At 39.4% G+C, this 144,179-nt stretch overlaps 4 protein-coding genes across 8 annotated transcripts in view; 2 read left to right on the top strand and 2 right to left on the bottom strand.

Annotated features, from left to right (window-relative positions):
* LOC128695450 (ras-related protein Rab-32B) overlaps positions 1-8,831 on the bottom strand; it is a 15,877-nt gene extending 7,046 nt beyond the window's left edge. The window contains exons 1-6 of the mRNA XM_053786072.2: positions 8,658-8,831; positions 6,849-6,978; positions 3,955-4,011; positions 3,388-3,448; positions 1,640-1,823; positions 1,086-1,212 (exon numbers count right to left, since the gene is read on the bottom strand). Coding sequence (XP_053642047.1) covers positions 1,086-1,212; positions 1,640-1,823; positions 3,388-3,448; positions 3,955-4,011; positions 6,849-6,978; positions 8,658-8,742 — 644 coding nt within the window. The 5' untranslated portion in view covers positions 8,743-8,831. The remainder of the gene's footprint in view (positions 1-1,085; positions 1,213-1,639; positions 1,824-3,387; positions 3,449-3,954; positions 4,012-6,848; positions 6,979-8,657) is intronic.
* A 3,105-nt stretch (positions 8,832-11,936) lies between these two features.
* Positions 11,937-15,743, top strand: LOC128695447 (uncharacterized). Its single transcript, XM_053786067.2, has one exon. The coding sequence runs from the start codon at positions 12,335-12,337 to the stop codon at positions 13,865-13,867; it is 1,533 nt and encodes a 510-aa protein (XP_053642042.1). The 5' UTR covers positions 11,937-12,334; the 3' UTR covers positions 13,868-15,743.
* Positions 15,744-29,145: 13,402 nt separating this feature from the next.
* Fancm (FA complementation group M) lies at positions 29,146-106,757 on the bottom strand. Of its 3 annotated transcripts, none has more exons than XM_053786064.2 (27): positions 106,396-106,757; positions 96,876-97,126; positions 96,534-96,701; positions 94,879-95,051; positions 94,063-94,152; positions 92,536-92,682; positions 91,483-91,563; positions 90,080-90,242; positions 86,179-86,336; positions 80,423-80,569; positions 79,229-79,360; positions 78,015-78,078; positions 73,852-73,994; positions 72,539-72,647; positions 64,911-65,056; positions 63,752-63,878; positions 58,754-58,972; positions 55,196-57,609; positions 54,290-54,435; positions 52,837-52,960; positions 52,376-52,474; positions 51,338-52,147; positions 49,827-49,989; positions 42,881-43,093; positions 36,264-36,361; positions 34,704-34,798; positions 29,146-34,387 (listed from the first exon to the last, which is right to left on the bottom strand). In XM_053786064.2, the coding sequence occupies exons 1-27, from the start codon at positions 106,512-106,514 to the stop codon at positions 34,279-34,281; spliced, it is 6,708 nt and encodes a 2,235-aa protein (XP_053642039.1). In that variant the 5' UTR covers positions 106,515-106,757; the 3' UTR covers positions 29,146-34,278. The 3 variants fall into 3 exon arrangements, with proteins under 3 accessions (XP_053642039.1, XP_053642040.1, XP_053642041.1); XM_053786065.2 differs by having other exon boundaries at positions 42,881-43,006; XM_053786066.2 differs by having other exon boundaries at positions 51,752-52,147.
* A 14,846-nt stretch (positions 106,758-121,603) lies between these two features.
* Snx27 (sorting nexin 27) overlaps positions 121,604-144,179 on the top strand; it is a 34,389-nt gene continuing 11,813 nt past the window's right edge. Inside the window, exons 1-10 of one of the 3 annotated variants that reach the window (XR_008407994.1) lie at positions 122,310-122,599; positions 125,079-125,181; positions 125,651-125,913; positions 126,475-126,604; positions 128,072-128,249; positions 128,481-128,593; positions 131,280-131,429; positions 133,520-133,660; positions 133,798-133,943; positions 136,088-136,216. Coding sequence is in view for 2 of the 3 variants with exons in the window: in XM_053786058.2 (XP_053642033.1) it covers positions 122,388-122,599; positions 125,079-125,181; positions 125,651-125,913; positions 126,475-126,604; positions 128,072-128,249; positions 128,481-128,593; positions 131,280-131,429; positions 133,520-133,660; positions 136,088-136,216 (1,419 nt within the window). In the remaining variant the exon portion in view is untranslated. Of the gene's footprint in view, positions 121,850-122,309; positions 122,600-125,078; positions 125,182-125,650; positions 125,914-126,474; positions 126,605-128,071; positions 128,250-128,480; positions 128,594-131,279; positions 131,430-133,519; positions 133,661-133,797; positions 133,944-136,087; positions 136,217-144,179 lie in introns of those variants that run through there. The other 2 variants (XM_053786059.2, XM_053786058.2) reach the window with 2 other exon arrangements.

Genomic DNA, 144,179 nt, shown 5'->3' with positions numbered 1-144,179 from the left:
GGTTTTTTTCTTAGTAAAACCAATCAAAATCACCTCTATTTCTATAATATGTTTGCCATTCTATCAAATGAGACCAAGAAAACGAGAATACAACCACAAAATTGGCGTTTTAATCCAAAAAAAAGTCGGATTTTTTTTTCTCATTATGCACTGCATGCTGCAGGATTTTTTTATATAGTGCACACTGACCACAGAGACCCATTCTCTCACATGTGGGCCTACTAGCTTTCTCCTGCTTGATTTGAAGCTGCTAGAATTTTTGAGTATATATACGTCAAACACGGTGGCCCATAAGACTTATATATACGACCGAAACAGTCAAAAGGTTAATATTACAAAAGAGGTATTAATGATACACAACTGTCATTACAACTATTATAAGCCCCAAAAAAAGGCATGTGGATATTTTTTTTATTTTCATAAACAGTAAAGAGCAGTGTATACTACTGCATGATCTTTTTACAAAACCTTAGAGAGGACTATTAGTTGATTAATAAAAGCCTGGATTGATGCCATAAATTTTTAAATGCACAGTGTATACTATACTGCATATTTACAATTATAATCATACACCAAATTTATAGCTTTCCATGTTCACATGCTTCAATTATAGTTCTTTTTTTTTTATTCATGGGCCTCCCACAAACAGCTATAATTATTCTTGCTTATTTTTTTTTTTTAGTATAGTAGTTCCCTTTTTTTTTCACATAATCCAGAAACCAAAAGAAATCACTGAAATCATTTAAAATTTAAAATCATTTACTGGATTTATTACACTTAAATTTCTTTTCTGTTGAGATTTTTCCATATAAATGGATGTTAAAGCAATATTTTGGAGAAAATATTGCCCACATGTCAAACAAAACTTCTAGACAAAATTTTGTGGTATTTCGAGATTCTGGATATTTAGAGATTCTGGATCTCTAGGTCCTGACTGTCACAAAATGTACGGTTCGGCTGTGTATGTGTTTAATTTATTAGTAATGATTAAACTGCAAAAAATCATGAAGCATCTTCCTCCTATAAGAGATACCTGCATATAAGAAAAACTGTGAATTAAATGGATAGTGTACAAATATTATTACCTGCAACAGTATGTTGTTGGCTTCTCTGGTGGATCTTCAGGAGCCAGAGTTCGGATCACAGGTATTGTGGTTTGGGAGTTTGATCTTACTTCCAAAATGCGACCAACAAGCCACTTCATAGCATCACCTAAATTTAAAGAAAAAAGTCATGATAAATAAACCATCAGTAAAGAAAATAAGACATTAAATAATCCATGTATAGAGATATATGTAACTGCATTTTTCAAAAAGCTGGATTTCTTCAGATATATCATTTTTAGTTATAAGGACTCATGATGGTTACATAACCATATTGCTGAAATCATATATTTAAGAATGTAGCCTCATGCTAGTAATCAAAACTGAACATTTATCTTAGAGGATCATATTTATGGAAAAATAAGCTTTCATATGAACCATGAATTATGTAATTGTGGTTAGTACTGCACTGTATAAGAATACAATAGTACAAAGTTACTAATCTTGTTTTGCAATATCAATACAATCAAAAAGTTACTCTTTCTGCTTTTTTATCACAAGCTTCTCCCAAAACATTATCAGTAATGCAGACTCGCCTATATTAATATCTTCTTTGGCTGATGTGAGGAACCATGCATCAATATGATATTGCTTGCAGAAGTTGGAGATGACCTCAGGTTGTATGCTGATTGTATCTATGTCACACTTGTTGGCCAACAGAAGCACTGGAAGAGGTCGGCCATCTCCCAGAGTCACCTTTTCACGAATATCACTGACCCACTGCAATTAAATATTGCTTTCAGAATGAACTTACAAGTACTGTACTACAAGATTAAATTACATATTCTTTAAGGAGCATGTAAATGAGGGTAAGTTAATTAAACAAGATGTTATTCTGAAATTGAAATCTAAGCAAATTTTAAAAGTAATGTGCCTCAAAGCTGCAGCCTTCATGACCCAGTTTCTCTTACAAGTACAGTAACACAATAAAAAACAATGATGATTCTATTTTGCAACACTTACCCCCATCCATGTACACTGCTCTTTCCATTCTTTTTCATCATCATTTTCCTCTTAATCGAGCATTTCCTTCTACCTGTTTCCTTTCATTCACACTTGCAAATGCTTTTTAAGGCAATAATCCCCTTAACAAATAAATTTATAAGGCAATCCTTGCTCTTATCTCAGTGAATACAAATAATTTAACCAGCATGAGAATTTCTTCAGCAAATATTTCAAGTGCTTTGAGAACTTATTGTCTGGATTGTAAAAAAAAAAAAAGTAAAATTATCAGAGGTTAATTCTATTACAAACTTTTATTGTTTTTATTTCTGATGCTTAATTTCTTAAGGGACTGCCCTTTCTTGAGGTGACGGATTTTGGTAAATCTCCTTATAATTCAACTGTTTTCAGTTCCCTTATCAAAGACATAACACATGAAGACATATGTACTTTTAACGGAAAAATTCAACACAAGGTCACACTCTCAACAGTGTCCATAAAGAGAATAAGCCTTCAAAATTGATATACTGGTAAATACTAATACAAATTAATGATTTTTTTAATTTAAATATTTGCCAGTACTGTTTTATACTGACACTTCCTAGAATTCATCTAAGAATACATGAAGAAAATCCAGCATAACCTTTGCAAGTCATTAATTTAATGTGAATTTAATGTCAATAAGGGTTAATATCAGCTGGTGTAACAAACATCTCAAGTAGCAGACTACTCATTCAAAATGACTCACGAAATCGTAATGACACGATTGCAAACAAACCATACCACGGGTGGGGTTTGAACCCGCGGTCAGAGTGTCTCAGAACTCCAGACCGTCGCGTTAGCCACTGGGCCAGCTAGCTTCAACAAGATTCATCCAACTAGGTATATTTCTACACCATAGGAAGGTTAGCATAGGCACCACTGCGTCCACAAATGCAAGTTTTTTACAGACGAATCTCCCGCTAGCATGGCCATGACAAACTCTAGCTCAAGTCCCCTCAAAGCCGTCAACATGACTCACTTCACGGCCATGCTAGCGGAAGATTCGTCTATAAAAAACTTGCATTTGTGGACACAGTGGTGCCTATGCTAACCTTCCTATGGTGTAGAAATATACCTAGATTCTGGATGAATCTTATTGAAGCTAGCTGGCCCAGTGGCTAACGCAATGGTCTGGAGTTTTGAGACTCTCTGACCGCGGGTTCAAACCCCGCTTGTGGTATGGTTTACTCATTCAATATGAATGAGCAGTAAACTTCCATCTCTATAATAAAAGTTGTTCATCATTCATAAGCTCACTAATCATAACCCTCAAGTTTGATTGAATAAATATTATAATAACCTTGAGAACTGCATCAAATGTTGGGGGTCTTGAGAGATCAAACACAACAATAGCTGCTACTCTGTAAACAAAAAAAAAAAAAAAAAAAAGAATGTAACAATACTATAAAATCTCTAAAGTAGAATACTACTCCTCATTTTCAGTCATAAATATGTTATTAAGAGTGAAAAACAACTTAAAGATATGCACTACAGTACTCTGTACTGTATTTCCAGCACTGGAGCAAGTGAAAATGTTATTTTTTTCTAAAACTGCATTCTGACTTGACTAATAAGAAACTATGAGAAATGGATAAATATTTACTAATGGCTAGTAATTTTGCAACTGCTTTACAAAACACAGATGTGTTTAAAGTGTATAAATTCTGTACAGTACTTATTTTTCTTCACGGGTCTCATGCAGCACACAGAAAACCACAAACATGTTTTGGTGTAAATGGAAAACTAAGAACTAATTGAACTATCCAATTACAGCTAAAAATTAACATTTAGATAAATAATACAGCACAGGAACTGTGATAAGTAAAGCTTCTAAAAATGTAAAATTATTAAATTTAAAAATACTTACGCATATTTGTAGTATACGCGAGTCATGTGGCCAAATCTCTCATGTCCAGCAATGTCCCTAAAAAAAAAGCATATATAGTAGGTTAAATAAAAGAAACATATGCTAATGGTAAGTCTGAACTGGCTGGGATATGGGAGGTATAGTAACTGAAACTGATCCAAAAAAGGAAACAGTTCCAATTCCTTGAGCTTGAAAATTTAATTAATACGTATTTAGAAATATCATTTATAAGACTTCAAACAATTTCGATATGTATATATCTATATGCTGTACGTATTACATAATACACATATTTTTTATTATTTATTATTTATTATCACACTGGCCGATTCCCACCAAGGCAGGGTGGCCCGAAAAAGAAAAACTTTCACCATCATTCACTCCATCACTGTCTTGCCAGAAGGGTGCTTTACACTACAGTTTTTAAACTGCAACATTAGCACCCCTCCTTCAGTGCAGGCACTGTACTTCCCATCTCCAGGACTCAAGTCCGGCCTGCCGGTTTCCCTGAACCCCTTCATAAATGTTACTTTGCTCACACTCCAACAGCACGTCAAGTATTAACCCTTTGAGGGTTTTGGTCGTACTAGTACGTTTTACGCGTAGGGGTTTTTGACGTACTAGTACTCATAAATTCTAGCGGCCTCAAATCTAGTGGGAGAAAGCTGGTAGGCCTTCATATTGAAAGAATGGGTCTATGTGGTCAGTGTGCACAGTCTAAAAAAAATCCTGCAGCACAGTGCATAATGAGAAAAAAAAAACTTCGACCATTTTTTTTTAATAAATCAGCGACTTTGCAGTGTATTTTCGTATGGTATTTATTGTTGTATTCTAGTTTTCTTGGTCTCATTTTATAGAATGGAAGACATATTACAGAAATTGAGATGATTTTGACTGGTTTTACAATGAAAGGTGCCTTGAAATTGAGCTCAAAGTAGCAGAAATGTTCGATTTTTACCAAACTTCAAAAGTAAACAAATCGTGCCAAGCGTGCAATACACATCAACTGGTGAGTCTAATATTCTTTTACAAGTGCACCAATAATATTTATACCATTTTTTACACTAATGCAGTAGTCTGCATAACAGTAAATCTTATATTTTTTGTGAGAATAAAAATTCAAAGTGGAAAGCAAAAGAATATAAGAGGGGCCTTGAGACGTGACTAATGACTAGAGGAAATGTCATTTTAGTGCCAGGAATGTCTTTCTTGTTTATTCTGGACCCTATTCGGAAATTGGCATCTTTTGAAATTTGTGTGAAATTGGCAAAATTGCTAAATTCTGACCACTGTACTGGATAGTTGAATTTCTAAATGGGTGGTTTCTTGCACCCATTCGATAGAAAAAATGGAGTTCTAGCGAAATATGCATGTTTTTTGTCGACTAGTACAGTGAAATTGGCCGAAAATGGGGCTCAAAGTGGGCAAAATCGCCGATGCGTAAACATCGCCGAGACCGCTAACTTTGCGAGAGCATAATTCCGTAAGTTTTCTATCAAATTTCAAACTTTTGGTGTCTTTATGATCGGGAAAAGATTCTCTATCTTTTCATAAGAGAAAATAATTTTTTTTTTTTTTTAAATTTGGCCGACCCTGAGAACGAGTTTCGGAGAGGGCCTGTCGACCCTCAAAGGGTTAAAAACCATTTGTCTCCATTCACTCATATCAAACACGCTCACGCATGCCTGCTGGAAGTCCAAGCCCCTCGCACACAAAACCTCCTTTACCCCCTCCCTCCAACCTTTCCTAGGCCGACCCCTACCCCGCCTTCCTTCCACCACAGACTGATACACTCCTGAAGTCACTCTGTTTCACTCCATTCTCTCTACATGTCTGAACCACCTCAACAACCCTTCCTCAGCCCTCTGGACAACAGTTTTGGTAATCCCACACCTCCTCCTAACTTCCAAACTACGAATTCTCTGCATTATATTCACACCACACATTGCCCTCAGACATGACATCTCCACTGCCTCCAACCTTCTCCTCGCTGCAACATTCATCACCCATGCTTCACACCCATATAAGAGCGTTGGTAAAACTATACTCTCATACATTCCCCTCTTTGCCTCCAAGGACAAAGTTCTTTGTCTCCACAGACTCCTAAGTGCACCACTCACCCTTTTCCCCTCATCAGTTCTATGATTCACCTCATCTTTCATAGACCTATCCGCTGACACGTCCACTCCCAAATATCTGAATACATTCACCTCCTCCATACTCTCTCCCTCCAATCTGATATCCAATCTTTCATCACCTAATCTTTTTGTTATCCTCATAACCTTACTCTTTCCTGTATTCACTTTTAATTTTCTTCTTTTGCACACCCTACCAAATTCATCCACCAATCTCTGCAACTTCTCTTCAGAATCTCCCAAGAGCAAAGTGTCATCAGCAAAGAGCAACTGTGACAACTCCCACTTTATGTGTGATTCTTTATCTTTTAACTCCACGCCTCTTGCCAAGACCCTCGCATTTACTTCTCTTACAACCCCATCTATAAATATATTAAACAACCACGGTGACATCACACATCCTTGTCTAAGGCCTACTTTTACTTGGAAATAATTTCCCTCTTTCCTACATACTCTAACTTGAGCCTCACTATCCTCGTAAAAACTCTTCACTGCTTTCAGTAACCTACCTCCTACACCATACACTTGCAACATCTGCCACATTGCCCCCCTATCCACCCTGTCATATGCCTTTTCCAAATCCATAAATGCCACAAAGACCTCTTTAGCCTTATCTAAATACTGTTCACTTATATGTTTCACTGTAAACACATATACATGGATGAAATCAATACTGTATTAGTATAACAATTATAATTTCTCCACTAAAATTAGTCTACCAACAGAGCTCAACTCAAGCTGAAAAAAATGGGCACAAACCAAAGCTGGACGGTGACTTTAGTTTTAGCATCCCAGTCCAAGGTTTTAACTGCAAAATCCACTCCAATAGTCAGCTTGTAGTATGGACTGAAGTGACCTTCTGTGTAGCGTCGAATCACAGCTGTCTTACCTGTCAAGTACACGAGGATATTAGAAGTCAAAGTCATGTTAATATTTATGAAAAACATGTTACATATATGCAAAAGGGAGAAATGGGAGAGGGGGAGAAAATGAGGGGGAAGGGGTGACAATGAGACAAAATGGATAGCAAAAAGGCATAAAATAAAGAGAGAGAGAAAACACAGTAAGAGGAAAGAGATGGAGAAAGTGAGAGAGAGACTGGGACAGTGAGGAGAGAGAGAGGGTGGGGGAGAGATAAAGAGTGGGAGTAAGAGAAAAAGGGTTAGATAGAGAAAGAAAGAAAAAAGGGAAGAGGGAGAAAGAGATATAGAAGCAGAGAAGCAGATAGAAATGAAGATAAAAAAAGAATTGAAGAAAGATAAAGAGAAAGTGGATATGGGGAACAAAGGGAAGATAGTAATGGAGAAACTGAGAAAGGCAGGAAAAGGAAAAGTTACATTAATTAACTGGGCACTAAAGGAGTGGCAGTGTTCCTATCAAAACATTTGTGGAAACAGATTATGGAGAGGAAAAACAGCTGTGTGAAAGGAAACTCCTATATTACCTATAAGCAATAAAATCATTAGATAACTCTCTCAAAAGAATAATAATAAAAACAGGAAAAAATTAAAAGGTCTCCATGGCAAGCATCTTATTGACACTTTTTTATTAGAAGATTATTTGTGGAGTGGTTTGCATTTTCTAAAATCTATTTTGTCTATTAATTTTTGGTATGGAATGGAGAAGATACATTTACACCAAACTTTGAGTATGAAAGTATAGGTAGCCAGAATGTTTGTAAACAGTATGTGTTTTTCATTTACCTGTCTTATTAACCATATGGTGAATGCCTTTTCTCAAAAATCTATTGGATTTATACTCAAATGTACATTATGAAGTATTTGGTTGTTTTAAAGAGCATTTTGAAAGCAATGAACATAATATATAAGACTATATTCTTCTTTAAACTAACCATAATGTGCAGTATATAATGAAAAATTTAAAGAAATAAACCAGTTACATTTATAGTCAAATTTAAGACATATTGTTTTATCTCTTTATTATACTGCCTACATAATTATTGTAGAACATTAAATATGTACAGCAGCCATATACTATTATTCTTTCAGTTTCAATAATATCAGTTTTTATATGTGAATTTATCAATTTAACTAAATTAAAATTAATCACCATTAATCAATCCAACAGACATTGTGTCATTAATAAAGGATAATAAAAAATCGCTATTTTTTTTAAAGTAAAGCTCTTGGTCTTACATTTTTAACTAACAGAACACTTTATTTTTTTAAATTAAAGCTTTTATGTTGCAATTATTTTGTGAATATTTGGGATATTATATTGAAAGTACCAATCACAGTAGTTTATAATCTTTTTCAGTGGATAATGCATGATAAAATAAAATCTGGGCATATTTCAGTCTAACAAAAAACAATTAATCGAGCCTTTATTACAAGGAATTACTTCGGCACACCAGTTAACATCACCTAACAGAACTATATTTCTCAACTTTGTATATTATGTGCTTACTGAGGTAATACAAACACACTCTCAATACTCATTCTCAAGATAGATGAAAAAGTATTTTCTCAATCCTGACTGTCGCCACATTTTTTTTTGTATTTTCCAGGTATACACCTTAATTGTTACGATAATATGCCGCTGACTCACCGACGCCAAACTCTCCAATAACGAGGACCTTAAATTGTAGCTCCCTAGGTACTGTGCTGTGCTCAACGGGGGCCACGGCGGTCATCTTGGCACCTTGTTACTACGTCTGGAGCCTCCAACACCCGCGCATCACTAATCACCTTCCTGGAAATCCAGTCATGTGACGAATATTTACCTGCGTTCGCATTCTCGACGTCAACTTCCCGATACAAAGACTTTTCATTCCCCAGGGCGACCAAACCCACCCATTTATCCCCAGACAACTTTTTTTAACAGATCTAATAATGTTATTTTATTGTTTCTAATTAAGATCTGCTGTGTAGTTATTTTATAAAGACAATGTGCCAAAGTTGGAGGTGAGGGCACAAGATGGGACAATCTTTGTTTACGGTGGTCTCACCTGCGCGCATGCGCACTGCCTCCAGTCAGGTATCTGGCGAAATTTCGAAAGGAAATGAAAGGCATCAGAGTCGCTTTTCAATTATCCATTTTGTTTTGGCAATATTTTAATTCGCATGCTCGCACACGCTTATAGCTATCCATAATGATTCTAATTCGTAAAGATTATTTTCCATAATGAATAAATATATGTGAATATGTTTGTGGATGATGCAAAAATTCTACGCAAAATACGCAATATAAATGACTACATTCCTACACGACTGTTAAGTGAGCAAATAGTGACAAGCGGATCCACAAAAACCTCATGGAATTTAGTGTCGATAAATGTTAAGCCAGAAATGCAGTAACATGTGTTTTACCATCAACATTATATGCACCAGGGATATATAACAACAACTTAATAATAATAATAATAATAATAATAATAATAATAATAATAATAATAATAATAATAATAAATCTTTATTTCTACAAGTACATGTACAAATGACATCAATGACATACTACTATAATGCCCCTTGTAATGCAGAGCATTTCGGGCAAATTAGGTCAGTATTTTGCCCAGGATGCGACCCACACCAGTCGGGTAATACCCAGGTACCTATCTACTACTAGGTGAACATGAGCAGCAGGTGTTTTAAGGAAACACGTCCTAATGTTTCCATCCGTACCGGGAATCGAACCACAGACCTCAAAAACCTTCAAAACTAGGGACGCCAAGCCAATGATGATCCTCTTAAAATCGCTTGTTCTTTCTAGGCTGGAATACTGCTGTACACTAACTGCCCCCTTTAAAGCTGGAGACATTGCAGACCTGGAGAGTGTACAAAGAACTTTCACGGCACACTTAAGTACTTTAAAGCACCTAAATTACTGAAAACGGTTAAAGGTCCTTCATCTGTATTCCCTGAAACGCAGGCGAGAGATACATGATAATATACACTTGGAAGGTCATGGAGGGATTGGTACCAAACCTGCACACGAAAATCACTCCCTAGGAAAACAAAGACTCAGCAGATGTAACATTCCCCCGATGAAAAGCAGGGGTGCCTCAAGTACATTGAGAGAGAACACAGTAAGTGTCAGAGGCCCAAGACTGTGTAACTGCCTCCCAGCATACATAAGGGGGAATACCAATAGACCCCAGACCCCTGGCTGACTTCAAGAAGGCATTAAACAGGCACCTAAAGTCAGTACCTGACCAACCGGGCTGTGGTTAGTGCGTCAGTTCGCGTGCGACCAGCAGCAGCAGCCTGGTTGATCAGACCCTGATCCACCATGAGGCCTGGTCTCAGACCGAGCCGCGGAGGCGTTGACCCCCAAAACCCTCTCCAGGTACTCTACCATCTGATCATAAATCACCTAGGGCATTGTACCAGTAGAAATGAAAATACCAGTAGTAGTAGTGGTGGGGGGGGGGGTAGTTATATCAAGTATCTTTATCACTTCTACTTCTACCTTAAGGAGAATTACATTGACTTCTGTCATCAAGAGGAAACTTGATATGTTCCTGAAACCTTAAATGAACTGCATACTGTTAGTACTAACAGCCTGAATGATCAGGCTATCAATCAAGAAGTCTAGTCTGGTACAAGGTTGTGGGGGCGGTGACCCCTAGAATTAATGTTAGATATTTTCCTGGAATATCAATGCATGACCATTTTTTACTTAGGGAACGAATACATAGCATACGTTTAAGACTTAAACTGGCCATGAGGACACAGAGATTATATACTAATACTAATATATAAATATTACATTGGCCTGGTGGCTAAAGCTCCCGCTTCACACACGGAGGGCCTGGCTTCGATTCCCGGCTGGTGGAAACATTTCGACACGTTTCCTTACACCTGTTGTCCTGTTCACCTAGCAGCAAATAGGTACCTGGGTGTTAGTCGACTGGTGTGGGTCGCATCCTGGGGGACAAGATTAAGGACCCCAATGGAAATAAGTTAGACAGTCCTCGATGACGCACTGACTTTCTTGGGTTATCCTGGGTGGCTAACCCTCCGGGGTTAAAAATCCGAACGAAATCTTATCTTATCTTATCTCTCTTAACTTAGGATGACCTAATCAAGTCAAACAATGACTTATTTCTGTTTTTTTCCTGTCATGGAAACTGTTTATGCACCTCATCCCAGACAGAATTAAAGGCAGCTAGACAGTGTCGTCAGCAGGGAGACTTGATGAGGTCTTTTTGGTCTGATATCTGCCTTTATCATGTACTAATCATGCTACTGAAGTGTCCCATATCAGGCTGATATATTTCAGTGCGTCATATAAAACACATCTCGTGTAACAGAACTTTATAAGGGCAAACAATTAACCTGTGATCCCATCATATAAATTTCAGAAAAAAACAATAGATGTATCTAATTTATCCAGAATCCGTACTTAGGGTTTTTGAGGCATTGTTACAGCCGCGGTACTGTTATTTTTTTTTATTATTCCTGATGTATTTAATTGTGGTAAATAGACAAATTAGCCGCTAAATTCCTCAAGCTGTCCGCCACTCCTATTATTTATTCATCACCATCATGTACTGACACCACAATAATAAAACCATATTTACGAGAGTCGTAATTATGGATTTTCATTCTGCAGCTGTTTCTAATAATCTTTTTGGTGCCCATTTAGGGGACTGTTTATTAGATAACTTTTTTTTAACTAAAGTAATAGAGTCACTACAATCTTTCATAAATCTATATTATCATATTTCCGATCTCCTGGATTTTTTTTTTTTTTTTGAGATTATTCTGCTGTTGCAATTAAGAATATTGATTTATTTTCCACATAATATTAGTAAAGGCAGGCGTAACCTTCTGCGTGTCATAGAAAGAAGGAAAATGGCATAATAATAACACATAGTTGTAAGGGTATGGCAGCTGGCCAGGGTAGAGCAGAGTGCCCTGCCAACTTCAGTTGTGCCACACAGCCTCACCGTCTTCTCTTACACTTCATCTCCACAATTGTCGGTTCTCAGCCTACGAGTATTTCACGTCTGCATCCATGATGTTAAAAAACTAATTTTATTTTAACATTGGCATATGCATATGAACTGTGTATAGAAGAGCGACGGACTGTTGAACATACGGCTGAAAATATATAGTAAGGATGATTGATCGAGGCAACTCCTAGAAACGTCTAAAATATTGATAAAAGGCATCACAAGATCAACCTTATCTTCACAAAAGTGTCGTGCTACTATACAACATCTCGTTCAGTAATCAGAAGAAACCTCTGAAAAAACTGCGTATCTGTAAGAACAACTGATCATGCCGCCACATAAAGAAGTAAATACTCTCCAAGCATTCGCTAAGGATAAAGTACTCTACAATGTGTGTGCCGTCATTCTCGATGAGATTTACTTCGGTCAGGATGAAGACTGGGAAATCTACGGCCCTCCTGCCTTGTCTGTACGACTAGGGTTAGTGAGAGACGTCCTTAGCAGTTCTCTCAGTCCGGGGATTCTTGAGGACTTGCTCAACACTATCCTCTCGCGAGACGAAGCTGTAGAAGCCACTGTCAGATACCTCGCTATCCAACTTCTTCTTGTGGAAGGTGTGCGCAATTTAACGATTGGAAATTTCCCAGAATCTTATTTTGCACTAGTGTTGGAGGCAACAGCTAAGAGCGGTGCAGGCATCCAACAGCTTGATCTCCGTGGATTGTGGGTAAGGGATGAGCACAAATATGCTCTCATCAGGACACTGCGTAAGCTTTGTTGCATCAGACGACTGACATTGCGCTATTGTTGTGACGATGAGATGCTGGCTACATTGGGCAAGTACTGTGAAAACCTGCAGAAGCTGGACGTGTGTGGGTCACGGGCGATCACTGAGGCTGGTCTGAAGAACCTCTGTGATAATCCATCCCGTGTTGCCTGGGGTTATCTCACGGAAACTCTGCAGATTGTTGACCTGGGAGGACCCGGGGCCCAGGAACTGCCTCCTCAGCTCCCCAGCTACCTGTTGCTTAACCTCCCACATCTGGTTAGTCTCGGCTCATATGAACGAACAGGTGCTGCAGTTGAGCTTGCACTCCAGACGAAACCAAATAAGCAATTTGCCTTACGATATATGCATGACGTTTTCACCTCTGCCAGTCGATACCATGCCATCATTAAAGCTTGTCCCAAAATACAAGCTATTTATCTGGATAGCCCAAAGGACTCGGCCGTCCATTATTTAGATATGTTTCAGGACCTAAAAGAGGTAAAATTACACAAAGTGAGGTGGAGTGATCTGGAAATCGCTCTTAATAAAATGGGATCGCGTTTACGTAGCTTGTTTCTGTTAACAATGTTTGGTCAAGTTGATCTGTTAGACCTAGGGAGACTCTGCCCTAACTTACTTCGTCTTGAGATCCATCAAGCATCACTTGTATGTTCTGAAGTAGAACACCCCACTGCCTTCAGTAAAGTCCGTGAGCTGCTTATATACACAAGTCAGTTAAGTACGTTCTGCGTCAAGGTGTTGTTGAATCAATGTATCGCTCTTGAGCACCTGTGTCTGGGTGAGTGTGGTCAGCTGTCTGATGAAGCTATCATCGCCAGCCTCATGGACCATTCTCTGCAATACGTTCGAGAAATCTGGTTTGGTATAGCGGAGAACCTGACCATGCATACGATAGAAGCACTACTGGAACACTGCCCCCGTCTAATCAGTCTGGGTAACCTGGCCGCCTGGAGGGTTCATCCTGATGATATTGACCTGCTGAGAGTGCAGTTCCTCCTCACCAACACTGACCTCACTCTTCATGAGTTCGGCCCACAAGAGGATGAGTGGATACCAATGGTAGACGTTTGATGCATTAGTATTTTAGAGTGTATAACTTTGATGAGGTGACCTCAGTATCCCGTACGGCCAGCTTCCCTTACCTCAGTGCGCCCGAAAAGAATAATACAGGGTTTGACTTAAGTTTCTAATGTAGTTAAGAATCAGCACTGAAGATTTAAAGGAAGTAGAGACATTTCTAAAATATATCGACACTAAGTTTGAAGCTGCTCAGAAGTTGCAATCTCAAGTTACTGGCACTGAAGGTTTGAAACTCATGGGATGAAAAGCAGCGCTGTATAGCCCTTGTGGCTTAGCGCTTCTTTTTTATTATAATAATAATAATGGGATGAAAAAATCAGGCACCAGCTTAGAGGTACCATTATGGGGATATCTAATGGGTATAGAACTGTGGTGTGACCTATTCTGTTTTATTAAAGGAATACGGAAGTGTAAACTGAGTGCAGAACTGGTGTGACCTATTCTGTTTTATTTAAAGAACTGTAGAACTGTGATATGACCTAGTCTAGTATGTAAATGAGTGTGACACTGTAATGTGACCTAGTCTGTACTTGTCCTAGATCAGAATGCTTCTAAAGTGATGAATGATACACCATTAACTGGCACACCAGTTATCGCCACAGAAGAAAAGAGAGGCCACCAACTAAGAAGGGTATTTATATGTTAATACTAATTAACTTCAAGGAACCAAATGTGCTGCAACAATAAGTGTGATCCCTGTGGTTACTTCAATGCACTGGTGGAGTCAGTAAGTGTAATCTCGAAACCCATCCATTATTTTTATATTGTGAACCTTTTAAGTGAAATATATGGTTGCTGTTAGTTTAAGTTGGTTGAATAGGTTTATCCTGTACCCCATACTCATCCTGCGGACAGTGGTCATGGCTGCTGTATCACCAAAACTCATATAATTCTGAAAATTATAAAATATATTCTATTAGTATTCACAGTGTATCGTTGTAATTTTTTTTTTTACCTGAGAACTTCAAAAAGGCATTTAAACATTCCTTACACAAATTAGTTGGTATGATCACAAGAAAAATATTTTCCCAAGTTGAATTGTATGATTTCTCATTAAGAAACTATGTATAATCATATATGGTTGTAATATTAATAATAATATTATTATTATTACAGTATATTCTCAAAAATTAGTGCTTAAATTATGATTGCAATGAATTTTGATCTTGAATGATATGCTACACATACTGAGCTACAAGTTTAGTAATAAAACCAGCAATAAGATAGTTTGTTAAGTTTAGGGTTGACACCTACAGTGACTACATATTGGCCATTATGGCCACAATCCACCTATATACTCTGCTTTACTCTCTAAAATGGGAACTAAAATAAATATTCAGTATGTATATATATATACTGAATGATATAAATGTATGGTTGGTTGGTTGCATTTAAAGCCTATCACATGAGGATCATTACTGCTGCTAGAAGTGGCAGCAAGGGTGGGTGGCAAAGGGCACTTAAGCCTCCCCAAAAATTACATCAACTTTGCAAATCCATCCCCAAAATAATAATAATGCCACTTCAAGACAGTTCCCTAGCCTCCTCTTTTTTCCAACCAGATTCTCACCTTAAACCCCTCCTATATAATACTTCTAGAGGCTACATGTTCCCTTTATGTCAGTTAAGGATACCTTAATGTATAAAGTAGGCATTAAGGTAAACTTTTAAATGTATATTAACCCCTTGACTGTCGCAACCCCCAATCCTGAGGTGTCTCCTGGTGTCGCAAAATTTAAAAAAAAAAAAAAAATTTCTTATGAAATGATAGAGAATCTTTTCCCGATTGTAATGACACCAAAAAACGAAATTTGATGGAAAACTGACGGAATTATGCTCTTGCGAAGTTAGCGACCTCGGCGCTGTTTACAAATCGGCGATTTTGCCCACTTTGAGCCCTATTTTCGGCTAATTCTGTTGTTCCAGTCGCCCAAACTCATAGCTATTTCTTTAGAACTCCATTTTTTCTATTGATTGAGTACAAGAAACTGCCCATTTACCGATTTCAACTACCTAATAATGTGGTCAGAAATTTGCATTATTATTATTATAATCAAAAAGAAGCGCTAAGCCACAAGGACTATACAGCGCTGCAGGGCAGGAAGGAAGTGAGGGCATCAGGTGGCAAAAGGGAGATGGATGAGCAACAGGTTACGGATAACAGCGGGGCAGTGGATGGTGAAAGGGTAAAGGGCAGCAAGAGACTGAACCAGAAAGGGCTGAGGGGAGTGCGAAAAGTATCATCAGAGTTTGTGGAGTAAATCGGTCGTTGTCAAGAAGTCAATGAGAGAGTCAGGATTAAAGGAGGGTCCATCAGCAAGAAGGGAAGGTAAAGAGAGAGTAGTAGAACGAAGACGACGTTGGAGGTAAATTCTGCGTGCTCGTTGATAGAGAGGGCAGTCTAACAGAATGTGGCTAATCGATACTGGAACTTGACACTGCTCACAGAGAGGAACAGGGTGCCTCTCCATGAGATACCCATGAGTAAGACGAGTGTGGCCAATGCGAAGGCGGGAGAGAGTGGTCTCCCAACTTCGGCACTGATGACAAGAAGACGGCCAGTAACCTATGCTCGGTTTAATAGAATGAAGTTTGTTACCGAGCAGAGTTGACCAACGTTGTTGCCAACGGGTGCGAAGGTGGGTAGCTATTGCAGCAAAATAGTCCAGAAATGGAACACCTCGATAGGAAATTGGTAGGTCATATACTGCTGACCGCGCAGCAGTGTCTGCCTGTTCATTGCCCTGTATGTCGACATGACCAGGGACCCAACAAAAAACAATATCTTTATGTTTGGTAGAGATACGGCGTAGCCAAAGTTGGATACGGAGAACTAGGGGATGAGATGTATCAAATTTTCGTATAGCCTGTAGAGCACTAAGGGAGTCTGAGACTACTACAAATGATGACACAGGCATAGATGCAATACGAATAAGTGCTGCAAGAATGGCATACAGTTCAGCAGTAAAAATGCTAGCTGAAGATAGTAAATGCCCTCGTACGACGCTGTCCGGAAACACTGCTGCGAATCCGACGCCGTCTGAAGACTTAGAGCCATCTGTGTACACAGCGGTGGCATGAGAATGGGAGTGGAAGTGATCAAGAAAAAGAGAGCGGGAAGCCACCGTAGGCAGTTGAGCTTTCGAGCAAGGGAGTGAGAAAGAACAGACCCGAACAGCTGGAACTTCCCAGGGGGGCAGGGAAAAGTGAGATGCTACATGAACATATAAAGGTGGTAACTGAAGGGAAGACAAGAGTGAATGTAGGCGAAGAGAAAAGGGACGGAGCAAACAGGGGCGGCGAACGAATAAAGAATGTCTACTAATATCGGTGACCATTCTATAAATGGAAGGATTGTGTAGATCGTGAGAGCGTACATAGTAACGAAGGCAATGGGCATCACGGCGATCAGACAAGGATGGAACATTTGCTTCTGTATAGAGGCTCTCAACAGGGGAAGAGCGAAAAGCACCAAGGCACAAACGTAAGCCTTGGTGATGGATAGAGTTAAGGCTAGAGAGAGTAGCAGGAGAGGCCGCGGAATAAATCTGGTCACCATAATCGAGTTTCGATAAAACGAGGGCTGAATGTAGGCGAAGCAGAGTTCGACGATCAGCTCCCCAGGAAAGATGAGCAAGGGTTTTAAGAAGGTTTAGCTGGCTGTGACAAGTTGCCTTCAGAGAGGTAATGTGAGGTTTCCAGGTTAACCGACGGTCAAAGAGAAGGCCTAGAAACCTGACTGTATCACGTTCGGGGATACGGGAGCCATAGAGATACAAAGGATGATCGGAGATAACAGAGCGTCTAGTGAAAGTAATTTGGTGAGTTTTGGTACTTGAAAATTTAAACCCATGTGTGGTGGCCCAAGTGGAAACACGGTCGACCGCATGCTGGAGAGAAACTGCAATAAGGTGACAGTCAGCGCCTGCACAAGCAATAGCGAAGTCATCAACATAGAGTGATGACCAAATATTGGGTGGAAGAACAGAGGCCAAATCATTTATAGCAAGGAGAAAAAGTGTTGTGCTTAGAACACATCCCTGAGGGACACCTTCAGCTTGGACGAAGTCCGGGGAAAGAACATTATTGACTCGAACACGGAAATGTCTGTCAGTTAAAAAGTTCTTAAGGAAGGATGGTAGATTGCCTCGGAGGCCTAAGGAATGGGCCTGGGCCAAAATATTATACCTCCAAGTTGTGTCATATGCCTTCTCAAGGTCAAAAAATATGGCAATAACTGAGTGATTATTCGCAAAGGCATTACGAACATACGTATCCAAGCGTAGTAAGGGGTCTATGGTAGAACGACCCTTACGAAAGCCATATTGACTAGCGGAGAGACTGTTGTGAGTCTCTAAATACCACATTAAACGTCGATTTACGAGGCGTTCCATCACTTTGCAAACTGCACTTGTAAGAGCGATGGGGCGATAGTGGGAGGCATCATGTCCTGTAGTACCCGGTTTGCGGAAAGGGAGAACAATGGCAGATTTCCACAGCTGGGGAAGAACTCCTTGTGCCCAAATAAGATTGAAGAGGTGTAAGAGGACTACAAGGGCTGACCGATGTAAATGTTGTAACATACGAATATGAATGTCATCAGGCCCAGCTGCCGATGATCGGCAAGCTGAGAGCGTTGCCTCCAGTTCTTGAAGTGTAAAAGGCACATTATACTGTTCTTCTCCGAGAGAAGAAAAGTCCAAGGGTACTAACTCTCTGGCAGACTTTGAGGAAAGAAACGAGGGGCATAGATGGAGCCCTCGGGAAATACGGACCAGATGTGTGCCAAGTTCAATGGCAACGTCGAGAGGGTTTGCTATATCAACACCAGTGACCCGTAGAACAGGAGCCGGGTCAGGAGAGTATTTACCACTCAATTTCCTCACTTTTTTCCAGACTGCACTCATAGAAGAAGCAGAGGTGATGGTGGAAACATATTCTCGCCAACAAGTGCGTTTAGCTTCACGGATGACACGGCGAGCGATCGTACGCTTCTGCTTAAAATCAACAAGTCTCTCAGCGGTTCTATTGTACCGGTACCTGCCCCATGCAGCACGTTTCAAACGTACTGCACGAGCACAAGCAGGAGACCACCAAGGCACGCACTTCTGAGAATGCCTGCCTGAGGTTTGGGGTATAGAATGAGAAGCTGCGGTATAAACTGATGTCGAGAAGATGTGTAGGAGCTCATCAATGGAGGATGAAGAAGGAACCTCACTAAAAGCAGTGAGGTGTGAGTAAAGATCCCAATTTGCCCGATCAAATTGCCAGCGAGGGCTACGGGAAGGTGGTGAATAGGAAGGAGAAGTAAGAATGATCGGAAAATGATCGCTGTCATGTAAGTCTGGTAGAACAGACCAGGTGAAGTCTAGTGCAGTGGAGGAAGAGCAGACTGATAGATCGATGCAAGAGAGAGTATGAGTACGAGGATCAAAATGGGTGGGAGTACCCGTATTTAAAACATGGAGGGGGTGAGAGGCAAGAAAAGCCTCCAACTGAATGCCACGTGAGTCACAATGAGACCCCCCCCAGAGGAAATGGTGGGCATTAAAATCACCAAGTAACAGAAGTGGTGGTGGTAAGGATGAAACAAGAAAGGCAAAGTCTGGGATAGAAAATGCTCGAGAAGGAGAGAGATATAAAGAACATATTGTAAACCACTTATTCAAGTGGATACGGGCTGCAGTGTAATGCAGCGAGGTATGGACAAATAGTTGACAGTACGGAATATCATTGCGTAGAAGAAGGGCACTTTCATTAAAGGTCCCATCTGAGAAAGGATCCGAAGAATACAATAAATTATAGCCTGAGATAGGTTGGAAAACAGCCGAGTGTAATTTTGGTTCTTGTAAGCAAGCACCAACAGGGGAAAACCTGGAAAGCAACATCTGAAGCTCACCCCGATTACCCCTGAGGCCGCGGATATTCCACTGTAAATAGGCCATGATTGGCGATGAAGAAAATATCAGGAATCTGTAGGTAAAGGCACCTACGGACTAGAGGGGTTAGAAAAGTCAACGTGTGGTGGCATTGGAAGATGTTCAAGTAGCGAAGGAACGGAGCGTTGCGAAGAATGGGGTTGTGAAGATGGAGGAGAGGGAAGAGAAGGAACAGGAAGTGAATCAGTGTCCATTGAAGGTTTAGTCTCTGCAATATATTCTGAAATGGCTTCAAGTGTTTCTGAATTCAAAGATGTATGGGAAACCATATTGGAGATAGGAGGAGGAGGGTGAGTAAAGATTGGGACAGTAATGGACTGTACCAAAGTAGAGGGGGAGGGAAAAGTGTAAGGGACTGGAGATGAAGTGTGGGGGGGGACAGAAGAGGTAGAAACCTGGGAGGTGACAGAAGAGGGAGAAACTTGGGAGGGGACGGGGGTGGAAGGCATAGTACGAGGAGGAGGGTGAATCTCCACACTTGTAATAGAGCCAGAGAGAGGGGAAGAACTAGGTACAGAGACTGGAAAGGTAACGTGTGGAGGTGGAAGAAGGGAAGGAAGGGGCAAAGAAGATTTGAGCAATGTGGATTTTTTGGGCTTCTGAGTAGAGGGGCGATTGGTATTAGGTGTCGTACGAGGTCTTGTCGATACTGGGGCTTGTGAGGAAGGACGCGAAGATGTGAGAACAGACTGAGTTGTAGTCGGGACGTCAGAGCCAAGGACAGCAAAAGGATTAGATGCTGTAGTGGCTATGGGAGGGGTAACAACAGAGGAGGCTGCAGAAGATGGGACCCCAGAAGTGGGGGGACGTTTGGAAACACGAGAATAAGAAACACGGGGTAGTCTCCCTTGGAGGCGGAGATGAGTAACTGCCATAGCATAAGGGAGACCTTCTGCCTCTTTGAGGCAACGGATTTCACGTTCATTTAAGTAGACCTGGCAACGGCGGGAGTACGAAGGGTGAGCTTCATTACAATTAAGGCAAGATGGAGGTTGACTGCAAGATGTATTAGAATGGTTGTCGGCACCACAGACTGGGCATTCGGCCATAGATCTGCAATATTTCGCTGGGTGACCAAAACGCCAGCAATTTCTACATTGTTGCGGTGTAGGTATCACCTTTCGAACTTGTAACCGATGTCCCGCGACATATACAGAGGACGGGAGTTCTCGGCTGTCAAAAGTTAAACGAGCCACATTGCAAGGGTAACGTCTCCGCCCCCGGGCAGGAAGGACATAAGTGTCTACTTTGAGGATTGGGAGATCCTGGAGTTCCAGCTGTTCAAAAATGTCATTGCCACATGACTGGAAATTCTGTTGGACTATGGTATGGGGCAGAATGACAGTACCACTACAAGAATTGAGAGAAAGATGTTTTTCAATAGTGATAGGAGTAGTATCGATATTCGAAAGGAGAGAAAGATCATGAGCTTGGGTAGCATTCTGGACAGTGACGATGCGTGTACCGCTCTTGAGAGCGTGAAATGAAATATCTCTGCCAACATGACGCAGGAGCGCTTTGGCAATACTATGGTCAGAAAGGTAGGCAGAAGAAGAAGTTGGTCTTAAAGTAAAGAATTTAGTCCATTGTGTGGTCCGAAACTGAGCGTGGAGAGGGAGTGCTTGACGTGTCGGTCGTTTCCGAGTAGAATGGGAAGGTAACGACGGAGCATCATCAGGAGATTGACGTTGGCGTTTAGGAGTAGGACCGGAGTTGGTCCGGCAGGAAATGGGTGGGCGATTCGAAAATTGCCGTACCGTAGAGGGAGAAGCCGGAAGCATAGTCAAAGGAGAGCGGAGTTCAGACAAATCGAAGGAGTCAGTCGAAGCCCCGGTACCTGAAGCGGGTGAGGAAACAGCACCAGCAAGAGGTACAGGGGCATCAGGAGTGTCCGAAGAGTGGTCTAAACACAAGGCAGGGTCAGAATGGGGTGCGGTATCAAGAAGGGGCCCGGGGGTAGTGGTTTCATGGACTAGGGCTGCCATGGTTAGGTTACTCCTTTGCTTTTTGTTTTTAAGAAAAAAAAAGAAAGAAGAAAAGAAAATAAAAATAAAAAAAAGAATAAAAAAAGGGGGGAGCGGGGAGGAATAGTTCCCAGGAGGAATGAAAGGGCCGGAAATCCCCCTCCGCGCCCAAGAGGACTCGACACCGCTAGTAGCGCAGATGCAGCATGGAACCCGTGCCATACCCTACCCTTCATGCCAGTAAACCAGCAATCTGGGATAGCAACCTCACATCTGCCGAGCTACCTCGGTGGACAAAAGAGAGGGCGGCCGGATATCCGCCACAAAGCATACCTCCTTCAGCCACCACCCCCGGAATCCGAAAGGTGGCTTCCAGAGATACACCCGTCGCCCAAAAGACACCCAAAGCCACTCCGGGATACCAGAGAGGGATCGGGACATCTCTAGGCAATCCAGATTCCACGGCAAACTACGCCACCGCCAAGAAACCTCAACGGAATGGGATGGACCCCGGTGTCCTTTCCCCTACCTAGGAACTAGCGCGCCTGTGGGAGAAATCACGAAGGCTAAAAAGAGGAAGGGCAAAAGGGAGGGGTGAGGAGGAGGAGGAGGAATGGAAAAAGGGGAGGATGGGGAGGATGGGATAGGGGAGGGGAGAATGGGGGGTAATTAGGTTCGGTCTGAGGAAGAAGACCGACAGGGCTAATTCCTCAGACCAAGAGCCTCTTCACCACGCCAAGGAGCCCCCCTTGAAGAGGCAGAAATTTGCAATTTGGCCAATTTCACGAAAACTAAAAAATATGACAATTTCAAAATAAGGTCCAAAATGAACAATGCAGACATTCCTGGCTCTAAAATAATATTTTCTTTGTTCATCAGTCATGTCTCCAGGCCCCTCTGATATTACTCTTGCTTTCTATTTTGAAATTTTATTCAAACAAAAAATAGAAGACTTACTATTATGCAGACTACTGCAATACTGTAATAATTGTATAAATAACATCAACCCATTCATGACTGCATATTAGAATGGCTAGTTTGACATTTATTGGACAATGGCATCATTTGTTTACTTTTGAACATTGGCAAAAATCAAACATTTCCCCTACTTTGAGCTCCATTTCTAGGTTCTTTTTATAGTAAAATCAATCAAAATCACCTCTATTTCTATAATATGTTTTCCATTCTATCAAATGAGACCAAGAAAACGAGAATACAACCATAAATACTATACGAAAATAGACCACAAAGTCGGCATTTTAATTAAAAAAAAACGGTCGGAGTTTTTTTTTCTCATTATGCACTGCGTGCTCCAGGATTTTTTTTATATGGTGCACACTGACCACACAGACCCATTCTCTCACATGTGGGCCTACCAGCTTTCTCCTGCTTGATTTGAAGCCGCTAGAATTTATGAGTATATATACGTCAAACACGGTACCTCGTAAGACGTATATACACGGCCGCGACAGTCAAAGGGTTAAGATATATACCCCTCCAAACATATCAGGCAACATACAGTACTCCTTACTATGCTAATGTATACTTCTAGGTGTACACTCAAATGTGAACTAATTCTTTTTTGCATTGAAACTGTGTATATAACTATAGATAAATAATATATATAACGATACATTATAAAACAATACACGTAAAATTTTAATGTTATCAGTGAAATAAATTGTTTTTGAGGCTTGGTGTATTTCTTTCCATTTTAATTATCAACAATTTTTCCTGTAATATGACTTCCTTGGATCAAACCTGATTACCTCACATTCCCTAGGCACTACATGATCCCTGTGGATCATTTCTCATGAATATAATAATAATCCTCTAATATGACATGGAATACGGAAAGAAAACAAGTGGTCAGATATTTTGATTGTTATTTGTAGCAAGTTTAACCTGCACAGGAAAAACATTGCTGTATTAATTAATAAGGAGAAAACTAAATCTGTAGGAAGTCATACAATGCCTAGGGAAGAATGGGAGGCAATCATGTTTGATCCAAGGAAATGGAACTGTAAAGCTGATAGGGGTCATATGGCATCTAGCTCAATGGGAAGAAATCAGGTTCACTCCAAGAAGGGAGAATAAGTCCAGTTCTTTGAGTCAAAAGCCCCTCACTGGTACTGTATCAAGAAATCTCCCTAGATAGGTTAGAAATATGTATTAAAAAATTCATCTGTTATTTTTATTTATGGATTTAACATATGTACTTTATTCTTCTTTCAACAAACTGGCTGTATCCCACTGAAGCAGGGTGGCCAAAAAAGAAAAACGAAAGTTCCTCTTTTTAACTTTAGTAATGTATACAGGAGAAGGGGTTACTAGCTCCTTTCTCCGGGTATGTTAGTTGCCTCTTCAGGCACGCATGGCTTACAAAGGAAGAATTCTGTTCCACTTCCCCATGGAGATAAGAGGAAATAAACAAGAACAAGAACTAGTAAGAAAATAGACAAGGATGTCAGCCACAGCACCGTGTCTTCCTTTGCAGATGACACCCGAATCTGCATGACAGTGTCTTCCATTGCAGACACTGCAAGGCTCCAGGCGGACATCAACCGAATCTTTCAGTGGGCTGCAGAAAACAATATGAAGTTCAACGATGAGAAATTTCAATTACTCAGATATGGTAAACACGAGGAAATTAAATCTTCATCAGAGTACAAAACAAATTCTGGCCACAAAATAGAGCGAAACACCAACGTCAAAGACCTGGGAGTGATCATGTCGGAGGATCTCACCTTCAAGGACCATAACATTGTATCAATCGCATCTGCTAGAAAAATGACAGGATGGATAATCAGAACCTTCAAAACTAGGGAGGCCAAGCCCATGATGACACTCTTCAGGTCACTTGCTCTATCTAGGCTGGAATATTGCTGCACACTAACAGCACCTTTCAAGGCAGGTGAAATTGCTGACCTAGAAAATGTACAGAGAACCTTCACGGCACGCATAACGGAGATAAAACACCTCAATTACTGGGAGCGCTTGAGGTTCCTAAAACTGTATTCCCTGGAATGCAGGTGGGAGAGATACATGATTATATACACCTGGAAAATCCTAGAGGGACTAGTACCGAACTTGCACACGAAAATCACTCGCTACGAAAGCAAAAGACTTGGCAGACGATGCAACATCCCCCCAATGAAAAGCAGGGGTGTCACTAGCACGTTAAGAGACCATACAATAAGTGTCAGGGGCCCGAGACTGTTCAACTGCCTCCCAGCATACATAAGGGGGATTACCAACAGACCCCTGGCAGTCTTCAAGCTGGCACTGGACAAGCACCTAAAGTCGGTTCCTGACCAGCCGGGCTGTGGCTCGTACGTTGGTTTGCGTGCAGCCAGCAGCAACAGCCTGGTTGATCAGGCTCTGATCCACCAGGAGGCCTGGTCACAGACCGGGCCGCGGGGGCGTTGACTCCCGGAACTCTCTCCAGGTAAACTCCAGGTATACATGTATATGCTGCATTTGACACACATTTAGCAGAAAACTTTAGAATGGTTTAAAATTTAGTCTTATTCGTTTGCACATGTGGACCAATCTGTGCCTTGTGTGCTTAATTTAATGTCAACACATTTCTGTATGCTATGAGCAACACTTTACTGATAACTGGCAGCCCTTTGATACATCCCATGACAAATATACACTTGGGCACTGGCTAAAATTTTTGGTTTGGAAACACCACCGTCATTGTCCTGTATAAAACCTTTTTTTTTTTTCAAAGTAATTTTCAGAGTATATATAATGTATTTATGAGTTTTACACAAGTATACTAAACTCTCACATTGCACTGTTTCATAGTGTTTTTGTTTTATTGCTACTGAAGCTATATTCCAAAGATTACCTTTATGTGAGAGTGACTTAGCATTTGCACTGTAAGTTATGGGAAGAACCTTGAATTCAGGCTGGATTCTGCACCTGATTTTTTCCTCATCTATGCCTAGGGTGCAGCCATTGTTTTAAGAGAAGTTCTAGATTAGCTCCTTGGTGTAAACACTCACCCACATGATCAGTTTCTGGATGCATCTTATATCACTCTATCTTGTCTTTGACCCACTACATTTTTTATCATTTCATCATCCCATCTCATGTTTGGATATTAACTATGGCACAAAAAGAGAAGATGAGTGATATAAAGGTGCCAAGAAAAAATTAAAGTGTGAAACTATGAAAGTTTGAAAAAACTGGTGATATGCTTAAATGCGGTGCACTTGTGGTAGAGACGGCATTTACCTATAGTGTTAGAGACTCAACAATTTGTTCAATTTGAGACATTTTGAAGTTATGATAAGAACAAAAGCAATGAGTAACCAGGATTCTAGTGCTGAAATTAATAATGAAGAGGTCAATACAGTTGAATATGCATTTGTTCGTGTGTTGACCTTACTGTGTTTGTTGAGACTGCTGCTGAACCTCACCATTTATGTTAAAAAGCAAACACTAAGCCCATATGGGTCATACAGTGCTGTTGTGTAAGGGGTTAGTGAAGTTGGGAGGCAGTGCTGGTGCAAAAATAATATCAAACCTGGTGCAATAAGGTTTTGTCAAATGGCGAGTCTACTTTGAAAACAGGACTTTTGGCGAGGTCAGTGAGAGTGAGCTTGCTAGGGTACTGTAGATGTTGAAAGTGAATTGTGTTTGTGTTTTCTTATACAATCACTGTATGTTGGAAAAAAGTACTAAACCCATATGGTCATATAGAGCTGTGATGTGAGGATGTGTACAAGTTAAGGTTAGTGGAAAACCTACCTTTTAACCATCAATAAGTGGTGTATGACTCCCAACCCTCCAGGTCTTGCCATAACTATACATTATTTGAATTGGATTATGGAATAGCCTTCTCTACCTCTATTCCTAATTTAAATAAGGTCTTCCTGTCTCCTACTGGCTCATTTGAACTTCATTTTCCTTTATATTTGCTATTCTGTTTTCTTCCTGCCAAAAAAGTCAAGTTTTTGCCTGTCTGTTTTTTTAACACGTTGGGCATTTCCCACTGAGGTAGGGTGACCCAAAATAGAAACACTTTCACCATCATTCACACATAACCACTGTCTTTGTAGAGATGCCCAGATATGACAGTTTAGATGTCTGTCTTGTAAGGTTAAATTCTCACAATCCTGTTGTATATCTCATATGGTTTCTCTTGTTGGTTGCTTCAAATGCAATCTGTTCAAGCCCTGTATTATTTTTAGTATTACATTAATGGGGAAATTTCAAGCCCATAAGATCCACACAGTACATGAAGAACAGCAGGTAATAAAATTTAATCTAATTCCTTGGATCAAGAGCCCTTCACCAGCATCAAGACACTTAAAGGTATCAAAGTCCTGTAGGTTCTTGCAGTCATATTGTGTCCTCAAAAATTTTGCACAATTTGCAAACAGTGACAGAGAAATCTATATCTTCACTTACCTTTATTTAAATATTTATTTTGTTCATGCTAAATCCATTTTGGACATACAGATGAGCAAAGATCTATAAATGTTGTTTGTCGATCTTCCTGTTTCTGGCCCTCTTATTAATTAAATCATTGTAGTTCTTCACTCCTTCCATTCAACTGTGGCAGAATATGATAGAAAGATATCCTACACGATGGGTGTCTAAGCTAACACAGTTCTTGATCTAATCTTGTAAATTATCTTAGAGATCAGATTAGTTACACAATGCAGGTGAGCACAAAGGAAAGATTTAAAATTAGTGCTGGAAATTAGCTTATGCTGAAAAGTCAGAGATAATCGGCTTTAAAAGTGAGACCTTCACGAGAGGAAAGCAGACAGAATATGTCAGTGTGTTGAAGTAGAGATTGATGATAAGGTAGATTATTCTAATAAATGGAACAATCTATCAAAATACATACATTCTCTACAAGGAAGTCCTGTGGGGTCATACAGCTCGAGTAATGGGAGGTTTCATCCGAGAAAGGGGATTATGAATAATATTGTATGCATGGTAAAGTGATAAATCCATGAGGATCAAACAGTGCCTGAGGAATGGGAGACAAAGGGTAGCTTCAATTTCTTGGAACAGGAATCTTTCACAACATCAAGACATTTCCTTGTAGAGAACATATGTACAGTGGAACCTCGCTACTCGAACAGCTCTGTACTAGATCAATTCAGTATTCGAATGCTTTGTTTGGTAAATAAATCGCTTAGTAGTTGACCGTTTGCTCAGCACTCGACCAAACAAACACGATCTGCCAGAACTTAGCTGCAAACTATTTCATGTTTCTTCACATTTTTTTTATATTATTTGTATAAGCCACCATGGGGCCTAAGAGGGTTAGTGATAACAGCCAACCAAAAAGAAAATTGGTTGGGAAAAATTTGTTCTGTATTTGAACAGATTGGCACTCAAACAGCCTTTTGGAACCAATTAAGTTAGAGTGCCGAGGTTTCACTGTACGTACAGTGGACCCCCGGTTAACGAACTTTTTTCATTCCAGTAGTATGTTCAGGTGCCAGTACTGACCGAATTTTTTCCCATAAGGAATATTGTGAAGTAGATTAGTCCATTTCAGACCCCCAAACATACACGTACAAACGCACTTACATAAATACACTTACATAATTGGTCGCATTTGGAGGTGATCGTTAAGCGGGGGTCCACTGTATTTTGAAAGATTGCTCCCTTTATCAGAGCATGCTGACCTTATCATCAATCTCTGCTTCAACAATCATCAATCTCTGCTTCAACAATAGTCAATCTCTGCTTCAACAATCATCAATCTCTACTTCAACACCCTGACGTATTCTGTCTACCTTCCTCTCGTAAAAGTTTAACTTTTTTAAAGCAGATTATCTCCGACCTTTCAGCAACAGCCGATTTCCAGCACTTACTTCAAATTCCTCCTTTGTGCTCACCCTCAGTGCTTCTGCCTCTTTTCCAGGAACTTTCTGAATAGTCCAAGCCATATATAACTCATCAAATACTGTACTTATCATATTGGTGCCCCATGGCCTGGTGGCTAAAGATCTCGCTTCACACAGCGAGAGTCTGGATTCTATTCCCGGTGAGGGTAGAAACATTGGGCGTGTTTCATTACACAGGTTGTGCATGTTCCCCATCAGTAGAATGGGTACCTGGGTGTTAATCGACTGGTGTGGGTTGCGTCCTGAGCCAAAACTGACTTAATTTGCCCGAAATGCTCTGCATAACAAGCGACTTTCTATATAGGCCTGTAAACCTAGTACATGTACTTGTAGAAATAAAGATATTATTATTATTATTGCCCTTCTGCATATTTTAATTTAAACATCTTTTTAATCACTGCCTATAATATATTTTACACTGTAAGTTCAAGCTAATGTATGGCAACTAAGCTACAGCAATTACTGCAAATAATACACACAAAAAAGAATAATACTTAATTTATTTTGAAAAATATATAATATTTATATAAAAATATTTGTACAATTCTATGGGGAAACAAGTAACAATTGTTCCTCCATAAGCAAAGTGTCTCATAAAGGTGACTTAAATGGCAAAAGCAAGGGGCTGGTAACCCCTTCTATTTTTCTTAACACACAGTCTCCCACTAAGTTATGGTGAGAAAAAAAAAAAAAGGAAACATTCACCATCACTCATTCACTCTTGCCAGAAGTGTGCATACATCACAATTCAAATGACCCTCTGAGCTACAATACCCCCACTGTACTTCCCACCTCCAGGGCTCAAGTCGTGTTAACCAGTTTTTCTGAATCCCTTTCCACACACTAAGAGCATGTCAAGCCATAAAAAACACGTCTCCATTCTTCCTCTCTTTCTGTACCAAATATTAAAAAAGACAGAAGATATTTAAAGTTGGGTTGTCTGAATGTGCATGGATGTACCACAAATAGGCAAAAATTGAAATTAGAAGACAGAGTAGGTTTACTAAAGGAATAATTCAGAGAGTAGTGGAGTGGATGTTGAGCTGGTCTAGGCATTAAGAGATGGACCAAGATAGGATAAACAAAAGGGTCTATATATCTGAAGTAGAGGAAGGAGGGGCAGCTGATATTCCAGGAAAGGTTTGAAGGTGGTGATAAAGAAGGTTCTGCATGTTAGGGGCTTGTGTAAACAAGTTAGATCAGAGTGGAGATGCATGGTTTTTATATCTTGATGTGCTGTTGGAGTATGAGTAAGGTAACATTTATGAAAGGATACAAGGGAACCAGTTAGCCAGACTTGAGTCCTGGAGGTGGGATGAACAGTGCCTGCAGTCTGAATGAGGGGTGGGGATTTTGCAGTTCAGAGGTAAATTTGAATTGTAATCTCTATACACTTCTGGCAAGAGCTACTGCATGAATTATGGTGAATGTATTTGTCTTTTTGGGTCACCCTACCTTGGTGGGAGATGACTGGTGGTAATAAAAAAAAAGATATAAACAAAGATGCTTAAACATTTAAAAAGATCCTAAATGAACAAGCACTTTACATTTAAAATAAAACAAATTTAAGTTTGTATAAAGTCCTAGATCATTCCTCATTAATGTGAACAGCTTTCATTTACAGTATATTTTAAAAAGTTATATACCATGTTAACCTCTTTGCTACTCCGATATACAGAAGGAATCATGATGGTTCAATAATTATACCACCAAAATTTTTTAATCATTGCTACATCTATTGAAAGGTTTTCAGTTTTGAAAAAATGTTACTGATAGGAAATTCAAGAATGTGGTGATAAAACAATTTATCAATCTTAATCTACTTTTTTGTCCCCATTGAATTACTGGCTAATTTTTATGCTAAAATACATTTAGCATTCTTTTAAGTCAGTAAGGGTGAAAATGTAATTTTTTTTTACTTTTATGGCACCCTGAGAGAAAGTCACTGAAGGGTAACTAATGAGAAATATTCCTCTTCTGTGTTACTGGTGATTGATTATACTAGAGAAAAAAGAGAAGATAGTCAGCTGCTCTCTGCAACATTTGAAAGCAATGCCTCATACTCATGCAAGTGTTAGCACCCATATATGACTTAAGAAATCGTAATGACACGATTGCAAATAAACCATACCTCCGGCCGGGATTGAACCCGCCGTCATAGTCTCAAAACTCCAGCCCGTCGCGTTAGCTAACGCGACGGGCTGGAGTTTTGAGACTCTATGACCGCGGGTTCAATCCTGGCCGGGGGTATGGTTCACCCATATATGCTGATACATCCACATTTCTTGCATCCATTCATGACCACTTTCTTTCCAAAGACTTTTCAATGTCAAAGCTATCTTGTTTGCCTCAACTATTCTCTAATTTATTTACATGCTTTAATCCACACATGCCTGATCCACACATTTTCACTTTCTAAAGCCACTCGTGTTTTTTTTCCTGTAATCCTACTTTCTCTCTTTCCTTAAATTTTTTGATAATAATTATGCTCTGCATTTTACCTGGTATACTCAACAGACTTTTTTTTAACACACTGGCTGTTTCCCACCGATGCAGGATGACCAAAAAAAAAGAAACGAAAGCTTTTCTTTTTTTTTACATTTAGTAATTTATACAGGAGAAGGGGTTACTAGTCTCGTGCTCCTGGCATTTTAGTCACTTCTTATGACAAGCATGACTTACAGAGGAAGAATTCTTCTTCACTTTCCCATGGAGAACTCAACAGACATATACCTTATTATTCTTACACTCTCTATTTTTTTCTTTCATCTTATGCTTTCTACAAATCCTTAGGTATCTTCTCTTCTTTTACACACAAATTAAACAAATTCACCAATTATTTTAAACTATATCTCTGCCCTAATCACATCTATACCATTTCCTCCACACCCATTTCCTCCACACTCACCTCTGGCTCCTCTTCTCCCAGGTAAATAATGGCATAAATTAACAAGTGGTAATTAAAAGACGCTAAGAAGCAATAACCTTTATTTTACATCTCGCCCAAAGTGGGGATTTGATATCACTCCACTGTGGGTGAAATGTCATAAAACAAAGGTTAGTCCTGCTTAATCCTTTGGGGGTCGACAGGTCCTCTCAGAGACGTGTTCTCAGGGTCAGCCAAATTAAAAAAAAAAAAATTTTTCTTATGAAAAGATAGAGAATCTTTTCCCGATCATAATGACACCAAAAGTATGAAATTTGATGGAAAACTTACGGAATTATGCTCTCGCGAAGTTAGCGGTCTCAACGATGTTTACGCATCGGCGATTTTGCCAAATTTGAGCCCTATTTTCGGCCAATTCCAGTGTACTAGTCGACAAAAATCATAACTATTTCGCTAGAACTCCATTTTTTTCTATCGAATGAGTACAAGAAACCACCCATTTACCGATTTCAACTATCCAATAAAGTGGTCAGAATTTAGCAGTTTTGCCAATTTCACACAAATTTCGAAAGATGCCAATTTCTGAATAGGGTCCAGAATAAACAAGAAAGACATTCCTGGCACTAAAATAACAAGTTCTCTGTTCGTTAGTCACATCCCCAGGCCCCTCTTATATTTCTTTGGCTTTCCACTTTGAATTTTTATTCTTAAAAAAAAAATAAGATTTACTGTTATGCAGACTACTGCATTAGTGTAGAAATGGTATAAATAATATCAGCGCACTTGTGAAAGAATATTAGACTCACCAGTTGATGTGTATTGCACGCTTAGCATGATTTGTTTACTTTTGAACTTGGGTAAAAATCGAACATTTCTGCTTCTTTGAGCTCAATTTCAAGGTACTTTTCATTGTAAAACCAGTCAAAATCATCTCAATTTCTGTAATATGTCTTCCATTCTATAAAATGAGACCAAGAAAACTAGAATACAACAATAAAACCATACGAAAATACAGTGCAAAGTCGCTGTTTTAATCCAAAAACACGGTCCAAGTTTTTTTTTCTCATTACGAACTGTGTGCTGCAGGATTTTTTTTATACTGCGCACACTGACCACATAGACCCATTCTTTTATATGTAGGCCTACCAGCTTTCTCTCACTAGATTTGAAGGTGCTAGAATTTAGGCGTACAAGTACGTCAAAAACCCTGGGTCGTAAGACGTACTAGTACGTCCGAAACCCCCAAAGGGTTAAAATGTCTTAGAATTTCCTTCTCCTACCAGATCCAAATGCTCATGCACCAAATTGCCAAATCATTGTCATCATCCTAATTTAAGAACACCTTAAAATAGTCTCTCCATCTTTTCAGGACCTTCACCTTCCCATTGTACATCTCTCTGCTTTGACTTTTAGCTGCCAAATTCCTTAACTTCCCAGGTTTTCTCATGTTACCCATAATTTATATATTCCTCACCATTTATATCACTCACTGAGCTCTATCAATATCCAGTTCAAAAAAAATAAATATGCCACTACTGAAGAGCAGCAAATACTTTTTTTTTTTTTTAACAAGTCGGCCATCTCCCACCGAGGCAGGGTGACCCAAAAAGAAAGAAAATCCCTAAAAAGAAAATACTTTCATCATCATTCAACGCTTTCACCTCACACACATGATCACTGTTTTTGCAGAGGTGCTCAAACACAACAGTTTAGAAGCATATACGTTAAAAGATACACAGCGTATCCCTCCAAACTGCTAATATCCCGAACCCCTCCTTTAAAGCGCAGGCATTGTACTTCCCATTTCCAGGACTCAAGTCCAGCTAGATAAAAATAACTGGTTTCCCTGAATCCCTTCACTAAATATTACCCTGCTCACACTTCAACAGATAAGTCAGGTCCCAAATACCATTCGTCTCCATTCACTCCTATAGAACACGCTCATGCACGCCTGCTGGACGTCCAAGCCCCTCCTCCACAAAACCTCCCTTACCCCTTCCTTCCAACCTTTTCGAGGACGATCCCTACCCCGCCTTCCTTCCCCTACAGATTTATACACTCTCCATGTCATTCTACTTTGATCCATTCTCTCTAAATGACCAAACCACCTCAACAACCCCTCCTCAGCCCTCTGACTAATACTTTTATTAACTCCACACCTTCTCCTAATTTCCACACTCCAAATTTTCTGCATAATATTTACACCACACATTGCCCTTAGACAGGACATCTCCAAGGTGTCAGTGGGAGACTGCCATACGGTAAAAAAAACAAATGTTTTAGTATATAATAATAAGAATATTTGAAAGTTGGCTTTCAGGTAAGTGTCTTAGAGGTAGAGGAATTAAAATTTTGGTTAAAAATGAGGAATCCCTGGAATATTGCACAGCAGGAATCAAACACAATAAATATTTAAGCTTATGTACAAGTGCGTGCTTATTAACATTTACCAAAGTATTATACGTATACTATTATTATTAAAAAAATTAATTGTATAACAAGAATTATCAGCATTTTTTAAATAATATACTACTGATATATGAAAAGCTTAGTGTCTAGAAAGGTAAAGTGATCATGGTCATCCTTTACCATGATCACAGCACAACCAATGTGACCTGAAAATGATCCAGGGCAAAGAGGAACAATGGATTCGTTCCAGCCGTGGTATTGTGATTTTTTTTTTTAGCAGCCAGCCAAATTTACAAGGTAGTCAAGAAAAGACCTAAAGTTACTGAGGAGGCAGCATATCTGGTCTAAAACCTCTGCATAGGTACTGCTTGATGGCTGTTGCTTTCTGCAGTGAAATTCGACCCTTGTCTCGTACAGTCTCTGCAGAACTGGTAAAATCAACACAGCAGAATAAATAATTAATTGGAAGAATAATTATACTGTAAATCCTTATATAATATGATTTCATATTGCATGATTTTCTTACAGTGAATTTCATAAAGTACATTTATACTCTCTTCAAAGACACAGAATGAGGGGAGATATGACAACTAACTCACTATTTCACTAACTAACTCACTCACTCACACACACTCACTTACAAACACACTCACTCACACACCCATTCACATGCACACACCCACTCACACACACTTACTTACACACACTCAATTTATTTTAACAAAAAATATTCTTGATTCTCACCTGTTTATGAAGTCTGCAACATTTCTAAAATTCACTGCCAAACACAAAGCAGTAACATAACTGATGTGAGGTAATGTGAGGTAGAAATTCACTACCTAGAATGAGATAAACAAAGCATAAAACACTGAAATTAATAATTTAAAATATCATAATGAAAGGGTGTCTTTTATAAGCACATGTTTAGTGAAAAAGAAAATATGACGGATTTTTTGTTTTAACACACTGGCCATTTCCCACTGAGGCAGGTTGACCCCAAAAAAAAAAAAAGAAAAATACTTTCATCATCATTCACCATCACTCATGCATAATCACTGTCTTTGAAGAGGAGATCAGATACGATAGTTTAGAAGTCCCTCCAAACTGCCTTTAAAGTGCAGGCATTGTACTTCCCATTTCCAGGACTCAAGTCCGGCTAACTGGTTTCCCTTAATCCTTTCACAAAATATTACCCTGCTCACACTCCAACAGCTCGTCAGGTCCCAAAAACCATTCGTCTCCATTCTAACACACTCACGCAAGCTTGCTGGAAGTCCAAGCCCCTCACCCACAAAGCCTCCTTTACCCTCTCTCTCCAACCTTTTTGAGGATGACCCCTACCCCACTTTCCTTCCCCTACAGATTTATATGCTCTCCAAGTCATTCTACTTTGTTCCATTCTTTCTAAATGACCAAACCACCTCAACAACCCCTCTTCAGCCCTCTGACTAATACTTTTAGTAACTCCACACGTCCTCCTAATTTCCACACTCTGAATTCTTTGCATAATATTTACACCACACATTGCCCTTAGACACGACATCTCCACTGCCTCCAGCTGCCTCCTCGCCACAGCATTTACAGCCCAAGCTTCACACCCATATAAAAGTGTTGGTACTATTATACTTTCGTATTCCCTTCTTTGCCTCCATGGACAACGTTTTTTGTCTCCACAGGTACCTCAACACACCACTCACCTTTTTTCCTTCATCAATTCTATGGTTAACCTCATCTTTCATACTCTCTCTCTCCAATGTGATATCAGTTCTAAAAATGTAGCCAAATCATACAGTACTTAGTGCACTTTATGTAAGATTCTTCACTGCCTGATTTTCATTTTAGTATCTCCATAATTATAGAGTAATGTATACAAAAATAGCAGACATGCTATGAGGCTTTTCAGTGAGTTGCAAACCAGAAGGATAATATAAAAGAATTATCTGTGTTCCTTGTGCAAAATTAAATAATTCTGCTTTACAGTCTCACAAATAGCGTTTTCACGTTGACTGTGCTGTGATAAATTCATATGAGTGAAGAACAGTAATGACCTCTCACCTAGAGCAGGGCATTATTCTAACAATGTGGTGAATTTTATCATTTATTGTACTTTGTCATCTGTTAAATTAGACACACAAAGTGTGTGTGATTAAGCTCGGAATTAACAAAACTGTGGAAGCACTGTACTGTTCCTTATAACATTACTCTTCTTTGGCAAATTCTTGAATTATCCAATGGTAATTACAATTATAGAAAAAACAACAAGTATACAAGAAATACAGAAAATAAAGCTATGTGGAAACTAACCTGTTTGGCTTTGGTTACATGCTCTGGATTAACAGGAATGCTGTATCCTTTGGAACTTTCTTGCTGTGCCAACTTCAACAACACTGAGGCTGTCTCCTCTGTTAACAGAACACTCTTTTAATAGTCTACTTAATAAAGATCCCTACAACCAGTTTTCAATTAAAAAATTTATCAACAGAGAAGCTAGGCGTTAACTCTTCACAAATGGATAATGGACATCGCATTGCCATAATGCTTTTTATTTTTTACTGTTGTACATCCATTATTTCCCAACAAAGAAACACATTCCCAAGAAGGAAGCATATTCACCATTATTCATCCACTAGCAGTCTTGCCAGAAGTGCATGGATATCATAGTTCAAATGGCCCTGAACTACAACACCAACCTATCCATCAGAATCCCCTCAAGAGAGGTTCCTTGATGCTGGTGAGGGAGTCTTGATCTAGGAAATTGGATCTGTGCTCCAGTTCCCTTAATTAAGCCTGAATACCTTCTATGCCCCTACCCACAGGAGCTGTGTAATCCTACAGGTTTAGTGCTTCCCCATGATTATAATAATCATATCCATCAGAATGTAACACTCATACCAGAATACATTTAATAAAAGTTTTGGTAAATTAAATTATGTTCTTAATATAAATAGCATCATATTACTCTAAATATACATACATAGCTACAAAGATGTTGAATAATATCCATTACTGGAATTCAAAGAGTAGGAATATGATTAATTATATAACATTTAATAACCTCCATAACAGCTAAATATAAATAAAATTTAATATTATTAATGAATAAAAGGGTGCATAAAGGTAGAAAGTTGAAAGTGAATACAGATAAGAGTAAGGTGATGAGGGTATCAAATGATTTAGATAAAGAAAAATTGGATATCACACTGGAGGGAGGGGGTATGGAAGAAGTGAATGTTTTAAGATATTTGGGAGTTGACTTGTCACCAGATGGGTTTATGAAGGATGAGGAAAACCATACAAGTGATGAAGAAAAAAAGGTGAGTGGTGCATTGAGGTATCTGTGGAGACAAAGAACATTATCCATGTAGGAAAAGAAGGGAATGTATGAGAGTGTAGTGGTACCAACACTCTTACATGGGTTTGAAGCTGGGGCTGTAAATGGTGAAGCGAGGAGGTGGCTGGAGGCAGTGGAGATGTTCTGTCTAAGGGCAATGTGTGGTGTAAATATTATGCAGAGGATTTGTAGTGTGGAAATTAGGAGATGTGGAGCTACTAAAAGTATTAGTCAGAGGGCTGAAGAGGGGTTGTTGAGGTTGTTTGGTCATTTAGAGAATGGAACAAAGTAGAATGACTTGGAGAATGTATAAATCTATTGGGAAAGGAAGGCAGGGTAGGGGTCATCCCCGAAAAGGTTGGAGGGAGGGGATAAAGGAGGTTTTGTGGGCGAGGGGGTTTGGAGACGAATGGTTTTTGGGACCTGACAAGCTGTTGGAGTGTGAGCAGGGTAATATTTTGTGAAGGGATTCAGGGAAACCAGTTAGCTGGACTTGAATCCTGGAAATGGGAAGTACAATGCCTGCACTTTAAAGGAGGGGTTTAGGATATTGGCAGTTTGGAGGGATGTCTAAACTGTCGTATCTGAGCACCTCTGCAAAGACAATGATTATGGATGAGTGATGGTGAAAGTGTTGAATGATGATGAAAGTTTCTTTCTTTTGGGGTCACCCTGCCTCGGTGGGAAACGGCCATTGTGTTAAAAAAAATTATTTATTTGCAAACATATCAGGACATTGTTAGTAACTGCAGACCAATGAAGTGGTGCTCATGGGACACCAGATCAGACAAAAACAGAGCAATTTAACAGTAGATTTATAAGGTGGTACTACTCTTTAGTAGTTTACTATATACCATCACGGATGGCATACCATATATACGTACTATAGTACAGTGGACCCCCGGTTAACGATTTTAATCCGTGCAAGAGGGCTCATCGTTATGCGAAATAATCGTTATGCGAATGAATTTTCCCCATAAGAAATAATGGAAATAAAATTAATCCGTGCAAGACGCCCAAAAGTATGAAAAAAAATTTTTTTTACCACATGAAATGTTAATTTTAATACACACAAACTGAAAAAGGCATGCACAATTAAATGACACTTACTTTTATTGAAGATCTGGTGATGATTGATGGGATGGGAGGAGGGGAGAGAGTGTGTTAGTGTTTAGAAGGGGAATCCCCTTCCATTAGGACTTGAGGTAGTAAGTCCTTTTCTGGGGTTACTTCCCTTCTTCTTTTAATGCCACTAGGGCCAGCTTCAGAGTCACTGGACTTCTTTCGCACAAGATATCTGTCCATAGTGGCCTGTACCTCTCGTTCCTTTATGACTTGCCTAAAGTGTTTCACAACATTGTCAGTGTAATAATCACCAGCACGGCTTGCAATAGCTGTGTGAGGGTGATTTTCATCCATGAAGGTTTGCACTTCAAGCCACTTTGCACAGATTTCCTTAATCTTTGAAGTAGGCAACTTCTTCAATTTCTCTCTCCCCTCCTCCGAAGCAATTTCCTCAGGTGTGGCCTCTTGCTGTTGAAGTTGATCTAGCAGCTCATCAGTGGTTAGTTCTTCATTGTCCTCCTCCACCAACTCTTCCACATCCTCCCCACTAACCTCCAACCCCAAGGACTTTCCCAATGCCACAATGGATTCCTCAACTGGCACAGGATTCTCAGGGTTAGCCTCAAACCCTTCAAAATCCCTTTTGTCTACACATTCTGGCCACAGTTTCTTCCAAGCAGAGTTCAAGGTCCTCTTTGTCACTTCCTCCCAAGCCTTACCTATAAGGTTTACACAATTGAGGATATTAAAGTGATCTCTCCAAAACTCTCTTAGAGTCAGTTGAGTTTCTGAGGTCATTACAAAGCACCTTTCAAACAGAGCTTTTGTGTACAGTTTCTTGAAGTTGGAAATAACCTGCTGGTCCATGGGCTGCAGGAGAGGAGTGGTATTAGGAGGCAAAAACTTCACCTTAATGAAGCTCATGTCCCCATAAAGTCGCTCTGCCACGTCTGTAGGATGACCAGGGGCATTGTCTAACACCAGGAGGCACTTAAGTTCTAATTTCTTTTCAGTTAGGTAATTTTTCACATTGGGGGCAAATGCATGGTGTAACCAGTTATAGAAAAATTCCCTAGTGACCCATGCCTTACTGTTTGCCCTCCACAGCACACACAAATTATCCTTGAGGACATTCTTTTGCCTGAACGCTCTGGGAGTTTCAGAGTGATACACTAATAAAGGCTTCACTTTGCAATCACCAGTAGCATTGGCACACATCAACAAAGTAAGCCTGTCTTTCATAGGCTTATGTCCTGGGAGTGCCTTTTCCTCCTGAGTAATGTAGGTCCTGCTTGGCATTTTCTTCCAGAACAGGCCTGTTTCATCACAATTAAACACTTGTTCAGGTTTCAGTCCTTCAGTTTCTATGTACTCCTTGAATTCCTGCACATATTTTTCAGCCGCTTTGTGGTCCGAACTGGCAGCCTCACCATGCCTTATCACACTATGGATGCCACTACGCTTCTTAAATCTCTCAAACCAACCTTTGCTGGCCTTAAATTCACTCACATCATCACTAGTTGCAGGCATTTTTTTAATTAAATCGTCATGCAACTTCCTAGCCTTTTCACATATGATCGCTTGAGAGACGCTATCTCCTGCTATCTGTTTTTCATTTATCCACACCAATAAGAGTCTCTCAACATCTTCCATCAATTGCGATCTTTGTTTCGAAAACACAGTTGAACCTTTGGCAAGAACAGCTTCCTTGATTGTCTTTCTGGTGCCCACAATAGTAGCGATGGTTGATTGGGGTTTCTTGTACAGCTTGACTAGGTCGGCTATACGCACTCCACTTTCATACTTATCAATTATCTCTTTCTTCATCTCTATAGTAATTCTTACCCTTTGAGGTGTAGGGTTGGCACTAGAAGCTTTCTTGGGGCCCATGGTCACTTATTTTCCAGAAACAGCACCGAAAATACTGTAATAATACGAAATATTCCGAGTGTATGCTTGGATGTTACCGCGGAGGCTGGCTGGTAAACAATGGGACGGAGCGGCACATGTGAGGCTGGCTGAGGGCACATTGGACGCGTCTCGGACGAAAATCGGTATGCGGGTTTTTAATCGGTATGCGGGGCAAAAATTTTGCGATAAAAGTAATCGTTATGCGGAAAAATCGCTATGCGATGCCATCGTTATGCGGGGGTCCACTGTATTGTGCAAAAACATGATGGGATCAATCAAACTCTGGGACTGATTCTGTACATATTTTATGAAGCATCAGTGTTTAAGAAATTAAGATGGCTTTAGGCTTTCTCCTCTATGTAACTACAAGTCAGTTAGTCAGTGGCTGAATACAGAAGCACTTACATGGATCCTACAGGGGTATGACTTGAACCATAAAATCAGAAGGATGAACCATGACCTTGTTTTGTACATGTAGTTTTAGATATACAGTGGACCTCAGTTAATGACGTCATCAGATAATGTAAAAATCGGATAACGACACGTTTTTGCGTCAAAATATTGGCTCAGTTAACGACAAAGAACTCGGTTAAAGTCATTCGTCCCGAACGTGTCCGCGTGGCCTGAGTGGCCCTGCCGCTCCATGTACAGCCAGTGTGCCATTGTTTACAAGCCAGTGAGGACGATTCCACGCGTACATGCGATACATTTTGTATTATTCCATTGTTTTAGTGCTTGTAACTGCTAAATAAGCCATCATGGGCCCAAAGAAAGCTTCTAGTGGTAAAGAGGGTGAGAAACACTATAGAATTCAAGAAAAAGTTTGTAAAAAGATATGAAAGTGGTGGTGGTAGAAGGTGGTAGTGATGGTGGTACACCAGCCAGGGTACTTCCCCACATACCAGCCAGGGTACTTCCCTACATACCAGCCAGGGTACTTCCCCACACACCAGCCAGGGTACTTCCACACATACCAGCCAGGGTAGTTTCCCACATACCAGCCAGGGTACTTCCCTACATACTAGCCAGGGTACTTCCCCACACACCAGCCAGGGTACTTCCCCACATACCAGCCAGGGTACTTCCCCACATACTAGTCAGGGCCCCACACATTTGATTTGAGTGGGACTTGTGCATGAGTGAATAGAATTATCAAAGCTGATTGTTTGGAAAGCATTGAAAATTGGGTTGGGCAAATACAATTCTGTTAATGGGATGGTTTGTGAAGGACCTGCTTAGTATGGGCCAACAGGTTTGCTGCAGTGTTCCTGCTTTCTTATATGCAATCATTTATGGATGAACATTGCCCTGACACAGCTGTTGCAGGCTGTGCTGGCAACATCTACAATGACAATGTTGTGTCCCATTTTAGGGAAATTTTAAAGAGACACCAGAAACAGAGCTCTCTGGACAGATTTTTGGTGCAACAAGGAGCCCAGTGACTCTCAAGCTGGTCCTAGTGGCATTAAAAAACAAAGAAGGGAGGTAACCCTAGAAAAGGACTTGGTACCAAAAGTCCTTATGGAGTGGGATTCCCCTTCTAAACAATTGTAAACTCCTCCATCCTCTGCCCTCCTCCCATCTCATCACTCATCAAATACATCTTCAATAAAGGTGAAATTTTATTAATTATTAGTGTATTTATTCTGCATGTCTCATTGTTTTTTGTGTAGGGAAATGTATATTTCATGTAAAAAAATTATTTTGTTTAACCCTCTAACTGTCCAAACATAGATCTACATTCGCTCACGAAGCGCTCTGAACATACATCTACGTTTTTTTTTTTACATTCTTTCTTATGGAGAAAATCAAGGTCGAAGCGCTACGCGTGCAAACGTAGATCTACGTTTGGACAGTTTAAGGGTTAATACTTTTGGGTGTCTGTGGAACGGATTATGTGGATTTCCATTATTTCTTATGGGGAAAATTAATTTGGAAAACGACAGAATCGGTTAAAGACAAGCACTTTGGAACGGATTAAATCGTTAACTGAGGGTCCACTGTAGTGTGATATGGTCCATACCAGCAAAAACAAAAGGAAGTATAACACATGCAACATTAAAATGACTGGCCAGGGACACCCTCAATTTAGGCTAGATGAATCTCTGTCTCAGAGATTCATCTCATATAACCACTTGAATAAATACCTAGGTAGTAGGTTGGTAGACAGCAACCACCCATGTGACTGTGAAATGGAAACCTGTAATTGTTTTACATGAATTGCTGGTGTCTTTTTTGTCTCATAAACACAGGGGATAACAGGTATATCTTGCTACTTATACTTACACTTAGGTCACACTAAACATGCATGTACATGCATGTATATTTACACACCCATTTGGGTTTTCTTCTATTTTCTTAATAGTTCTTGTTCTCCTTTATTTCTTAATATCTCCATGGGTAAGTGGAAAGGAATTCTTCCTCCATAAGCCATGCATGTCGTAAGAGGTGACCATAATGCTTAAATTACTACATATAAAAAGAAGACTTTTGTTTTTATTTTTGGGTCAACCTGTTTTGGTGGGATATGGCTAGTTTGTTAAAAAATAAAAAATAGTCCCTCACTGGTATCAAGGAACTTTCCCTGAAGAGTTATTAATGGCAAAATATTTACCTTGGCCACTTGAATAGAGGACCTTGAGCTGTGTGACCTGTGTACAAGCACATGCAATTGTATCCAGATATTTTGAACGAATTTTTCCACGGTGGGATGATTCTCCGGGCTTCAAACGATCCATCTCTACAATAATAACAGGTCTATCATACAAATCCAACATTCCTTGTACTCTCTGCACCAACTTTGCTCTCTGTTGACAGTTACTGAATACTGAGAAGAAAAGAAACAAACCATTAGCAAAATATTTATTCCATATGCAACATGCAATTTTATTTTAAAATATGAATCCCAAGGTAAATAGTGAACTGTAAACAAGTTATAAACTGAGAGAAAAAGTGTCAAGATGATGCTAGAGATTATTTCTTCAAAGAATGATAAAGTCATTAATGGGCTTCTTTGCAGAATACATATGATTCTGGCCGACTGCACAACTTTAGAATTGCTAAGGTTGGTGAAAACTTTTTTCCAGTTACAAGAAGCTATAAACCAAGGAAAAAAGGCAAGCTACACAATCAAGTACAGTACAACTATTTTTCTTGGTAAAACTGGTTGTAATGCCTTGTATAGGTCATCCAACCCCCATACAAGAGCTCTTTGTCAGCTTCATTGCATGATGACAATGCATACAGATTTCTCTCCAAGCCCCTTTACAAATCACTTAACTCCATACAAGAACCATGTCACGTTCATTCTCCATTTCTACAAGTGTTTGAAAAAAATAGCCAATATTTTGTTTTTCTATTAACACATTGGCCGTTTCTCACCAAGGCAGGGTGGCCTGAAAAAGAAAAACTTTCATCATCATTCACTCCATCACTGTCTTGCCAGAGGCATGGTTACACTACAGTTATAAAACTTCAACATTAACAACCCTCCTTCAGAGTGCCGGCACTGTACTTCCCATCTCCAGGAATCAAATCTGGCTTGCCGGTTTCCCTGAATTCCTTCATAAATGTTACCTCGCTTACATTCCAACAGCACGTCAAGTCCTAAAAACCATTTGTCTCCATTCGCTTCTATCTAACACGCTCATGCACGCTTGCTGGAAGTCCAAGTTCCTCGCACACAAAACCTCCTTTACCCCCTCCCTCCAACCTTTCCTAGGCTGACCCCTACCCCGCCTTCCCTCCACTACAGATTTATACACTCAAAGTCATTCTATTTTGTTCCATCCTCTCTACATGTCCAAACCATCTCAATAACCCCTCTTCAGCCCTCTGGATAATAGCTTTAGTAATCCCACACCTCCTCCTAATCTCCAAACTACAGATTCTCTGCATTATATTCACACCACACATTGTCCTCAGACATGACATCTCCACTGCCTCCAGCCTTCTCCTTGTTGCAACATTCACAACCCATGCCTCACACCCAAACAAGAGTGTTAGTATAATTATAGCCAATAATCTTGTTTACATTTTTTGTCTTAGCCTTTGCAGTAACCAATTTCTATAAAAAAGTTAACTTAACCCTTAAACTGTCCAAACATAGATCTACATTCACGTTCGTAGCGCTTTGACTTTTATTTTTTTCCATTTGAAAGCATGTAAAAAACGTAGATCTACGTTCGGAGCACTACACACGTAAACAAAGATCCATGTTTGGACAGTTTAAGGGTTAACCCTTTCAGGGTCCAAGGCCAAAATCGGAAGGGGTGCCCCAGTGTCCAAGAAATTTTGAAAAAAAAAAAAAAAAAAAAAAAAAATTCTTACAGAATTAAAGAGTATATTTTTGTGAAGGTAATAAAACAAAAAGAAAATTTCCTGCTCAGTACTTACTGAGATACAGAGACAAGAAGTTGACCCAAAATGACCGGGTAGCGGCAATATTGGCGATTTCTGCAAATTCGCATTTCTTTATTTTACGTTTTTTATACTTTTTTTCTTCTCTAATATTTTTCTTTTCCTAGTAACATTTGTGGCCTGTGAGACCAATACTGTATATAATGTATATATATAAACTCACTGTATTGAACACAATAACCGCACTAAAGTTATTATTATAATATTGTTTACCGCTTTTGTTTATTACAATAAACATGCACAAATCTTGTATAATACTAATGTTCTGTCATATATTTACATATGTACAATCACTGGACATGCTTTTAGAACTGCTGCAGCTTGTGGAACTCCTTGAAACACGGTATCATGCACAGAGGTACCTTACATTCCTCGCACATAAACCGAGTGTCTTTGCTTCTTTGTTGCCGTCATTTTGTTTGTGCACAGACAATACATCTCTTCTGAGCAAATTGCTTCTTAGTTGCAGGAAGCTGTATTATGAAGTGATCACCTTCCGTCCTCAAACGCTTGGGTATATCCTCAGGAGTTCGAGGACAGTTTTGTACATATAGCAGGTGTTGTTACCTGGTATTTCATTATGAGTTGTCTGACAACAGACAAACAAAGTTCACCATACGGTGGTCTGTTGCCAGTCTTCACTTGGTACATATTATATGCATTCAGCATTGAAATGTCCATGAGATGGAAGAAAAGTTTTATGTACCACTTGTAACTTTTATGAACACAATCAACAAAGCCAATCTGCATGTCACATTTGTCAACCAAGCACATGTTTTGTATACAGTGGACCCCCGGTTCACGATGCTATCGGTATCTGATAAATCCGGTAACCGATGCATTATATCGCAGAAAATTTACCTCGCTTCCTGATACAAAACCCGGTATGCGATGTGGTTCGTACGAGACGTGTCCATGTGTGGCCTGAACTGCCCCGTGTGTGCCAGTGTTTACAAGCCAGCCAGTGTGCGCGCATCTAAGGATACATTCGGTACATTCCATATTATCACTGTTTTTGGTGCCTGTTTTTGCAAAATAAGTCACCATGGGCCCCAAGAAAGCTCCCAGTGCCAACCCTTCGAGACCAAGGGTGCTAATGACTGTTGAAATGAAGAAAGAGATAATTGCAAAGTATGAAAGTGGAGTGCGTGTGTCGGAGCTGGTCAGGTTGTATAGTAAACCCCAATCAACCATCTCTACTATAGTGAGCAAGAAAACGGCAATCAAGGAAGATGTTCTTGCAAAAGGTGCAACTGTGATTATGAAACAGCGACCGCAAGTGTTAGAAAATGTTGAGAGACTGTTATTGGTGTGGATAAATGAAAAACAGATAGCAGGAGATAGCATCTCTCAAGCAATCATTTTGTTAGGGTGAATGGTTGTCAATAATGTGACATCTCATTTGTCATGCCACAGTAATGCCATGATGTCATTGGCAGTAAACACCTGCACCTCTTCACCACGAGTGCCTACTTTGAACCTGGGCATATGTTTACGATTAGAACGCACTGTGCCACACACATCTGTCATGTTCACTCGCAAGAAATCACTGAGTAAAGGGCTTGTGTACCAGTTATCAGTATATAATGTATATGCCCCTTACCAAGATAAGGTGCCATCATGCTTCTCACTACGTCACCTGAGATACCCAATAACATCCTGGTATCTTTCAATGTTTTTCTTCCCGTGTATACAACAATATCCAATACCAGGCCACTGTCACAGTCACAGAGTACAAACAGTTTTATACCAAAGCATTTCCTCTTGCTCGGTATATACTGTTTGAACGACAGTCTGCCTTTGAACAAAATCAAAGATTCGTCAAGTAAAAGATTCTTGAATGGATAAAAGTACATATTGAACTTTTGTTTCAGATACATAAAAACATTTCTAATCTTGTATAATCTGTCACTTCTGTCAGGCCTGGTTTTGTCAGAGAAGTGCAACATACGTAACAGTAAGATAAACCTGTTCACTGGGATGATTTCACTGAAGACCGGGGTACAAATTAGCCGATCTGTGGACTAGTATGATTTTATATTATGCTTATAGACATGAGGCATAAGCATTATTGTTGCAAAAAGCAAATATATTTCTGCAACAGTTGTCTCTTTCCACCGGTGTAGTCTTGACTGTGGTGATATGATCGTATTTGCCATGGTGCACTCAAAATACTTGTTACTTTCCCTGACAATAATTTACATCAAGGGCTGGTCAAAGAATAGTTCAAAGAATTCCAGTTCAGTTGCAGTGTTTCCAAGGGGACAAGTTGGTAGAATTCCACTTTGAGAGTCATCAAAGTGGTGGGGCTTGGGAACAAAATTGGGATTTTGCTGCCAATCCCAGATACGGTTTGCTAGTGGATACTGGACATCATAAGCTGGTTGTGCTGGTAGTTGTGGTTGTGGTGGGGTGGTGGCTGACACTCTGCTTTGTCCTTGAACTGAGGAGTCAGCAGCATGGGTCCCAGCCTGGGCTGGTGAGTCATGCATGGCCATGGCACTACCATCACCACTACCACCACCTACTGATGCCTGTGGTCTATCCATGCCAAGTGTAGCCACATCATCCTCACTTTCACTGTCTATCCCTGGTGTGGGGCCACGGGATGTACTCTGGGATGTACTCCGTCCCCTGGGCACTGCATAGGGAACACTACCCGAGCGCATGCGGCAGCGTATATACCAACGCTTCACTGGTGAATATGTTTCCTCACTATCACTACTTGAATGATCGTCAAGAGCAATAAAATCACAATCCACGTCACTATCATCATCATTACTGAAGTCAGAGGCCTGGCCACATGAAAATAATAGTTTTCTTTCTGAACGTGACTGAGGCGTGCCCACACCAGAGGTAGAAGGTTGAGGACCGTCAGGGTTTTCTGCACTATTATCGATATCCTGGTCATTCCTTTCAGTCACTAACTGAATTCGTCTTCATTTCCACTTCCATCAGAGTCAGAACTATCAGATAGGAAGAGGAGAGTCCCAATTTTCCTTGGAGTGAGAGCTGCCTTGCGACGAGGCATGGTGAACAAAGGTAACTGAGCCGGCGTTCCCACAATGCTATGCGGGTGCCTAGAATTTTTGTTTATGGCGCACACACACCACACGGACCCGTTCTCTCACATGTAGGTCTACCAGCCTTTTCGCGCTAAATTTGACGCTGCTAGAATTTTGGCATAGATCTACGGTTTGGACCCTTAACGTAAAGTCGTAGATCTACAGCATGGACCCTGAAAGGGTTAAATAAGGACCACCTAGTATGGGCAATGTTCCTCCTTTCTTTTTTATTTTATTATTATCACACCGGCCGATTCCCACCAAGGCAGGGTGGCCCGAAAAAGAAAAACTTTCACCATCATTCACTCCATCACTGTCTTGCCAGAAGGGTGCTTTACACTACAGTTTTTAAACTGCAACATTAACACCCCTCCTTCAGAGTGCAGGCACTGTACTTCCCATCTCCAGGACTCAAGTCCGGCCTGCCGGTTTCCCTGAATCCCTTCATAAATGTTACTTTGCTCACACTCCAACAGCACGTCAAGTATTAAAAACCATTTGTCTCCATTCACTCCTATCAAACACGCTCACGCATGCCTGCTGGAAGTCCAAGCCCCTCGCACACAAAACCTCCTTTACCCCCTCCCTCCAACCCTTCCTAGGCCGACCCCTACCCCGCCTTCCTTCCACTACAGACTGATACACTCTTGAAGTCATTCTGTTTCGCTCCATTCTCTCTACATGTCCGAACCACCTCAACAACCCTTCCTCAGCCCTCTGGACAACAGTTTTGGTAATCCCGCACCTCCTCCTAACTTCCAAACTACGAATTCTCTGCATTATATTCACACCACACATTGCCCTCAGACATGACATCTCCACTGCCTCCAGCCTTCTCCTCGCTGCAACATTCATCACCCACGCTTCACACCCATATAAGAGCGTTGGTAAAACTATACTCTCATACATTCCCCTCTTTGCCTCCAAGGACAAAGTTCTTTGTCTCCACAGACTCCTAAGTGCACCACTCACTCTTTTTCCCTCATCAATTCTATGATTCACCTCATCTTTCATAGACCCATCCGCTGACACGTCCACTCCCAAATATCTGAATACGTTCACCTCCTCCATACTCTCTCCCTCCAATCTGATATTCAATCTTTCATCACCTAATCTTTTTGTTATCCTCATAACCTTACTCTTTCCTGTATTCACCTTTAATTTTCTTCTTTTGCACACCCTACCAAATTCATCCACCAATCTCTGCAACTTCTCTTCAGAATCTCCCAAGAGCACAGTGTCATCAGCAAAGAGCAGCTGTGACAACTCCCACTTTGTGTGTGATTCTTTATCTTTTAACTCCACGCCTCTTGCCAAGACCCTCGCATTTACTTCTCTTACAACCCCATCTATAAATATATTAAACAACCACGGTGACATCACACATCCTTGTCTAAGGCCTACTTTTACTGGGAAAAAATTTCCCTCTTTCCTACATACTCTAACTTGAGCCTCACTATCCTCGTAAAAACTCTTCACTGCTTTCAGTAACCTACCTCCTACACCATACACTTGCAACATCTGCCACATTGCCCCCCTATCCACCCTGTCATACGCCTTTTCCAAATCCATAAATGCCACAAAGACCTCTTTAGCCTTATCTAAATATTGTTCACTTATATGTTTCACTGTAAACACCTGGTCCACACACCCCCTACCTTTCCTAAAGCCTCCTTGTTCATCTGCTATCCTATTCTCCGTCTTACTCTTAATTCTTTCAATTATAACTCTACCATACACTTTACCAGGTACACTCAACAGACTTATCCCCCTATAATTTTTGCACTCTCTTTTATCCCCTTTGCCTTTATACAAAGGAACTATGCATGCTCTCTGCCAATCCCTAGGTACCTTACCCTCTTCCATACATTTATTAAATAATTGCACCAACCACTCCAAAACTATATCCCCACCTGCTTTTAACATTTTAACATTTAACATTCCTTTCTTATGTTCTTAAATAGTACTAGTACAGCAATGAAACTTTTTAGGTGCAATAAGTGACATCACATGAAAAAAATAATTACACATGACTACTGTATTTATAGAATAGGTGCATATACAGCTACAAATTACCTGAGTGTAGCAAACGAGTCACAGCCATTCTTGTTGACACCATATAATGTGCATTTGCTAGCTGGACAACTGCAGTGCTGGCTCCATACTCATGTTTCAGTTTGGACACAATTCTGCTGGCATTGCTTATCTCACATGAGTTAACTAAAACTATTACTGCTACCTGGAGAAATATTAAGGTTCTGCAAATATGCTTTTGACCAAAACAAAAGCATTATGTTAGAAACAATGAATAGTGCCAACATAAATCAAGGTTCACTGTTTGGAATGCTCATCCTACCACAGGAAGAATCTTCAAAATATTTAAGTTATAAATCCTCTCTATATCTTATAAAACTTGATTTATTATTTTAAACAAATATTTTTTCTAAACATTGCTCATTAATTACATGAATATACACTAAATTCTTAGCTACCACACTATACATAAAGTGGTAAGTGATAAGCAAAATATAGTACTGTAGCCTGAAAACTTTCAATTTCAAAATACTGTAGCATTAAATAATGGGTACTAAGGAATTTGATGTAATATTAAACCATCAAGATACAGTAAAATACATCATATATGGTGTTTCACTAAACAGCAATGTCCATTATTCTTCATTTTTTAAAATAATAGTTCAAAATTATTGAACCAACACAGAAAATGGTGGTCACATTAATTATCCCAAAATACAGTAAAATACAGTGTCCCGAAGCTCCTAACCAAGGTTCTAAACTAAATAACAGAAATAATATTAATTCTACTGTATAACATAATCTTTCAACAAACCGGCCATATCCCACCGAGGCGGGGTGGCCCAAAAGAAAAAACAAAAGTTTCTCCTTTTAAATTTAGTAATATGTACAGGAGAAGGGGTTACTAGTCCCTTGCTCCCTGCATTTTAGTCACTTCTTATGATACATAATATCACTACAAAAAAAAAAAAAAAAAAAAAAAAAAAAAAAAAAAAAAAAAAAAAAAAAAAAAGCAATTATAGCTGATTTAAAATTTTCTGAAATTTGTAAACAAGAGGTTACAGCATTGGAGGTGATGTGAGAGCTGCTCTCTTGGCTGTAAATAGCATATAAAATCATAGAATAAGATGGAAATATAAACACATATGCAGTATAATGTGATCCTTTATTGATTACGTTTCGCCCACACAGTGGGCTTTTTCAAGTCACAAACAGATCTACCTGGGGTGGAAGAACACTGTAGAAGGTCTGCTCACAAACTTATCCAATCTCCTTTCCAAGCTACCCAAGATTTTAGACTCTATAACCCCACTCGGTACATCATCAGATGCAGCATTCTCCACCTGACCTCAGCATTCTGAACCTGACTATAAATACTCGCATCCCTTCCACCCCAGGTAGATCTGTTTGTGACTTGAAAAAGCCCACTGTGTGGGCGAAACGTAGTCAATAAAGGATCACATTATACTGCATATGTGTTTATATTTCCATTGTATCGGTATTTTATACCATTTATTTCCATAGAATAAGATACCGTATTAGAATCTACTTACCTTCTCAGAGTTCAGAGATGATGTACTTGGTTTACTGTGTGTCAGGTGTCCTCCACTCTGACTTTCCCTGTGTTTGTTATGAAATGGCATAATAGCATGATCAACAGACACCCTCTCATCAGCCCCTGACTCAAGGATGGAAGCGGCCAATTCAGTTTTCAAACTTAATGCTACTGAGCTGTTTAATTTTGATGATATTTGAGCTTGGTGAGTTTCTCGATCAGAGTTTCTTAGCTCTTCTGATGAAACAGAAAAACCTTCTGAAGCATTAATACCTAATGGCTTCTGCACAGGCATAATTCTGGCCACTGCAGGTGTTGTAGCATGAGGTACTGTCTTGAACTGATTATCAGCACGCTTGTGAAAAGATGAACTTTGAAAACAGCTGTCATCACTAAATAATTTCCTACTTACTGAAAACTGTGAAGATTTTGATAATATTGACTGATCAGAAGCTGTGGGCAATATTATCTTTTTAGTCATTGTTGTCTGTGCATGGTCACTGTTTTTTGAACTTGGGGATACATCTAAAGGATTTTCAACATCTGATAAGTTGTTGCTGGCAGATTTCATTTGTGCAGTATTACTCTCCAAGATAAAATCTTGACCTTGAATGATGCCAAATGGTTTCGGTAAGGAAATGCTGCAATCCTTGTAGTTTTGTTTGAGAGAAGTGGTTCCTCTTTTAGTTTTCTTGTCATCTATAACACTGTCTTCATCACTTGAAGACTCCTGCACAATTATTCTCTTTCTCTTGTTTCCATTTTTATCATTCTTTATTTTCTTGGCAATCATTTCATCATGAAGAGCCTGGGTTAAAAAAAATTACTGATGATATGTTAATTATGCAGTGACAAAGCACACTTAACAATTTCAAAGTAAATCCCTATGTATATATTATTAAAAAATTCCAAAGTTATAAATTTTTTAAAGAAAAAATATTTCTCAGCACAAAACTACACTCTTTAATTTCTTTTAACTAAAAAGCATTACTACTACACTTAAATTACTAAGTTTTAAGAAATCTTACTTCATTACCTGGGCCATAATAGGATCTTCAGCAAGCATAGTGTCTCCAAGGTATTCTGTGTCATACTCCACAAAATTGTTATCTACAACAAAGCTGTCTTCATCACCCTATAAATAAACAAACTTTTATTATTACACAGTGACATGTACATCTAAGAGCATGAGTATTCCTTCCTCCAACTTCTTTTGGACTGCATTACTGGTGGTTAATACACTGAGAGAAACCTACTGGAAATATTTTGAGTTTGTAAATCACTACTGATTGTGGTAGCCATTGCAGTTTATTATTTATCAGATGGCAACACCTCTGAAGATAGTGATATAGATGCGAGTAGCTTGTTTAAAATGGAGGTTTGCAAATAGATTACTTCCAAGAGCTGATGACTTTGGAAGAGAGAAACAGGAAAGACATGATCATGACATACAGTATGTATCAGCATTTATTAATATTTAGTTAAATGGCAACTTACATCAATTTCATGAATGCTTTCATCAGTATCAGATAGATGCTGTGGTGGTGGTCGGAGGTAGTGACGATTCTGGTGGGCCACCATGACTGGGCTTACAACAGACTGCAAATAAACTGCTTTCATACTGAAAACACATTGTGAATGATTAGTATTAGAAACTTTCTAAAAAAATAATTTATTCTCAGCATAGGATGCAAGAATATATGAACATGAAACCCATCTGTTAAATTTCTAGACAGCAAAATTGAATAGTGGAAGGTGGAGATAAAAACACTGGTGGAGTATATACCAAAAGATATCTCAAGTATTTATATTACGTACTATCTTCCAATACTTCATCTTCCATGTCAGTCCTTTACCCTATTACATTATATGTGTTATATTGCAATCTGACCAAGCAAAATTTACCATTTACATATCTTAGAACACTCTGCCATCAATACTGATACATCACCAAAAAGTCTGGCCAGCAGAAGATGGGGTGCCACCAGCAAGAAAGACATTTTATATGAATATGACTGAAAGTACATAGGCCTGAATAAAAAAAAAAAATGTCATGATGATTTTTGCTGATTTTCCTGAGGAAGGGTACATCCTCCTTACACCCCAGATTTGTTTTATGGGTTTTCAATAGGTCGAATTCAGTTACATTTTGGTAGCCCTAAACCATGACCAATCATTCCTGATTATGTTATATTATCCAATAGAGCAAATCTTCTATTTTTGTGTGATTATGAATTCAAAATGGAAGGCAAGTGTAATATAGGAGAGGCCTGGGGATGTGATTAATGAACAGAGGAAATGTTGTTTTCAGGCCAGGAATGTCTACGTTGTTTATTTTGGACTCTATTTTAAAATTGGCATTTTTTTAATTTTGTGTAGAACTGGCCAAATTCCAACTTCTGTACACTAGAATAGAAGGGACTGTAGTGAAATAGCAGAGAATTTGCTTGAATGGAGCAATGGAATTGGCTTAAAATAGGACTCAAAGTGGATAAAGTCACTGATGTGTAAATAACACCTAAACCTCTAAGTCTCTGCCTGTATAATTTCATAATTTTTCCACCATATTTCATACTTTTGGTGTCATCACCTTCAGAAAAGATTCTCCACCAATTCAGAAGAATTACTTTTTTAAAGTGGACACTAAGAGCAATATTAATTTCTGAGGTCTGGACAGTGAAAGGGTTAATCATTAGATAAAAATTATTTTAGAATACCTAATGAACATTACAAATGATCATAGTGTATTGATTAGAAAATAGGCAGAAATTCTTTTGCGTATTCAAATTATATGTCCTCTTACAGTACAGGCATCTAAAGCAAGCAATTTAGATGATCCAATTAACTGCAAAATCTCTACCAACTTTTCCTACAATTAACATTCAATGAAGGAAGGTATATTTAATATACTTTTCACAATGGCATTTGAGTTAAAACCTAAAAGACTCACTCTACTGCAGCATCTTGTGATTGTTGTATACAATCATCTACAAAACTCTTGTCGTAATCATCTTCGTCGTCTTCCCTCTCATCACTAGAGACATCATAACCATCTGCTGAAAGCTGAGCTTCATCTTCAATGAACACATTAATTTTCTGGAAGGAATTTTGAAAGAAATAACAGTTACTGTGTATAAGGAAGTATATTTATATTCTGTGTATGGTAAGTATACATTCTGCTAAATACAGGCAATGTTTGGTTAAAATAGAAATAGCAGCTATATTTCATAAGACAAAGATTTTTTTTCAACAAACTGGCTGTATCCCACCAAAGCAGGGTGACCAAAAAGAAAAACAAAAGTTTCTCATTTTAAATTTAGTAATTTATACAAAAGGGGTTACTAGCCCCTTGCTCCCGGCATTTTAATTGCCTCTTACGACACACGTGACTTGTGACTTATGAAGGAAGAATTTTGTTCTACTTCCACAATGGTCATGTTGTATAACCCTAATCTAAGTACTAAATATATTCAACTACTGTAGATAGTTTTCATTTTTAACACAATGGCCATTTCCCACAATGGACAGATGACTCAAAGATGGAATCACATTCACTACCACCCATTCTCTAGTTTATTTTATTTTATTGTACATTTTATTGACATAAAATAAATCCTCATTTTTTAAAGCTTTAAATAAGGGAACTAAACATTCTGATTTATCATTTCTTCTTTCATACATAAAGTCATTTTATCTCTATTACCCAAAAAAATATTAACTAATACTTACTGAGATTCATGAACTTTTCCTCATGTGTGACTAAATAAATGAGATCATAATTAAACATATATCTAAAGTTTATGGTAGTATCACTCATTTGTTACGATTGTATGATTAAGTACAACACGTTATTTACCTTCATGTTTTTATGTTGCTCCTTATTAACATTCTCTAATTTCTGTTTTGTCTGTTCATAAGCTGCTGTTGAAGCTTCTTTAAAATCGCTGTCATCTTCCAAATTGACTGCTATCCCTAATCTCCTTTTCTTATTTCTGCTGATCCAGCCAGTATCCCCAAAGGTGCTACTCCTATCACTAGAGGAGGTGGTAGACTTGGTGAGCATCTGTATATTACTGCTAGAGCTGCTACTACCTGCGACTTGATCTTCGCTGTCAGATTCTATTACATCGAGCCGCTTTCTTTTTCTCTGCCAATTTTGTGGGGACTCTTGTGAAGGTGAGAAAACAGTATCAGTAACACTTAATCTCACAGGGGACTTGTTATGTGGTACATTGAATTTTGTTTCATAATCTGCTTGAATTTCTATGTTGGGGTTCTTTTTGTCATTTAACATTTTATCTAGATTTTGCTTATCAGTATTTACCCAACTTAGGCCATCAATGATCGTACATTCTTTCCTAGGTGCTTTGTTTCCTTCATCCGAAAGGACTGATGTTGTCATTAAATCAAATTCCTCAGTACCAAGTAAATGAAATTGAACACTCTGTTCACTTATGGATTCATTCGTCTTGACTACCTCAGCCCCATCTTCTATATCAGAAACCAAGTCATCAAGTAAAGAGAAGTTTGGACCTACTAGGCAATTCATTTGCTTTGCTGTTTTTGAGAACATTGTCTTGTTGTCACTTTGTTTACAGTTATCAGCTTTTGAAAACAATGATTTAGATGTATTTCCCATCAACTCATTAGTATTTTCCAGAGAATGGTGTGATGACATGACTCCTGTATCGTCAACAGTTTTACCATCTGACTCATTCACCAGATCAAGGATCTCTGTGACACTTAGAAGGGTGGAGGTCATCCTTTCACATGGCTTTATATCTCTTCTAGTTAAATTTTTACTGCTCTCTGTTGCTGATGGTTTATTTGGAGTAACACTTTCTATTTTACCAAGTTGGTCCTCTTCTCTATCAGCAAAAAGATCATCCAGGCTCAGATTAAAATTAACACTATTCTCTATGCTATTATTTACTGCATCAGCTTTACTTATCTCTGTGCTATTATTTACTGCATCAGCTTTATTTATCTCTATGCTATTATTTATTGCATCAGCTTTATTAATTTCTGATGAGAGACTACAATCTTGAACTAAAATTTCAATATTATTCTTTGATTTCAAGCTTTCAGGTAGAGCAAATCTGCTTAATTTTGTGTGTATTTTGCTTCTATAATCAATCATGGAATGTGAACCACTTGCTTCAGGTTCATTATTTTTAAGATTTCCTTGGGTTAATTTTTCTCTTCTTATATCAGCAGCAACAACAGATTTTACAGGAGTACAAGATTTTTCAATGTTTTTATAAACTGGAGAATGTGATTCAATAACGGTCAAGTCAGGAGTTGCTAATTTGAAAAGACGCTTAGCAGTGACTTTTGGAGTTGAGGACCACAGAGTCAAATTTGTTCTAACTGGCTTTTTATAAGTCGAACTCAGTACTGGTGAAACATTTTTATCTGATGGTGTTGTAGTATCATCAAAAATGTTTGGAGAGGTTACAGGTTCTTTCTCAATTTTTTCAGTAGAAAATTGATTTATCCCAGTTTGACAAGCTGTTGGAGTTCTTTTACTTCTTAAAACTGGGGATATAGCCTGTAATGAAACCTCTGTTACAGAAGGCATTTTGTCAGTATTCTCTTGATCTCCTATAAGATCAGGCAGGTCTTCTAAAGAATCATCGGCATCAGTCAAAGCCAGTGGCTTTGATTTTCGAATATCTGAAGCACTTAAGACAATTTTTTCAAACTGATAAAGATTCTTCATAGTATCCCTTTTTTTTTCTATCCATTCATTGCAAACTGTTATGATATCTGTTGGACTGGGAAGTTCTATTTCTTGATTATCACTAGAAAAGTCACTCTCACTTGGTGGCAGAGCTATGTGGAGAGGAGACTGTTGCCTCGGTGGAAGTAACGTTAGGAAATCCAGAACACGCTCACAAACATCCGTATTTTCCTTCGAAGTACTTGTACTTGGATTTACGTCTAGTACTGGATCTTTCTTCTCAATCTCTTCGACTTCCTTTATTACTTTAAATTTCTCATTATTTGTTTCCTTATTTTGAAAATCATCTAAATCTTGGAAGTTCTGTGTTTGCTCCTCTACATGAGCTCGAGGTCTCTGAGTAAACATGGTGGTGATGAGAGAGCTCTGAGTAGTTTTCTTGGCTTTCTTTCCTTTTGGTACACTTTTCTTACTTCCTTTTCCCTTTTTAATTTCACAATTACCTTGTAAAATCACTGTATGTTGATTATCTCTAGATGCATCACTTTTTATTGAAGAGAATAAGGATGATCTGTGTGCAGTGTTACCTGATGGGTAATAAAAACTTATAAGTAAAATGCAATTTAATACTGTATTAACAACAACTTACACTTTATCCATAAACAATCAATGGTTTTTCTGACACTTTAAGATAAAGATTCTAAGAATAATGTCTTCAAAAACCTTTGGTCTGTTGCATATACAGTACTTTATACAGTACGTATATGCAAATTCACTGGCAATTAATAAAAATTTTGTAAAAAGAAATTTCTTTGTGTATTCTACATGAAAATACAATATACAATGCATATACATAAAGCATTAACTGGAAAAGTGAATATGCTCTGAATAAAAAACAATACCATGAAGTAATATAAGGTTTGGGATATTGGCAGTTTGGAGGGATATGTTGTGTATCTTTATACGTATATGCTTCTAAGCTGTTGTATTCTGAGCACCTCTGCAAAAGCAGTGATAATGTGTGAGTGTGGTGAAAGTGTTGAATGATGATGAAAGTATTTTCTTTTTGGGGATTTTCTTTCTTTTTTGGGTCACCCTGCCTCGGTGGGAGACGACCGACTTGTTGAAAAAAAAAAAAAAAAAAAAAAAAAAATATAAGGTGTACAAGGTTTGAGTGTAAGTAATAAACTCGGTTAATTGAACCAAATTGAATGAACGGGATGAGTGGCCAATAACGTGTGTACCCTGTGCTATAGTCTGCCATGACTGATATTTCCCTAAGTTTATATAGCCTTCACTATTGAAGTCCTCTTCCATTTCTGTAAAATGTACTGTAAGTCAACTTGTGGATGAGTAGCCCTGAAAATATTTTTTTCTTTATCAACACAGACTGTCTCCCACTGAGGTAGTAACCCATAAAAGAGGTAGCACATTCACCATCATTAAATCACTGTATTGCCAGAAACTTGCTGACATCACAGTTCAGATGATTCTCTGAGCAACAATATCCTCACTACTCCTTGAGGGTCCAGGCACTGTGCATTTCACCTCTAGGAGTCAAGTCTGGCCTAACTACTTTTCCCTGAATCCCTTCATACATGTTACCCAACTTACACTCCAACATCACATCAGGTCATAAATACTACTTGGTATGTGTTCTTATATCTGAAGCATGTCACTCTTCCTTTATTGAAAGGTACATTAAAATTGCAATATATTGCAAGGACCAACCTTCAATATAAGCCTTGTCTAAGAAGGATGCCATTTCCAAACCATAAGGATCTTCGTCTGCATCAAAATGTTGCTGGAGGCCAATAAACTCGGTTAATTGAACCAAATTGAATGAACGGGATGAGTGGCCAATAACGTGTGTACCCTGTGCTATAGTCTGCCATGACTGATATTTCCCTAAGTTTATATAGCCTTCACTATTGAAGTCCTCTTCCATTTCTGTAAAAAAAAAAATATAATACTGTTAAAAATGTTTTATGCATTGATTATCAAACATAAGTTGGCAGTTAATTAAAATAAGCTGACCTTTAATGTGAAAAAGAAAGTGGAAGGACCTGATTTGGTGGAGTGAATTAAATTTTACCTATGTAGATGAAAACAAAACACTAACCTTGGAAAAAATGGTCTCCCATGAAGTCTACACACCCACTACATCTCAGTATGTTCTCACAGTCTTCACATCATTTTGAAAATGCCAATTTTCTCTCTGGTATATTTCTGTATATTCAATACTCTTGGTTTTACAATCATTTACCACTTCCTTATTTATTTCCTACATCATTGTTATTTACCCCAGCAACACATTATATCTATGAACATGACACAAGCAAAGTATTGCACAGTAGGTGGATACCTATCATGTCATGACAATCCATACATTACTCAGTTCTATTGATAAAACACACAATTGCACAAAAAGAAAAGCACAGGCTAGGACTAATTCCTAAAGAGATATCCAACAGATACTCTGCAACACTTACTAGCCTGATTAGAAGATTCAAACACAAATACTATTGTAACACTGAATGAAGGCAACATAAAATATACAGTACATACTTGGAAAACCTTTTTTCAAGTTTAAAGAACAATCAACCCAAACAAGAAACTTATAACTCTCTTCAAAGATATTTCAGAAATCCTCTCTGCTAATGATACTGTTTATGTATTCAACAGATTACATTTACATATTTTCATTACGTTCTTCAAAGGCTTAAATTAAAGAGAACTTACCTTGTTGATGAATGGTACACAGAACCGACATGTTGATAAATTAGACACATGTGCAACTCGTAGGTAGTAGGTTGGTAGACAGCAACCACCCAGGGAAGTACTACCGTCCTGCCAGATGACTGTGAAACTAAAACCTGTAACTGTTTTGCATGATGGTAGGATTGCTGGTTTCTTTTTCTGTCTCATAAACACGCTAAGATAACAGGGATATCTTGCTACTCCTACTTACACTTTGGTCACACTTCACAGACACACACATGCATATATATATATACATACATCTAGGTTTTTCTCCTTTTTCTAAATAGCTCTTGTTCTTTTTTATTTCTTCTATTGTCCATGGGGAAGTGGAAAAGAATCTTTCCTCCGTAAGCCATGCGTGTCGTATGAGGCGACTAAAATGCCGGGAGCAATGGGCTAGTAACCCCTTCTCCTGTATACAATTACTAAAAAAGAGAAGAAGAAAAACTTTATAAAACTGGGTTGCTTAAATGTGCGTGGATGTAGTGCGGATGACAAGAAACAGATGATTGCTGATGTTATGAATGAAAAGAAGTTGGATGTCCTGGCCCTAAGCGAAACAAAGCTGAAGGGGGTAGGAGAGTTTCAGTGGGGGGAAATAAATGGGATTAAATCTGGAGTATCTGAGAGAGTTAGAGCAAAGGAAGGGGTAGCAGTAATGTTAAATGATCAGTTATGGAAGGAGAAAAGAGAATATGAATGTGTAAATTCAAGAATTATGTGGATTAAAGTAAAGGTTGGATGCGAGAAGTGGGTCATAATAAGCGTGTATGCACCTGGAGAAGAGAGGAATGCAGAGGAGAGAGAGAGATTTTGGGAGATGTTAAGTGAATGTATAGGAGCCTTTGAACCAAGTGAGAGAGTAATTGTGGTAGGGGACTTGAATGCTAAAGTAGGAGAAACTTTTAGAGAGGGTGTGGTAGGTAAGTTTGGGGTGCCAGGTGTAAATGATAATGGGAGCCCTTTGATTGAACTTTGTATAGAAAGGGGTTTAGTTATAGGTAATACATATTTTAAGAAAAAGAGGATAAATAAGTATACACGATATGATGTAGGGCGAAATGACAGTAGCTTGTTGGATTATGTATTGGTAGATAAAAGACTGTTGAGTAGACTTCAGGATGTACATGTTTATAGAGGGGCCACAGATATATCAGATCACTTTCTAGTTGTAGCTACACTGAGAGTAAAAGGTAGATGGGATACAAGGAGAATAGAAGCATCAGGGAAGAGAGAGGTGAAGGTTTATAAACTAAAAGAGGAGGCAGTTAGGGTAAGATATAAACAGCTATTGGAGGATAGATGGGCTAATGAGAGCATAGGCAATGGGGTCGAAGAGGTATGGGGTAGGTTTAAAAATGTAGTGTTAGAGTGTTCAGCAGAAGTTTGTGGTTACAGGAAAGTGGGTGCAGGAGGGAAGAGGAGCGATTGGTGGAATGATGATGTAAAGAGAGTAGTAAGGGAGAAAAAGTTAGCATATGAGAAGTTTTTACAAAGTAGAAGTGATGCAAGGAGGGAAGAGTATATGGAGAAAAAGAGAGAAGTTAAGAGAGTGGTGAAGCAATGTAAAAAGAGAGCAAATGAGAGAGTGGGTGAGATGTTATCAACAAATTTTGTTGAAAATAAGAAAAAGTTTTGGAGTGAGATTAACAAGTTAAGAAAGCCTAGAGAACAAATGGATTTGTCAGTTAAAAATAGGAGAGGAGAGTTATTAAATGGAGAGTTAGAGGTATTGGGAAGATGGAAGGAATATTTTGAGGAATTGTTAAATGTTGATGAAGATAGGGAAGCTGTGATTTCGTGTATAGGGCAAGGAGGAATAACATCTTGTAGGAGTGAGGAAGAGCCAGTTGTGAGTGTGGGGGAAGTTCGTGAGGCAGTAGGTAAAATGAAAGGGGGTAAGGCAGCCGGGATTGATGGGATAAAGATAGAAATGTTAAAAGCAGGTGGGGATATAGTTTTGGAGTGGTTGGTGCAATTATTTAATAAATGTATGGAAGAGGGTAAGGTACCTAGGGATTGGCAGAGAGCATGCATAGTTCCTTTGTATAAAGGCAAAGGGGATAAAAGAGAGTGCAAAAATTATAGGGGGATAAGTCTGTTGAGTGTACCTGGTAAAGTGTATGGTAGAGTTATAATTGAAAGAATTAAGAGTAAGACGGAGAATAGGATAGCAGATGAACAAGGAGGCTTTAGGAAAGGTAGGGGGTGTGTGGACCAGGTGTTTACAGTGAAACATATAAGTGAACAGTATTTAGATAAGGCTAAAGAGGTCTTTGTGGCATTTATGGATTTGGAAAAGGCGTATGACAGGGTGGATAGGGGGGCAATGTGGCAGATGTTGCAAGTGTATGGTGTAGGAGGTAGGTTACTGAAAGCAGTGAAGAGTTTTTACGAGGATAGTGAGGCTCAAGTTAGAGTATGTAGGAAAGAGGGAAATTTTTTCCCAGTAAAAGTAGGCCTTAGACAAGGATGTGTGATGTCACCGTGGTTGTTTAATATATTTATAGATGGGGTTGTAAGAGAAGTAAATGCGAGGGTCTTGGCAAGAGGCGTGGAGTTAAAAGATAAAGAATCACACACAAAGTGGGAGTTGTCACAGCTGCTCTTTGCTGATGACACTGTGCTCTTGGGAGATTCTGAAGAGAAGTTGCAGAGATTGGTGGATGAATTTGGTAGGGTTTGCAAAAGAAGAAAATTAAAGGTGAATACAGGAAAGAGTAAGGTTATGAGGATAACAAAAAGATTAGGTGATGAAAGATTGAATATCAGATTGGAGGGAGAGAGTATGGAGGAGGTGAACGTATTCAGATATTTGGGAGTGGACGTGTCAGCGGATGGGTCTATGAAAGATGAGGTGAATCATAGAATTGATGAGGGAAAAAGAGTGAGTGGTGCACTTAGGAGTCTGTGGAGACAAAGAACTTTGTCCTTGGAGGCAAAGAGGGGAATGTATGAGAGTATAGTTTTACCAACGCTCTTATATGGGTGTGAAGCGTGGGTGATGAATGTTGCAGCGAGGAGAAGGCTGGAGGCAGTGGAGATGTCATGTCTGAGGGCAATGTGTGGTGTGAATATAATGCAGAGAATTCGTAGTTTGGAAGTTAGGAGGAGGTGCGGGATTACCAAAACTGTTGTCCAGAGGGCTGAGGAAGGGTTGTTGAGGTGGTTCGGACATGTAGAGAGAATGGAGCGAAACAGAATGACTTCAAGAGTGTATCAGTCTGTAGTGGAAGGAAGGCGGGGTAGGGGTCGGCCTAGGAAGGGTTGGAGGGAGGGGGTAAAGGAGGTTTTGTGTGCGAGGGGCTTGGACTTCCAGCAGGCATGCGTGAGCGTGTTTGATAGGAGTGAATGGAGACAAATGGTTTTTAATACTTGACGTGCTGTTGGAGTGTGAGCAAAGTAACATTTATGAAGGGATTCAGGGAAACCGGCAGGCCGGACTTGAGTCCTGGAGATGGGAAGTACAGTGCCTGCACTCTGAAGGAGGGGTGTTAATGTTGCAGTTTAAAAACTGTAGTGTAAAGCACCCTTCTGGCAAGACAGTGATGGAGTGAATGATGGTGAAAGTTTTTCTTTTTCGGGCCACCCTGCCTTGGTGGGAATCGGCCGGTGTGATAATAATAATAAAAAAAATAATGTGCAACTCTTGGGTATCTTTATTAAGGAAAAGTTTTGCCACACAGTGGCTTCATCAGTCCATACACAGGAGAAATTTGAAGAACAGGAGGAGAATGAGGTAATCAGTCCCTCAACCTTGAGTCGATGTGGTCAGTCCATCAATCTTGAATAGAATGATTGATGGACTGACCACATCGACTCAAGGTTGAGGGACTGATCACCTCATTCTCCTCCTGTTCTTCAAATTTCTCCTGTGTATGGACTGATGAAGCCACTGTGTGGCAAAACGTTTCCTTAATAAAGATACCCAAGAGTTGCACATGTGTCTAATTTATCAGAACTTACCTTGTTTCCCAAGACAGAATAATGATGGTCTTGGCAAGGATTTAACTTCATCCAGTGGAACTTGAAGGTTGTCCCGCCACCAAGCCAATTCTTCCTTTGATAGCCAACCATCATTTTTACAAGCCTTCTGCAAAAACAAATAATATATTTCATGCACATTATATTCAATGGTGTGTGTAATCAGGTTTATTTAACACACTGCAGACTATTCATGTGTTTTTAACAGAGTAAATTTAAATTTCTGGCAAAAATGAGTGACAAGTACAGGAGGTGGCCCCACTCTGCAGCGTTTCACTAATGCAGCGGTTTTCAGTTATATGGTATATGCATTTTTTATGCCTAGCTATATTGCTCACTTAATATATGATAGTGTAAACAAGTTATCAGGCTTTTATATGCATCTGAATGCGAAGAAAGGCTATGCTTCTCTTTACAGAAGTAGCCTGGACCCTAACCTATTGTATAAGCAGGGCCCTTCTTTAATCTAACAGATTCACTTAGGATTAGTTATCTTTGTAAATTAGGCTGTCTTATTGTTAATACAAACTTGTTAATATAGCCTTACCTTAATGTTTATTATTGAAAAGTTTTGATCAATATGATATATATAGAGAACTATGTAAAAGCAAAAATATCATGCTTTTTTTCAGCATTACTGTAGGTTTACAATATTGTAGTATCATAAAAAATCTTTTTGGTGAATGCAGTTTCTCCTGTCTGGACAGGAGATGGCCATTAAAGTGAAAAAAAAAGAAAATAATAATAGAATTATTATTATTATTATTATTATTATTATTATTATTATTATTATTATTATTCTTTCTTTCAACATACCAGCCGTATCCCACCGAGGCGGGGTGGCCCAAAAGAAAAAACTAAAGTTTCTCTTTTTAAATTTAGTAATATATACAGGAGAAGGGGTTACTAGCCCCTTGCTCCCGGCATTTTAGTCGCCTCTTACAACACGCATGGCTTACGGAGGAAGAATTCTGTTCCACTTCCCCATGGAGGATTATTATTATTATTGTTATTATTATTATTATTATTATCATTATTATTTCAGCTTTATCTGTTCCTCTCCTATGCACAGTGGTTAATTTTACAAGCACAGAATATGGATATACTATTTTACAACATCAGTGTACAAATTTTAACTTACTTTCTTATTTATGAGGGATTTGCCAGAGTTATTGAACATGGAAGATACAGAGGCGGTGGAGCCTGCTGATGACTTACTACCTCGACCTTTCTGTGCCTTCCAAGTTCCTACTTTCATGTGCAGCTTCAAGCAGACTGGTGTTATACCTGCAAAATAAGCAAAATATCATAATTTTTTTTTTTTCAACAAGTCAGCCGTCTCCCACCGAGGCAGGGTGACCCAAAAAGAAAGAAAATCCCCAAAAAGAAAAATACTTTCATCATTCAACACTTTCACCTCACTCACACATAATCACTGTTTTTGCAGAGGTGCCCAGAATACAACAGTTTAGAATTCTTTCTTTCTTCTTTCAACACACTGGCTGTATCCCACCGAGGCGGGGTGGCCCAAAAGGAAAAACAAAAGTTTCTCCTTTTACATTTAGTAATATATACAGGAGAAGGGGTTACTAGCCCCTTGCTCCCGGCATTTTAGTTGCCTCTTACAACACGCATGGCTTACGGAGGAAGAATTCTGTTCCACTTCCCCATGGAGGTAAGAGAAAATAAACAAGAACAAGAACTAGAAAGAAAATAGAAGAAAACCCGAAGAGGTGTGTATATATATGCTTGTACATGTAGCTTATGAGAGGTTTTTACAAAGCAGAAGTGTATATGGAGAGTAAAAGAAAGGTGAAGAGAGTGGTGAGAGAGTGCAAAAGGAGAGCAGATGATAGAGTGGGAGAGGCACTGTCAAGAAATTTTAATGTAAAATAAGAAAATATTTTGAGGAACTTTTAAATGTTGAGGAAGAAAGGGAGGCGGTAATTTCATGCACTGGCCAGGGAGGTATACCATCTTTTAGGAGTGAAGAAGAGCAGAATGTAAGTGTGGTGGAGGTACGTGAGGCATTATGCAGAATGAAAGGGGGTAAAGCAGCTGGAACTGATGGGATCATGACAGAAATGTTAAAAGCAGGGGGGGATATAGTGTTGGAGTGGTTGGTACTTTTGTTTAATAAATGTATGAAAGAGGGGAAGGTACCTAGGGATTGGCAGAGAGCATGTATAGTCCCTTTATATAAAGGGAAAGGGGACAAAAGAGATTGTAAAAATTATAGAGGAATAAGTTTACTGAGTATACCAGGAAAAGTATACGGTAGGGTTATAATTGAAAGAATTAGAGGTAAGACAGAATGTAGGATTGCGGATGAGCAGGGAGGCTTCAGAGTGGATAGGGGATGTGTAGATCAAGTGTTTACATTTAAGCATATATGTGAACAGTATTTAGATATTAGATATTAGATGTGGCAGATGTTGCAAGTAAATGGAATAGGTGGTAAGTTACTAAATGCTGTAAAGAGCTTTTATGAGGATAGTGAGGCCCAGGTTAGGGTGTGTAGAAGAGAGGGAGATTACTTCCTGGTAAAAGTAGGTCTTAGACAGGGATGTGTAATGTCACCATGGTTGTTTAATATATTTATAGATGGGGTTGTAAAAGAAGTAAATGCTAGGGTGTTCGGGAGAGGGGTGGGATTAAATTATGGGGAATCAAATTCAAAATGGGAATTGACACAGTTACTTTTTGCTGATGATACTGTGCTTATGGGAGATTCTAAAGAAAAATTGCAAAGGTTAGTGGATGAGTTTGGGAATGTGTGTAAAGGTAGAAAGTTGAAAGTGAACATAGAAAAGAGTACGGTGATGAGGGTATCAAATGATTTAGATAAAGAAAAATTGGATATCAAATTGGGGAGGAGTATGGAAGAAGTGAATGTTTTCAGATACTTGGGAGTTGACGTGTCGGCGGATGGATTTATGAAGGATGAGGTTAATCATAGAATTGATGAGGGAAAAAAGGTGAGTGGTGCGTTGAGGTATATGTGGAGTCAAAAAACGTTATCTATGGAGGCAAAGAAGGGAATGTATGAAAGTATAGTAGTACCAACACTCTTATATGGATGTGAAGCTTGGGTGGTAAATGCAGCAGCGAGGAGATGGTTGGAGGCAGTGGAGATGTCCTGTCTAAGGGCAATGTGTGGTGTAAATATTATGCAGAAAATTCGGAGTGTGGAAATTAGGAGAAGGTGTGGAGTTAATAAAAGTATTAGTCAGAGGGCAGAAGAGGGGTTGTTGAGGTGGTTTGGTCATTTAGAGAGAATGGATCAAAGTAGAATGACATGGAAAGAATATAAATCTATAGAGGAAGGAAAAAGGGGTAGGGGTCGTCCTCGAAAGGGTTGGAAAGAGGGGGTAAAGGAGGTTTTGTGGGCGAGGGGCTTGGACTTCCAGCAAGCGTGCATGAGCGTGTTAGATAGGAGTGAATGGAGACGAATGATACTTGGGACCTGACGATCTGTTGGAGTGTGAGCAGGGTAATATTTAGTGAAGGGATTCAGGGAAACCGGTTATTTTCATATAGTCGGACTTGAGACCTGGAAATGGGAAGTACAATGCCTGCACTTTAAAGGAGGGGTTTGGGATATTGGCAGTTTGGAGGGATATGTTGTGTATCTTTATACGTATATGCTTCTAAACTGTTGTATTCTGAGCACCTCTGCAAAAGCAGTGATAATGTGTGAGTGTGGTGAAAGTGTTGAATGATGATGAAAGTATTTTCTTTTCTGGGGATTTTCTTTCTTTTTTGGGTCGCCCTGCCTCGGTGGGAGACGGCTGACTTGTTGAAAAAAAAAAAAAACATGTATGTGTAGTGTGACCTAAGTGTAAGTAGAAGTAGCAAGACGTACCTGAAATCTTGCATGTGTATGAGACAGAAAAAAAAAAAGACACCAGCAATCCTACCATCGTGTAAAACAATTAAAGGCTTCAGTTTTACACTCACCTGGCAGGATGGTAGTACCTCCCTGGGCAGTTGCTGTCTACCAACCTACTACCTAGGAGTTTAGAATTATATACACAATATATCCCTCCAAACTGCCAATATCCCAAACCCCTCCTTTAGAGTGCAGGCATCGTACTTCCCATTTCCAGGACTCAAGTCCGGTTATATAAAATAACCGGTTTCCCTGAATCCCTTCACTTAATATTATCCTGTTCACACTCCAACAGCTCGTCAGGTCCCAAATACCATTTGTCTCCATTCACACCTATCTAACATGCTCACACACTTGCTGGAAATCCACACCCCTCACCCACAACACCTCCTTTACCCCCTCCCTCCAACCTTTTCGAGGACGACCCCTACCCCGCCTTCCTTCCCCTACAGATTTATACACTCTCCATGTCATTCTACTTTGATCCATTCTCTCTAAATGACCAAACCCTCTTCAGCCCTCTGACTAATACTTTTATTAACACCACACCTTCTCCTAATTTCCCCACTCTGAATTTTCTGCATATTATTTACACCACACATTGCCCTTAGACGGAACATCTCCACTGCCTCCAACCACCTCCTCACTGCAGCATTTACAACCCAAGCTTCACACCCATATAAGAGTGTTGGTACTACTATACTTTCATACATTCCCTTCTTTGCCTCCATAGATAACATTTTTTGCCTCCACATACACCTCAATGCACCACTCACCTTTTTTCCTTCATGAATTCTGATTAACCTCATCCTTAATAAATCCATCCACTGACATGTCAACTCCCAAATATCTGAAAACATTCACTTCTTCCATACTCCTCCTCTTCAATTTGATATCCAATTTTTCTTTATCTAAATCATTTGATACCCTCATCACCTTACTCTTTTCTATGTTCACTTTCAACTTTCTACCTTTACACACACTCCCAAATTCGTCCACTAACCTTTGCAATTTTTCTTTAGAATCTCCCATAAGCAGATACTGAAGAGAAACAAAAGAAGAGGGTAGAGAAGTCTGGAAGATTTTGCAAAAGAAGAACATTTAAATTGAATGAAGAAAAAATTAGGTGATGATGAATGGGAGCAAAGAAAATAAAAGGAAGTTGGCATGGATTTAGAATGGAAGGGAAATAAATAAAATCAATGTACAGTGGACCCTCAGTTAACAATGCAGATAGCGATAAAATCGGATACTGATATGTTTTTGCATCAAAATACTGGCTCAGCTAATGATAAAAAACTCAGTTAAGGACATTCATCCAGAATGTGTCCATGCAGCCTGAGCTGCCCGGGCCACCTGGCCACTCCATGTACAGCCAGTGTGCCACTGTTTACAAGCCAGTGCAGATGATTCCACACTTACATGCGGCACATTTTGTATTATTCCATTGTTTTTAGTGCTTGTAACTGCTAAATAAGCAACCATGGGCCCAAAGAAAGCTTCTAGTGCTAACCCTGTGGTAAAAACGGTGAGAAATACTACTGAACTGAAGAAAGAGATAATCACAAAGTACGAAAGTGGAGAGCGTGCCTCCAAGCTGGCCAGGTTGTATAACAAACTCCAATCAACCATCCCTACTATCCTGGCCAAAAAAAGGCAATGAAGAAAGCTGTTGCTGCAAAAGGCGCAAATGTGCTTACAAAACAGAGCTCGCAAATACTCGAAGATGTGGAGAGACTGTTGTTGGTGTGGATCAACGAGAAACAATTATCAGGAGATAGTGTTTCACAGTCAATTATATGTGAAAAGGAAAGGCAGTTGCATGCAGATTTCATTAATAAAATGCCTCCAACTAGTTCTGATACTGATGAATTTAAGGCCAGCAAATGCTGGTTTGAGAGATTTAAGAATCGTAGTGGCATACAGTGTGATAAGGCATGGTGAGGCTGCCAGTTCTGACAAAAAAGCGGCTGAAAAATATGTGCAGGACTTTAAGGGGTACATAGAGGCTGAAAAATTAAAACCCCAACAAGTGTTCAATTGTGATGAAATAGGCCTGGTTTGGAACAAAATGCCAAACAGGACCTACATTACTCAGGAGGAAAAGGCACTCCCAGGACACAAGCCTATGAAAGACAGGCTAACTCTTATGTTTTGTGGTAATGCTAGTGGGGATTGCAAAGTGAAGCCTTTACTGGTGTATCACTCTGAAACTCCCAGAGTGTTCTAGAAAAACAGTGTCATCAAGCCTAATTTGTGTGATGTGGAGGGCAAACAGACACAACAATGTTGTGTCCCATTTTAGGGAAATCTTAAAGACACGCCAGAAACAGAGCTCTCTGGACAGATTTTTGGTGCGACAAAGGTCCAGTGACTCTCAAGCTGGTCCTAGTGGCATTAAAAAACAAAGGGAGGTAACCCCAGAAAAGGACTTGCTACCTAAAGTTCTTATGGAAGGGGATTCCCCTTCCAAACAATAATACACCTCCATCTTCTTCCCTCCTCCCGTCTCATCATTAACCCTTTCAGGGTCCAGAGGCCAAATTTCAAAGTGCACACCAGTGTCCAAGAATTTTCAAAAAATAATTTTGTTATTGTTTCTTATGGAATGGTAGAGAATCTTTTTCTGAAGGTAATAAAGCAAAAAGTACGAAATTTGATGGGAAATTGATGAAATTATGCTCTCGCAAATTTTGATGTGTCAGCGATATCTACACAACGGCGATTTTGCTGACTTTGACTCCCATTTTAGGCCAATTACCTTATTCCAGTCGACCAAATTCTTAGCTATTTCACTAGTATTACTTCTATTGATTGAGCACAAGAAATCACCAACTCAGCTGTTTCAACTACAAAATAAAGTGATTTGAAATTGGTAATTTGGCCAATTTAGTGCAAAGTTCAAAATATTCCAATTTCAAAATAGGGTCCGGAATAACATTCCTGGAACTAAACTAACATTTCCTTTGTTCATTAGTTATGCTTTCAAGCTTTACAAATGAATTCCATTTTGATTTTTAATTCACATAATGAATTTTTATACAAACCAAAAAATAGAAGATTTACTGTCATGCAATATTGTAATAATTGTATAAATAATATCAGCACATTTGTGAATGTATATTAGACCCACCAGCTGGCGTGTATTAGACGTGTGAGGTCATTTGTTTACTCTTGAACATTGGCAAAAATTTAACATTTTCTCTACTTTGAGCTCAGTTTCAAGCCATTTACAATACTAAAACCAATCAAAATCATCTCTATTTCTGTAATATACCTTCCATTCTATCAAATGAGACCAAGAAATCGCAAATATAACTATAAAAAACATATAAAAAAATACTGCAAAGTTGCTGTTTTAATCGAAAATTATGGTCTCAGTTTTTTCTCTCTCATTATGCACTGTGTACTGCAGGATTTGTTTTATGTAGTGCACACATACCACATAGATGTATTCTCTCATATCTAAGCCCAAATTTACTGCTCACAGCTTATCAGAGTGAGCTGAGCTCATGGCATAGATCTACTGTTTGGACCCTCAATGTAAAGCCGTAGATCTACGGCACTGACCCTGAAACAGTTAAGTCTTCAATGAAGGTAAGTGTCATTTTATGAATTATTAATGTATTTATTCTGCATGTCTCACTGTTTTCTGTGTAGGAAAATGTATATTTCATGTGAACAAATTATTTTTTTTTAATACTTTCGGGTGACTGGAACAGATTAATACTGTAATTGGATTTCCATTATTTCTTATGGCGAAAATTAATTTGGATAACAATAAAATCGGTTAAGGGCAAGCTCTCTGGAACAGATTAATATCGTTAACTGAGGGTCCACTGTACAAGTGTAAAAAATTTAAATACGTACTTGAGAGAAAACGGAACCCTCAGATGATAAAGTGATGGGCAAGATTAATCATACAATAGAAGTGGGAAGGAAAGTTTTAGGAGTTTTGAACCGTTTCATGTTAAAAAGTTAAAAAATTTAATGGAAAAAAATGTAATTTTTTTTTTTAACATACTGGCCATCTCCCAACTGAGGTAGGATGACCTGAAAAAGAAACACATTCACCACCATTCACACTATTGCTGCCTTACAAAACTCATAAACTGGTTACACATTCAAAGCTACAGCCAAGCACTAGTAGTGACAAAATGACACACAGAGCAGACAGAGACCTTTGTTAGTACAATGTCTCATCTATGTGAGGCTTGATAAAGCCTTACGTAGATGAAACATTGTACTAATAAAGGTCTTTTGCTGTACATGTCTTTTTACCACTTGTTGTCTATGCCATACATCAACAAGCAAAGCAGAGACAGCACTGAGTCAGTAATACTGTACCCCTCTCCCTGGGGATAAACTGTCCAAATTTTATAACAAAATAAATGAAATATATCTCAACACTATTAATATGAGCACATTATACGAAGCAGAACTGATTTTCCTTCATATGTTTGCATATTGGTTTTGGGACACTGACTTCCTTGTTGCAGACAGACCCCATGAAGGATCTACATATTTTTTTTCAACAAACCGGTGCCGTCTCCCACCAAGGTAGAATGACCCCCAAAAAAGAAGGAACACTTTCATCCTCATTTACTCCGTCACTGTCTTGCCAGACGGGCAATGATACTACAGTTCAAAACTGCAAATATCCCCAGTGATCAATCCATAAGACCATGCCATAAATGATTAAAACTTGTGAATACATGTACAGTGAATAACAAAGTTTCATTGTAGTTTTTAACTGAACTGTAAATGTGGATTGCAGTATTCAGAGATTAATACAAAAGCCTTATAAATACAAAAATTCAATGTCAAATAAATTAATTAAGACAAATCTAAATAATTTCACAAATCTGCAAACTCACCTCTAGGCACCATGCGAGAGCTATGTTGACTGAGGAACCGATTTAACCTATTCATGTCAGCAAGGGCAGCATTAACACTTCTTTTTTGATATTGACTCTGATCATATGCCTGAAATATTAACCACTCAAAATTAAACTAATATATAGAGGTAGAGTAATATGAAGCTATAATGCCAAGAACAAGGAGCTTGTTACCCCATTCTCTGGCATATTAATCAAACACACAAAGAAATAAGAAAGAAAGGGCTGTAAAAACTAGAACAATTCCAGATATTATGAATTAAGGAAACTGAATGCTTTGGCACTGAGTGAAGTGTCTCATCTAAACTCAATGTTTGGTGTAAGTGTTGTGTACTGAATAAGAAATGAAATTAAAAATGGAAGGTTAAATGTAAATGTTCGGATAAACTCTGTTTACATGTTTCCAGGTTGTATGTAGACAGTGGTGCCATATGGGCACAGTATAAATTCCTTTATGTGTTTGCTCTGATTCTGGTGTTGCCAGTATTGATAAACTGAGCAACAATGTTCAGAATAATTTCTCTTATAAATCTGACTTGAAATATAGAAGAAGAAGTGAAAAGTTAGCTAAATGCAATAAATATACTGTAATTTAAATGACTATGGCAACCTTCCACATAAGTGACTTTATATCCTTGTGCATTCTGGCAGGATACCATACAGTCCTGCTCATGTATACAGTAATCTAATTCCAATAATCGGCTGTATGAGTATTGTACTGATGGAACAGTGGAACCTCGGTTTTTGTTTGCCCTGGTTTTCATCGAATTTGGTTTTAGACAATTTTTTTTCATTAATATTTTGTCCCAGTTTTCGTTAATCACCTCTGTTTTCATTGAGTTGACAGTGGTCCGCCATACCGAATGTGTCCGCCTGCCCGTGCCCACACAAAGCATCCTAAACGTTCTGAGTCAGTCTAGCTTTGTTTCTCGTCGAGTGAGCATTACCTTGTGCATTCATCGGAAACATTTCGTAATAATCCATTGTTTTTTGTGCTTGTTTATTGAGTGCAACTGCTAAATAAGCCACCATGGGGCCAAAGAAAGTTCCGAGTGCCAGCCTTTTGATAAAGAAGGTGAGAAACACAATAGAATTCAAGAAAGAACTCATAGCAAAGTACGAATGTGTAATGAGTTGCAAAGTTTTGTGGAGAAATATCACTACCACCCTCTACAAAGGTAGAGGGTGGTAGTGATGGTGGCAGAGGGTGGTAGTGATGGTGGTAGAGGGTGGTAGTGATGGTGGTAGAGGGTGGTAGTGATGGTAGTAGAGGGTGGTAATGATGTCTTTACCTGAGCTTCTTTGCCCTCTGTGACCAGCACCACAATGCGTCCCTCACGCTTCCGTCCAGTACGACCCATTCTCTGCACCAAACGTATAGGAGATTTTGGTGAATCAAAGCATACTATCAAATCTACATCGCCAATGTCCAAACCTAAAAAAAAAAAAAAATGAAAACATTAGTTTTTTTTTTCAACAAGTTGGCCGTCTCCCACCAAGGCAGGGTGACCATTAACTCTTAAATGGTCCAAACGTATATATACGTTTTTTCAACATCTGAAAGTATGTAAAAAAATGTAGATCTTCTTTTTTGTTTTACATTTGAAAACGTGTAAAAAAAACTTTTATCTACATTTTTTTTTGTTATATTTGAAAATATGTAAAAAAAGTAGATCTACTTTTGTAGCACTACGAATTTTAACGCCGATCTGTTTGGATCGTTTAAGGGTTAAAGAAAGAAAATCCCCAAAAAGAAAATACTTTCATCATCATTCAACACTTTCACCTCACTCACACATAATCACTGTCTTTGCAGAGGTGCCCAGATACAACAGCTTAGAGGCATATTCTTTCTTTCAACACATCGGCCGTATCCCACCGAGGCGGGGTGGCCCAAAAGGAAAAACGAAAGTTTCTCCTTTTACATTTAGTAATATATAAAGGAGAAGGGGTTACTAGCCCCTTGTTCCTGGCATTTTAGTCTCCTCTTACAACACGCATGGCTTACGGAGGAAGAATTCTGTTCCACTTCCCCATGGAGGTAAGAGGAAATAAACAAGAACAAGAACTAGTAAGAAAATAGAAGAAAACTCAGAGGGATGTGTATATACTATATGCTTGTACATGTATGTGTAGTGTGACCTAGGTGTAAGTAGAAGTAGCAAGATGTACCTGAAACCTTGCATGTTCATGAGACAGAAAAAAAAAAAAAGACACCAGTAATCCTACCATTGTGTAAAACAATTACAGGCTTCTGTTTTACACTCACTTGGCAGGACAGGAGTACCTCCCTGGGCAGTTGCTGTCTACCAACCTACTACCTACTTTAGAAGCATATATAAAGATATATAACCTACCCCTCCAAATTGCCAATATCCCAAACCCCTCCTTTAAAGTGCAGGCATTGTACTTCCCATTTCCAGTACTCAAGTCCGGCTATTAAAAAATAACTGGTTTCCCTGATTTTTTTTTTTTTTTTTTTCAACAAGTCAGCCGTCTCCCACCGAGGCAGGGTGACCCAAAAAAGAAAGGAAATCCCCAAAAAGAAAATACTTTCATCATCATTCAACACTTTCACCACACTCGCACATTATCACTGTTTTTGCAGAGGTGCTCAGAATACACAGTTTAGAAGCATACACATATAAAGATACACAACATATCCCTCCAAACTGCCAATATCCCAAACCCCTCCTTTAAAGTGCAGGCATTGTACTTCCCACTTCCAGGACTCAAGTCCGACTATATGAAAATAACCGGTTTCCCTGAATCCCTTCACTAAATATTACCCTGCTCACACTCCAACAGATCGTCAGGTCCCAAGTACCATTCATCTCCATTCACTCCTATCTAACACGCTCACGCACGCTTGCTGGAAGTCCAAGCCCCTTGCCCACAAAACCTCCTTTACCCCCTCTCTCCAACCCTTTCGAGGATGACCCCTACCCCGCCTTCCTTCCCCTATAGATTTATATGCTTTCCATGTCATTCTACTTTGATCCATTCTCTCTAAATGACCAAACCACCTCAACAACCCCTCTTCTGCCCTCTGACTAATACTTTTATTAACGCCACACCTTTTCCTAATTTCCACACTCCGAATTTTCTGCATAATATTTACACCACATTGCCCTTAAACAGGACATCTCCACTGCCTCCAACCGTCTCCTCGCTGCTGCATTTACCACCCAAGCTTCACACCCATATAAGAGTGTTGGTACTACTATACTTTCATACATTCCCTTCTTTGCCTCCATAGATAACATTTTTTGACTCCACATATACCTCAACGCACCACTCACCTTTTTTTCCTCATCAATTCTATGATTAACCTCATCCTTCATAAATCCATCCACCGACACGTCAACTCCCAAGTATCTGAAAACATTCACTTCTTCCATACTCCTCCTCCCCAATTTGATATCCAATTTTTCTTTATCTAAATCATTTGATACCCTCATCACCTTACTTTTTTCTATGTTCACTTTCAACTTTCTACCTTTACACACATTCCCAAACTCATCCACTAACTTTTGCAATTTTTCTTTAGAATCTCCCATAAGCACAGTATCATCAGCAAAAAGTAACTGTGTCAATTCCCATTTTGAATTTGATTCCCCAAAATTTAATCCCACCCCTCTCCCGAACATTCTAGCATTTACTTCCTTTACAACCCCATCTATAAATATATTAAACAACCATGGTGACATTCCACATCCCTGTCTAAGACCTACTTTTACCGGGAAGTATTCTCCCTCTCTTCTACACACCCTAACCTGAGCCTCACTATCCTCATAAAAACTCTTTACAGCATTTAATAACTTACCACCTATTCCATATACTTGCAACATCTGCCACATTGCTCCTCTATCCACTCTATCATATGCCTTTTCTAAATCCATAAATGCAATAAAAACTTCCCTACCTTTATCTAAATACTGTTCACATAAATGCTTCAATGTAAACACTTGATCTACACATCCCCTACCCACTCTGAAACCTCCTTGCTCATCTGCAATCCTACATTCTGTCTTACCTCTAATTCTTTCAATTATAACCCTACCGTACACTTTTCCTGGTATACTCAGTAAACTTATTCCTCTATAATTTTTTAAAGTCTCTTTTGTCCTCTTTCCCTTTATATAAAGGGACTATACATGCTCTCTGCCAATCCCTAGGTACTTTCCCCTCTTTCATACATTTATTAAACAAAAGTACCAACCACTCCAACACTATATCCCCCCCTGCTTTTAACATTTCTGTCATGATCCCATCAGTTCCAGATGCTTTACCCCCTTTCATTCTACGTAATGCCTCATGTACCTCCACCACACATAAATTCTGCTCTTCTTCACTCCTAAAAGATGGTATACCTCCCTGACCAGTGCATGAAATTACTGCCTCTGTTTCTTCCTTAACATTTAAAAGTTCCTCAAAATATTCTAGCCATCTACCTAATACCTCCATCTCCCCATCTACTAACTCCCCTACTCTGTTTTTAACTGACAAATCCATACTTTCCCTAGGCTTTCTTAACTTGTTTAACTCACTCCAAAATTTTTTCTTATTTTCATTAAAATTTCTTGACAGTGCCTCTCCCACTCTATCATCTGCTCTCCTTTTGCACTCTCTCACCACTCTCTTTACCTTTCTTTTACTCTCCATATTCTCTGCTCTTCTTATAACACTTCTGCTTTGTAAAAACCTCTCATAAGCTAACTTTTTCTCTTTTATCACACCCTTTACTTCATCATTCCACCAATCACTCCTCTTTCCTCCTGCCCCCACCCTCCTATAACCACAAACTTCTGCCCCACATTCTAATACTGCATTTTTAAAACTATTCCAACCCTCTTCAACCCCCCCACTACTCATCTTTGCACTAGCCCATCTTTCTGCCAATAGTCGCTTATATCTCACCCAAACTTCCTCCTCCCTTAGTTTATACACTTTCACCTCCCTCTTACTTTTTGTTGCCACCTTCCTCTTTTCCCATCTACCTCTTACTCTAACTGAATCCCTTTACTAAATATTACCCTGCTCTCACTCCAACAGCTTGTCAGGTCCCAAAAACAGTTTATATGAGTAATAAAGCCTGAACCTAAGAAAAATTAATCTTAAACACATCAAGGCAAACACAAATCGCTAAACACAAATACAGCGTAAGCTACAACAAAAAGGAGAGGTGGTACTGCAATCTACAACACAAATTATATACATAACTCAAACATACGTATGTCATAAACTCAAAATTCAGGCAACACACTATTCCCTTATTCAAATCCCTAAGCCTGTTAAATATTAATGGAATATTTACTATTGTTCACTCCATATCTTAAAACATAACACTGTGATGCTGATTATGACCACGTATGTGATGTTTAAAGAATGCTGGTTGTAATCCTATTGGCTCACCACAGCCCCATCACAGAAAATTCTATAGCAAACCACTCACCTTCTTCTCCGACACAAGTGGAAATCAGCGTGTTGAAACCTCCCTCTCTGAACTCTTTCACCACCTATTGAAAAAATATATTAGTAAAACTTCTCATTAATAAACCTCTCATTTTGGAAGTTTCAGACAAAAAGAAATTCCAGACAAACATTGGAAGTATCAGACAAAATGGACAAAAGTCTGCAGTTCCAAATTTTGTCCATAATAATAGTGTCTGGTTGTCTTCTGAAGTATCAGACCTCTGGTTGTCTTCTGAAGTATCAGACCAAGCCTTGTGATTCTGACATTTGTCTGCTACAGGTCACATCAAGGACTTGTCTGTTTTATTGTTCCCTGAGCTGTGAGCCACCAGTGCCAGTTTATTGTTTGTGCCCACTCACTCATACACTCACTATTCAGTGTCTAATTTTCCCTGGATTCAGAGGGTTTTGTGTGACTTTATTAACATATTAAATAAAGTGCAATTAACAATGGCTTCTAAAGCAAGTAGTGGTGCCCAGAGGAAATGTGTGGTTCTCACTGTTAAGCAGAAACTTGAACTAATAAAGAAGGTTGAGTCGAGCATCTCAGTAGTATGGGAATGTGAGGAATCTAGTGTTAAGAAACAGTGTCCGTAGAAGCAAGGACAAACTTACAGACTATGCTCTTAAGCTTGGTGCAGATGTTGGTGGAACTTAACAGCTCCTTTGACACAGAATACTGTAAGTCATTCTGAGTCACCACTATCAAATCACAGCAGTTTACACATCATCTCTCCATCATGACAAAGCAAGTTAAATTACTGTAAATCACATACAGTACTAACCTCACCAATCGTGTCATTACAATTTTGTTAGACATACAGTACTGTAGTACTACAGGTTACAATACCCATATTCTTACTATCCAGTTGTCTTCTGCATCAGCAGACGAAATCCACTACTTCAGAAGACAACTTGATTGATCATATAAAATTAATTTCATTATTCGGAAGTTTTGGACAATCGGCAATATTGCACATCCCTTTAATACTGTTAGTCTGTTAACGAAAGGATTCACTGTATTTCATACTATTATAATATAATGATGCAAGTTCACATTTTATTTTAACTAGTACAAGCATATACATTAATTAAAACAAACAGACAAATTTCACACATTAAGGTAAACTGTTTACTTATAATGAGGAAAAGGGGAAGGTGTAATTGATAAATTAAACTGACTGAAGCACTAGCCTTTAGTTGTTCCTTCTGGGAAAACCCCCGGTCTCCTCGAACTCCAGTAGACTGACCCATAAAACACATTGCCTTTACAAGTGGATGTTGAAGTTGTAGCATTTCTGTGATTTCCTGAACACTGTCTCTGTACTTTATGTAAGAAAGAAGGCAGTGCATCAGTAATATAAACAGTACATTTTTAAGATTCAAAACATTCAGTAATACTAGACTAAAATTTTGCACTTCCCACTGTTGTTTTCCAGGGTTTTAACTTTATTTCAATATCCTGTTAACCTTACACTAGTTTATAGTTGTACAATATAATCCCATCTAAACCAATGAATGACAAACATATGAACAGTGGTTCAACACAGGGGAGTTATTATTTTGTATAATTTCCCCCGGACAGTGACACAAAGAAGAAATCACCCTCACTGTCACTCACTGGCTAACTGTATATGTATGCAAAAGTTAATATATTGCAGTCCATTGTTGACCCACCAAACTGCAAACTTTACACAATATTTTCAAAGTACAAGTACTCTATTTCCACCTCCAAAACTTTGTTTAGCTTCTCAGTTACCTTGAATCCCTTCGTAGACATTACCAAGCTCACACTGAAACGTGGGTCAAATCCCATAAACCACATGCTGCCATGCATAATCATCTAACATGTCAATATATGCCTGATGGATGTTTAAGCCACTGTCTCTCAGCAAGTATTTCAGTACTGACAATCATCTTCTCACATTCTTCTTTTGGTTTCAGCTACACACTTCTCAAAATAAAAAGTTCCCATCCAATCTTTTTACTAAACAATACTGCAACATTTGGCCCTCACTCTTTCATACAATCCAAACCTTAACTATCCAGAAAATTTAGTCACCAATAACACACATAACTACAGGAAAAAAGAACTATAAATTATATATGGTTGTATTGTTTTACTATTTTATTAACATGACAACTGAATAACCAAAGTAACAATTAAGATGCTAAATATTTTTATGAATCCCAGAAGTGCAAATTTATTTTTCATGTCTATTATTACAGATTCTGCAGAGGGATTTTTCCCCACTTTTAACACAATAGTAAGCTTGTATAATAAAATCCAATTTAGTGTCTTGGCTTAGCCAAGACACTAAATTGGATATCCATATGCATACTGAATATAATAAATCTTATAACAAAATGAAGTTTCAAATAAATCACCTGAGAAAATATCATGATTTTTGTTGACTTTCCTTCAGCAGCAAACTTCTTGTGATGGTCAACAACAATGGTTAGTAATTTAGTCAGTTTTGGGTGACTTACATATGGCAGCTCACACTTTACCTCTGAAGACTGTGGACCTCCAATCTGTTAAAAGACCCAATAAATTCACAGCAGTTAGACAAGGAGCAGATTGGTTAGCCTAATTATTAAAGAAGTACTGCCTTGGAGACAGGAAACTGAATCATCCTTCTCACATTTATGTTATTTTTTATGTTATTTAGTTACCTTTTCACTTTCCTTATCTGTATCTCTGTCTTTCCTGCTTCTTCAAATTTCCCACTATCATATTCTGGTTGAGTTATCTCACATCCTCTCCACTCATTGTAATTTTTCTGCACAAGAATATTGCAATTGCTCAAGAAATGTGAAAACCAAACCAGTATGTAGCTCCAATAATTTTTTTTTTTTTTCAACAAGTCGGCAGTCTCCCACCGAGGCAGGGTGACCCAAAAAAGAAAGAAAATCCCCAAAAAGAAAATACTTTCATCACCATTCAACACTTTCACCACACTCACACATTATCACTGTTTTGCAGAGGTGCTCAGAATACAACAGTTTAGAAGCATATACGAATAAAGATACACAACACATCCCTCCAAAATGCCAATATCCCAAACCCCTCCTTTAAAGTGCAGGCATTGTACTTCCTATTTCCAGGACTCAAGTCCAACTATATGAAAATAACCGGTTTCCCTGAATCCCTTCACTAAATATTACCCTGCTCACACTCCAACAGATCGTCAGGTCCCAAGTATCATTCGTCTCCATTCACTCCTATCTAACACGCTCATGCACGCTTGCTGGAAGTCCAAGCCACTCGCCCACAAAACCTCCTTTACCCCCTCTTTCCAACCCCTTCGAGGACGACCCCTACCCCTCCTTCCTTCCTCTATAGATTTATATGCTTTCCATGTCATTCTACTTTGATCCATTCTCTCTAAATGACCAAACCACCTCAACAACCCCTCTTCTGCCCTCTGACTAATGATTTTATTAACTCCACACCTTCTCCTAATTTCCACACTCCGAATTTTCTGCATAATATTTACACCACACATTGCCCTTAAACAGGACATCTCCACTGCCTCCAACCGTCTCCTCGCTGCTGCATTTACCACCCAAGCTTCACATCCATATAAGAGTGTTGGTACTACTATACTTTCATACATTCCCTTCTTTGCCTCCATAGATAACATTTTTTGACTCCACATATACCTCAATGCACCACTCACCTTTTTTCCCTCATCAATTGTATGATTAACCTCATCCTTCATAAATCCATCCACCGACACGTCAACTCTTAAGTATCTGAAAACATTCACTTCTTCCATACTCCTCCTCCCCAATTTGATATCCAATTTTTCTTTATCTAAATCATTTGATACCCTCATCACCTTACTCTTTTCTATGTTCACTTTCAACTTTCTACCTTTACACACATTCTCAAACTCATCCACTAACCTTTGCAATTTTTCTTTAGAATCTCCCATAAGCACAGTATCATCAGCAAAAAGTAACTGTGTCAATTCCCATTTTGAATTTGATTCCCCATAATTTAATCCCACCCCTCTCCCGAACACCCTAGCATTTACTTCTTTTACAACCCCATCTATAAATATATTAAACAACCATGGTGACATTACACATCCCTGTCTAAGACCTACTTTTACCAGGAAGTATTCTCCCTCTCTTCTACACACCCTAACCTGAGCCTCACTATCCTCATAAAAGCTCTTTACAGCATTTAGTAACTTACCACCTATTCCATATACTTGCAACATCTGCCACATTGCTCCTCTATCCACTCTATCATATGCCCTTTCTAAATCCATAAATGCAATAAAAACTTCCCTACCTTTATCTAAATACTGTTCACATATATGCTTCAATGTAAACACTTGATCTACACATCCCCTACCCACTCTGAAGCCTCTCTGCTCATCCGCAATCCTACATTCTGTCTTACCTCTAATTCTTTCAATTATAACCTTACCGTATACTTTTCCTGGTATACTCAGTAAACTTATTCCTCTATAATTTTTACAATCTCTTTTGTCCCCTTTCCCTTTATATAAAGGGACTATACATGCTCTCCGCCAATCCCTAGGTACCTTCCCCTCTTTCATACATTTACAGTGGACCCCCGGTTAACGATTTTAATCCGTGCAAGAGGGCTCATCGTTATGCGAAATAATCGTTATGCGAATGAATTTTCCCCATAAGAAATAATGGAAATAAAATTAATCCGTGCAAGACGCCCAAAAGTATGAAAAAAATTTTTTTTTACCACATGAAATGTTAATTTTAATACACACAAACTGAAAAAGGCATGCACAATTAAATGACACTTACTTTTATTGAAGATCTGGTGATGATTGATGGGATGGGAGGAGGGGAGAGCATTATCTTCTTACTGTTTAGAAGGGGAATCCCCTTCCATTAGGACTTGAGGTAGCAAGTCCTTTTCTGGGGTTACTTCCCTTCTTCTTTTAATGCCACTAGGACCAGCTTGAGAGTCACTGGACCTCTGTCGCACAACAAATCTGTCCATAGAGCTCTGTACCTCCCGTTCCTTCAAGACTTTCCTAAAATGGGCCATAACATTGTCATTGAAATAGTCACCAGCACGGCTTGCAACAGCTGTGTCAGGGTGATTTTCATCTATAAAGGTTTGCAGTTCAACCCACTGTGCACACATTTCCTTAATCTTTGAAGTAGGCACAATGGATTCCACAACTGGCATAGGCTTCTCAGGGTTAGCCCCAAACCCTTCAAAATCTTTCTTAATTTCCATACTAATTCTCACCCTTTTTACCACAGGGTTGGCACTAGAAGCTTTCTTGGGGCCCATGGTCACTTATTTTCCAGAAACAGCACCGAAAACACTGTAATAATACGAAATATTCCGAGTGTATGCTTGGATGTTACCGCGGAGGCTGGCTGGTAAACAATGGGACGGCCGGCACATGTGAGGGCACATTGGACGCGTCTCGGACGAAAATCGGTAAGCGGGTTTTTAATCGGTATGCGCGGCAAAAATTTTGCGATAAAAGTAATCGGTATGCGGAAAAATCGCTATGTGATGCCATCGTTATGCGGGGGTCCACTGTATTAAACAAAAGTACCAACCACTCCAACACTATATCACCCCTGCTTTTAACATTTCTGTCATGATCCCATCAGTTCCAGCTGCTTTACCCCCTTTCATTCTATGTAATGCCTCACATACCTGCACCACACTTACATTCTGCTCTTCTTCACTCCTAAAAGATGGTATACCTCCCTGGCCAGTGCATGAAATTACCGCCTTCCTTTCTTCCTCAACATTTAAATGTTCCTCAAAATATTCTCGCCATCTACCTAATACCTCCCTCTCCCCATCTACTAACTCCCCTACTCTGTTTTTAACTGACAAATCCATACTTTCCCTAGGCTTTCTTAACTTGTTTAACTCCCTCCAAAATTTTTTCTTATTTTCATTAAAATTTCTTGACAGTGCCTCTCCCACTCTATCATCTGCTCTCCTTTTGCACTCTCTCACCACTCTCTTCACCTTTCTTTTACTCTCCATATACTCTGCTCTTCTTATAACACTTCTGTATTGTAAAAACCTCTCATAAGCTACCTTTTTCTCTTTTATCACACCCTTTACTTCATCATTCCACCAATCACTCCTCTTTCCTCCTATAACCACAAACTTCTGCCCCACATTCTAATACTGCATTTTTAAAACTATTCCAACCCTCTTCAACCCCCCCACTACTCATCTTTGCACTAGCCCACCTTTCTGCCAATAGCTGCTTATATCTCGCCTGAACTTCCTCCTCCCTTAGTTTATACACTTTCACCTCCCTCTTACTTGTTGTTACCACCTTCCTCTTTTCCCATCTACCTCTTTCTCTAACTGTAGCTACAACTAAATAATGATCCGATATATCAGTTGCCCCTCTATAAACATGTACATCCTGGAGCCTAACCATCAACCTTTTATCCACCAATACATAATCTAACAAACTACTTTCATTACATGCTACATCATACCTTGTATATTTATTTATCCTTTTTTCATTAAATATGTATTACTTATTACCAAATTTCTTTCTACACATAGCTCAATTAAAGGCTCCCCATTTACATTTACCCCTGGCACCCCAAATTTACCTACTACTCCCTCCATAACATTTTTACCCACTTTAGCATTGAAATCCCCAACCACCATTACTCTCACACTTGATTCAAAACTCCCCACGCATTCACTCAACATTTCCCAGAATCTCTCTCTCTCCTCTACACTTCTCTCTTCTCCAGGTGCATACACGCTTACTATAACCCACTTTTCACATCCAATCTTTATTTTACTCCACATAATCCTTGAATTTATACATTTGTAGTCCCTCTTTTCCTGCCATAGCTTATCCTTCAACATTATTCCTACTCCTTCTTTAGCTCTAACTCTATTTGAAACCCCTGACCTAATCCCATTTATTCCTCTCCATTGAAACTCTCCCACCCCCTTCAGCTTTGTTTCACTTAAAGCCAGGACATCCAGTTTCTTCTCATTCATAACATCCACAATCATCTCTTTCTTATCATTTGCACAACATCCACGCACATTCAGACTTCCCACTTTGACAATTTTCTTCTTCTCATTCTTTTCAGTAATCTTTACAGGAAAAGGGGTTACTAGCCCATTGTTCCCGGCATTTTAGTTGACTTTTACAATACGCATGGCTTACGGAGGAAAGATTCTTATTCCACTTCCCCATGGATATAAAAGGAATAGTAATAAGACCAAGAATACAAACATATAAATTCTTCCTTTGTAACACTGTGCTAAAACTGTCTGGGTCACTGAATGTAAGGAGTGATGGAGGCTCAAGCCTCCATTTACTAATTCCAGCTGAGTTGTTGTTAATCACACACTGTAACACTTATGCTATGGAAGACATGTCTAATGATGATTCTGTATAATTGCATACATTCAAGGATACATGTAACGGCATGAGATATGAAGAAAGATCATTATAATTCCAATATTAAAAAAAAAAAATACAAAATTTTACTAAACATACAGAAAGATTTGAATCATAAGACCTGGGTAAAGGTTGAAAAATATTGCAGCAAGTGAATAATGTAGGAAGATACGTATTATGAAAAGCCACTGCAAAACGGGGAAGAAAATTATTTAAAAGTATTTTTTAATTTAGGATTCACTATATGATACTGGGATCACCAATTACAACCATTTTTATAGAGAGCTGCTAAATTCACATGGGTCAAAGTGCCTGAAGGATGGGAAATAAAAGTGTGACACAAGGAAAAGGAGCCCTTTACCAGCATCCGGGCCTCACCCTTCAAGTTGTTCAAGATAAACTGCAACAATTAGAGGATGCTGCATAAGAAATTGACATCTTGGTGGATAGCACTTTTTTTTTTTAAAAAATACATTGGAATAAATGTATTGCACTGAAAATCTACAGAATACATTAGCTAAAACTGTGGAAAGTACAGAGCCTGCACCCTAAAGAAGGGGTTTGGGATATCTACTGTTTAAACGAATATCTCAAATGTCATATCTGCGTGCCTCTGGCAAGACAGTGATGGTGTGAACGATGGTGAAAGTGATTCTTTCTTGGGTCACCCTGCTCCAGTGGGAGACAACTAGCGTGTTTAAAAAAAAAATAGATACACACCTTAGAAAACATCCCTGATGATTCTCCTTTTGAAGACTCTGACAAATTTGATTTTATGTCAAACTTCTGTGATAGTTCTTCCATAAGTTCCTTGAAGTTCTGATTGCGAAGAAGTTCAAATCGTGCCAAACTGTTGCCATTTTTACTGTCTAGTGTTCCTGTCAAAATAAATTTTTCTCTTGTAAGATTCAATTAATGGTTGAAACTGTGAAGGACCTACCTTCCATGGGCCAGTAGGCCTACTGTAGCACATTTTAATTATGCTGCCACTTTTTTTTTACAATCTTTTGTGTGAGACCCTATCAAAAGCCTTTCTGCAATCCTAATAAGAAGCACTGTATTCTTTATCATGATCCAGTACTTCAAATGTTTTATTGCAGGTCAGTTAATTTGTCAGACATGCATGACCTTTTGTGCATCCGTGTTGAGATTCGTTAATCAAATTATGTTTATCTAATTGACTCTAATAATTTGCCTAACTACTGAAGTCAGATTACTGGGCAGTAATTTGGCAGCAATGACTTGTCATGATTTAAAGACATGAATTACATTAGCTGTCTTCCACATCTCTGGCACTACACCTGACTGGAGTGATTATTAAAAAGTTCAGTTAGTGATTCACTAAGATTCATCTTACACTCTGTCAGAACCAATACAGGTCGGCCATCACTAATCTGGCAGTCAGTTATCCGGTTCCATCAACAATCAGGCACTAATTTCGGCTAGCATAATTTCAAATTTCATCATTATATTGATTCAAATCTATATACTGTCTCAAATTTCATCATTATACTGATTCAGAAAGTGTGCAGATGTTTGTAAATCCACAGCAGCAAGCCAGTGGAGGAGAAAGCAGTGATGAAAATGAGGAAGATATAGCAGTGCATGTCTCTATTGATAGGTTAATTGAGTGTATTCTAATCTAACCACTCTGTAATCCAGCAAATTCACTAATCCAGTACACTACAGGTCCCATTGATGCCGGATTAGTGATGGCTGACCTGTAATATGTGGTAATATACAGTATTATTATTATTATTATTATTATTATTATTATTATTACGTCTTCTTTCTTGCAATGCACTGACCATATCCCACCGAGGTGGGGTGGCTCAAAAAGAAAAACAAAAGTTTCTCTTTATAAATTTAGTAATGTATACAGAAGAAGGGGTTACTAGCCCCTTGCTCCTGGCATTTTAGATGCCTCTTACGACATGCATGGCTCACGGAGGAAGAATTCTTTTCCACTTCCCCATGGAGAATTATTATTACTACTATTATTTATTACTCTATGATTATTATTATTACAGTGGTCCCTCAATAATCATCCGGCTTGATAGCCGTCCATTTTGGAAATCGTCGCGTTATTTCGTCTAAACATTGGCTCGCAAATGGTCCGTTAATTCGCTAATCGCCTTTCATCCTGGACGTGTACTCATGGCTCTGAGCCGCCTCGGCCTCCCTTCCCAGCCATTGTGCCATTGTTTACCAGTGAGCGACGGTCCCCTCATGTGTTCATACAAATTATTTCATGATATTCCATTTATTTTAGTACTTGCAAGTGCTAAATAAGCTACCATGGCTCCAAAGAAAGCTCCTAGTGCCAAGCCTTTGGTAAAGAAGGTTAGAAATACGATTGAATTTAAGAAAAACATCGTTGAACAATATGAAAGTGGCGTACATGTGGGCAAACTGGCCAGGATATATAACAAACCCCGTACAACCATATCTTCCATCATAGCCAAGAAAAAGGAAATCAAGGAAGCTCTTGTTGAAAAGGGGGTAAATATGCTGACAAAAATGAGTTCACCAGTACTCGAAGATGTTGAGAAGTTATTATTGGTGTGGATAAACGAGAAACAATTAGCAGGAGATAATCTTATGATGTCAATTATATGTGAAAAGGCTAGGCAGTTGCATGAAGATTTGGTAAAGAAATTGCCTGCAACTAGTGATGATGTGAGTGAATTTAAGGCCAGCAAAGGCTGGTTTGAGAGATTTAAGAAGAGTACTGGCATACACAGTGTGATAAGGCATGGTGAGGCTGCCAGTTCGGACCAAAAAGTGGCTGAAAAATATGTGCAGGAATTCAAGGAGTACATAGAGGCTGAAGGACTGAAACCTGAACAAGTGTTCAATTGTGACAAAACAGGCCTCTTTTGGAAGAAAATGCCAAAGAGGACCTACATTACTCAGGAAGAAAAGGCACTGCCAGGACACAAGCCCATGAAAGACAGGCTGACGCTCATGTTCTGTGCTAATGCTAGTGGGGATTTCAAAGTGAAGCTGTTACTAGTGTACCATTCTGAAAACCCTAGAGTGTTCAAGAAAAATAATGTTATGAAGAGTAAATTGTGTGTGTTTTGGAGGTCTAATAATAAGGCATGGGTCACGAGGGAAATTTTTGTCGAGTGGTTCAATGAAGTGTTTGACGCTAGTGTGAAGAATTACCTCCTGGAAAAGAAATTGGATCTCAAGTGCCTCCTAGTAATGGACAATGCACCTGCTCATCCTCCAAACTTGGATGACCTAATTCTGAAGGAGTTTGGGTTCATCACAGTAAAGTTCTTGCCCCCAAATACCACTCCTCTCCTCCAGCCCATGGACCAGCAGGTCATTTCAAACTTTAAAAGACTCTACACCAAAGCAATGTTTGAAAGGTGCTTTAATGTGACCTCAGACATTCACATGACCCTAAGAGATTTTTGGAAAGAACACTTCAGTATTCTCCATTGCATAAGCCTTATAGGTAAGGCTTGGGAGGGAGTGACTACCAGGACTTGGAACTCTGTTTGGAGAAACTTGTGGCCAGATTGTGTCCACAAGAGGAATTTTGAAGGGTTTGAGGTGGCCCCTGATGAGCCTATGTCAGTTGTGAACTCTATTGTGGCACTGGGGAGTTCCATGGGGTTGGATGTGAGTTTGAAGGATGTGAAAGAGTTGGTGGAGGACCACAACAAAGAGCTAACCACTGAGGAGCTGCAAGAGCTTCAGCAGGAAGAGCAACAGATCGCAGCTCAGAATCTTGCTGCAGAGGAGGAGGAAAAGAGATGGAAGAAGGTGCCTTCTTCAGAAATTAAGGAGATTTTTGAAATGTGGGGTAGGATGGAAAGATTTATGGAGAAACATCACCCTGAGAAGGATGTTGCAAGCCATATTGGCAACTTGTACAGTGACAGAGTCTTGGCCCATTTTAGGGAAGTTTTAAAGAGACGCCAGAAACAGAGCTCTCTGGACAGTTTTTTTGCGAGACAGGACTCCAGTGACTCTCAAGCTGGTCCTAGTGGCATTAAGAAACAGAGAAGAGAAGTAACCCCAGAAAAGCACTTGGTACCTGAGGTGTTGATGGAAGGGGATTCCCCTTCCAAACAGTAATTCAATCTCTCTCCTCCTCCAGTCTTCCATACACTAAGAAGAATCACCAATAAAGGTAAGTGTTATGCTGTTAATGTTCCATTCATCATGTCCCATTGTATTGTTTATGTACTACATCTATATTTCATGTAAAAAAAATTTTTGTTTTAATACTTCTGGGTGTCAGGAACGGATTAATTGTATTTACATTATTTCTTATGGGGGAAAATTGATTCAAAAATTGTCTATTTCTATAATAGTCCCATTTCCAGGAATGGATTAAGGATGATAATTGAGGGACCACTGTATCTTGGTGGAAGATGGCCAGTGTTAAAAAAAAATTACAATTATTATTATTATTATTATTATTATCATAGCCATACTATGAATACAGGTAGAACTGAAGTTATGAATAACAGGTAGATACACAGCATCTGGAATAAAGGAAAACTTCCATAGTCAATATAACCTTAAAAGATACAACATGAACATTCTACATTAGACAGAAAATACAATACTGTACAGTATAATAAAAAACTTACAATACCTTTCAAAAATGTATAAAATGACCTTGTGCCATGTTTCAACATTAGCTCATACGAATGGTAGAGTGTTATACAAAGAGCAAACAACCCATGAACAACACCATATCTCTCTCGTGGAAGGCTGTCTGGGGGGTTCTGACGAAACGCTTCTCGAGCCTGGAAAATCTGAGAAAATTAAACATTTAATGCTTCTTGCAGACAGTAGATATTCAGTAGTTATTCAAAGCTATATTATCAATATTGCTACATGAAACAGTTCATTTTTACTGTAACTTACTCAGTCAACAGAATACTAGTGACAAATTCCTGGATCCAATATGTGCCTCTGTAATCTTTTGATTACTGCCCATAAGATGGGAATACGATACAAATAGAGCTATTAAACTAAAAACTTTCTTCAGTACTGAACTTCAATGGGTGAAAGATTTTTTTATATAAAAATGTAATAAATGAAAATGGGTTGAGGATTTTGCAGTTTTGATCAAATTATTTATGCCCTTCTGGAATGAAAGTTAGGTCATGATTGATGGTGAATGTGTTCTCTTCTTTGTATCATCCAGTCTTGTTGGGGAAATGACCTCATGTGGATGGTGTGAAAAGTAAATCATAACCAAGGAGATTAACAAACAAACAAACAATTTCAAGTTTTGCTTAAAAAGAATTATCCAAAGAATTTTTTTGTTTAACACAAGCCATCTTCCACCAAAGTATGGTGACCTCAAGAAAAAGGAAACATATTAACCATCATTAATTCAATAATGGTCTTGCTAAAAGTGAGCAAACAACACAATTTAAATAACCACCAAAATTGCAAGATCCCCAAATGTCCTTCAGCTTTCCTGAATCTCCTCATAAATGTTATCTTGCTCACACTCCCACAGTATATCAAGCTATAACAACCACTTGTCTCCACTCTGATCTAATGCATTCAAACAAGCTGGCAGGATGCTCAAGCCCCCTGCATGCAAAACCTCCTTTATCTTACTTCTCAAACTCCTCCTGAGACAACCCCTACCCCTCCTTCCTTCCACTAATGATTTATACACCCTGTAACATTATTTATAAATGCCTAAACCACTTCAATAACCTCTCCTCAGCCCCCTGAGTCATACCAATTTCTCTATACATAATGCACAATTTTTTCATTGATTTACACACTAAGTGTTGACTGGTGGCACAGTGAATATGTACAATGGGTCAAAAATACTCTATATAAATTGAGTGATATAAAATATAAAGTAGATGCCTTTTACACAACTGTAGATAGATAAACAACTTTCAAAACAAGCTACTAATATGAGCTTTAACCAGAGAATACAGTTTACATTATTATTTATTATATCCACATAAATAAGGATGCATGATTATATAGTCTATCCAGTGAATAAACATTCAAATTGTTTACCTGAAATTTTGACAGTGTAGTTTCATCTTTTGTATACAACACCTTCATATCCAGTAGTTTACTAATGTACACTTTCAGTACCTAGAAAATTGTTAGAAATTAAAAACATTTTTAACCAATAAATTTTGTTGCATCTATCAGACATGCAAATACAGTAAGAGCTACTGAATTATATACTAAATATATAAATAACCTGCACATGTGAGAAACTCCTATGTGGGGGTTATTTGTGTATTGTTCCAGTCATGGTATTGTGCCTTTTTGTTCTTTATGTTCTAAATACTTAACTGATAATAAAAATAAAACTGACTTTAGCAACAATATACCTCAATAATTTTATCTTTTATACTCCCTTCCCTCCTCACAATAAACAAATATTTCATGTACTATTAATGTATGAACAACTTTAAATCAGCAGCAAAACTTTTATACAAGACTGTCAACAGCACATCATAGTACACTCTTGATTTAATGGAATTCAGAAAAACGAACATAATCCACTGGGTGAAATGATTCAGAAACGATGGTCAAAGTTTATTTGCTATGGACTTATATACTTATGGTTTACAACACTGACAGGTAGATAAATAAGATGCATGTAGAATACAGATACCCAGGTGTTACATATATGCCTTATTCAATTACAGAACTGTCCATTATTGTGGCCATCATGGTACAACAGTCTCATCTCTACCGATCAAAATCACCATTACTGGCCAGCCACTCTTTATTAGAGAATTGCATCATAACTTTATTGTATAAACACATCATTGCAATAAAGAACTTATAGTATGAAGACACTACGTATAGAGCAAACCTTTATTTACTGAAATTTCACTCGGAGACAATGTTTTTCAATGAACAAAACATCATTAAATAAAAGTTTGTTCTGAACTTAGTATCTTACCATGTTTATCAGTAGTCCAGTAATTATAGTACATAAAACTTCTTAATTTAATCTTATAAAAATATCAGAAAACCTTCTTAATGGCAGGAAACAACAATTTGGAGGCTGTTAAAAAAAAAATACACAGAATAATGGTATTTACGAACATTGAGATATCTCTTTTTGAGGATGCTTAGCTCATTTCCTAAAGGTACAACAATCTTTTCTATACTGCGATGGAAGACATATGCCTGTATATCTGGACTATCCTCACTTCGAAGTTCTATGTGTGATATCATCAAATTTGTTAACACCTGAAACAAAAGCACAACATTTACCATACATCATAAAAAATGACATAATATACAACGGCAGTATGACATTCACAAACATAATATACTACATGTCTCAATATTCTATACATTTTCAAAATGCTTTCAAATACAGGTTTCCCTCCATGAGTAAGCTGAGTGTTCAGAAGCTGGAACCTATTTTCCTATAAAACTCATATGACAAGTGGAGATGCTTTCCCAAGCCATGATATTTTGTATCCCATTTCATTTACTTTTATTAACAAAGAATATTTATACAATATTTTACATTCAGTGTTGTGCTGTATCACTTGTAAATAGTAGTAAACATTATTTGATTAATGTATACATGTTTATAAAACAGAACAGATACAGTACAGCATACAGTACAGCATACAGTACAGCAGATAAGCAGGAGCAGGTAGCAGCTAGAACATCTCCCTTTTCTTCATTCTCACTCTCCTATTCACCCCTACCATCTCTTACATGTAGGAGAAGGTAGCAGCTGGTCAACTTCCCTCTCTCATTCTCACTCTCCTATTCAACCCCACCATCTCTTACATCATATCTAACTCAAAACTTGCATATACTCACCACTCTCTCACTGTTATGGTGGGGTATCAGATGCCTGGTTATATAATATGGGAAGGTAGTAATGAGGGCACTATTAATTGTGTGAGGGTGTGACGTGAGTGAGCAGACCTCCCACTGTCCTGCACCTCACCCACTGATATGTCCAGTACACAAAAAATCCTATGTACAGTAGTTTATCATTATATTTGTGCTTTATTACTGGCAAATATATCAAGCATTTTAGGGGATAGTAACTCCCTCTCCTATATACATTACTAAATTTAAAAAGAGAAACTTTTATTTCTCTTTGTAGGTCACCCTGCCTCAGTGGGATATGGCTGGTTCATTGAAAAAGAAATATCAAAGTATTTTTTGAACCCTGGTTCAAATTCCACCAAGGAATATTATATACTGTATATAATAAATATGTTCATTCAATTTAGCATTACTATATATAGTATTTTTCATCATCATATACATTGTGTTTTAGGTATGTGTAACACTGCATAAATGTTAAAGTCTGTTAGTATTACTCTTAGTTTAATCTGCCCAAAAATGCCTTGCATAAATATTAGCTTTCTTATTTGTAGTCACAGTGGGGGCCCTGCTAATCTTCCTAGCAAGTATAAATATACACCTAGTTGTACAAATCTTATTAGGCTGGCATGGTATAGTGCACTGGCCTGCTAATTTTAAGACTAGCTGGCCATGACTTTCAACTCCACTCCCTTTGATGAGTTTAAAGAAACCACCCATCCTCAAATTCAATTTGTCATTAAAAAATACAAAGTAAAGAATGAAGAAACAAACCTGTTGAACAGCCCTCACATCAGTTCCTGGAGTTGCTGAGAGGGCCAAAATGCGAAAGTCATGACGGTGTTGTCGAAGTACATGAATCACCTAAAATAAATAAAAAATAAATATTATAGTCTGAAGAAATTAAATTAAGCAGAAAAATTAAATTCCTAGAAAGAGCAAAAAAAATAGGAAAGAACAATATAAAATAGTTACTGCTTACTACGATAATGCTACTCATATTACAGTACTTCTTTCCAATTCCTAAATATTACAGCATTCCCAAATATTACAGCATTCCCAAATATTACAGTGCTTCTTTCCAATTCCTAAATATTACAGTATTTCTCCAGTTCCCAAATACAGTATTACAATACGTCTTTCCAGATCCCCTAACTACTTCTATGTCAGATTAAATCATCTATCACAACTTTATAAGCCTTTGATGAATTTGGAAGCCAGAAATTTTTCTTTTAAATACACTTTCTGAATATTTATAATAGGGAATTTCTGAACTAGGAGAAATCTCTGGGCCCCAGTGACTCTGAATACATAGTATTTGGCTGCTACACCAGTCCAGCACATAAATATTCTGTAAAGATTAGATTGCTAATTAGATCTGATACTCCAAACATAAACAAATTACCAGTAAGTTAGGAAATGGCACATTCATTTTACCCTCTGGATTATTAAATATTATTGTATACACTAAAGTAGTATTGTACATAACATTTTCTAATAACTGTATATGAAAAAATCACATTAAATAAAAATGACAAAAATATGAGTACAGTAATTTGTATACAATATTTATACCAAGGAAATTCTCACCTGACAATATGAATAATTTCCAGTAGCACGGTGAGCCTCGTCCAGTACCAAACACTTAATCAGTGTTCCTGGACAAACCCCTCGAGTCAGATCATTTGTCAAAACCTGTGGTGTGAGGAAGAATATTCGCTTCTGTGTCCAAGCTTTAGCCCTGTTTTCCAGAGACATTGTACCTGAGATAGGAAGAATTTGTTACCTGTAATATATTTTTCATCCTGAAGAGGGCAATGTCATTTCTAAATGGCTTGCCCAGCCTAATATCTCTTCGAATGATAGGCAGTAAGTACCGACATATACGAAATCAAAGACATGTATGCAGAGCAAGCCATTTCACATTTCAACATTTCACTCAATGAGAGTTCCCACCAAGTGAAAAATGAATTTTAATAAAGGCTTACTCTCTAATTATGTCTTTCATTTATCAAGATCTTAACATTTCAGTAGCCTTCAGGAATTAAAAGCAATATCTTAAAGAAAATACTTATGTAAAAAAAAAAAGCTGTCAATGGCAAACCATTTTATTAATCAAATTCTTTATCTATGATTTTTCTAACTAGAGCCATGAAAGTTCTATATTGTTACAACAGCTATGAAGTATCATTTTCACAAACTCTCAGTAACTACACAACAAAACAGCACGGGATTGACGGCATAATACGGGTACAGTATCGGCCCACAACATTTTATCACCATCACAACATAACAAGGAACATTAATCTTTAAACAACAATTTTGTTAAGGATATATCCTGGGATTTTGGTGGTACACCTATCATCAATGCACTATAAGGGAGGGGTGGGACTGCTGCAGTTGGAGGGTAATTCAAATTGCAAGTACAGCACACTTCTGGCAAGACAGTGATTGAATGAATGATAGTGAATGCATTTTCTCCTTTGGTTCAACCTGCTTTGGCAGGAGATGACCAGTGAGGCAAGAAAGAGTTATGATCACCTATTATGTGAAGATTGAAAATTCAATAGCTCAAGTTGGGAAATCTGTAGAGAGAATTTTATCACTAAAGTAAAAATAGAAGGCTGTTAGAGAAAAGAAGAGCCTATGCCTTTGCATAGGATGAAGCATGGCATTTAAACGGTGTGAGGAACTATGCATGGTCTCTGAACAAATGTAATAAGTAAGCATTAGTGCTCTAAACTAATACCACCTCCAAAAATCTCTCTTCTACACTCCAACACCCCCAGTGTATAAGCACTTACTATAATCCAATTCTTACATCCCACATTTCCTCTAATCCACATAACTCTTGAATTCAAACCTTTATACTTTCTCCTTCCTTTTAATAGCTGATCATTTAATATCAATGCTACTCCTCCTTTAGCTCTGGTACTTTCTGATACACTCAATTTAATACCATTTACTCCCCCCCCCCATTGAAATTCTCCCACTCCTTTCAGCTTTGCTTTGCTTTGCTTTGCTTAGTTCTATGATATCCAGCTTCCTTTCCCTCATAACATTAAAAATAAATTCTTTCTTATTATTAATACTACATTCATGCACATTCAAACAACCCAACTTTAAATTTCCTTCATTGTCTTTTAAGTACTGTAACTAATACAATTATTATTATTCAGTATTCAAAAAGAAACATTAACCCATGTGAGTCATACAGTATTCAGTTGAAGTGCATTGCCACTAACCTGTCATTTGTGAGGTATCTTCCTGAGGGATGCCCATAATATTGAAGCATGCCTCAACTTGCTGTGCCACAAGAGGCTTAGTTGGTGCCATAAACACTATTTTACTTTGTGGATACCATCGATAAAAATTATACATCACAACTGCTGCTATAAATGTTTTCCCTAAACCTGTTAAATATAAAACATGTCTATTACCAATAACTTAATTAAAAGAGCAATTAGAAATTTGAATGATATTAATAACGTTAATTATTATGCAAATATATAACTGAAGTTTATTTCACTATAGTATTGTTACAAACCAGTTTTAAAATGTATACAAAATTTTATGACTGTAACAACCTGTTGGTAGCGACACAAGTGTATTTTTATATAATGCTTTTTCAACAATACAGTACTGGTAATCTCTAATAGGATAATTAATAGGGTAGATCCATGTTCTTCCAGCATCCTCATCAAATCCAGGTAATGATTCCAAAGGTGTGGATTCTGGTACTGATGGATGGGAGTGTGACTGTCCTCCTTCTTTTGGATCTTTTGACCCATGATTCAAAACTGAAACTTCTGACTTTTTGGTATCTACATTTTCTACCCTGTAAGAAAATTAAGACATGTTATTCATCTTTAATTTCATATGAAAAATTTTAAAATAATCCTAAAAATAATTACAGTATACTGCATATAGTAATTTGAATTGTAATATGTAAGTATCAACCTAGGTTTACAGTTTATCAAATTTTCAAAAGTTACATACAGCATCAATTTTTAGGAATATATAAATGGATGCTGGCATAACTCAATGCTTGCAGAAGTTAGTTTAGTATCTGTATTATGCACCACATTCCCATCCTGCAGGTGGTAATCAACAGATTAGTCACATAATGGGCCCAGGAACAGGGTCCCAGTTTTCATAGCAAAACAAGTTACAGTGGTAATGAACTATTTACATGCTCATTTTTTAACATGTCAGCCATTTCCCGCTAAAGGCAGGGTGACCCAAAAAGAAAGAAAAAACTTTCATCACCATTCAACACTTTCACCATCATTCATACATAATCATTGCCTTCACAGAGGTACTCAGATACAACAGTTTAGATGTCAAGCAGCCAATATCCCAAACCCTTCCTTTAAAGTGCAGGCACTCTACTTCCCACTTCCAGGACTCAAGTCTGGTTAACAGGTTTCCCTGAACCCCTTCACAAAATGCTACCCTGCTCACACTCCAACAGCTCGTCAGGTCCCAAAAACCATTCGTCTCTGTTCACTCCTCTCTAACATACTCACGCACGATTGCTGGAAGTCCAAGTCCCTCGCCCAAAAAACCTTCCTTAAGATGAGTTATTTATGCAAACATTAATTCAGCCACAAAAATATTACAGGGTAGGTTATATGTAGTTTTGAATTATTATTATTACTTCATATTTTAGCAAGATGTCACTGTGGATAAAAATACTTTGACATTTCTTGAACATTTGTGAGTTGCTTCTGAATTCATTAATTTGATCACATTCCAACATAATGATGCAGGATGTGACAGTAGTGTATCTAACCACATTTAGTTATATCTACATCAGCTGGTGATGCTGATGCAACCTCCCAGAGATACTTGTAGCTTAGCCAGGGCCTAGTTGATTTTGTTGGATGCACACAGACATGTGGCTCCTCCTGCATGACAGAATGATGATAGGTTAACTGACTGATTCAGTCTCTCTCAGTCTCAAGCCAATGAAACCATACCACAGGTGGGGTTTGAACCCACGGTCAGAAAGTCTCAAAACTCCAGACCATCGCATTAGCCACTGGGCCAGCTTCTGACTGCGGGTTCAAACCCCACCCGTGGTATGGTTTGTTTGCAATCGTGTCATAACGATTTCGTGAGTCAAGCCAATGAAGTTCATCTGAAGTTCTTTTCATATTACTGTCCTAAAACTACTAAATGGCAGCCCAAGACTGTCATTTACTGGCTCCTTGAAGATATGCCTTTGCCAATTCATCAGTTCTATCATGCATCTGAAGACCAATGTAAGATGGAATCCACAGGTGTAGTTTGGCTCCACTGTCTGTAATCCTACCATTTCTCCAAGTGCTGCATGACCCCTATGGTCTTAGTGCTAATCCCCATGGAAGTAACTTTGTCTGACCTTTTTGGTTATCCTAAGTAATTTACACATACGTTATACTATGACTTGACCAGCTGAGCCATGGTTCCTATGTCGGTTTTTGTGCAGCCAGCAATAATAGCCTGGTTGATCACGCCCTTATCCACCACAAGGCCTGGTCATGGGCTGGGCTGCAGGGGCGTTGACTCTCATAACACCCTCCAGCTATGCATACCTGTGTACCTGTACCTAAATAAACTTACTAACCATGGTAAATGGTACTGACAACTGATTTAGACACGTGAACAAATACTGGGTCGTATTTATCAAAAGTCATCATATTCCAGGACTAAAATGCTTTGAAACAAATCCTCTTCAAGGGGGGCTCCTTGGCGTGGTGAAGAGGCTCTTGGTCTGAGGAATTAGACCTGTCGGTCTTCTTCCTCAGACCGAACCTAATTACCCCCCAATCTCCCCTCCCCTATCCCATCCTCCCCTTTTTCCTTTCCTCCTCCTCCTCCCCACCCCTCCCTTTTGCTCTTCCTCTTTTTGGCCTTTGGGATTTCTCCCACAGGCATGCTAGTTCCTAGGTAAGGGAAAGGATACCGGGGTCCATCCCATTCCGTTGAGGTTCTTGGCGGTGGCGTAGTTTGCCGTGGAATCTGGATCGCCTGGGGATGTCCCAATCCCTCTCCGGTATCCCGGAGTAGCTTTGGGTGTCTTTCGGGCAACGGGTGTATCTCTGGAAGCCACCTTTCGGATTCCGGGGGTGGTGGCCGAAGGAGGTATGCTTTGTGGCGGATATCCGGCCGCCCTCTCTTTTGTCCACCGAGGTAGCTCGGCAGATGTGAGGTTGCTATCCCGGATTGTTAGTTTACTAGCATGATGGGTAGGGTATGGCACGGGTTCCATGCTGCATCTGCGCTACTTGCGGTGCTGAGGTCCTCTTGGGCGCGGAGGGAGATTTCTGGCCCTTTCATTCCTCCTAGGAACTATCCCTCCCCGGTCCCCCCTTTTTTTATTCTTTTTTTATTTTTATTTTCTTTTCTTCTTTCTTTTTTTTTCTTAAAAACAAAAAGAAAGAAGTAACCTAACCATGGCAGCCCTAGTCCATGAACCTACTACCCCCGGGCCCCTTCTTGATACCGCACCCCGTTCTGACCCCGCCTCGTCTTTGGACCACTCTTCAGACACTCCTCATGCCTCTGGACCTATTGCCGGTGCTGTTTCCTCACCCGCTTCAGGTACTGAGGCCTCGACTGACTCCTTCGATTTATCGGACCTTCGCTCTCCTCTGACTATGCTTCCGGCCTCTCCCTCTATGGTGCGGCAATTTTCAAATCGCTGACCCGTTCCACGTCGGACCAACTCTGGTCCCACGCCTAAACGCCAACGACAATTACCTGCTGATGATACTTCTCCACTTTCTCGTTCTTCTCAGAAACGATCGACACGTCCTTTACTACCTTTCCACGCTCAGTTTCAGACTGAACAATGGACTAAATTCTTCACTTTACGACCGACTTCCTCTACTGCCTATCTTTCTGACCACAGTATTGGCAAGGCACTCCTACGCCATGTTGGTAAAGATATTTCTTTTCATGCTCTTAAGAGCGGTACGCGCATCATTACCGTACAGAATGCTACCCAGGCTCATGAGCTCTCTCATCTTTCCCATATCGATACTGTTCCTGTCACTCTTGAAAAACATCATTCCCTCAATTCTTGTAGTGGTACCGTCATTCTGCCCCATACCATAGTTCAACAAAATTTCCAGACATGTGGCACTGACATTCTTGAACAGCTGGAACTCCAAGATCTCCCAATCCTCAAGGTAGACACTTACGTTCTTCCTGCCCGCGGGCGGAGACGATACCCTAGCAATGTGGCTCGTTTAACTTTTGACAGCCGAGAACTCCCATCCTCAGTTTATATAGCAGGACATCGGTTACAAGTTCGAAAGGTGATCCCTACACCAAACAGTGTCGAAATTGCTGGCGATTTGGCCATCGAGTGAAATATTGCAAATCTATCGCCGAATGCCCAGTCTGTGGTGCCGATGACCATTCTAATACGTCTTGCAATCGATCTCCCTCTTGCCTTAACTGTCATGAGGCTCACCCTTTGTACTCTTGCCGTTGTCAAGTCTATTTAAACGAGCGGGAAATCCGTTACCTCAAAGAGACAGAAGGTCTCCCTTATGCCATGGCAGTTTCTCATCTCCGCCTCCAAGGGAGACTCCCACGTGTTTCTTATTCCCGTGTTTCAAAACGTCCCCCCACTTCTGGTATCTCATTTTCTACACCCACCTCTGTGGTTACCTCTCCCATAGTCACTCCTGTATCTAATCCTTTTGCTGTCCTCGGCTCAGACGTCCCTACTTCAATGCCTCAGTCTGATCTCGCTTCTTCGTGTTCTCTCTCACAAGCCTCAGTATCGACGAGACCTCGTACGACACCTCCTCCCAATCGTCCCTCTACTTCTCAAAAGTCAAAAAAAGGTCCGTTAACACCTCCTACCCATCTTCCACCTCCTCATTTTACCCTCCCTGTCTCTGTCCCTGGTTCTCCCCCTCTCACTGGCTCAGTTACAAGTGTAGAGGTTCACCCTCCTCCTCGTACTGTACCTTCCTCCCCTGTTCCCTCCCAAGTTTCTTCCTCTTCTGCCACCTCCCAGGTTCCTGCCTCTTCTGTCCCCTGCCACGCTTCTCCAGTTCCCTCCACCCTTTCACCCCCCCCTACCTTGGTACAGTCCAATACAGTTCCAATCTTTACTCATTCTCCCCCTACCATTTCCAATATTGTCTCCCATACGACGTCTCTGAATTCCGAAACACTTGAAGCAATCTCTGAATATATTGCAGAGACCAAACCATCAATGGACACTGATCCACCTTCCGCTCTTTCTCTCTCCTCTGCTCCATCTGCGCAACTCCTTTCTTCACAGCGCACCGTTCCTTCGCTGCTTGAACGTTTTCCACTGCCTCCGCATGTGGACTTTTCTAACCCCTCTAGTCCGTAGGAACCCTTACCTGCGGATTTCAAGTATCTTTATCATTGCCAATCATGGCCTATTTACAGTGGAATATACGTGGCCTCAGGGGTAATCGGGGTGAGCTTCAGATGTTACTCTCCCAGTTTGCCCCTGTTGGTGTTTGCTTACAGGAACCAAAATTACACTCTGCTGTGTGTGTGTGTGTGTGTGTGTGTGTGTGTGTGTGTGTGGTGTGTGTGACTCAACAATCAATATTTGCACCAATAACTCATTACAGTTGTGACCGGGTGTGGAAGTGTGAATTGCTCATTACTCTATAATTTGTTCATGATTGTAGCCAAAGTATAAACGTAAGTAACCATTCTACAGAATTCATTACCTTTGTAACTTGTGAGCTCATTACCTTTGTACCTAGTTCAGCTATCAAAACTTTGGGGGCCCAGTCCCTGGACCCATTACGTACCTCTGTAATCTGTAAATACCTTTGTAACTTGTCATGATTGTGACCACACTTACCTGGAGTTCATTACCTTTGTAAATTGTGAGTTCATTACCTTTGTAAATTGTGAGTTCATTACCTTTGTAAATTGTGAGTTCACTGCCTCTGTAACTTGCTCAGCTATCAAAACTTTGGAGTCCAGTCCCTGGACCAATTATGTACCTCTGTAATCTTTTGACTACCGCCCACAGGATGGGTATGGGGTGCATAATAAACATATTAAACTAACTTAAACTAACTGTTATTTCTCCCATCTCAGGCTATAATTTATTGTATTCTTCAGATCCTTTTCCTGATGGGACCTTTAATGAAAGTGCCCTTCTTCTACGCACTGATATTCCGTACCATCAGCTATTTGTTCATACTTCGCTGCATTACACAGCAGCCCGTATCCACTTACATAGGTGGTATACGCTCTGTTCTTTATATCTCTCTCCTTCTCGGGCATTATCTATTCCGGATATTGTCTTTCTTGTTTCGTCATTACCACCACCGATTTTGTTACTTGGTGATTTTAATGCCCACCATTTCCTCTGGGGGGGGGTCTCACTGTGATTCCCGTGGAATTCAGTTAGAGGCTTTTCTTGCCACCCACCCCCTCCATGTTTTAAATACAGGTACTCACACCCATTTTGATCCTCGGACTCATACTCTCTCTTGCATCGATCTCTCAGTCTGCTCTTCCTCCGCCGCATTAGACTTCACTTGGTCTGTTCTCCCGGACTTACATGACAGTGATCATTTCCCAATCATTCTTACTTCCCCTTCACATTCGCCACCTCTTCGCACCCCACGCTGGCAATTTAATCGGGCAAATTAGAACCTTTACTCACACCTAACTGTTTTTAAAGAGGTTCCTTCTTCGTCCTCCATCGATGAGCTTTTACACCTCTTCTCGTCCTCCGTTTTCACCGCAGCTTCTCATTCTATACCCCAAACTTCGGGCAGGCATTCTCAGAAATGCGTGCCTTGGTGGTCTCCTGCTTGTGCTCGTGCAGTACGTTTGAAACGCGCTGCATGGGGCAGGTACCGGTACAATAGAACCACAGAGAGACTCCTTGATTTTAAACAGAAGCGTGCGATCGCTCGCCGTGTCATCCGTGACGCTAAACGCACTTGCTGGCGAGATTATTTCTCCACCATCACCTCTGCTTCCTCTATGAGTGCAGTCTGGAAAAAAGTATGAAAATTGAGTGGTAAATATTCTCCTGACCCGGCTCCTGTTCTGCGGGTTGCCGGTGTTGATATAGCAAACCCACTAGATGTTGCCAATGAAATTGGCAATCATCTGGTCCGTATTTCTCAGGGACTCCATCTATGCCCCTCATTTCTTTCCTCAAAGTCTGCCAGAGAGTTAGCACCCTTGGACTTTTCTTCTCTCAGAGAAGAACAGTATAATGTGCCTTTTACACTTCAAGAACTGGAGGCAACACTCTCAGCTTGTCGATCATCGGCAGCTGGGCCCGACGACATTCATATTCGTATGCTACAACATTTACATCAGTCAGCGCTTGCAGTCCTATTACGCCTTTACAATCTTATTTGGTCACAAGGAGTTCTTCCACAGCTGTGGAAATCCGCCATTGTTCTCCCTTTCCGCAAACCAGGCACTACGGGACATGAAACCTCCCACTATCGTCCCATTGCTCTTACCAGTGCAGTTTGCAAAGTAATGGAACGCCTAGTAAATAGACGTTTAGTGTGGTATTTAGAGACACACAACAGTCTCTCCACTCGTCAATATGGCTTTCGTAAGGGACGTTCTACCATAGACCCCTTACTATGCTTGGATACGTATGTTCGTAATGCCTTTGCGAATAACCACTCAGTTATTGCCATATTTTTTGACCTTGAGAAGGCATATGACACAACTTGGAGGTATAATATTTTAGCCCAAGCCCACTCCTTAGGCCTTCGAGGCAATCTACCATCCTTCCTTAAGAACTTTTTAACTGACAGGCATTTCCCTGTTCGGGTTAATAATGTGCTCTCCCCGGACTTTATCCAAGCTGAAGGTGTCCCCCAGGGATGTGTTCTGAGCACAACACTTTTTCTCCTTGCTATTAATGATTTGGCCTCTAGTCTTCCATCAAATATTTGGCCATCACTCCATGTTGATGACTTTGCTATTACCTGTGCAGGCGCTGACTGTCACCTCATTACAGTTTCTCTCCAACATGCAGTCGACCGTGTTTCCAATTGGGCCACCACACGTGGGTTTAAATTTTCCAGCACTAAAACCCACCAAATTACTTTCACTAGACACTCTGTCATCTCCGATCATCCTTTGTACCTCTATGGCTCCCGTATCCCTGAACGTGATACAGTCAAGTTTCTGGGCCTCCTCTTTGATCGTAGGTTATCCTGGAAACCTCACATTACCTCTCTGAAGGCAACTTGTCACAGCCGGCTGAACCTTCTTAAAACCCTTGCTCATCTTTCATGGGGAGCTGATCGTTGAACCCTCCTTCGCCTACATTCCACCCTTATTTTATCGAAACTTGATTATGGTGACCAGATCCATTCAGCGGCATCTCCTGCTACTCTCTCTAGCCTTAACCCCATTCATCACCAAGGATTACGTTTATGCCTTGATGCTTTTCGCTCTTCCCCTGTCGAGAGCCTCTATGCAGAAGCGAATGTTCCATCCTTATCCGATCGCCGTGATGCCCATTGCCTGCGCTACTATGTACGCTCTCATGATCTCCGCAATCCTTCCATTTATAGAATGGTCACTGATATTAGTAGACATTCTTTATTTGTTCGCCGCCCCTGTTTACTCCGTCCCTTCTCTCTTCGCCTTCATTCGCTCTTGTCTTCTCTTCAACTACCACCTTTCTATGTACATGTAGCATCTCACTTTTCCCTACCCCCCTGGGAAGTTCCAGCTGTTCGAGTCTGTTCTTTCTCCCTCCCTTGCTCGAAAGCCCAACTGTCTACGGTCGCTTCCCGCTCTCTTTTTCTTGACCACTTTCACTCTCATTCTCATGCCATTGCTGTGTACACAGATGGCTCTAAGTCTTCTGATGGCGTACGATTTGCAGCAGTGTTTCTGGACAGCGTCGTACAAGGGCATTTACTATCTTCGGCTAGTATTTTTACTGCTGAATTATATGCCATCCTTAAAGCACTTATCCGTATTGCATCTATGCCTGTGTCATCATTTGTGGTTGTCTCAGACTCCCTTAGTGCTTTACAGGCTATACAAAAATTTGATACACCTCACCCCTTAGTCCTCTGTATCCAACTTTGGCTACGCCGCATCTTTACCAAGCATAAAGATATTGTTTTTTGTTGGGTCCCTGGTCATGTTGACGTACAGGGCAATGAACAGGCAGACACTGCTGCGCGGTCAGCAGTACATGACCTACCAGTTTCTTATAGAGGTATTCCATTTACGGACTATTTTGCTGCAATATCTTCCCACCTTCACACCCGTTGGCAACAACGTTGGTCTACTATGCTCGGCAACAAACTTCAATCTATTAAACCGAGTATAGGTTACTGGCTGTCTTCTTATCACCAGTGTCGAGGTTGGGAGACTACTCTCTCCCATCTTCGCATTGGCCATACTCGTCTTACTCATGGAGAGGCGTCTTGCTCCTCTCTGTGAGAATTGCCAAGCTCCATTATCAGTCAGCCACATTCTGTTGGACTGCCCACTTTATCAACGAGCACGCAGAATTTACCTCTGTCATCGTCTTCGCTCCGCTGCTCTCTCTTTACCTTCCCTTCTCGCTGATGGACCCACCTTTCATCCGGACTCTCTCATTGACTTTTTGACAACAACTGACTTACTTCACAAATTCTGATACCTTCAGCCCTTTCTACTTCAATCTCTTGCTACCCTCTACCCCCGTACTATCCCCTGCCCCGCTGTTTTCTGTAACTTGCTGATCATCCCTCCTCCCTTCTGCCATCCAATACCCTCGCTTCCTTCCCTACCCTGCAGCGCTGTATAGCCCTTGTGGCTTAGCGCTTCGTTTTGATTATAATAATAATTTGAAACAAATATGTATGTCATACGATATTACAAGGACCCCAATGAAATAGTCACTGACTTTTTTGGGGTTATCCTTGGTAATTTACACTATGTATGATAATTGTACTTATGTGTACCTGAGCCTAAATAAACTTACTTATATTTACGATGCGTTTCCTCAAGTGTCTGTTAAATCATTTAATCATATGACTCCATGATTAGTCATGAAAACTACGGGAGCTTTAACATAGCACAGCCTTAATTTGGTTACCACAAACATCAACTTACAATAAACTATCCTCGAAGGCTTGAGCAATGATATCATCATCGTCATCACCGAAGATATCACAGTCAAAATTTACACTACAATTCTTATTGTCTATCTCTGTGTTATCTTTCTCTGCCATTTCAATGTCTGAATTCTCTCCTCAGTGTGAAAACTGCGCTTCCTTTCCCTTATTCATCTCCATGATAGATGCAGATTGTTTAGAGGTTTCCTGTACATCTTATAAAAACACAATTCTCCTTCAGGAAACGTGCAAGGGAAATAAAAACACAAAGAAGCACACATGACACATCCTGATTGATGTTGTGGGTTATAAGGGACATCACACCTTCCGCCGTACTGGATCCTGCTTCAGGGGAATGCCAGAAAAAAATATCGCCTACATCCAGTCCCTGGACCCATTATGAAAATGAAAGTGAAAATGTTTATTTCCTTTGTTTATTTCCTTGTAAAACTTATAATGTGTAGTTTACATGCTATAAAATATTAATTACAAAGAAGGCCACTAGCATGCCTAAGCATTTCAGGCAGTTTAGTTAGTTTAATATGTTTATTATGCACCCCATACCCATCCTGTGGGCGGTAGTCAAAAGATTACAGAGGTACATAATTGGTCCAGGGACTGGACTCCAAAGTTTTGATAGCTGAGCAAGTTACAGAGGTAATGAACTCACAATTTACAAAGGTAATGAACTCACAATTTACAAAGGTAATGAACTCACAATTTACAAAGGTAATGAACTCACAATTTACAAAGGTAATGAACTCACAATTTACAAAGGTAATGAACTCCAGGTAAGTCTGGTCACAATCATGACAAGTTACAAAGGTATTTACAGATTACAGAGGTACGTAATGGGTCCAGGGACTGGGCCCCCAAAGTTTTGATAGCTGAACTAGGTACAAAGGTAATGAGCTCACAAGTTACAAAGGTAATGAATTCTGTAGAATGGTTACTTACGTTTATACATGGCTACAATCATGAACAAATTATAGAGTAATGAGCAATTCACACTTCCACACCCGGTCAGGCAGACTAATACTAATTCTTCCTCTATATTGATATAGGTTATGAACCTGTGTAATCTTTTGACTCATTCACAGGATGGGTATGGAGTGCATAATAAAGATATTAAACTCAACAACTACATCTGGGCCGGCATTGGAGAGGAAACAATGTTTCATCAGGAAACAGAAACGGGAACAATTATTTACAATTAGGTGAGGTGGACATACGCCTAAACTCCGGCAGAACCAGGTGTGCAAATACTCCGATAAGTCAGCAACCGGCTTCTTGACGGAAATGTAATATAATTAATAATAATATGATAATAATCTTTATTTCTACATGTACGTGTACAATGTATACAGGCCTAGCTGACATCAATGACATACTGCTATATGGAAAGCCCCTTGTTATGCAGAGCATTTCGGGCAAATTAGATTAATTTTGTATTAATGTTGGTAGAATTACCGACACTGTGTTAGGTAAAAGGACACAAGTGTAATGTGACATTTTATTGTGGCAACGTTCCTCTCTCGCTTCACATGCTGAGTGTTCGTGGTTCGATTCCCGGCAAGGGTAAAAACATTGCATGTGCTTCCTTACACCTGTTGTCCCGTTCACCTAGCAAGCAAGTAGGTACCTGGGTGTTAGTCGACTGGTGTGAGTCGCATCCAATGGAAATAAGACAGACAGTCCTCGATGACGAACTGAGTTTCTTGGGTTATCCTAGGTGGCTAACCCTCCGTGGTTAAAAATCTGAACAACTTTTATCTTAACCTCATCTCTCTATTCCACACCTCAAAAACCTTTGCTGTGATTGGGAAGATATGAAGCCAATTCTCTGTGTAAAAAAATGAAGATGGCGAATTTTAAGTAATTCTAACGAAACGCTTAAAAAAAGTCTTCACAAATACTCAAAATATTTTTTTTTCAACAAGTCGGCCGTCTCCCACCGAGGCAGGGTGACCCAAAAAAGAAAGAAAATCCCCAAAAAGAAAATACTTTCATCATCATTCGACACTTTCACCACACTCGCACATTATCACTGTTTTTGCAGAGGTGCTCAGAATACAACAGTTTAGAAGCATACACATATAAAGATACACAACATATCCCTCCAAACTGCCAATATCCCAAACCCCTCCTTTAAAGTGCAGGCATTGTACTTCCCATTTCCAGGACTCAAGTCCGACTATATGAAAATAACCGGTTTCCCTGAATCCCTTCACTAAATATTACCCTGCTCACACTCCAACAGATCGTCATGTCCCAAGTACCATTCGTCTCCATTCACTCCTGTCTAACACGCTCACGCACGCTTGCTGGAAGTCCAAGCCCCTTGCCCACAAAAACCTCCTTTACCCCCTTTCTCCAACCCCTTCGAGGACGACCCCTACCCCGCCTACCTTCCCCTATAGATTTATATGCTTTCCATGTCATTCTACTTTGATTCATTCTCTCTAAATGACCAAACCACCTCAACAACCCCCCTTCTGCCCTCTGACTAATACTTTTATTAACTCCACACCTTTTCCTAATTTCCACACTCCGAATTTTCTGCATAATATTTACACCACACATTGCCCTTAAACAGGACATCTCCACTGCCTCCAACCGTCTCCTCGCTGCTGCATTTACCACCCAAGCTTCACACCCATATAAGAGTGTTGGTACTACTATACTTTCATACATTCCCTTCTTTGCCTCCATAGATAACGTTTTTTGACTCCACATATACCTCAACGCACCACTCACCTTTTTTCCCTCATCAATTCTATGATTAACCTCATCCTTCATAAATCCATCCGCCGACACGTCAACTCCCAAGTATCTGAAAACATTCACTTCTTCCATACTCCTCCTCCCCAATATGATATCCAATTTTTCTTCATCTAAATCATTTGACACCCTCATCACCTTACTCTTTTCTATGTTCACTTTCAACTTTCTACCTTTACACACATTCCCAAACTCATCCACTAACCTTTGCAATTTTTCTTTAGAACCTCCCATAAGCACAATATCATCAGCAAAAAGTAACTGTGTCAATTCCCATTTTGAATTTGATTCCCCAAAATTTAATCCCACCCCTCTCCCGAACACCCTAGCATTTACTTCCTTTACAACCCCATCTATAAATATATTAAACAACCATGGTGACATTACACATCCCTGTCTAAGACCTACTTTTACCGGGAAGTAGTCTCCCTCTCTTCTACACACCCTAACCTGAGCCTCACTATCTTCATAAAAACTCTTTACAGCATTTAATAACTTACCACCTATTCCACATATTTGCAACATCTGCCACATTGCTCCTCTATCCACTCTATCATATGCCTTTTCTAAATCCATAAATGCAATAAAAACTTCCCTACCTTTATCTAAATACTGTTCACATATATGCTTCAATGTAAACACTTGATCTACACATCCCCTACCCACTCTGAAACCTCCTTGCTCATCAGCAATCCTACATTCTGTCTTACCTCTAATTCTTTCAATTATAACCCTACCGTACACTTTTCCTGGTATACTCAGTAAACTTATTCCTCTATAATTTTTACAGTCTCTTTTGTCCACTTTCCCTTTATATAAAGGGATTATACATGCTCTCCGCCAATCCCTAGGTACCTTCCCCTCTTTCATACATTTATTAAACAAAAGTACCAACCACTCCAACACTATATCCCCCCCTGCTTTTAACATTTCTGTCATGATGCCATCAGTTCCAGCTGCTTTACCCCCTTTCATTTTACGTAAAGCCTCACGTACCTCCCCCACACTTACATTCTGCGCTTCTTCACTCCTAAAAGATGGTATACCTCCCTGACCAGTGCATGAAATTACTGCCTCTGTTTCTTCCTTAACATTTAAAAGTTCCTCAAAATATTCTCGCCATCTACCTAATACCTCCATCTCCCCATCTACTAACTCCCCTACTCTGTTTTTAACTGACAAATCCATACTTTCCCTAGGCTTTCTTAACTTGTTTAGCTCACTCCAAAATTTTTTCAAAATATTTATCTACACATAATGTAGGAGAATAAAACTCATGACGACGTTTCGGTCCGACTTGGACCATTAACTAGTTATACACACACGAAAATCTCTCCCTATGAAAGCAAGTCTCGACAGACGATGGAACATCGCCCCAATGAAAGGCAGGGGCGTCACTAGCACGATAAGAGACAACACAATAAGTGTCCGGGGCCTTCCAGCATACATAATGGAGGATTACCAATAGACCCCTGGCTGTCTTCAAGCAGGCACCTAAAATCAGTACCTGACCACCTGGGTTGTGGTTCGTACGTCGGGTTGTGTGGCCAACAGTAACAGCCTGGTTGATCAGGCCCTGATCCACCATGAGGCCTGGTCACAGACCGGGCCGCGGGGGCGTTGACCCCGGAACTCTCTCCAGGTATACATTAATTAGTCAAAGTCTGACTGAATCAGATTATTTGTGTATTGTTCCAGTCATGGTATTGTGCCTTTTTTATTCTTGCTACAGTGAATATTATTATTACATTAATGAGTTACTTTAATATCCGTATTATGCCCCCAAGTACCCCAGTGGAAATAAGTCACTCTGACTTTTTTGGGTTATCCTAGGTAACCTACACATATGTTGTTATGTACGTATAACTATATTTATGTGTACTTGAATAAACTTACACCCACCCAGTGGGTAGCAGTCAAAAGATTACAGAGGCACTTACGAGCCACGTAAGTTCCCCCGTCTTCTAATAACATGTTCATTTTTCCACTATAATCTACCTTGTCCATGATTACTATCACATTTACTTTGTTTCGTAAGGTGAAGTCCAGGATCTTTCCTTAATTCATGGTACATTACAAATCTTTGAGGGCAACATTGTTAGAGGTATGAGCAGAGCTCAGTCCTCTCCAACCCGTACTGGTTTAGCGTACTGGGGAAGCACTAAACCAGTACGGGTTATGCATCTCTTGGGGGACGGAATGTCATCAGATTCGTTCCAAGGAAGGGGAGGGTGCCTCCAAATCCTTGAATCAAGATCCACGACACAAAAGTGAATAGCATCGGGCAACATGATAAGAGCTGATAACGTGACGCTCTAGTGACAGGTTCGAGTCCCACCCGTTCTGTGATCTGATAAGGTGACTAGGGCGTATAAACCATCAAGGTGAAAGCTGATTATATATTGGGGCTGTCCATTTAAAGTCTGATGGCAATAACATAGAAAGAATTTCAATAGAAATACGAATAATTGAGACTCAATGGTAGAATGTTAAGGTAGCAACCAGAACTACCCGGGTTCAGTCCCGGGCAGAGAGGGACATATGGGCAGGTTTCTTAACATCTGACCTTCTTGTTCACTTAGCAATAAATCGATCCCTAGTAGTTAGTCGACTTTTGTGGGGATCACATACCCGGAGAGGACCTAAGGTTCCCGACGGAAATAAGGCACACAGTTTGACAGTTGCATCGCTTGAGTAGCGAGTTTAGGTGCATCCGCAAGCTCATCCTGTGAGTGGTAGCACAGAAATATGCTCGAAAGATTAGTTATGGTGCACCAGCGACTCATTCTGTGAGTGGTAGCACAGAATCATGCTTGAGTGGTAGTGCAATGAGATATATAAGTCAGTAAGTCTCTGTAAGACAAGACTCTAGAAAAGTTTTCCAAGGACTAATCACGGGGGGATGGGGTTAGCAGCTAATTTCTGGTGCACACTATGTTATTCTGTGAGTAGTAACACAAAGTGAGATGACTACAGAGGTCACACTGGGTCCATTTCCAAGAGAGAGAGAGAGAGAGAGAGAGAGAGAGAGAGAGAGAGAGAGAGAGAGAGAGAGAGAGAGAGAGAGAGAGAGAGAGAGAGAGAGAGAGAGAGAGAGAGAGAGAGAGAGAGAGAGAGAGAGAGAGCATCAGCATCCCAGGTGGTGGCGGAGAGATGGAGTAAAGGGATAAGAGAGACAGAGGAGGTGGGGATGGAGAGGGAGGAGTGAAGTAGGTGAGGGGAAGGAGTGGGGCAAGCAAGGGAGGAGGTTGAGCAGGTGAGGTAAGGGGTGAGGCAAGTGAGGGAGAAGAGGGAGGAGGTGAGGCATGAGGGAGGGGTAGGGGCAGGGCCAGTGGGTAGGGGGTGGAGCAGAAGGACCACGGTTAAAGAGCACTGGGCCACCAGGTGAGGCAGGAGCATGCAATCAATACCTGTAAGAACACTTGTAAACAACTCCGCAACACCTGCAAGAACACACCTTACAAGCAATACAATACCAATAAGAACACACACTTACAAGGAATACAATACCAGTAAGAACACACACACTTACAAAGCAATACAATTCCCAAAGAACACACACTTATAAGCAATACAATACCAATAAGAACACACACTTACAAGCAATACAATACCAATAAGAACACACACTTACAAGCAATATAATACCAATAAGAACACACACTTACAAGCAATATAATACCAATAAGAACACACACTTACACGCAATATAATACCAATAAGAACACACACTTATAAGCAATACAATACCAATAAGAACATACACTTACAAGCAATACAGTACCAATAAGAACACACACTTATAAGCAATACAATACCAATAAGAACACACACTTACAAGCAATATAATACCAATAAGAACACACACTTATAAGCAATACAATACCAATAAGAACACACACTTACAAGCAATATAATACCAATAAGAACACACACTTACAAGCAATATAATACCAATAAGAACACACACTTACAAGCAATATAATACCAATAAGAACACACACTTACAAGCAATATAATACCAATAAGAACACACACTTACAAGCAATACAATACCAATAAGAACACACACTTACAAGCAATATAATACCAATAAGAACACACACTTACAAGCAATATAATACCAATAAGAACACACACTTACAAGCAATATAATACCAATAAGAACACACACTTATAAGCAATACAATACCAATAAGAACACACACTTACAAGCAATACAGTACCAATAAGAACACACACTTACAAGCAATACAATACCAATAAGAACACACACTTACAAGCAATATAATACCAATAAGAACACACACTTACAAGCAATATAATACCAATAAGAACACACACTTACAAGCAATATAATACCAATAAGAACACACACTTACAAGCAATATAATACCTACAAGAACACACTTATAAATAACTCCACAAAAGGAAAACTTTTAAATGTTAAAAATATTTAAAGGCTATATTGATATAAATATTGAAAATATTTAAATGTTTTATGCCTAAACATGTTAATAATATTTAAAGACGAGTTATTAATATGTTCTAGTGATCAGTAGAATACTTTTTAATACGTTATTATTGTATTTTTTCTGTCAGTTTAAATTGTATAATACACTAAATGGCATTTTTTTGGAAGAGACGTAATCTCGTATGGGTCATGACCTTGTGTGGGTCATGACTTTGTGTAGGTCATGACCTTGTGTGGGTCATGACCTTGTGTGGGTCATGACCTTGTGTGGGTCATGACCTTGTGTGGGTCATGACCTTGTGTGGGTCATGACCTTGTGTGGGTCATGACCTTGTGTGGGTCATGACCTTGTGTGGGTCATGACCTTGTGTGGGTCATGACATTGTGTGGGACATGACCTTGTGTGGGTCATGACCTTGTGTGGGACATGACCTTGTGTGGGACATGACCTTATGTGGGACATGACCTTATGTGGGACATGACCTTGTGTGGGACATGACCTTGTGTGGGTCATGACCTTGTGTGGGACATGACCTTGTGTGGGACATGACCTTGTGTGGGACATGACCTTATGTGGGACATGACCTTGTGTGGGACATGACCTTGTGTGGGTCATGACCTTGTGTGGGACATGACCTTGTGTGGGACATGACCTTGTGTGGGACATGACCTTGTGTGGGTCATGACCTTGTGTGGGATATGACCTTGTGTGGAACATGACCTTGTGTGGGACATGACCTTGTGTGGGACATGACCTTGTGTGGGACATGACCTTGTGTGGGACATGACCTTGTGTGGGACATGACCTTGTGTGGAACATGACCTTGTGTGGGACATGACCTTGTGTGGGACATGACCTTGTGTGGGACATGAACTTGTGTGGGACATGACCTTGTGTGGGACATGACCTTGTGTGGGACATGACCTCGTGTGGGTCATGACCTTGTGTGGGACATGACCTTGTGTCGGACATGATCTTGTGTGGGTCATGACCTTGTGTGGGTCATGACCTTGTGTGGGACATGACCTTATGTGGGACATGACCTTGTGTGGGACATGACCTTGTGTGGGTCATGACCTTGTGTGGGACATGACCTTGTGTGGGACATGACCTTGTGTGGGACATGACCTTATGTGGGACATGACCTTGTGTGGGACATGACCTTGTGTGGGTCATGACCTTGTGTGGGACATGACCTTGTGTGGGACATGACCTTGTGTGGGACATGACCTTGTGTGGGTCATGACCTTGTGTGGGATATGACCTTGTGTGGAACATGACCTTGTGTGGGACATGACCTTGTGTGGGACATGACCTTGTGTGGGACATGACCTTGTGTGGGACATGACCTTGTGTGGGACATGACCTTGTGTGGAACATGACCTTGTGTGGGACATGACCTTGTGTGGGACATGACCTTGTGTGGGACATGAACTTGTGTGGGACATGACCTTGTGTGGGACATGACCTTGTGTGGGACATGACCTCGTGTGGGTCATGACCTTGTGTGGGACATGACCTTGTGTCGGACATGATCTTGTGTGGGTCATGACCTTGTGTGGGTCATGACCTTGTGTGGGACATGACCTTATGTGGGACATGACCTTGTGTGGGTCATGACCTTGTGTGGGTCATGACCTTATGTGGGACATGACCTTGTGTGGGTCATGACCTTATGTGGGACATGACCTTGTGTGGGACATGAGCTTGTGTGGGACATGACCTTATGTGGGACATGACCTTGTGTGGGACATGACCTTGTGTGGGACATGACCTTGTGTGGGACATGACCTTATGTGGGACATGACCTTGTGTGGGACATGACCTTGTGTGGATCATGACCTTGTGTGGGACATGACCTTGTGTGGGACATGACCTTGTGTGGGTCATGACCTTGTGTGGGTCATGACCTTTTGTGGGACATGACCTTGTGTGGGACATGACCTTGTGTGGGACATGACCTTATGTGGGACATGACCTTGTGGAACATGATCTTGTGTGGGTCATGACCTTGTGTGGGACATGACCTTCTGTGGGACATGACCTTCTGTGGGTCATGACCTTGTGTGGGACATGACCTTCTGTGGGACATGACCTTGTGTGGGTCATGACCTTGTGTGGGACATGACCTTATGTGGGACATGACCTTGTGTGGGTCATGACCTTATGTGGGACATGACCTTGTGTGGGACATGACCTTGTGTAGGACATGACTGTGTGGGACATGACCTTGTGTGGGACATGACCTTATGTGGGACATGACCTTGTGTGGGTCATGACCTTATGTGGGACATGACTTTGTGGGACATGACCTTGTGTAGGACATGACCTTGTGGGACATGACCTTGTGTGGGTCATGACCTTGTGTGGGACATGACCTTGTGTGGGACATGACCTTGTGTGGGTCATGACCTTGTGTGGGTCATGACCTCGTGTGGGACATGACCTTATGTGGGACATGACCTTGTGTGGGACATGACCTTGTGTGGGACATGACCTTATGTGGGAAATGACCTTGTGTGAGACATGACCTTGTGTGGGACATGACCTTGTGTGGGACATGACCTTGTGTGGGACATGACCTTGTGTGGGTCATGACCTTGTGTGGGACATGACCTTGTGTGGGACATGACCTTGTGTGGGTCATGACCTTGTGTGGGACATGACCTTGTGTGGGACATGACCTTGTGTGGGTCATGACCTTGTGTGGGATATGACCGTGTGTGGGATATGACCGTGTGTGGGTCATGACGTTATGTGGGACATGACCTTGTGTAGGACATGACCTTATGTGGGACATGACTTTGTGTTGGACATGACCTTGTGTGGGACATGACCTTGTGTGGGATATGACCTTGTGTGGGACATGAACTTTGTCCAATACAGTTACGTTACCCCAGCCCCATCCTCCATCCGTGACGGTACACGAGGGTACCTGGAGTTTACCTGGAGAGAGTTCCGGGGGTCAACGCCCCCGCGGCCCGGTCTGTGACCAGGCCTCCTGGTGGATCAGAGCCTGATCAACCAGGCTGTTGCTGCTGGCTGCACGCAAACCAACGTACGAGCCACAGCCCGGCTGATCAGGAACCGACTTTAGGTGCTTGTCCAGTGCCAGCTTGAAGACTGCCAGGGGTCTGTTGGTAATCCCCCTTATGTGTGCTGGGAGGCAGTTGAACAGTCTCGGGCCCCTGACACTTATTGTATGGTCTCTTAACGTGCTAGTGACACCCCTGCTTTTCATTGGGGGGATGGTGCATCGTCTGCCAAGTCTTTTGCTTTCGTAGTGAGTGATTTTCGTGTGCAAGTTCGGTACTAGTCCCTCTAGGATTTTCCAGGTGTATATAATCATGTATCTCTCCCTCCTGCGTTCCAGGGAATACAGGTTTAGGAACCTCAAGCGCTCCCAGTAATTGAGGTGTTTTATCTCCGTTATGCGCGCCGTGAAAGTTCTCTGTACATTTTCTAGGTCGGCAATTTCACCTGCCTTGAAAGGTGCTGTTAGTGTGCAGCAATATTCCAGCCTAGATAGAACAAGTGACCTGAAGAGTGTCATCATGGGCTTGGCCTCCCTAGTTTTGAAGGTTCTCATTATCCATCCTGTCATTTTTCTAGCAGATGCGATTGATACAATGTTACGGTCCTTGAAGGTGAGATCCTCCGACATAATCACTCCCAGGTCTTTGACGTTGGTGTTTCGCTCTATTTTGTGGCCAGAATTTGTTTTGTACTCTGATGAAGATTTAATTTCCTCATGTTTACCATATCTGAGTAATTGAAATTGAAACTGAAAGTCTGAATACTGTGTAACTCATTCTGCTTGTCAATCTGACTTTTTGGGTTATCCTAGGTTCTCTACACATATGCTGCTATGTATGATAATCTATGTAACTGTATTTGTGTATACCTGAATAAACTTACTTATTCTGAGCTAATGAAGGTGGGGCCTAGTTATTTATTTAATATTGTCTTGATCTCCTCCACTATTATCAAGTGCCCATCTGGGTTCTTGACAATTTTAGATGGATGTGGAGCAAGAGGGTTTTTAAGAAAGGCAGGTATTACACATTAAGGGAAGCTCGATCTGAAAACTAGAGCTGGGAAGAGCTCTCGCAGACTGCAACCTTGGCAGGACACTGGAAGATCATATTGTGAGTACCAGTCCAGTGTACCTATTGGTGCCCCATTCCCTCTCACATAATGGGACCCCAAAAAGGGCCCATTTAATTCGTTGTTCGAAGTTGTATTCATTCAATTTTCTTGTTATAATTTGAGAATACGTACCTTATTCAATTGGTTTCAATTTTTTAGTTGCTCTCAACTATAACCAGAAGGTTTGTGGAACTGTTGCTATGGGCAGGTGTCTTGTTGTCTGTTTTAAAAAACTGCTCTTTATTGTTTCCATGTGATAACTGGAGAATTCCTCTTGTGATCGGCTTCAAACCTTAAATGATGGTGCGTCTTAGTAGAGAAAGGTAGGGACTGATTTTGAGCTGTGTAGGTGGCATTTTGCAAATCTGATTGAGCAAACTGGGAAAATCTAAATACTATACTGGTTTTCATGCGATAATTTGTGAGGGCCTCGTGCGATCGGCTTCAAATCTATAATGCCTGTAGCTTGAGAAATCAACTTCTGATTGGCTTTAAATTATAGTGCGGGGAGTATTTTGGGATATTGGTCTGTATTCGATGCCTAGTTAATGGCTCTTTTGATTGGCTTTAAACTTTCAAAGATGATTTAACTTAGTAGAAGGTTCGAATTGGTTATGAGCCGTGTTGATTAGAGAAATTGGGACAGTTTCCATGCAGTAACTTGTCAACGCCTCTTCTCATGGTTTCAAATCTTCACTGCTAATGTTCAACTCCGTTAAAAATTAATGCCGCGCTCTGTATTATTCCTTTTCTATCGCGTGGATTGAGGTTGAGAGAGCTGGGCTTTCGGGATGCGGGAATACCGAGGTAGAGGAGGCTTAGTTATATAGGATCGGAAATACCTTTCTGGGAACACTGAGGTAGGGGGCTGGGTTATGGGATACGAGAAGTATGTAAGTTTATTTAGGTACAGGTACATGTAAATACAATCATTGTACATAGTAACGTATGTATAAATTACCTAGGATAACCCCCCCCCAAAAAAAAATCTGTGATTTATTTCCATTGTAGTCAACGCCCCCGCGGCCCGGTCTGTGACCAGGCCTCCTGGTGGATCAGAGCCTGATCAACCAGGCTGTTGCTGCTGGCTGCACACAAACCAACGTACGAGCCACAGCCCGGCTGGTCAGGAACCGACTTTAGGTGCTTGTCCAGTGCCAGCTTGAAGACTGCCAGGGGTCTGTTGGTAATCCCCCTTATGTATGCTGGGAGGCAGTTGAACAGTCTCGGGCCCCTGACACTTATTGTATGGTCTCTTAACGTGCTAGTGACACCCCTGCCTAGCTGAAAGTTACAGTATAATAGTTATTATATTCATAACAAAGCGCTAAACCCACAAGAGAATTACAGTAGAAATCAGTCATGATTATATCCTTAACACTTAAAACAGCTAAACCCAGATAGGGAGGCTGGGCTTAAAGAAATGCCTTTCTCGGGTTTCATAGCGACTGATACATATCTGGTTATATCCTAACCACAGGAAGAGGTGAAGCACGGCGGATGTGGGACTTTTTTTTTACAGTCCTTGCAAGGCCATACAGTCATTTCCGGAATATAAATGAAATTTTCCAAATTCGTTCGATTTTGCTCGTTAATTCTCATAAAATCATACATTGTTTAATCTTACCATCCAGTGTCATGTAACATTGCAAGAAAATCCTCCAGTCTACCTGGAGGATATTCCGGGGATCAATGCCCCCTAGGCCCGGTCCACGACCAGGCCTCCCGGCGGATCAGGGCCTGATAGCTATACTGTTACTACTGGCTGCACTTAGTCCAACGTACGAACCACAGCCCGGCTGATTCGGCACTGTATCTGTCCAGCTCCCCCTTGAAGGCAACCAGGGACCTATTGGTAATTCCCCTTATGGCTGGTGGGAGGCTCTTGAACAGTCTTGGGCCCCGGACACTTACTGTGTTTTCTATTAGTGTACTAATGGCGCCCCTACTTTTCATTGGGCGTATGTTGCATCGCCTGCCAATTCTCTTGCTTTCGTAAGGAGTGATTCCTATGTGCTGATTAGGGACCAGTCCCTCTAGGATTTTCCAGGTGTAGATTATGATGTATCTCTCGCCTGCGCTTCAAAGAGTACAAGTTAAGTGCTTCCAAGCGTTCCCAGTAGTTAAAGTGTTTGATGTAAAGGTTTTCTGTACATTTTCTAGATCTGCGATTTCACCTGCCTTGAATAGAACTGTTAGTGTACAGCAGTATTTCAGCCTAGAGAGAACAAGTGGTTTAAAAAGGATCATCATTGGCTTGGCATCTCTTGTTTTGTGACATATATCACTGAATGGCAGGAAAGCCATTCAGTGATATATGTATGGTAAATAAAGTTAGTACTTGCCTTAATCTAGTAAAATATCATATAGATCAAGATAACCACAATATGTGCATCTAATCTTGATAAACACCTCTCCCTATTAAAGTCTCTCAGCTCAGCGTGACGACTTTTGTTGCTTCATGTGTAACGGAAATGTCATTTATTTTATTCCAAATAAGCATTAACCACGTATGTGAGACAAACCATGGTATGTGACAGGCTAGATATAAACATAGGAAGCACCTGCTCTAGCATTTTAAAATGCTACTCGATGTAGTTGAACCTAATTTTTGTTAAAAGACAAGTAATGAAACATTGTTGATGTCACAAAGACATTTTTGTTGATAAAAAAATGCAAGTTCCGATTGTATATGTCCCTTCAAGGGAAGCACCTTGATGTTGCTGAGGGCTCTTGATCCATCGAGATTGACTTTTTTTGGTAACACGCTAAACCCGTGTGGGTCATTCAGTGGAAGTCGTGGTGGAGAGTTGATCCTGGGTCAGTGAGAGAGACAAGCTGTCTACATGTACTTACCTAGCCCAAGAATTTGCAGCAATCCTACCATTCCTTGCCTCAAACCTGGCGCTGTATGACTACGGGCTTAGCGCTTCCTTGTGAATATAACAATAATAATTCAAGACTATAAAGAATAAAAAAAAAAACATACTGCCGTGACTGGATTGTTAGGTAGGTTCGTCAGGAAACAGGACAAGTGTTTCCTAAGTCATATGATGACCCACAGCTGGAGGTTTTGGTCATCTGACCGACGCCTTCCACTCTCGTGACTGGAACAATGCACAGATAACATATGAGAATGACACTAATGACGTTTCGGTCCGCCTTCGACCATTAATTATAATTCAAGGTTATGTATACTGAATACACGAATTGTGGGCAATACATATCATAATTTATCTGGGATGAATAATCACTGTGGCTTCTTATTTCGTTCACGGAGCAGCGTTCAATCCATATGGGTTACATATGCCTGGGGAATAAGACGTATTCCATCCATAGAAAGTGGCTCTAGGTCCTCGAATCAAAAGCCCTTCACCACTCTTGAAGGCTACATACCACAAACTACGCGTCACTGTCTTATATAAATTTACAAACTGTTTACAATCTGTTTAACAAGAAGAAAATCATATTAGCGTTACAAAAATACATAATAAATGAATGTATGTTATAAGTGTTGTATATAAGATTTACATAAGTATATATATTATGGTAGTGGATCATGTTACCTTAAATGATAACACTATAGTTAGTGACACTTCTTCATATAAACCACTTTATCAACTTAATACTAGCTTCTCTTCTCTGCCATGGATATACCTCTATATATAATTGATCTACCAATGTCGTAAATAATTTATTTTGGTTAGTATTAGTCGTAAATATGAGTGTTTGAGTGAAAGTGAAGGTGGAGGTGGCACAGCCTGTGAGAAATGCCAGCAGTCTGTGCCTAAGATTACCTCTGGTCACTCTTACATGCTTATCTCCACTACACACTTTCTTTGAATGCATTTATCAACGTGTGTCACCAAACAGAAGAGAAATATTGACAAAAGATGGACATGAAGCCATGGTGACCAACGAGGAGGTAAAACTTGTGGTGTAAGCCAAGTGAACTTGACACCTATGCTGCAGTACACGACCCACTACACTAACTCCAGCTATGCTTAACCACGGTCTCCAAACTCTTCTAGCTGCTAATTCTAAGAGGTAATTAATTTATTCTATGTGCATTTATAGAGTGCGTAAGTTAACAGCGTGCAAAGTGCTAGTACATATTACCTATTGATTTCGTTTCACTGCTATTATGAAGATCATCTTATGGAGTAACATAATTTTTAATATTTAAAGAGTACAACACCCTTCTATCTACTTAAATAAAGGGTAATATAGCATGGAATATGTATTTGAAGATACAATAACACCCACTTGCTTCCCGCCACCATGGAATTCGTCTGACACGGACACCTAGACTCGTTCTATTCCACTGCGCAGACACCTTACCTTCAACACTGCATAATAAACCTATTTAAATTTTCAGTAGCCCAAATAACCTTATAAAAAGAGCTTATAAATTTACTTATTCGAGTAATTTGCTCAGGACAAACAGTGATGTTAATGGTAGGAGTAAAAATGTTGCAAGTGATTCAAGTTGAATGTAGAGTGGCTAGCAAGTGAGCTTACAGGTATCATGGCAGAGAGGAGACAGTGAAAACAAACCATCGCTGAGGAAGGGTATTGAACCACCATGAGCGGTTTTAACCCCGGCCCGCGGGTCGTGACCATCTACAAGACTGACACGGGGTTCGGCTTTAATGTGAGGGGTCAGGTGAGCGAGGGAGGTCAATGGAGACCCATCAATGGGGAGTTGTACCCACCTCTTCAACACGTCTCTGCGGTGTTGGAAGGAGGGGCGGCCGAGCAAGCTGGTATACGTAAAGGCGATCGTATACTTGAAGTGTAAGTACACCCGAGTTTTGCCCCATCATTACACCTTCCATACAATTGATGCATAACTCATGACATCTCGGCAAAATACTTTCATAAAGAGCTTCACGGGGCAGTAGAAACACGACCTGTTACTAGTGTGGCCACATGCCTGGATATACATCATAATACAGTATTTATCTTGGGTTATCCTAATTTTAGTTCAGTTATTACTGTTTCACTACACTATATGAAGGACTCAACATGTTGCAAAATACTTTCACAAACTTTCCTGATGTAGGACCCAACTGAAAATAAATGTTAGTTAATTTGTGGGGGGTTTTCAAAGTTGGATATTCACAATTTTTTACAACTGTGTCTATAACAATCATGCAATTAATGGAAATATTGTACATATTAAACTAGCTGGCAAAATCATCCATATATTTGATCAAAATCAAGCTTTCTTATGGGACGTTAATATGATAGTTAAATTTAATTTTGTGACTGGAGAGTCCTAAATGTATATGTTAATGAATGAAAATCCCATGTAATTTTGCCACTTTAAGTTTTTTTTTTTTTTGGGTTATCTTTTTACTTAGACACTATGAAGTTCAAGTGTAAATTGCTGAACTAGGAGATATCTTAGGGATCAGGTCTCGCTTGATTGTTTCTTACCGTGTTTCATTTCAATAGTTATATGCTGAAAGTGCGCAGAATTTTAATTAAAAGAATTGCACTATGCCAGAAATGAATCATGGCATTAACATAATACTTGAGTAAGGTTTTTAGATAAACAGGGAGAAATCAGAGTGAAAAATATTAACAAGTGGTGTTCTACAAGGGCCAGTATTAGGCTCTTTGTTGTTCACAATCGACATAAATTCCCTATATAAACAAAAAAATATCAGCTTAAATTTGTTGACTTGAAGACTGAGGAAGGCTATTCAAATTATTAACTCAGTGGGTTAGTAACTCAGGATAAGCCAATAAAGCTTCCATTCACTGGTTCCTTTATAGGTCTTTCCCTAGAATGTGACCCCCCAATAGTCTGTTAACTTCCAGGTATGGTACCTATTTACTGCTTGGTAACGGGCAGTAGGAGACTTATCCGTACATCCCACCTCACAGTGGAGTTTAACCCCACATTCTCCCTGGTGTGAGCTGAGTGCACTAACCACTGCACTGCAAAAACAACTAGTGAGGCTACAGTGGAGTTTCAGGATGATTTGACATATTTTAATGTAGGCAGAAAAGTTGCACATTTAGTTCATTGCCATAATACTGAGGAGAAAATCAGACACCTTCATACTAGGTAACATAGAATGTGATAAAACTGAATTAAAAAAATGTATCAGAAATTTGAATCTAAGACAGCAGTGCATAGGTGTTTGTAATAGCGCTAAAAGACTGCTTGGCTTCATATGGAAGCTTGTTAAATGTGTTGCACTCAGGCAGAATTTCTGGTCTTTCCTTGCTGTTCCCTAATTATTTAAGATGGCAGGTAAATCTTAAAAACTTGTACTTACATTCACTGTACTGGTACACGTATGTGGTTTCTTATGTGTTTCTTAACAGCTCTTATTTTTGTAATATTTCCTTTCCACTTTAGGTGTGGTCTGAGACTGGGGCCAATAATCATCAGAATCATTAGGCAATATAAGTACAAAACCATAAAGTATGAGTAACAGATATTCCAAAGTTATACTAAAATTCTGTAGTATTTTTGTGGCCTTGTTTAGATTATTTAATACTATTTTTGTCTCATATTGGTTAAGAAAAGTGCTGGAAAAATTAGTGAAGAAATGCAGATTTTTTTTTTCATAATAAAGTAGAGAAGAAAAATGCAACAATAATGGATGAGTTTAAAGATAATTTTACTAACCTAATGTGGAAGGTGTGTAGGTAAATTTCCTGATTTTTCCCATGTGGTTACAGTATTTTGTTTGAGAGCTTTTCCACAGTGACTAAAGATTGGCGTACATGAGCGTGTTCGATAGGAGTGAATGGAGACGAATGGTATTTGGGAGCTGACGATCTGTTGGAGTGTGAGCAGGGTAATATTTAGTGAAGGGATTCAGGGAAACCGGTTATTTTTGTGTAGCCGGACTTGAGTCCTGGAAATGGGAAGTACAGTGCCTGCACTCTAAAGGAGGGGTTCGGGATATTAGCAGTTTGGAGGGATATGTTGTGTATCTTTATACGTATATGCTTCTAAACTGTTGTGTTCTGAGCACCTCTGCAAAAACAGTGATTATGTGTGAGTGAGGTGAAAGTGTTGAATGATGATGAAAGTATTTTCTTTTTGGGGATTTTCCTTCTTTTTGGGTCACCCTGCCTCAGTGGGAGTCGGCCGACTTGTTAAAAAAAAAAAAAAAAAAAAATTCTTTTAATTTGCAGATATTCAAGATTTTTGTATTTATAATTATACTTTCTTTGTATGTTCTATAGTTTTATCAGCTTATTTCCCATATACATATATGTTATTAGTACTGAAATATTTAATTTTCAGGAATGGGGTTAATGTCGAGGGTGCTGAACATCGTTATGTTGTGGAGCTAATAAAGCAAGGTGGTGATGTGCTCAAACTAACTGTAATTTCTGTATCAAGAAAGGTAAGTTACATTAAACAAATGTGTGCCACATTTTATTAATTAAACCTCAGAATGCTTGTAGAGTGAGTTCAACATTTCATTTATTTAGGGCAAAATGTTTAATAATTGCAGGAAAATTATGGAGAGGAAATGTAATATTAGAGGATAAAGAAAAAGGATAAATGAATAGAAAAATATACACTACTGTAGCTTGTTAAAATATAAGAAAAAAAATTGATGTGAAATGCCACCTCATGCAAAAACTTTGGAAATCAAAGTACAGTTGTCAGTCCTAGCTTTGCACAATGCAGTTATAAGTTTTATCAGACTACTGGACTTGAAATTTTAAAGATGTATATATATTATATGTAAGCTCAGATCAGTATGCACTTCACTCTTTAAAAATATAAATACTGTATCTGTACACGTTAAGGACAAATTTGAATGTTGAAGACCTATTAATTTTGATATGCTTATTTTTCTTTTGCAGGAAGCAGAGAGGTTAGAACCAAGTGAAGAAACCTCAGGATTTTCCTATATTGATTACAGTGAAAAGCGTTCCCTTCCAATATCGATTCCAGACTATTCTTACATAGAATCTGGTGGAGATAAATATGTAGTGTTTAATATTTACATGGCTGGGCGTCACTTATGTGCTCGCAGATATAGAGAATTTTCAAATTTACACAACAATCTCAAGAGGGAGTTCATGGACTTCAACTTTCCCAAATTACCAGGGAAATGGCCCTTTTCGTAAGTAAACTGTTTATAATTTTTCTTAATTATTTTTTATATTTATCCTAATGACATTTGATTTGTGTGAATTGAGATGGTCATATAAGATTGATTGATAAAGCACATATTTTTATTTTTGTATGCTTTATCTGCTTATCAAGACTTTGGTAACATCCATATTTATTCTTAGCAAGCTCTGAAATATTAACATACATACACTCTACCTGTTTTCAGTAACTTTTTTTTTTTTTTTCTCCAAATTTTGTGGTGATGGGATGTGAACAGCCTATGTTCAGGAAGATGAGGAAGACTAAATTTAGCAATGACACCAAAGCCTAACATTGTGTACAAGCACTGATATTTAGTTATACAAAATTTTTTGACTGTTATGACAGTCAGTGATTATACTCAGAACATAAGTAAATTTGACATGGCATAATGTCATGCTTGAATTTTTTTTTTTACTCACCAAGGTGGGGTGACACCTCCTTAAAATAAAAAATAGATTCATCATTAATTCAGTAGCTGTTTTACCAGAAGGGTGTACTTTTTGTGCATTTTAAAATTCTGTCTCCCTAGGTTGTCTGAACAGCAGTTAGATGGGCGACGTAGAGGGCTGGAACTGTACCTTGAGAAAGTTTGTGCTGTGAGGGTAATAGCAGAGTCTGATATTATGCAAGATTTTCTTAATGATTCTGATGATCACCAGGTATGTTCTTAACATTGGAAATTTTTTCTATTTTCTAGTGGACACTTTTTCTGGTGCTATGTTTGTGATGAAGGAAAAGCAATATTAAATAATTGTGGTCTTGTGTTTATTGGAGGATCTGCCACAGAAAAATGGGGCATTTCTCATACCCTTTATGGCTATTTTCATTTTTTCTATAATTTGACAAACCAAAGATGATACTAGTTAAAGGCACCCAAATGCTCTCTAGACTGGAATGTTGCTGTACACAAACAACCCCCTTTCAATGCAAGCCAACTTGTAGATCAGGAAGATGAATGGACAATTTTCACTGCTCATATAAACTTAATTTTTTTTAGAAAATCTTCTCTCCTTTCTAATGAAATTCTGGGTGCTACTGTTCTTGTTCACATATTTTTCTGTCCTTCAGTCAGTGTATAAAATTCAAGCTTTTTTTTCAGTTTCTCTTTAAGAATACCATAGTAGTTATTAACTGGTTTATCAGAATTATCTCAGATTTATAATACTTTGGGAGCAACTCTGTCAGTCACACTTTAATTAAAGGCTTGACTGGGTGGAAAGGAAATTAAAGGAAAGGGAGGTGGGTAATTGGCAATGGGACTAATCTGCTTACAAGTTTTTCAAGGAAAAAACATGTAAAGGTATATTAAATTTTTGCAAAATTCCAAATTAATATGGTTGGATGTCAACATGGAATTGAGAATAAGGAATCACAAGGTGGTGATGTATTATTAGAAGAATATATTAAACAAATTAATTGTTCAGGTGGTGATAGTCATGTGGAAAAAATAACTATGATTGTACATGTGTATTAAGAAGTAGACATAAATAAAGCTGGACTTCCAGCAAGTGTGCACGAGCATGTTAGGTAGGAGTGAATGGAGAGAAATGGTTTTTGGGACTTGATGAGCTGTTGGAGTGTGAGCAGGGTAATATTTTGTGAAGGGATTCAGGGAAACCAGTTAGCCGGCCTTGAGTCCTGGAGGTGGGAAGTACAGTGCCTGAACCGTAAAGGAGGGGTTTGGGTTATGGGCTGTTTATAGGGACATCTAAACTGTCATATCTGAGCACCTCTGCAAAGACGGTGATTATGTATGGATGATGGTGAAAGTGTTGAACAATGATGAAAGGTTTTTCTTTCTTTTTGAGTTTTTTTCTTTTTGGGTCACCATGCCTCGGTGGGAAACAGCCGACGTGTTACAAAAAATACAGCTTTATTAAATTGAAAAAGATAAACTTGATTTTCTTTTTGGGTCTCCCTCCCTTGGTGGGATATGAATGGTTTCTTGAAAAAAAAACATACAACTGTTGAGTTTTAAATACAAATTGACAGCAGATGCATAGCATGTAACAAAAGGGTAAAAGAACCACATTTATGGAGGACTGTCTTAAATTCTTGTATTTATTTAACAAAAATTTTTTTGGATATCACAAATTCACACTTAAATTTCTATTTGCTTTTTATAGGGCAACAGTATTCGTGTGGACTTAAAGGTGTTGTTGCCAGACAAGAGTGTGGTGACTGTTACACAGGCTAAAAATGTTCTTGCTCATCAAGTTTATCAAGCTGTGGTGGAAAAAATTAGCATACCTCCAGAAACAGCAAAATGTTTTGCACTTTTTGAGATTGTAGAATATAGTTTTGGTAAGTATACTACAGTATTTCTGTTAAATCAGTGTGACAGAACATTCTTGGAAGATTATTTGATGTTCTAGGAATGTGTTGTAAATGAGGGATAAAAAAAATTGTCACTAATATTCTATAGACATTGCTGAATATGCTTCTTGATTGCAATGGCTAGACAAATGGCTTCAGTTAAGTTAGTGGGATGAGGCATTATCTTTGGGGATTACGTAATTTTTTTTTTCTTTATAGAACGAAAAATTAGCGATGATGAATTCCCTCATAACCTGTACATTCAGAACTACAGTACTGCAACAGCAACGTGTTTATGTATTCATCGATGGATCTTTAATCCTCATCGAGAAGTGAGTTAACTTTACAAGTTACGTTTTGATCATACACTTACTATGTATTTGAAATGACTATATTTCTAGGTAGTGAAATATTTTAGTTGTCTATCTGTTGCAATGTTGAATAGTAGATAGGATGTGATATTGATCAAACCTTGAATGCCTCCCATTCCCCAGACACTAAGATTCCTCTGTCCTTGTCATTAAAATAAATATGAGGCAGAGTTACTGGGATAAATACAAATGTTAAAATCTCAATGAATTTTTGTAGTGTATGAGGATTTTGTACTAACATTAATTTTATATAATAAATTAAGCAATGGTTAAAATGCTCTAAATTTACATAATGTGTGAGCTCTGCTCATGGAAATTATATGAAAATGCTCTTGACCAATTAAACTAACTGTCCTGGTAGTGAAGTGAAACTGTTTTAGAATCATGAATGGTACTGTAGTATTTAGAAAGATGTTCAAGTTCTTTCTTTCTTTCTTTCAACGCACCAGCCGTATCCCACTGAGGTGGGGTGGCCCAAAAAGAAAAACAAGTTTCTCGTTTTAAATTTAATAATATATACAGGAGAAGGGGTTACTAGCCCCTTGCTCCCGGCATTTTAGTCGCCTCTTACAACACGCATGGCTTACGGAGGAAGAATTCTGTTCCACTTCCCCATGGAGATAAGAGAAAATAAACAAGAACTAGAAAGAAAATAGAAGAAAACCCAGAGGAGTGTGTATATATACAGTGGACCCCCGGTTAACGATTTTAATCCGTGCAAGAGGGGTAATTGTTATGCGAAATAATCGCTATGTGAATGAATTTTCCCCATAAGAAATAATGGAAATCAAATTAATCCGTGCAAGACACCCAAAAGTATGAAAAAAAAAATTTTACCACATGAAATATACATTTTCCCACACACAAAGAGAAGGATACATGCACAATAGTAGAGTAGTACATGCACAGTATATATTGTGCATGTACTAGTCTACTAAATGAAGAATAAATGACACTTACCTTTATTGAAGATGCAGCAATGACTGATGAGACACTGTGTCCTGGGAGTGCCTTTTCCTCCTGAGTACTGTAGGTCCTGTTTGGCATTTTCTTCCAGAACAGGCCTTATCACACTGTGTATGCCACTACGATTCTTAAATCTCTCAAACCAACCTTTGCTGGCTTTAAATTCACCAATATGAGCACTAGTTCCAGGCATTTTTCCCTGTTCACCTGGGTGTTAGTCGACTTGTGTGGGTTGCATCCTGGGAGACAAGATTAAGGACCCCAATGGAAATAAGTTAGACAGTCTTCGATGACACTGACTTTTTTGGGTTATCCTGGGTGGCAAATCCTCTGGGGTTAATTGTTTCTTGGTATTCTCAATAAGCCACACCAACAACGGTGCTACAGCAGCAGCAGCAGCTGACAGTGCAGCAGCAGCAGCAGCTGACAGTGCAGCAGCAGCAGCAGCAGCAGCTGTACCACCAATAGTAGCGATGGTTGATTGGGGTTTATTATACAACCTGGCCAGCTCGGAGACATGCACTCCACTTTCATACTTATCAATGATCTTTTTCTTCATCTCTATTGTAATTCTCACCCTTATTGCTGTAGGGTTGGCACTAGAAGCTTTCTTGGGGCCCATGGTCACTTATTTTCCAGAAAAAGCACCGAAAACATTGTAATAATACGAAATATTCCGATTGTATGCTTGGATGTTACCGCGGAGGCTGGCTGGTAAACAATGCCACCGGCGGAACATGTGAGCGTGGCTCAGGCCGCACATTGGACGCGTCTCGGACGAAAATCGGTAAGCGGGTTTTTAAGCGGTATGTGAGGCAAAATTTTTGCAATTAAAGTAAGCGGTATGCGAAATAATCGCTATGTGATGCCATCGTTATGCGGGGGTCCACTGTATATGCTTGTACATGTATGTGTAGTGTGACCTAAGTGTAAGTAGAAGTAGCAAGATGTACCTGAAATCTTGCATGTGTACGAGATAGAAAAAAAAGACACCAGCAATCCTACCATCATGTAAAACAATTACAGGTTTCCGTTTTACACTGACTTGGCAGGACGGTAGTACCTCCCTGGGTGGTTGCTGTCTACCAACCTACTACCTAGAAGTTCAAGTTATCAGAGTATTTTATGATTAGTTAAATATTTGAGTATTTAATTAAGCTATCTCCTGTGGAAAGTTTTTGGAAAATGGGAAATTTCCATTGAAGACATTACAAATAAGAAATAAGAAAATGCACAAATCAAGAGAAGGTTTAAATAAAAGATCTATTTGTAGATACAGTACATACAGTACTTTTAAATGGAATGTATGTTAGAAGGTTATGCAAGGTTAATAGCATTGAAGTTAAATATTATTTCTGTCTATGATTTATAGGCTAATAAATTTTTTTTTTTATGACAAAATTACCTTGCGGAATAAACTTTTTGTATATAGTATTAAGAATTTGTCAATAGCTGAATGTAATTAATGTACTAAATCATAATCTAAATAAAATGTTAAATACAAGTACAGCTTATGATGAGCAAATAATGTAGCAAATTTCAATGGATTTCATGGCATAGGTGTACAGGAAGCAAAGCAAAAGATGCTGTTAATAAGGATTATCTTTTAAGATATTTTTTATTGCAGATTATTTTATAGCCAGTCCTGTTTCTTATAAATTAATATAAAAACTTTTTCCAGCTTCGGTTGTGCAGCACAGATGACATTGCACACACATGGCTATTTTGGACAGCAGTAGATGTTGTTAACAGAGGCCATATCAAACCAACAGATCAGCTGTACCAGTTAAAGGCCCTACAAGATGTGGCTCGCAAAGAACAGTATTTACAGGTTAGTTTGTGTATTAAATTATATCTTTTTCATATATTTTATGCTTTTTCATATATTTATGCTTTAGCAAACTACAGTATATATGGGGGGCCAGAGATATGGCCCACCCTATGTACCTGACCTGTTTCCACTAGTTGGCCCCAACCACATGTGGCTACATATACTAGTTGCATAGCTCCACTACAAAAGACTTCATTCTCATGTGTGTACTAGATTGATAAAGCCCCTTGGTTAATGAAATGTCTTCAGAAAGATACTGTTATATTCATGAACTTGCATACCTTCGATTTTTTTTGTCGTTAACCTGTCCTAGGAGAGAATATTTATCTTTTTACTTGTGTATTTTTAATGCATATTAAATTATTAGCCAATTCTTATAGATAACAAAAAATGCAAAAGTACTAAAGATCTATTTTAATTTATGCATAAGTTTGATTTTCTCTTTAATTTCAAAATATAGAAGTTTGTTCTAGGTAGTAGGTTGGTAGACAGCAACCGCCCAGGGAGGTACTACCGTCCTGCCAAGTGAGTGTAAAACGAAAGCCTGTAATTGTTTTACATGATGGTAGGATTGCTGGTGTCTTTTTTTTTTTGTTTCATGAACACGCAAGATTTCAGGTACGTCTTGCTACTTCTACTTACACTTAGGTCACACTACACATACATGTACAAGCATATACAGTGGACCCCCGGTTAACAATATTTTTTCATTCCAGTAGTATGTTCAGGTGCCAGTACTGACCGAATTTGTTCCCATAAGGAAAATTGAGAAGTAGATTAGTCCATTTCAGACCCCCAAACATACATGTACAAACGCACTTACATAAATACACTTGCATAATTGGTCGCATTGGGAGGTGATCGTTATGCGGGGGTCCACTGTATATACACACCCCTCTGGGTTTTCTGCTATTTTCTTTCTAGTTCTTGTTCTTGTTTATTTCCTCTTATCTCCATGGGGAAGTGGAACAGAATTCTTCCTCCATAAGCCATGCGTGTTGTAAGAGGCGACTAAAATGCCGGGAGCAAGGGGCTAGTAACCCCTTCTCCTGTATAAATTACTAAATTTGAAAAGAGAAACTTTTGTTTTTCTTCTTGGGCCACCCTGCCTTGGTGGGATACGGCCGGTTTGTTGAAAGAAGAAAAGAAGTTTGTTGACTTTGGAATTCCTTAAAGCCCATAAGAATTATGTTGTGCATAAGTTCTTGTAATTCAAGGTATATTTAAATAGATTTCTAGCTATTCCTTTATATAAAACCTGGTAACTTGTATATTTAAATTTGGAGATTTTTTGGACATGGTAAACCAATGTAGATGCATATTTAGTGTTGCTTTTTCACTGGTCTTTAATTACACACCTTATACCAAAAGTAATGCTATCTTAAAAGGATGGACTATTATCCAGTAGTCTGTCTTGAAAGGATTGTATATAACAGACTTAGTGTTTATGATTTTAAAGTTTACTGTTACCTTCAGTACTAGAATACTACTGTAAGTAAATGTTTTATAAATTAAAAAATAGATATATTCTAGCCAAATTGTTAATGAATTTTATGAAAAATATATATATTTTTTTTTCAACAAACCAGCCGTATCCCACCAAGGCAGGGTGGCCCAAAAAGAAAAACGAAAGTTTCTCTTTTAAATTTAGTAATTTATACAGGAGAAGGGGTTACTAGCTCCTTGCTCCCGGCATTTTAGTCGCCTCTTACAACATGCATGGCATACGGAGGAAGAATTCTGTTCCGCTTCCCCATGGTGATAAGAGGAAATAAACAAGAACAAGAACTAGAAAGAAAACCCAGAGGGGTGTGTATATATATGCTTGTAAATGTATGTGTAATGTGACCTAAGTGTAAGAAGACGTAGCAAGACGTACCTGAAATCTTGCAAGTTTATGAAACAGACAAAAGACACCAGCAATCCTACCATCATGTAAAACAATTAGACTTTTGTTTTACACTCACTTGGCAGGATGGTAGTACCTGCCTGGGCAGTTGCTGTCTACCAACCTACTACCTAGAAAAAAATATAAGAAAATTTTGGAATTATTCCATGTAAATGGCAATTATATTGGTTGTTTATTGCAGGTCGTTCGTGGATGTGAAGGCTATGGTGATATTGTTTTTCCTCACTGTCCCTGTGATTCCCGTAAGAAAGGTCATGTTGTTGCCTATGTGGGTTACAAGTCATTTAGGTTGCAAGCATGTAAAGAAGATGGTACATTACAAGTAAGTTATAAGGCTGCATTGTTTTCCTTGTGGAGGCCTTAGCTAATTCTTTATCTGGATACTGTAGCTGCTATCTTGTGTCTTTTCCTTTTACACATCGTTATTCCTTAGTCAGCATTTGTGTACTTTTTCTTTAGGTGTAAGGTGCCCTTGGAATCACTGCTGTGGGAGTGTGATTGTCCTAGCTTCAATTGACGGTTCTTTACTTTGGCCCACATTACACAGCAACACCATTTGGTTATCTGCCACACATTCTCAAAACATCATGGTATCATTAAAAGAGGTATTTTCATAACTTTTTCCTTTCTGTTTCTAACATATTCTTTTCTTGCTTTTGTGCATCTACACTCCCTTGTGTGCACTTTATTTAGTAAACTTCTTTTTTTTACACATCTTGTATTCTTAGTTGTTGGTGACAGTGATTGCCAAACCCACATGCAGCTCTATTTGACAAAAGCATCAAATGATATTATTAGGTATGAAACACTTTGGTTTATAGGTAGTAGTTAAAAAAAAAATTGTGAATTTAATCCAGAGCAGCTCCTTACCTTCTTTCCTCAGCCTTTAATATAAAGAATAGTGTGCTATACTGTAGTGTGATGAGTAATAAGAATTGTAAAGGATATTGTGAATTTTTCTTTCAGTGAGATTTGCACAAACAAACACACTAGTAAAAGTACTTAAAATGGAAAATACAATACAATAGTTGTATACAGCCTCTCCTCACTTAATGCCAGAGTTCCGTTCCTAATCTACCATGGGCAATCACCTTAAACCTTTAACAACCCAACAAGAAGCTGCATTGAGGATGATCACAAACTCTTGTGCCAGACAACACCTCACCACTCTTCAAGAGCTTGAACTTACTTAATATACAAAATATACACACTTATTATTGTGCCTACTACATATACAGAACATTCAACTCCAATATAAACCTTCCGCTCAGGCTTCTAGAGCTATGACAGAACACACAGGCATAACATGAGAGACAAAACACTTTTTGACATCCCTTGTGTCCGTCACACTATGCAAAAATGCAGTGCACGTAAAGTGCCTGAAAATCGGGAATACTGCCCAAATCAGCAATAGGTCCCCTGCTCACAAATCAGTTTAGGACTATACCTAAAAAGTCATCTTATCTCTCAATAATAACCATGCCCACACTATGCTAATCTCTTAACAAATTTGAAGCAACTCTTCCAAATATTTTATTATCCCTTATCTATTAAACCATTATTACAAACCTAAAAATGTATGTTTTGTATCGTAAATTGTACTACCTCGTATTAATAATTGAGTAAAATTTAATATTTGAAGTTTGTCTAGACTTAAGTAGTCGCTAATTTGTGACTGCGTATTAGAATAATGGCTAATTGGACATTTATTGGACAATGACGTCATTTGTTTACTCGTGAACATCGGCCAAAATCGAACATTTCTGCCACTTCGAGCTCCATTTCAAGATCCTTTTCAGAGCAAAACCAATCAAAATCACTTCTATTTCTATAATATGTTTTCTATTCAATCAAATGAGACCAAGAAAAAAAGAATACAACCATAATACTCTACGAGAATACACCTCAAAGTCGGTGTTTTAATCCAAAAACACGGTCGGAGTTTTTTTTTTTCTCATGCACTGAGTACTGCAGGATTTTTTTTTATACTGCACACACTGATCACACAGACCCATTCTCTCGCATGTGGGCCTACCAGCTTTCTCCTGCATCATATGAAGCCGCTAGAATTTTTGAGAATACATACGTCAAACACATTGGCTCGTAAGATGTATATATATGACCAAAACAGTCAAAGGGTTAAGCAAGAGGTATACTACTATACTGGTAGTGGGTTTGTTAGCCATCTTTAAATAGTTTTTTAATGTCACCTTTGCACCATTTATAACATTTCTAGTATACAGTGGACCCCCGCATAACGATTACCTCCGAATGCGACCAATTATGTAAGTGTATTTATGTAAGTGCGTTTGTACGTGTATGTTTGGGGGTCTGAAATGGACTAATCTACTTCACAATATTTCTTATGGGAACAAATTCGGTCAGTACTGGCACCTGAACACACTTCTGGAGTGAAAAAATATCGTTAACCGGGGGTCCACTGTATTTTTAAATGTTTATACAGTAGTGTACTGTATACGGTAATAAACAGAATAGAGGAAATCAGCTCTAATATACATTACTTAGGTTTGCACACTGGTTGGACAGCTGGTTGTAAGTCCGAGTGGTCGGTAAATGAGTACATCGCTAGTGAGGAGAGGCTGTATTAATATTGGAGTTTTAGTAAAACGATTTTAATATTGGATACAAGACATGAAATATAGTACTGTATACTGTATGACTTGATTATTTATATTAATTTTTATAAAAGGTTAACAAAGGATTTTAACTAGGTATTTAATACTTTCAGACACAGATAATTGACTTTGCTTGGTCCACAATAGAGAAGTTTGAGGTGGATGATGAAGCAATGTCATTTTGTTTTCTCTACAGGCAAACAGAAGATCTTATCAGATGGGTCAAAATATTTACACCATTTGTAAGTCACTGTTGTGATTTTTAGTCTTATGATGATGAAATAATTTTGGTGCATGTAATTTCAGAGTTCTGTTACATTGTTGACTAAATAAATATAAATTGCCTGATATACAGCAAATACCAGTGAAGATATGCAGCAAGGTACCATATACTGTATACCTGTGTATAGGTCAAGGTTTGAAAACCACATATGTTATGTATAAATTGAGGGGTTGATTTATTTATGGGGAGTATTGTAATGGGGTTGAAATCCATTTGTGTGTGTTTACTGTATAGTAGATTCCTTCTTTGGTGGTTGGTTGAATATCCCAGCCATGAGGCAAAGCCATATATAGCTTGGGTCCACCCCCACCCCTAGTTAGATTGGAGTGGAATAGGATTTTTCTAGCTAGTATGATAGAAAACATTATTTTTTTTTTAACCAAAAGAAAAGAAATAGTAAGTAAATCCTCTATTGCTTGTTCAAATTGTACCAAACAGATTGGAACTTACCACACCTACACCAAGCTACCATTGTTTCAAAATCTGTTAGAACTGAACCTGTTTCCTGTAAACAACCATGTTATAGTTGGAGATGCCTTCGTGAGCCATATTAATTCATATTTTGTTTAATTAAATGTTTGTATTTAGAATGTTTATCCAGTATTTTACGTTTAATAATGGTGAAAAAGTGGCACGCAAAGAGGAAGTGACAAGGACGTTTCACACTGGCGCTTTTACGTTGACACTCCTCACCCTTACACCCTCACGCTGACACCCTCTAGCTCACACCCTCCAGTGGAACATATGCCATTTGTTCCTTTTCACTTTCAAATAGTAATGAATATTGTTTAAACAGTGTATAACATATAACACATAAAACTGAGAAAAAATAAAATCCAGAATTCATCCTGTTTGACCAGGTGTCCATATTCTTTTGATTTCATTCAAAATGTACTCATTGTATTTCCTACACATAAATCTTATTGCTAGTCATTTCCTGTTGAATGTCCTTCTTGCTGATGGACCCTCCTTTAACCCAAACTCTCTCGTTGACTTTTTGACAGCAGCTGATTTACTGCAAAAGCTCTGATGATGATGCCTCTAGCACTCCTCACAACCCTTTTTACCTCACTCTTGCTACCCTCTTTCCCTGCACTATCCACTGCCCTGCTTCACTCCATGACCTAATAATAATCCCTCTCCCTCTTGCTATCCAATACCCCTGCACCCTTCTCTGCCCTGCCTCTTCAAGGGGAGCTCCTTGCAGAGGTGAAGAGGCTATTGGTCTTAGGAATTGGGCCTTTTGGTCTTCATCCTCAGACTGAACCTAATTACCCCCCAATCCTCCCCTATCCCATCATCCTCATCCCCTCTTTTTTCCTTTCATCTCCCTCCCAACCCTCCCCTTTTCCCCATCTCATTTATAGCCTCTGGGGTCCTCCCATCTGGCATTACGGTTTCTAGGTAGGGGAAAGTGTGCCGGAGTTTGTCTCGCTCTGTGAGGTTCATCTGTTGTGGTGTAACTTGACTCAAGAAATCGTAATGACACGATTGCAAACAAACCATACCCCCGCGGGTTCAATCCCGGCCGGGGGTATGGTTTGTTGTGGTGTAGTTTGCCGTGGAATCTGGATTGTCTGGAGGTGCCCTGCTTCCTTTCTGGATTTCCAGGAAGTGGGCAGGGTGTCCTGCAGATGACAGGTGTATCTCCAGAGGCTGTCTGTTGGTTCTGGGAGGTGACAGCCAAAGGAGCTGCGTTTTGTGGCGGATTCCTGACCACCCTCTCTTGTCTGCCGAGGTGACAAGGTAAATGTGAGGTTGCTATCCTGGAGCGCTGGTTTACTGGCATGAAGGGTAGGGTGTGGCATGGGTTTCACGCTGCATCTGCACTACTTGTGGGTTCGAGGTCCTCTTGGATGAGGGGGAAACTTGCAGCCCCTTCATGCCTTCTAGTGACTGTCCCTCCACTGTCTTTTTTTTTTCCTTCTTTCTTTTTTTTTTTCTTTAAATAATAATAAGAAAACTAGGTAGTAGGTTGGTAGACAGCAACCGCCCAGGGAGGTATACTACCGTCCTGCCAAGTGAGTGTAAAACGAAAGCCTGTAATTGTTTTACATGATGGTAGGATTGCTGGTGCCCTTTTTTCTGTCTCATAAACATGCAAGATTTCAGGTATGTCTTGCTACTTTTACTTACACTTAGGTCACACTACACATACATGTTTTTTTTTTTTTTCAACAAGTCGGCCGTCTCCCACCAAAGCAGGGTGACCCAAAAAAGAAAGAAAATCCCCAAAAAGAAAATGCTTTCATCATTATTCAACACTTTCACCACACTCACACATAATCACTGTTTTTGCAGAGGTGCTCAGAATACAACAGTTTAGAAGCATATACGTATAAAGATACACAACATATCCCTCCAAACTGCCAATATCCCAAACCCCTCCTTTAAAGTGCAGGCATTGTACTTCCCATTTCCAGGACTCAAGTCCGACTATATGAAAATAACCGGTTTCCCTGAATCCCTTCACTAAATATTACCCTGCTCACACTCCAACAGATCGTCAGGTCCCAAGTACCATCCGTCTCCATTCACTCCTATCTAACACGCCCACGCACGCTTGCTGGAAGTCCAAGCCCCTTGCCCACAAAACCTCCTTTACCCCCTCTCTCCAACCCTTTCGAGGATGACCCCTACCTCGCTTTCTTTCCCCTATAGATTTATATGCTTTCCATGTCATTCTACTTTGATCCATTCTCTCTAAATGACCAAACCACCTCAACAACCCCTCTTCTGCCCTCTGACTAATACTTTTATTAACTCCACACCTTTTCCTAATTTCCACACTCCGAATTTTCTGCATAATATTTACACCACACATTGCCCTTAAACAGGACATCTCCACTGCCTCCAACCGTCTCCTCGCTGCTGCATTTACCACCCAAGCTTCACACCCATATAAGAGTGTTGGTACTACACTATACTTTCATACATTCCCTTCTTTGCCTCCATAGATAACGTTTGACTCCACATATACCTCAATGCACCACTCACCTTTTTTCCCTCATCAATTCTATGATTAACCTCATCCTTCATAAATCCATCCGCCGACACGTCAACTCCCAAGTATCTGAAAACATTTACTTCTTCCATACTCCTCCTCCCCAATTTGATATCCAATTTTTCTTTATCTAAATCATTTGATACCCTCATCACCTTACTCTTTTCTATGTTCACTTTCAACTTTCTACCTTTACACACATTCCCAAACTCATCCACTAACCTTTGCAATTTTTCTTTAGAATCTCCCATAAGCACAGTATCATCAACAAAAAGTAACTGTGTTAATTCCCATTTTGAATTTGATTTCCCATAATTTAATCCCACCCCTCTCCCGAACACCCTAGCATTTACTTCTTTTACAACCCCATCTATAAATATATTAAACAATCATTGTGACATTACACATCCCTGTCTAAGACCTACTTTTACCGGGAAGTAGTCTCCCTCTCTTCTACACACCCTAACCTGAGCCTCACTATCCTCATAAAAACTCTTTACAGCATTTAGTAACTTACCACCTATTCCATATACTTGCAACATCTGCCACATTGCTCCCCTATCTACTCTATCATATGCCTTTTCTAAATCCATAAATGCAATAAAACCTTCCCTACCTTTATCTAAATACTGTTCACATATATGCTTCAATGTAAACACTTGATCTACACATCCCCTACCCACTCTGAAACCTCCTTGCTCATCCGCAATCCTACATTCTGTCTTACCTCTAATTCTTTCAATTATAACCCTACCGTACACTTTTCCTGGTATACTCGGTAAACTTATTCCTCTAATTTTTACAATCTCTTTTGTCCCCTTTCCCTTTATATAAAGGGACTATACATGCTCTCCTCCAATCCCTAGGTACCTTCCCCTCTTTCATACATTTATTAAACAAAAGTACCAACCACTCCAACACTATATCCCCCCTGCTTTTAACATTTCTGTCATGATCCCATCAGTTCCAGCTGCTTTACCCCCTTTCTTTCTACGTAATGCCTCGCGTAGCTCCCCCACACTTACATTCTGCTCTTCTTCACTCCTAAAAGATGGTATACCTCCCTGACCAGTGCATGAAATTACCGCCTCCCTTTCTTCCTCAACATTTAAAAGTTCCTCAAAATATTCTCACCATCTACCTAATACCTCCCTCTCCCCATCTACTAACTCCCCTACTCTGTTTTTAACTGACAAATCCATACTTTCCCTAGGCTTTCTTAACTTGTTTAACTCACTCCAAAATTTTTTCTTATTTTCATTAAAATTTCTTGGCAGTGCCTCTCCCACTCTATTATCTGCTCTCCTTTTGCACTCTCTCACCACTCTCTTTACCTTTCTTTTACTCTCCATATACTCTGCTCTTCTTATAACACTTCTGCTTTGTAAAAACCTCTCATAAGCTAACTTTTTCTCTTTTATCACACCCTTTACTTCATCATTCCACCAATCACTCCTCTTTCCACCTGCCCCCACCCTCCTATAACCACAAACTTCTGCCCCACATTCTAATACTGCATTTTTAAAACTATTCCAACCCTCTTCAACCCCCCCCCCACTACTCATCTTTGCACTAGCCCACCTTTCTGCCAACAGTCGCTTATATCTCCCCCGAACTTCCTCCTCCCTTAGTTTATACACTTTCACCTCCCTCTTACTTGTTGTTGCCACCTTCCTCTTTTCCCATCTACCTCTTACTCTAACTGTAGCTGCAACTAAATAATGATCCGATATATCAGTTGCCCCTCTATAAACATGTACATCCTGGAGCCTACCCATCAACCTTTTATCCACCAATACATAATCTAACAAACTACTTTCATTACGTGCTACATCATACCTTTTATATTTATTTATCCTCTTTTTCATAAAATATGTATTACTTATTACCAAATCTCTTTCTACACATAGCTCAATTAAAGGCTTCCCATTTACATTTACCCCTGGCACCCCAAATTTACCTACTACTCCCTCCATAACATTTTTACCCACTTTAGCATTGAAATCCCCAACCACCATTACTCTCACACTTGATTCAAAACTCCCCACGCATTCACTCAACATTTCCCAAAATCTCTCTCTCCTCTACACTTCTTTCTTCTCCAGGTGCATACACGCTTACTATAACCCACTTTTCACATCCAATCTTTATTTTACTCCACATAATCCTTGAATTAATACATTTATAGTCCCTCTTTTCCTGCCATAGCTTATCCTTCAACATTATTGCTACTCCTTCTTTAGCTCTAACTCTATTTGAAACCCCTGACCTAATCCCATTTATTCCTCTCCATTGAAACTCTCCCACCCCCTTCAGCTTTGTTTCACTTAAAGCCAGGACATCCAGTTTCTTCTCATTCATAACATCCACAATCATCTCTTTCTTATCATTTGCACAACATCCACGCACATTCAGACTTCCCACTTTGACAATTTTCTTCTTCTTATTCTTTTTAGTAATCTTTACAGGAAAAGGGGTTACTAGCCCATTGTTCCCGGCATTTTAGTTGACTTTTACAACACGCATGGCTTACGGAGGAAAGATTCTTATTCCACTTCCCCATGGATATAAAAGGAAAAGTAATAAGACCAAGAACTATTAAGATAAAATCAAAGAAAACTCAGATGAGTGTGTATAAATAAACGTGTACATGTATGTGTAGTGTGACCTAAGTGTAAGTAGAAGTAGCAAGACATACCTGTAATCTTGCATATTTATGAGACAGACAAAAGATACCAGCAATCCTACCATCATGTAAAACAATTACAGGCTTTTGTTTTACATTCACTTGGCAGGACGGTAGTACCTCCCTGGATGGTTGCTGTCTACAACCTACTACATACATACATGTACAAGCATATATATACACACACCCCTCTGGGTTTTCTGCTATTTTCTTTCTAGTTCTTGTTCTTGTTTATTTCCTCTTATCTCCATGGGGAAGTGGAACAGAATTCTTCCTCCGTAAGCCATGCGTGTTGTAAGAGGCGACTAAAATGCCGGGAGCAGGGGGCTAGTAACCCCTTCTGTATAAATTACAGTGGACCCCCGCATACCGCACGCATCGCATACAGTACAATCCGCATACCGCTCGCTTTTTTCGCAAAAATTTTGCCTCGCATACCGCCCAAAAACCCGCTCACCGCCCTTCGTCCGAGACGCGTCCAATGTGCGGCCTGAGCCACGCTCACATGTTCCGCCGGTGGCATTGTTTACCAGCCAGCCTCCGCGGTAACATCCAAGCATACAATCGGAACATTTCGTATTATTACAGTGTTTTTGGTGATTTTTTCTGGAAAATAAGTGACCATGGGCCCCAAGAAAGCTTCTAGTGCCAACCCTACAGCAATAAGGGTGAGAATTACTATAGAGATGAAGAAAAAGATCATTGATAAGTATGAAAGTGGAGTGCGTGTCTCCGAGCTGGCCAGGTTGTATAATAAACCCCAATCAACCATCGCTACTATTGGTGGTACAGCTGCTGCTGTACCACCGTCAGCTGCTGCTGCACTGTCAGCTGCTGCTGCACTGTCAGCTGCTGCTGCTGTTGTACCACCGTCAGCTGCTGCTGCTGCTGTAGTACCGTCTGCTGCTGCTGTAGCATCGTCTGCTGCTGCTGTAGCATCGTCTGCTGCTGCTGTAGCATCGTCTGCTGCTGCTGTAGCATCGTCTGCTGCTGCTGTAGCATCGTCTGTTGCTGCTGTAGCATCGTCTGCTGCTGCTGTAGCATCGTCTGTTGCTGCTGTAGCATCGTCTGTTGCTGCTGTACCACCGTCAGCTGCTGCTGCTGCTGTAGCATCGTTGTTGGTGTGGCTTATTGAGAATACCAAGAAACAATTAACCCCAGAGGATTTGCCACCCAGGATAACCCAAAAAAGTCAGTGTCATCGAAGACTGTCTAACTTATTTCCATTGGGGTCCTTGATCTTGTCTCCCAGGATGCAACCCACACCAGTCGACTAACACCCAGGTGAACAGGGAAAAATGCCTGTAACTAGTGCTCATATTGGTGAATTTAAAGCCAGCAAAGGTTGGCTTGAGAGATTTAAGAATTGTAGTGGCATACACAGTGTGATAAGGCCTGTTCTGGAAGAAAATGCCAAACAGGACCTACAGTACTCAGGAGGAAAAGGCACCCCCAGGACACAGTGTCTCATCAGTCATTGCTGCATCTTCAATAAAGGTGTCATTTATTCTTCATTTAGTAGAGTAGTACATGCACAATATATATTGTGCATGTACTACTCTACTATTGTGCATGTATCCTTCTCTTTGTGTGTAGGAAAATGTATATTTCATGTGGTAAAAAAATTTTTTTCATACTTTTGGGTGTCTTGCACGGATTAATTTGATTTCCATTATTTCTTATGGGGAAAATTAATTCGCATACCGAACATTTCGCATAACAATCAGCCCTCTTGCACGGATTAAAGTCGCTATGCGGGGGTCCACTGTATTAAATTTTTAAAGAGAAACTTTTGTTTTTCTTTTTAGGCCACCCTGCCTTGGTGGGATATGGCCGGTTTGTTGAAAGAAGAAGAATAATAAGAAAGAATTACTACTATCATGGAGTCTTTGTTCCATGATGACCCCCCCCTCCTCCCAGACCCCTTTTGGTTTCCACATCCTGTTCTAACCCAGCTTTGTTATTGGACCATTCTCTAGACTCTTCCCATACCCCTGTGTCTTCTGCCGGTGATTCTTCGTCACCTGCTCCACGTGCTGGGGGCTCTGCCCATTTCTGTTAGTGCCTCTACCTCTTGCACGCCTTTGAGTCCAGCTTCCCTGAATATGGTGTGACAGTTTTTGGATCGCCCACCTACCTCAGGTTGGGTCGCCTGTGGTGCTATGCCTAAATGTTCCGGACCATTTACTGACACTCGTTCTTCAGTGTCTGCTCATTCCACCCACAAACGAT

This window comes from Cherax quadricarinatus, chromosome 50 (genome assembly GCF_038502225.1).
Source record: "Cherax quadricarinatus isolate ZL_2023a chromosome 50, ASM3850222v1, whole genome shotgun sequence".
NCBI classification, from domain to species: Eukaryota; Metazoa; Arthropoda; class Malacostraca; order Decapoda; family Parastacidae; genus Cherax; species Cherax quadricarinatus.
This window is presented reverse-complemented; position numbering and strand designations above follow the sequence as displayed.

Excerpts from the sequence above, each read along its gene's own strand:
- Fancm (XM_053786064.2), bottom strand. The coding sequence starts at position 106,514 with ATGGCAGAGAAAGATAACACAGAGATAGACAATAAGAATTGTAGTGTA. Across the intron at positions 63,879-64,910 it reads AATCCCTCATAAATAAGAAA|AAGGCTTGTAAAAATGATGG; the intron begins GTAAGTTAAAAT and ends TTGTTTTTGCAG. Across the intron at positions 34,799-36,263 it reads ATGTAACCAAAGCCAAACAG|GTAGTGAATTTCTACCTCAC; the intron begins GTTAGTTTCCAC and ends ATCTCATTCTAG.
- LOC128695447 (XM_053786067.2), top strand. The coding sequence starts at position 12,335 with ATGCCGCCACATAAAGAAGTAAATACTCTCCAAGCATTCGCTAAGGAT.